Genomic DNA, 141,843 nt, shown 5'->3' with positions numbered 1-141,843 from the left:
GTGGGAAAGTGGTGGCAAAATATGTTGGAAAGGAAACCAACATATATAGGAATACTTCTATTTGGGTTCCTAAGATTCTTGTGGCTAACATGCAAGGCCCCAAGTCAAATTGGGGATCTAAGTCTAGCAACTAAACTTGTTTTGTAGGCATACTCCTCCGGTGGATCAAGTTGGGTGCTTGATAGTGGATGTACAAATCATATGACCGGAGAAAGGAGTATGTTCTCATCATATTCCCCGATGACACACTCAAATGAAAATATTGTCTTTGGAGACAATTCAAAGGGGGATGTGATTGGTCTTGGTAAAGTTGCTATAACCCTTAATCATTCAATTACAAATGTATTACATGTTGATTCGTTAAGTTACAACTTGTTGTCCATTTCTCAATTGTGTGAGATGGGCTACAATTGTTTCTTTACGAATAAGGGTGTGGAAGTCTTTAGAAGGGAGGATTCCTCTATTGTCTTTACGGGTCGATTAAAGAACAAGCTTTACTTAGTTGATTTCAACAAAAGTAAAGCTAAGCTTGAGACTTGTTTAGTGGCAAAATCTAGCATGGGTTGGCTTTGGCATCACCGACTAGCCCATGTTGGGATGAGAAACTTGGCCAAACTTCTAAAAGATGAACACATCCTTGGACTAACAAATGTTCACTTTGAGAAAGATAGGATTTGTAGCGCTTGTCATGCTGGAAAGCAAGTTGGAGCACCTCACCCACCAAAGAGCATCATGACCACCAAGCAACCATTGGAGCTAATACATATGGATCTCTTTGGACCGGCCACCTACCTAAGTATTGGGGGTAACAAATATGGTCTTGTTATTGTTGATGACTATTCCTGTTTCACTTGGGTATTTTTCTTGCATGACAAGTGCCAAGTTCAAGAGAAGGTGAAGATATTTGTTAGAAGAGCTCAAAACGAGTTCGGTCTTCCCATCAAGAAAGTGAGAAGCGACAATGGGACCAAATTCAAGAATACTCTAGTTAAGAAGTTTCTTGATGAAGAGGGCATCAAGCATGAGTTTTCAACTCTATATACCCCTCAATAAAATGGTGTAGTAGAGAAGAAGAACCGTACACTCATTGACATGACAAGGACAATGCTAGATGCGTACAAGACGCTGGACATCTTTTGGTGTGATGCCGTCAACACCGCTTGCCATGCCATCAACCGTCTCTACCTATACAAGAAGTTGAAGAAAACTTCATATGAGCTTCTAACCGGTAACAAGCCTAAGGTGTCATACTTTAGAGTGTTTGGGTGCAAGTGTTTCATACTTAACAAGAAACCCAAAACCTCTAAGTTTGCACCTAAAGTTGATGAAGGATTTCTTCTTGGTTATGGATCAAATGAGCATGCCTACCATGTCTTCATCAAAACCTCCGGGAGAGTTGAGATTGTGGTAGACGTGACATTTGATGAATCTAATGGCTCTCAAGCAGAGCAAGTTGATTCAAGTGTTGTAGGAAAGGAGGATCCACCATGTGAAGCAATCAAGCAATTAGTAATTGGTGATATTAGACCACAAGAAGAAGAAGTCACTGAAGTGGGGTTCCTCAAGTTGCTGCTGCACCTATTTCCATTGATGTACCTAATGCTACACTGCAGCAAGCACCTACTGCAACTCTAGAGCACGACAGTGCCACACTTGAGGGCGGCAGTGCCACACCTACACAGTCAGTAGTAGCTGATTCGACTCCAGCTCGTGGACAAAACCTACAACCCATATTTGAGTAAGATAATGATGAAGATCTAGAAGATGAACAAGAGGCCATTGAGCATCCAAGGCTAAGGCAAACAATACAATGGGATCATCCCATTGATAACATCCTTAGGAGTCTTTGAAAGGGGGTAACAACTCGTTCACATTTAGCAAACTTTTGTCAATATTACTTGTTTGTTTCCTCTTTGGAGCCTCTTAAGGTAGGACAAGCACTTGGAGACCCGGATTGGGTGATGGCCATGCAAGAAGAGCTCAATAACTTTGAAAGAAACCAAGTGTGGACTTTGGTGGAATGACCCAATACCAATATCATTGGCACCAAGTGGGTCTTCCACAACAAGTAAGATGAGAATGGAGTGGTGATAAGGAACAAGGCAAGGTTGGTTGCTCAAGGTTTCACTCAAGTAGAGGGCTTGGACTTTGAAGAAACATATGCACCGGTGGCAAGACTTGAAGCAATTCGAATGCTTCTAGCCTATGCCGCTCATCACAACTTCAAGCTATATCAAATGGATGTGAAGAGTGCATTTCTCAATGGCCCTATTCAAGAACTTGTCTATGTTGAGCAACCACCGGGCTTTGAAGATCAAAAGTTTCCCAACCATGTCTACAAACTCCAAAAGGCGCTCTATGGGCTTAAGCAAGCACCAAGAGTATGGTATGAATGCCTTAAGGAATTATTGCTTAAACAAGGCTTTGAAACAGGCAAAGCTGATCCTACCCTTTTCACTCACAAAGTTGGCAAAGATATATTTGTGTGCCAAATATATGTCGATGATATAATATTTGGTAGTACTAATCATTCTTTTTGTGAGGAATTTAGTAGGATCATGACCAAGAGATTTGAGATATCCATGATGGGTGAATTGAAGTTCTTCCTTGGATTTCAAATCAAGCAAGTGAAGGATGGAACTTTTGTTAGCCAAACAAAGTACACCCATGATATGCTCAAGAAGTTTGACATGGTGAATGCCAAGCCTATCAAAACTCCCATGTAAACCAATGGACATCTCGATCTCAATGATGAAGGAAAAGCCGTGGATACTAAGGTATATCGCTCCATGATCGGCTCTCTACTTTATTTGTGCGCATCTAGGCCCGATATTATGCTTAGTGTGTGCATGTGTGCTAGATTTCAAGCTAACCCGAAAGAGTGTCACTTAGTGGCCGTTAAGAGAATCTTGAGATATTTAGTACACACTCCTAACCTTGGCTTGTGGTATCCTAAGGGCTCTAGGTTTGATCTACTTGGGTATTTAGATTCCGATTATGCCGGTTGCAAAGTAGATTGAAAAAGCACTTCAGGGACATGTTGATTCCTTGGATGGTCCCTAGTATCTTGGAGTTCTAAAAAGCAAAATTGTGTAGCCCTTTCCACCACCGAGGCCGAGTATGTTGCAGCCGGTGCATGTTGCGCTCAACTACTTTTGATGAGGCAAACCCTTCAAGATTTCGGATGTCACTTCACTAAAATCCCACTCTTGTGTGACAACGAAAGTGCCATAAAGTTAGCCAACAATCCCATAAGCCACTCAAGAACTAAGCACATAGACATCCGACATCATTTCTTGAGAGACCACGAAGCCAAAGGAGATATTGAAATTCACCATGTGAGCACCAAAAAGCAACTAGCCGATATCTTCACAAAAGCCTCTTGATGAGTCAAGGTTTTGTGCTTTGCGTAGTGAGCTAAATATACTTGATTCTCGTAACGTGGTTTGAACTATAGCACACCTTGATTGATAAACTAGCATGGATAGGAGAAATGAATTGCAAAAGTATAAATATTGTGCTTAAAATATTTTATCATAAGAAACAAGTGCATTATGATCATTGATTGTATTGATTATTTGTTGCTGATCATAGCATGCTTAAGATATGTGTCCATATCCTATATATAGATAGGTATTTAGTTAGTAGCTAAATCTTGATGGTTCGGGGAGTGTGGCTGTGCCACGCTAGCCCTACGGCAGTGCTGCGTGTGGACTACGGCAGTGCCGTACTTTGAATTTCAACTAGAAATTTGGCCCATATTAGCCGTTACCGTGGGGGCCCATCTTTTCTACCAATTTTACCTGGCCCTAGCTCCTCTCCTATCTCCTAGCCGCTGCCTCTCTTCTCCTCCATGCATGCACAGGCGACGCTGCCGCTCTGTCCAGCCACGCTACCACCTCTGGCATTGCCGTGGCCTGCTGCTGTTCTTCTATGTCATCATTAGTAGCAGCCCTAGCTCGTGGATGGTGCCTATTCATCTCTTTCCTCCTCAATCCGTGGAGGTGATGATGACCGAAGGGGAAAGAGGAAGATGATAGAGCCTCGGGACAAGCAAATGCCTTGTCATGGTTGTGGTAGGACCACAAGGGGTAGCAGCAGTGTAGCAGGCAGAGATGTTGCCAAAGATAGGGGGAGGAGAGATCAAATGATCCAGGAGGAGGAGAATCTAGAGAGGGTTGGCCACACCATTCCTCTAGGTGCTTGCCTAGTTACTGCACCCCATCGTGAGGAGTTTGACAAGAGCTACATCAGAGAGTATTCTAAGGATGTAGCCATGAGGCGTCCTGTTGACACAAATGCTCATCCCGTGTTCAACTATGCGGGAAAGCTGAAGATGTTGGAGGAAGCACGTGAGAATAATCCCTATGAGCAGCCAAAGGATTTGGAGATAGACTACAGGTTTTGGAATAAGTTTAATTCCAACTTCTATGCATCTGTGAACTTCAACTCTAAGAAATCCAAAGTTGTCAAGATGCAGTATGTTGATTGGGAGGAGATGAAGGCAAAGAATAAGCCAGAATTCATTAAGGTGATCAAGCCTTGTGAGTTGTTTGGCCTCACTGATATTATGAGCTTCAGATATAATTGGAATGAGGAAGTACTAGCCCAGTTTCATGCCACTTTCTTCTATAGCATCTACACTGATATTGCCTATATGTGGATTGATAGGAGAAGTGTAGATGGAAAAGCAGTGGCCTAAAGAACTATTATTGCATTCTAAACAATTTGATCAGGCACACTATCAATCCCAAGGATGGAGCAGCTTCTGATCTTAATGGATATGTGAGGAATGTGCTTGCTATATTTGCTCCTGGAGATGACAGGTTTAATGTCCCTCGCTTCATGTGGCATGAGCTGAGGAACGCCATGGAGGATGGGAGAAAGGGGATACCCTATGTCCCCTATCTCATGTTTATGATTGAGAGGGTCTCTGGTTACAGATTTGAGAAAGATGGTCTTCACACCATCTACAAAATTGAGAAGACCCAAGGGGCAGGTGCTAGCAGAGCAGTGAGATGCTCTCCATCAGTTCAGGACGTGCCTGAATCATCCTGATCTAGGCCTTGCAAGGAAAAGAAGATGGAGAAATTTGGGAAGTGGATCAAGGCCATCTTCACCACATGCACCTATGCAACAAGGACCGCATATCAGGACCGGTTGGAGAATCATGAAACCAATCGGGAGGCTAGAGAGCATGTTGGGCTGCCACCTCTTTCTCTAGTTCAGTCACCACCAAGGTTTGATAACCTCCCTAGTCTTTCTGAGATAGATTCAGAGGATGAGGAGGAGGAGGAGGAGCAGGAGCAGCTAGAGCTTGATCCACACACCAGTTTGAGATCCACCTTGCAGTCCATGAGGAGGAGCACCAAGCGTGAGCGCCACATTTTGACCACTCATCGCCAAGGGAGGGCGGTGGTGTTTTCCTCTTCCTCCTCCGACGATGATGATGGTGGAGAGGACGTTGCAGGTGCTAGTGGAGCTGCTAGGGGGGATGATGTTGATTGGGACATGATCCAAGAGGATGAGGAGTGAGTGTTGGTCTTTCTTCTTTTTTTCTCTTTTTGGTGCTTTATGCCAAAAGGGGGAGAAAATTGGAGGGGTCAACAACTTTTTCGATGCCATGGAGAGGAGGTTGTTGTAGCTAGAGTCATGTTCATATCCGTTTAGAGTAGTCTTTGTATCCGTTTAGAGTAGTCCATTAGAAACTCTATTTATGTAATAATGCTACTTAAGTACTTTATATATGGGTGGGATATGGACATATATTAATCTATGCTGTCGCTTGTGATACAATTGTGCTAGAACGTATACCTTTATATGCATCACATGTTGTGTGGTGTCTGTTCTGATCTGTGTTGTTATAGCAAGTGCGGTAGTGCCACGCTCTGGTGCGGCAGTGCCACACCCAGCTACAACAGCAAACCATGTTGTGCATAAACTGTCATTTGTATCACGTTTTACATACCTGACACAGTATGCAGCACCCCACAGGAGCATGGATGTAGGGGGAGCCCCATCACTTTCACTAAAATGTGAATCTTGGGTTCTTATGCTAATTTGAGAACTCAATTCTCTATTCACATACTTAGGGGGAGGTTCTACACCCATGGCTCGAAAATTTCAGTATTTATTTCATATCTTTTGTAAGCTCTAATTGTGTTGTCATCAATCACCAAAAAGGGGGAGATTGAAAGTGCAATCAAGCCCTAATTATGGGTTTTCATGATAATAACCACGCAATTAGAGAACTAATGAGATTTATCGAGATGACAAGCATGAAATTTATATTCGAGGATGCTAAACAAAACGGAGGAGCCCCCAATTATAAATGTAGATGGCTTCAAACTCAAAGGAGGTTTAAATTCTTTTATATTTTGAATTTGAGTATAGGAAAAGTCATACTATAAAGGGGGACACAATGCTTAAGCTAATATGTGCTACCAAGTGCTCAAACAACCTCATGCATCCTCAGATTTATAGCCAAGACAGTCTACACTTCACTATTACCATTGATGTCTTGTGTGGTGTGGTACTGCCGCACTTGAAGAGAGGCACTGCCATACTTGAGTCATGGCACAAGGAAGTTAGCGCCCACACTGACTTCCCCGGATGGCTCGAGACATATTAAAAGGTCTCGCCCGACCCCAAGGTCGTGGGCTCCATCTCGCCCGACCTCGAGGCCGCGGGCTCCATCTCACCCGACCTCGAGGCCGTGGGCTCCGTGTCGCCTGACCCCTTGGGTGCGGGCTCCATCTCGCCTGACCCCTTGGAAGTGGGTTCTGGCTCGCCCAAAGTCATGGGCTCCGTCTCACCTGACCTTGATGTCTTGGGTTCTGTCTTGCCCGACCTCGAGGCCATGGGCTCCGTCTCACCAGACCCCTTGGGTGCGGCGACCGTTGGGGTCTAAGGGGTATATATACCTCTCCCCTTCCTCCTCAATGGCTCTCTACCTATTCTTCCTCACTTGAGCACGCCCAAAATAGAGCATGAGATGTCTCTCTCTCCCTCCATTATTGACATCAATCCCCCAAGCAAATCCATTGATTTCCCCATCAATCCTTAAGGGAAAAGGGTCCAAAACTCAATTAGAGAGCAGCTCCATTGATTCCCCAACTCTAAAGAGCACTTCGTTCATGTTTTGATCGGTGGTTGTGTTTATTACTTTAGGAGCTTGGCTCTTAGCCGGCAAGAGCATCGCCCATGGAGCTTGCCAACTTGTGTGTCAGCCCCGGGAGATTTGTAACCATCTCTTGAAGCTAGTAAACTCACCCCTCGTCTCAAGAGTTAATCTCTTGACTTGAGAACAAGGAAGTGTTGGAAAGCTCTAAGCCTTAGTGGCTAACCTCAACAACGTGGAGGTAGGCAAGCCTTGGTGGCGAGCCGGACCACAAGATAAATCATTGTGTGTGCTTGATTTATATTACTTGCATGACATATTGTGGTTGAGGTGATTTCTAGGGTTTCTAGTCAATCTACTTCTGTGTAGTGTTCCTACCACTTCTAGCTCTTAATCTGTGATTGTCATACCTGCAGTAAGCTAGGAAATTTCTCCGATCTAAGTTTTTGTTCATGGATTTTGAACTGTGATTTGAAGTTATCTGCAGGTGTGGTAGTGCCGCTGTTCTGGTCCGGCAGTGCCATAGTCTGGTAGTGCCGCCCTCCAGAGCGGCAGTGCCGCTGGGTGAATTTGATAAAAGTATGAGTGTTTGTTTTGACAGGCCTATTCATCCCCCCTCCGTCTAGGCTAACTAGAGATCCTACAAGATGCCCGTGCAACCCAAGCTCCGGCCGGTCCTCCTTTGGAGAGCAGCTCATCGTCCTCATCTAAGGACGTGTTGGAGTAACCTCCCAGGCGTCGACAGCCATCGCGTGGGAAACAACCAGCCCGAGCAGAGCTGGTGAAGAAGAAGAAAAAACCAAACACTCTGCCACCAAGCAAGAGTGGTGGAATCTCGATTAGAGAACCTTTGGCACGTCGATAAATCATCACAGACTGGTCGGATGATGATGAAGACGCAGGTGAGACGCTGTAGCAACGAGCTGCATGGATGATCACCCCAACATCGACCTCTAGAGCCTCCGACTAGCTAGCCCAAGGCGCAGCCAACCAGAGATCCACTCAGGGCAAAGTCCTCGAGCCTAGACGAGGGGCTTTGGCTAGGAGAGCCACCGTGGCGAGGTCAAAAGCGCCGGAGGTGAACCGGCCGCCTCTAGTGTTCTCAAGATTCGTTCCAGCAACTGAAGGACAAGGGAGCTCCAACAAGCCCTAGTCATTCAGAGATGCACGCAGGTGATCCAACGAGTAAGTGTCTCTGCCCCAGACTTAGTCCAAGCATAACCAAAGTGGAAGTATTGATGATATGATATCATGTTGTAGGGAAGCGTCGACCGAGGAACTTCACCCAATCGACAATGGCGATGCACAGTAGGACATCGATCCGAGTGCCACGACTACCGATGCTCAGGGTGCTAGGGTGGGACAGCTAGAAGAACCATGAGAAATACCCAAAAACCAGGCTGGTCCCCAAGCCAAAGTCCCTGAGCACCCAGAGCAAATGAATGAAGATGTTGCTACTGAGCCGACTAGTCACCCAGAGCCAAGGGCCAGTCCTTGAGCTCAGACGCCAGTGATGGATCTTGGCCCCTATGTCTAACCACAAGCCAATCGGGCACCAAGGCAGGCGAGGGAGTCCCCAGAGGTGATTGAAGAAATTGAGCGCGAAATGCCAAATACCTGGGATCCTCCTCCTCAGCTTTTACGGACCTTCATATGCCACAGAGATATGATGGAGGTGGTGGAGGATGAGGAGGCGAGCGAGTATGTGAAGGAGCTCAGGGCGGTGCTAGCATCAGTGTCCGGTCGGATTGAAGTATGTTAGTCTACACGACCAATTGAAGTTGGAGATTATGCCAGTTAACTGTTGTTTGCCATAGGAGCTAATGAAGATCTCTAAGAACCACGCACGCTAGCTAAAGTGGGCGGCTCCATCAATTGCTAAGAACCAGAGGCTGCATGAGTCTATGGAGACTCTAGAGAAGATGCTGGCTAAAGCGCACGCCGACCGAGAGAAGTTGCAAGCAGAAAAGATGCAACTAGAGGTGGAGAACTAGGAGCTAACGAATCAGCTAGGCAATAGCGTAGACCAGGAGAAAAGTAAGGCCTTAGGCCCCATGTTGTATTGCTTTCATATCCTCAATTTGGCCACGCTGGTAGTAATCTTTCATTGGTGTAGAGCTTGATGAAGCGAAGAAGCGAGCAGAGACCGAAGCACGCCTGGCACGTGATACCAAGGTGGAGGTAGAGACCCATGCTCTGCTAGCGCATGAAGTCAAAGCGCTAGCAGAGAAAGAAAGAGATGAAGCTCTGACGGCATAAAAACAACTTGCTGAAGAACTAAACCATAAGTTATTCCTTATGTCAATACCCCTCTTGCTATGAGAAACGTGTTTAAGACGATTGCCCTTCTTGTCTGTAGTGATCCGAACCAATAGTCAGGCATAGTTCCGCGACTTCGAGCTTCGGCTAGAGGCCAGTAAAGAAACATTGAAGACCATCTCCAATGGGATAAACCCCGTGCTGGATCTCATCGACCAAGAAGTGCCAGAGCCCAACAGTGCACCACGGCCGGACATCATCATGGAGAGGTCCAAGTCGACGCTGAAGAACTTCAAGCACTATACTCGTGGTGTCGCTTGTTCTGCCACGGGCCATGCACTAGCGGTTGTCTGGTCAGTCTACCCCTTGGAGAAGCTCAAACAAATCAACGGTGGCTTTGCCCGAAATCTGAGCGATGAGCAAATCACCACGCTAGAGGAGGAGGTGTTCGATTCGGCGATCAAACTGGCAGATGACATGGATCTGTTCGGTGATGCTAGCAATGAACCATGACAACTTAGAATGTAACAGGCTTGTCAACATTATGCCGAGCAGTTGTAAATGAGATTTTAGTGTTTAGTACGTATAAAGTGTTAATATTTAATATTAACGATGCATTGTTAGTCCTTTATCTTATTATCAGACCCGGCTATTCCACACCCCATGGCATAAAGAGCTTAGCTCCTATGCACACTTAGGAATATAGGCATTACCAAGGAGCCACTGCTGACTGCCCATGACGTAGAGCGCTACTACCCATGCACGTTTAGGTGCTAAATCGAGAACATGACTACTTCTAGATAGCGCGAATGAGAACGTGGTTGGTTGGCGAATCGAATGGCAATAGAATGCATCATCTTAAAGATGTTTAGCATGGATAAAAACAAAAGATAATTGGAGGAAAATTATGGAGAAAACAACAAATGGAGAAAACATCATGGAGAAAATCATTATTGAAATGCATAAATATATAAGGGGTACATATCTTAGTAGGATGTCTCAAGGATAGAAACGTCTGAGGTGTTCGATGTGCCAGGAGTTAGGGATGTCTACGCCATCTTGATCACAGAGTCTATAGGATCTTGGTCGGGTCACGGCCTTGACAATGTATGGACCCTCACAAGGTGAAGATAGCTTTGTGCATCCCGTCGGTCTTCTATTTCCTACGGAGTACCATGTCACTGACCGTGAAGGATCGCTCCTGGATATTGTGGTTGAAGTATTTATGCAGACTATCCAGGTACTTGGTCGTCTGAACACATGTGACCAAGCGTTCTTCCTCAAGTCGATCGACATCATCTTGTCGTGCCTAATCGTTGTTCTCTTCATCATAGTTCTCTATCCTTGGTGCTCGGAAAGCGACATCGGCGGGTAACACGGCCTCTGATCCAAACACCAAGAAATAGGGGGAGACTCTAGTGTTGCGACTGGGCTAGGTCCTTAGTCCCCAGACCATAGCTGGTCATTCTTTGAGCCATTTGCCTAGATGTTTCTAATCCTTCTCATATAACCTCTTCTTTAGGGTGTCTAAAATCATGTCGTTCGCTCACTCAACCTGGCCATTAGCCCTGGGGTACGCGACCGATACATACTTAATGGATATGCACCGATCCTCGCAGAAATCCCAGAAGTCGCTGTCGGTAAATGTAGAACCAAGGTCGATGATGATACTATTCGGTAGCCCAAACCTATAGATGATGTCGTTGAAGAGCTCCGCTGCTTTCTTTGCTGTAGACTGGACGAGCAGCTTGTACTCGATCCACTTGGAGAATTCATCAATAGCGACATAAACCCATCAGAATCCGTCAGGGGCATTCTTGAATGGCCCAATCATGTCTAGTCCCTAGCATGCAAATGGCCAAGAGGCGGGAATCGTCTGTAGAGACTGAGCTGGAACATGGATCTATTTGGTGAAAAATTGGCATCCCTCACACTGTCGGACAAGCATTTCGACGTCTACGACTGCTGATGGCCAACAGAAACCTACTTGGAAAGCTTTGCCGACTAGACTTCTAGAGGCTGCATGGTTGCCGTAGGATCTAGTGTGGATTTCTTGAAGCAATGCCACTCCTTCTTCCTGAGATATGCACTTCTGAAGCAATTCCTCCTTTGCATTCTTCTGCATTAGCTTGCCATTGACTAGCACGTAATGCTTGTTGCGGCGAATTAGGCGTTCCATCTCGGTTTTGTTAGCCGGTACATCTGTAGTGGTCAAGTACTTGATAAAAGGCTCTCGCCAATCACTGCTCGATACGGGAATTACCAGGACCAATTGCTCGGTAGGGGAAGATTTGTGAACTGCTTGCTCCTGCTTCATGGATGGGTTTAAAGATCCTAGATGAAGACACTGGCTAGGACCTCGGCTCTAGTCGACGCTAGCTTGGATAGCTGGTCGGCTGCTTGGTTCTAATCTCGTACGACGTGGTGCTATTCAATGCCATAGAATTTGCCCTCCAACTTTCTAATTTCCGAGCAGTAAGCATCCATCTTGTCACTGGTACAAGACCAATCTCTGTTGATCTGATTAATGACCAGTGCAGAGTCACCGTATACCAAGAGGCGTTTAACGTCAAGTTTGACAGCAATACGGAGACCATGGAGACAAGCTTCGTACTTGGCAGCGTTATTGGAGGCTAGAAAATGAACTTGGAGGACATATCTAAGGTGATCCCCTGATGGAGAAATAAAAAATATACCTGCCCTAGCACCGTCAAGGTTGAGGGAGCCATCGAAGTACATGACCCAGTGCTCGGGTCGGTCAGCTGAGACAGGAGCTTGCATGTCGGTCCATTTGGCGATGAAATCGGCGAGCACTTGAGACTTTATCATCTGGCGGCTCCTGAAATCAATGGAGTACGTGCCGAGCTCTACCGCCCATTTAATGATGTGTCCATTGGCTTCTTATTACAGAGGATGTCACCCAATGGATACTCAGTAACCACTGCTACTTGATATGTCTCAAAGTAATGGTGGAGCTTCCTGGACGTAATAAGGACAACATACAATAGCTTCTGGAACTAAGGATAACGAGCCTTAGACTCATTTAGGACTTCGCTAATGAAGTAGACAGGGCATTGAACTTTATAGGCGTGCCCGGCTTCTTCTCGTTCAACGACGATGGCAGTACTGACGACACGGTTGGTTGCAGCGATGTAGATCAATAAGGTTTCACCAGCTTGTGGTGCCATCATGACTAGAGGCGTTGTGAGGAATTGCTTGAGCTCGGCAAAGGCCTTGTCGGCTTCAGGCATCCAGGTAAACTTCTCCAAAGCTTTGAGCAGCTTGTAGAACGGCAAACCCTTTTCACCCAATCGGGATATGAAACGACTTAAAGCCGCCATGCATCATGTTAGCTTCTGGACATCCTTCATGCATGTCAATAGTTTCATCTTGGTAACTACTTCTATCTTCTCTGGATTTGCTTCGATGCCATGGTGACTAACAACGTTGCCTAGGAGTATACTAGATGGAACACTGAATATGCACTTAGTGGGATTCAGCTTCCATTGGAATTTCTTTAGGTTTTGGAAAGTTTCTTCGAGGTCGGTGATGAGGTTTTCAGCAGTCTTAGACTTAACTACCACATCGTCGATGTAGGCCTTGACATTCTTCCCGATTTAGTCCTAGAGGCATCGCTGGATAGCCCTCTGGTAGGTGGCACCAGCGTTTTTAGCCCAAAGGACATGGTGGTGTAGCAATAGGCATCGAAGGGTGTGATGAATGAAGTTTTGATCTGGTCTTCCTCCTTTAAGGAGATCTGGTGATAACCAGAATAGAAATGGAGAAAGCACAAGAGCTCACAACCGGCTGTTGAATCTACGGCCTCGTCAATGTGAGGTAAGCCGAAGGGGTCTTTAGGGCAGTGTTTGTTGAGATCGGTGTAATCAACGCACATTCTCCATTCATTATTCTTTTTTCGTACAAGGACTGGATTAAAGAGCCACTCCAGGTGATACACCTCTTTAATAAAGTCGGCTACTAATAGCCGAGTTATTTCTGCCCTAATAGCCTCCTTTTTGTCTTGCATGAATCGTCAGAGCTTTTGCTTGATCAGTTTGGCAGTCGGTGAGATGTTTAAGGAGTGCTCGATCAGCTCTTGAGGAATGCCAGGCATGTCAGCAGGTTTCATGCAAACACACTGACATTTCTATGGAGGAAGCTGACGATCGTGTCTTTCTATTTGGGGTCGAGATGGGCCCCAATCCGGATCGTCCTGCTTCTATCGCCAATCACGAGCTCAACCTCCTTTGTGTCTTTAGACTTAGTCATAGACTGAGGTGGCTCCTGAGTCAGGATCGCCTGCTCCTCCGCTGGGACCTACATGGAGTCAGTGTTGCAAGCCTCCATTCTGGCCGAGAGATCCATCGCATCAGCGATGGCGAGTCCTTTTCTTTCATAGTCGTAGGCGGTGGAGACATTGACACGCAGGGTGAGAACGCCCTGTTCTGTTAGGATCTTCAACACCAGGTAGACATAATGGAGCACGGCCATGAACTTGGTGAGAGCTGGTCGGCCAAGGATGGCATGGTAGGTGGTGTCAAAGTCTGTCATGAAGAAGTTCACGTACTCAGTACAGAAGTGGTCGGCGGTGCCAAACTGGACTGGCAAGGTGATCTGCCCCAAAGGTTGGGATGCTCTACTAGGTACAATCCCCTAGAATGGAGAATCAATAGGGACAAGATCGTCCTTTGTGAGGCCTAACCTGCCAAAGAGGAGATTGAGGGCACTCCCACCATCGATGAGGACCTTCTTGAACCGCACATTGCGGATGGTGGGATCTAACACGAATGGGAAACGCCCTGGGTATGGGATATCCACCCACTAGTCGGCCCTACTGAAGGTGATAGGGTACTCAGACCAGTCTAGATATTTAGGATCAGCGACCATGTCGTACTTGGTGATCGACATGACCTGCCAAGCGGTGAGTTTCTGCTGGCGTTTGCTCTTGGAGGCGGCGTACCCTCCAAAGATTGTGGTGATAGTCTTGTTGGCATCTTGGAAAGCGGGTCGTGCATCCTTAGGACGCTCCTCCCCCTTGCTGTCGTCTAACTCGTTGTCCTTGCGTCGCTACCATTTCTGCTCCTCATCATGGAAATCTTTGGCCATGCCATAGCATTGTCGCATGGTGTGTTTGCTATCCTTGTGAATTGGGCACGGACCATCAAGGAGCTTTTCATAGGCAGCATTGAAATTGTGCTTAGTGCATGGCTGCTCTACGTTGTTGATGAAGTTTTCCAACCGATGGCGACATGGTTGTGCAGCCCTTGATCCCTCTGCTTATCATTATGACGACGTTCATGATCATCATAGCGCCTGCCATGATCTTCATAACGTCATTCTTCACAGTGATCATCATCACGACATGGGTGGTGATCCGAGCGGGAAGCATGAGCAACGTCGTCCTTGAACTGCCGATCAGCTTCTTCAGAGTCTACATATGAGTTTGCAAGCTTGAGGAGTTCGCCGATGGCCTGGGGCCTCTTGCGGTAAAGTTTGGAGCGCAGCTCCTGATGGTGATGGAGTCCTCTGGTGAAAGCGGAGATGGCCTCACTGTCCCTGATGTTGGGGATGGTGTTCCTTGTTTTCGAGAAACATCGGATGTAGCTTCGCAAAGGTTCCCCAGACATCTGATGGAGTTTCTCTAGATCATACTTCATGCCAGGCTGCTGACACGTTGCCATGTAATTCTCAATAAAAACTCTCTTAAGATCATCCCAAGATTCGATGGAGTCCTTCCCCAAGCCCATAAGCCAATTATTGGCAGATTGGAAGAGCATAACAGGTAGATAGTTTGCCATTACATCGCTGTTTTCCCCGACGGCACGTACGACGATCTCGTAGAGCTGCATCCACTGCTCGGCATTAGCCTTGCCATCGTATGGATCGACCCCGAAGACCTTGAAGCCTGCAGGCCACTATACAGCTCGCAGCCTTGCTGTGAAGGGTGAGGTCCCGTCGGTTCGACTACGGGGAGTGGTCGGAGGCCGACGAGGTTGCCATGTTGGTCGTCGTACTCCTATCGGCGTTGGAGTTCTGCCTGATGCCGCTAGGCACGACTATTCTTGATGCGATTATGGGCATCGAGATTGGCGTTGATACGGTCGCAGACGTCACCGCACAGGGGTTAATTAACCTCCTAGTTGGCGTCACGAGCTGGTCGGCCATGCTGATTTCATGGTCCTTGTGATCCAGGGTTGATAGCAACATTGCCCCTGGACCCCACTTGGACGATCTGGCCACTATGATAATAGCTTCCCCCCTCGTGGCGAGAGCCATAGGGGTTTGGACTGTGAGCCGATGCGATCGAAAAAGACAAAACTAGGTTCCAGATGTCATTGAAATAGAGCTAAGCTGCTTTAAGAAGTGCTTGAATCTTGAGTACCTCCGGCGTTGGTGGGAGTCTAGCTAGCTCATGGGTGGCCATAGCCAGATTGGCGCTCGACGTCTGCTCCACTTGCTGGTTGTCCACCATGAGGAAATCTTGTTGGAGATTACGAGCGAGAGGCGGTAGGCCACCTCTAGCGGCTTGGGTGGCGTTTTCTGCTTCTTCATTACGACGTCGTTGGTGATCAGTGTCCCAGGCTTCGCGCTCATGGTGCTGGACACTGGTTTCTCCATCGACAGCAACACTGTCGTGGCTAACCATGAAAAGCTCTCTCCCAAATCCTGGAGAGAAAGGTGGGAGAGATGCTAGTAGAGCCCTCGGAATATGGCTCGGGGCTTTCCTCTAGGATTGTATGGAGCGTTTCATCCGGAAGCTGTCGGATTTGCACCATGTTTACCATTGGCGCAGGCTAGTCGGCCTCAGGGAGGTCGATCTGGTAGAGGTCGTTGGCGTAGCTGCGCTTGGTGTGGTCGGCGAAAAGATGGTGCAGGGCATCCCAACAGATCAGATCCACACCCACTAGCCCAAAAGAATAGGGCCTTGGCATGTTCTCCGTTGGGGCAAGGAGCGGTCGGTGTTGAACGATACGCCCGTCCAGAGTTGCCATGATCGCCAGATCTTCATCTTGCCACCTCGAACAACATGCACAAGCAAGGTGCTCGGCATTAGTGGCGTGGTGACCTTGGAGTGCAGGAGTCATGTCCCCGTTGGTAGATTGATTTAAAATTGATTCCACGAGAGACAAGCACTTGGCTAAGCCATTGGTGACCCGATCAACAGATGCAATCAGATCATCCTAATCAATGGATCTCCTAACTCGGCGAGGAACCGGGATTGGAACTTCTGGTGCCAGCGCTGGTGTGATCAACGCCGACACGTTCGGGGCAGGATTATCCTGCATTGCCTTCACGATCTCTCCGTTGCCATCGGCGTTGATAATCTAGGTTATGGATCCAATCATGAACGACTGGCCTGGCTCAGGGAAGATCATGGATATCAGGAATTTGACCATCTGGTTGGCCATGGAATCAGCATGCACACCCCCTACCTGGCACGTCACTGTTGATGAAATCTAGTCGGCAGTCTACCGAGGGGTATACCCACGGTAGTAGATGATTGGTGGAGGTGCGCGTAATAGGAACCAGATGGTGACACGGGCGCAGAGACAGCGATTTAGACAGGTTCAGGCCGTCTGATCGACGTAATACCCTACGTCCTATGTCTTTGGTGGATTGTATTGGATATGAGATGCATTTGAGGGGGTCCCTACCCACCTTATATAGTCTGGAGGGTAGGTTTCATGTCGGTTTAGGTCTACATCTATTCAGCTACATGGTAAGTATTTACAAAGAATACGATATCTATCATATCCGAACAAATATTCCTTCATCGTCAAGATGTCATCTGATTGCCTTGTGGTGCACTCTGACCAGAGCTGAGCACCATAGGCCTTGATCTTATGGGCTGGACCTCCCCTGATGGTGCGGCCTATGTCCATTGTCATGGGTAACTAGGGTTATACCCCCACAGTGTGGCACGTCTTTAGCCTCTTTCAACTTCTCTATAGGTGCACACGTGTATATCGTATTTAAGTTGAGTCAACAATCAGTCAAAATCTCATACGGGACTAAAGCTATATTGTACCACAACATTTAATATGGGCCTATAATTAATTGATTTATTAAATAAAATATAGGCCTAAACCCATATAATATTCAACAATAGCAACTCCTTCAGAGTCCCAAACATAAATTGAAGGTTCGGAGTGGACTATCCATGCGTGGCGCGACAATGACAACCACTTATAGCACACCGAGGATGGTGATTAGTCGAAGCTGGCAGCGGATCACCATGCTCATTTGGTGTAGATGTAGCCACAACATCTGCATAGCTTCGAGAGTTGTGAAGATGGTGATGCTAGGAAGGAGAGACGAAACATGGTGACGCCTAGGAAGACCAAAGGTGGCTGTGTCGCTCCCTATGGCCAGGACATAATAGGTGTGTTTGATTGGGTGGTCAACCTCTAACCTGACTCTGTAGAGTTAATTTTAACCTATTTAGTTGGCTGGAAATAAGTTAGGCTAGGGCTAGCCATCCGTATCCCTTTAGCCTGACCCAGCTTTGAACGACCGAATCGGTCGTTTTCCTGAGCCAGGCTCTGGCTAGCGCTCGGCTGAGTTCGCTCACCTCCAGAAATACGCAGAGTCGCGGAATGCCGGGACTGGCACCGGCGCCGACGGGAGCTCGGGATTCACGGCGGGCGCCTCGGCCTTGACGGCGGCCCCGTTGGAGTCCGCGGTGGGAGCCAGCTCCGTCTCGTCCCGCTGCTCGACGGGCGGCGCCTCTCCAGCGGCGGTGGCGCAGAAGGCCGGATGGAAGGAGGGCTCGGTCCGGCGAACTCAAGCGGGCGGGTGCGGCCCGTGAGGTCCTAGGCGGCTGCGGTCGTCTCCACCGACGAGGCTGTGCGGCCCGCGAGGTCCTGGGCGGCTGCGGCTCCATCCAGGGGATCCACATCCGCCCCGAACGCGAAGCACCTCGGTGCCGGAGGGGAGGTGGAGATGGCGCAACGGAGATGTCCGTCGTACGTGGTCCGATTTGGCGTCCTCAGCCTTGCTTTGCAGCGCCACGCGAGAGTCGGCCAGGACCATGACAACGACGAGCAGGAGGAGGAGGTGGGGAACGGAGACGGAGACAAGCCTCGCCGCCATCGTTGCTTGCTAGGAGGGTGCGTGTGCTGCTACTGCTAGTGCTAGGTTGGTGTGTGTGTTGCAGCTTTCCCTGCAAGCTTTGGTGGGTTTTTTAGCCATGTTGAGATGTTGAAATCTTGGGTAGAGGATTCTCTTTCATTTATTGATGATGATGGGCTAATCGGAGATTGCTGGGCGACAGCAGTGAATGCGTTGCGTGTCCTAGACTCCTGTTCGCCGGAGCCCGGAGGAGGAGGCTGGGTTCACCGTCGGGAATAGCGACTTCTCCTTCCTCTGCTGTGCCGCCGTGGTCTGCTGTTGGCCGCCTCTTGCTCTGCTGTGCCCCGTGCTCTTCTAGCACGCCTACCACTGCCATTTGTTCGACGAAATGCCTCAAAGGGGTACCCTTACCAATTCAAAGAAGACCAGGCAAACAAACACATCATGGGGCCTTGGCAGGGCAGACTAAGATTACCCAGGCTAGAAGTTGGCCAGGAAACCAAACACACCCAATGACATCAGATGCAGTGGAAGGAGTCCCGACAGGAGCTAACCTAGTGATCACGGGAGAGACAATGGTAGCATCAACCATGAGCCAATGATTTGATGGCAAGGCAGCGATCATTATGTGACTTGGATGACAGTGACAACGGTCGCTCGACGCAACCCAATGATGAGTTGTGTGAAGGGTGAATATCTGCACACGACGCCGAAGGCCTAGAGCCATATGAGGGGGATGACGTGAGTCCTCTCATGCTGGCGGCGAGCACCCAAAAGGCAAGCTTTCAGGAAGAGGAGGGGGAGGTGCTCAGTGGAGTTCAAAGCTCACATGGAACATGATAGCCAGTAGCGGCAACTGCGAGGAGAAAACAGCGAGATCTAGTTGATCCTTGGTCGTTCCTCTTCTGCTCCTCGTGGAGCACGGGAACTGGAGGGGTCGGATCCGGAAATAACTTCACGGAGCAGCGGGAGAGAGCGGGTGCAACTCAGTGGAGGGCTTGATAGCACTTGGTCGTGGCGGGAGCACGAGGTGGGGAGGTGTCGCGAAGGCTAGATGGTCAACAGAGATTCGGCGACGACCGCGATCTCTTCTCAGTCTTAGGCTGGATCTCGCCTGCCCGCCTCTTGGTCCTCCACCCACGAGCTCTATATCTCTTCCCATCTCAATAAATGGTTACTTAAAGTACTTATCGATATGCTTCTTTCATGCAAGAGAGACCATCCTTTTGGTGAGCAGAGCATTGTAGGTTATTACTTAGGTGTATTAAAGGTGTAAGTGCAGCTATAGCTACTGAGTAGAAGGCAGAACATGTCATCTAGGATAATCTAATGGGGAGCCTTTTGTTAGAGCTGAAAGAAATGCTCAGGTCAAATTTCATTAGCTTTAGTGTGAATTATTTCCCAAGAAATTGTAATAGAACTGTGCACACGTACGCTGCTGCTCAGGGACGGAGCCAGAACTTAGCCAAGAGGGGTGCTATGTACACTGCTGACCTCATATATGATGAATACAGATTTAATTCTATGTGTAAATATAATCGCATTGAGCTACCAATATAACAAATATCACTTAACACTTTGTGCTCTAGGCCGGCAGCACCGCCCCTGCTGCTGCTCAAGGTCGTAGGTGGGGAGTGGATAGCAATATGAAATAAAAACCACTGTACTTAGGTAGTAATTTTAGCATACGATGTGTAGCTGAAATGGAATGACTTGACATTGAAATGCAGCTTACCATCTGTGTTGATGACTGTAGAGCCCATGATCCGAAACCAATCACATTTGTGCGGCGGCAGCTGCCATTGGGCAAAGCAGAACAGAGATTGTAGACGCAAAAGGAAATAATTGCCATCTACTAGTGCTGTATATATAAAATAATAATAAATAAAAGAGAAATGTTTAGTCGTAGTAGTACCAAGCATTCGCCAGCTCGCGCGAAGGTTAGAATTTCATGGCTGCGTCCCGCTGGCAGCGCATCCCGCGCCCGGCCAATGCGCATGCCTGATCCTTTGAATGCGCCCGTCGTCGGCGTCGGTGCCCTGGAAGAAGATCGAGGGTACCTTGTCCCAATGCGGCAAGCCGGCGGCAACACGGTGATCCATATACATATGTATTCGGCAAGTGCAAGACATGCATAAGACAACATGGAGAAGAGAATAACTTGCACAACGCCATAGAGGAGGATCATGTACGGGGTGGTGTTGCACAGCATGTAGAAGGTGGCCGTCGTCGCCACGCGGAGACCTGATGTCTTCTGCATCTCGTTCGACTCCGACGACGGCGGTGCCTTGATGGTGTCCTGGAGATGAATAAAGTAGCCTTTGGTTCGTGCCTGCCAGGCGCCGCCTGGGTCTGGACGGCGCTGCCTGGCCGCGGCTCCCAGGACAGGGCGGGAAACAAAAACCAGAGTACCGAAGACCTTCGTGCGGGACATGATGGTAACTTACTTGAATCTCGATGAGGATCTTGGAGTAGGAGTAGGAGTAGGCGAAGGCGATCTTGTAGTAAGTGAAGGACATGACGGCGGCGACGATGGACAGCCACCAAATCTGATCAAAGTCCGCGGGTATCTGCGACTGCGAGAAGAGAATCAACATAACGCCGAAGAAGGCCATGAGCGGGGTGCTCGAGCTGTTGCAGCGATCAGCGAGCCCGTTGTTGTCGAAGCAGTTGGCCCTCCTGATGGCCACCATGCCCGGCGAGTCGATGACGACGGAGGTGAAGATGCCCGAGTCGATGACGACGGTGGTGAAGATGGAGTCGTTGCCCTTTCTGATTTCTCTACGCTGTGCCACAAGACGAGGACGGGTTTAAGCGGGATTTCGATGGGGTGTGAGGACGGGTTTAAGCGGGATTTCGATGGGGTGTGAGGACGGGATTTCGATGGGGTCTGATTCCCGTGATTGGAAACCTTGACTCTTCAATAGATTAATTCATCTTAACTTAAGGTAAGAAAAGTGGTACTTTCTGTTTGACTTCCCGTCTTTTCTCAGCGGATCAGCCACGTGCTCCGTAACGTTAGTGACGGGAACGTAGCTATTTTAACGTTAGTGACGGGAACGTAGCTATCTTTACGTAACGTTAGTGACGGGAACGTAGCTATCTTTTGGTCAGGTTTTCTTACTTCCAAAGAATATCCCACTTTGTTGGCTGGCCTGGAAAATCTTCCTAGCCTTGACTGTCGTTGCGTTTAACGAGCTTGACAAAACTACCTCCCCGCTTCTCAAAACAAGGCAGATTAAGAGAGAATGCCATCTTTTTCGTAGATAGTCTGAGTTCGAGCTACTGGACTGGCTTCGGCTTCTTCCTTCGAGTTAGAGTGCCCAATGCTAATATTCTCAAATGCCTTAACCGTAATTTTCGTTGATTCGTTTAGACTTCATCCTATATACGCGACGGGTTTAAGCGGGATTTCGATGGCTCGCCAAGGCCCTCCCCCGCTCGTGGGCACCGGCGCCCGGTGTGAACCATATGCCAAAGGGAGAGAGAGGGGGGGAGTGGACGCGGTCCACCACGGACCGTGCCTGCGGTCCTTGGACCCGCAACGCGCTGCCCACCGTGAGCCACGCCCGTGGGCGCGAGCCCGATAGCAGCCCCCAAGCGCCCTGTTCCCATGGCTGGAGTGAAGGTCCTTGGATGTTGCAAGGCACATTTACTTAGAGATATACTGCTGCTGGAGTGAAGGTGGTATTTTTCCTCCTTGGCGACCGGATGATATTCAGCTGCTGGAGTGAAGGATGTTGCCAGTCAGGGCGGTGGCCGTCGTTCCTGGCGCGGACTCTTCTCCGCGAGGCTACCAGCACCCAAAAACCCTAGCAACTAGGAAAACTAGGTCGGCGGCGACGTAGATCGTCGAACCTGGACGGAGCGGCTGTGGCGCGAAGGAGACACGCGAGGGAAAGAGTCGCGGGAAGGAGGAGATGCGCGCGACTACGATGCGTGTATTTTTACGCGTGAAGGAGACCGGTTTACCAATTGCTAAAAGATGAGGAAAGGATATGGGGTACTCCAGGAGATGAGTTTTTCTTTTCTTTCTTTTTTTCCAAAAAACCATGGGGGAAGGGATATGGGGCACTCTTGCGGATGCTTTGACGTCACAACAGCAACAACACGTATCGACCACGACAAGCTAGTCGTATTATCATTTTTTTTTAACAATAGTCCGTATTATCATTTATCATACACTTCTTACCAAATTAGCACTTTCTTACCTAACAGTAACCGCTAACAATAACACCATGATCCTGCAGCTGCTAGGGCTCCAGCATGTATGATGCATTGTGTTCCATGACCACATACATACGCGGCGACGCGATATGCTTGTAGGAGCATTTGGCCGGCGCAGATTCTCTGACTTGCCGTGGTAAAGTTATGGGTGACTTTACCTCACTTGGATGCCATCCAATTCTCATCCAACGGTCGATGAAGTCTTCACTTTTTTATTACTACTAGTGCCTAACCTGGATGCAAATAACAGTTCAATTAAAGCCCAGTTCATTGACAAATGAGTTATATAGCTGCCGGAATTTTTTTTCTCTTGCAGTTTATCTTTTTTATCATAACTTTTACGTATAAGCTTGGATAAAGATAAAAAAATTTTGAAGATGTGCTATATGTAACGGCGTAAATAAATTGCCTCCAATAATCAACTCGCTAGTGTTGCTATGTAACGGTGTTGCATTTCGCTAGTGTTGACACTAACAAAGAAAATCGGATATCCTATTTTAAGCATAGGATAATCTGAATAGAATTTGTGGATAATCCATATCTACCGATTTTTTTCTATTCCATATCATATCCCGCATCCACACATATTCGGATTCGAATTATCCGTATCCGCATGGATATTAAAGTTCTTCTCTATGTCCTCAAAATTTGGATTTGGATCGGGTCGAAGAATTATCCACATCACTTTGATTTTTTTATACTCAACCAGAATTTAGGGCCTATATTATGAGACTCATGCTCAGCTAAATCGCGAGCAGCCAAACTAGTTAGGCCAGTCTCTGTGGAGAGTTTTATTTCCCAGATTCCAAGACTCAATGTATTGATTTGGGAACAGTGTAGATTTATGCATTTATAAGTCGGTGCATGCCACTACGAGAATGACATTTTTTCAATAATAAAGATTTATTAAAACCTAATTAAATCTTTATAAAATTCGTACTAATTCATTACAGCTCAGAGAAATATGAAATTTTGTATAATTTTTTTTCTAAAGACAAGCTTTACCTTTACATAGTGAAGCTATGCTTGAATGTATTTGGATCTTTTGATTTTGTTGGAATTCATTTTTATGTGATATATATCTACTATTTTAAGGTTTTATTGTTGTCATAAGTCAAACCATTTTTAAGTTTATTCTATAAAAAACAATGTTAAGTTGACTAAAGTTTATGTTTTTATCCTCTTTTTTATATCACAATCATAAACACGTGCGTGCCACACATGCATGTTCACTAGAAGAGATAAAATTCATACAAAAATTGCAGATACTAAAGAGATGGGCCCACTTGTAGTTGACAATATTTTCGTTTAAAACCATGTTAATACTGAAATAATTGATATATATCAATTTTTAGACACCAAAATGAATTTAAATGAAAAAGACATGAACTACAAAATTCTAGAATTTTTTTAGCTGTACAACTTTATATACATTTTATTTATTTTTATCTGAGCTCACATGTTTTTTAAGAGTCGGTTGGCTCTTTTGTTCATCTCACTTCTGAACTGGGCGTTATTTGGGCCGAGCATCATAGCGGCCGGCACACAGAAAGTTGTTTCCTTCCTCAGCTGTTGGATGTTAAATGGAAGGCATTGGAGAGGTGGAAAGTCACCCATAACTTTACCACGACCGGTCAGAGAATCTGCGCCGGCATATTTGGCGGCGAACGGCGCGTAGAAGGCCAAATTGACGGCGCTATAGATGTGCAACGGGCCGGCCTGGCCCAGCACGGCACGGCAATGGGCCGGCACGACGTGCCCTGCGGGCCGTGCCACCATGGGCTTCGTGCCTGGCCGACGGCCCAAGCACGGCTTGCTGGACCGTTTTTTGTGCCGGGCCGGCCCGAGAAGCACGACTAATCCAGCGTGCCGGGACGGCCCAAGGCCCACTACACCGACAGAGAGAGAGGGGGGGGAGGCCAGGCTGCCGTCGTTGCTTCAGAAGGCCATGGACGATGCAACCTCTCCATCCCCGACATCTCCGCACCTCGACTTGGCTGGATCCACGGAGGATGAGCGATGAGGAGGTCGGATCCGCGGAGAACGAGGCTAGATCCGCGCAGAGGAGGCATGTGGAGGAGCAGCAGCGCGTGGCGGTGTGGAGGTGGGATTCGGCGAGTCGTGGGGAAGAAGGAGCTTGTGGCGTCGGCGGCCGGTGGGGCGGAGCTCGAGCATGCCGCGCTCGCACCCAAGGCGCGGCCTCATGGAGGGACGGGAGGAGATGAGCCCGAGGCAGGTCGCGGATGGCCGCCGTGGCGTTCTGCAGCTTGTGCGCGAGGAGGCGACGGGCGGCTATAGGGCGGAGAAGCAGGTGAACGGCGGGGCGCTCTCCCTCTAGGCCCTCGATGCCAGATCTGGCGAATAGAGCAGGCAGGCGTAGAGGATTCGACGGGTTGGAGTGGAGGTGGGATTCGGCGAGCCGCGAAGAAGCAGGAGCTCGTGGCGTCGGCGGTCGGCGGGGCAGAGCTCGAGCACGCCACGCTCGGTCCCGAGGCGCGTCCTCACGGAGGAGAGGAGCCCGCGGCTACGCAGAAGTGATGCGGCGCGGCCGTGTGGAAGAAAGGGAGCGAGGCGAAGGTGAGAGGAGCGAGGCTGCTGCTTGCGACGGCCGTGTCGAGAGGGGGAGTTAGGGTTAGGGGCGATGGGCCTTTAGCAGGCCATGGGGATTGAGGAGGAGGGAGGCGGGGATGGTGGGCCCGCTGCGCTGGGCCGCGGGGAGGGGAGGAGGAGTGAGGAGGCCAGGAGGGGGAGGGGAGGAGGAGTGAGGCCGGGCCGCTGCCGAACCAACTGACGCAGGCCGGGCCATGTCGTGCCAGCCCACGGCCCTGAGCAGCGGCCTAGGCACGGCCTGCTCCCTCGGGTCAGGCCAGCCCGAGCCCGCACATCACCGGACCAGGCCGGGCTCATGTCGGGCTAAAAAAGCGAGCTTCGTGTCGTACCGTCGTGCCTCGGTCTATATATATATATATATATATATATATATATATATATATATATATATATATATGGCGCCGATGCACGCCAGGGCCCAGCAGCCAGTAGAAAGAGGTCCAGCCTGCTACGGTTGAGGTCCTTGGCGAACCAGCTGGCACGGTCCGCCGCCGTGATCACCAGTCTGCTCAAGAAGCTCCCGGCGCCGATGACGCTGAGGTAGAGGCCCACGCTGCGCATGCCGTCGGGGACCTGCTCGTAGAAGTACTCCTGCGGGCACCAGCGCGAACCCGTCGCCTACGCCCATCAGCGCGAACTGCGGCACTAGCCACAGGCCACAGCACCGATGCCGGCGCCGCCGACCGCGCGGCCGACAGCCGCCTCCGCCACGCCCAGCGCCACGAGTCAGGATGCTGATCCCGGGCTCCCCTCTCCCGTGGCGCGCCGTAGGTACGGCACCAGCGCTTCTCGTGGACCGCCACCGCGGCGATCATGGTGAGCGCCGACAGCGCGAAGATGGACACCAGCGGGAGCTCGAAGTGCGGGCCCAGGCGCCGCCATCACGCTGCCCTGCTTGATGAAGAAGGTGGACACCTGCGCCACCGCCATGCCGAAGGGCAGCGTGCACGCCCAGATGGGCACCAGCGCCACCGCCAGCACCAGCGCGCTTCGTGTCCTCCACCTGCGTCACCGTCGTCGCCAGCCGCCACGGCCCGCAAGCTTCCTCGCTAGCGCCGTCGGGCTCCACTAAGGCAGAAGAACGAAACACTATGCTTGGCTCGGCTCCAGGAAGCTCAACGCTCCACACGGCAGCAAGAACAGCATTGAAGAATCAATAGATGGGGGAACGAGGGATGGCAGAAAACTCTGTACTGCGCGTAAACAGTGTAGCTGATTTGACGGAACGACTAAGAACAGGGATCGAACAGTGCCGCATGGAACTGCTATGCGTACCCGGTCTTCAACAGTCAGTACGGCTTAACCCGTACACTGTACAATTCATATTCCACGCCACCTAGGGCGTGTTTGCGACCCTGGCCCGGAGGTCCGGCTGCGTCCGTGGGCTGCAAGTTGTCATGTTTGTGGTTGATGGCCCGCAAGCGAGCCTGGCTTCCCAGAGCAAAAATCGATCTCTCAGCCGAGCTCGTCTACGACGCACGCGGGCGATTTTGGGCGGCGGCGGGGTGGCTCGCGCGGGCTCTGGCGGGAAGGGGAAACTTCTTCGCACGCGTCCCCGCTCTCCGCTCCCGCTCTGGCCGCCGCGCGTGAAGCAAAATGGCGGTGATTTCGCCGGCCTTTATATACGGGTTCCCACTCTCTACTCTCTCCTTCTTCCACTCGGCGCTTGCTCTTCCATCTCCCTCGTGAGAGATCGGCGGTGAGTTGTGGTGCGTGGCGGCGGCGGCGACCTCCGGCTGGTTGTGGGTTAGGTCACCAGCGCTGAGGTTCTTCGCCGCGTCCCCGCTCCGGCTGCTGCTGGGACTCCGTGGCAGCGGTGTTCCTCTTCTTCTCCGTCCGCATCTGCTTCGTCTTCTTCCCGATCTGCATCCTCTACTTTCAGATCTGCCTCCTCTCCGTTGTTTGGACCCCGAGCCAAGGTGAAATCGACCCCCAATCTTCTTTTTTGTGGTGCTTCTTGAAGTTCTTAGGGTTTCTTGTTCGTTGCTGTTCATGATCTGTTAGGGTTTCATACTTGTTATAACCGCTTCATGCTCCTATTAGGGTTACTTGTACCTTGCTGTTCTTGATCTGTTGGGATCGTGATCTATTAGGGTTGTTGATCTATTTCAGACTAGTATTGTACCTTGCTGTTCATAACTGTTTGATGCAGTTGTTAGTGTTATTGTACCTTGCTGTTCTTGATCTGTTAGGGATGTTGATCTGTTTCTGATTACTATTGCTCTAAGTTTTTTGTTCCATCATTGGTCGATGATGTTGTCCAAATTTAGCACTGGGAGGCATCACATACAAGATGCAGCCGTGCTTTTGTTGGCATGCATTCATTTTACATTCATGTTGATGCCTAGCAGGGTACATTAAGCTAAAATCATGTTACATTTTTAAATACTTGTAGATGGATCTGTCTTTGAGCCGTGACATGCTGTGTAGGAAGGCAGCTGCCTTGACTGTTGTTATGGTTACCTTTGTATCCACTAGGCTGAAAAGGAAAACCCCTGAACCTGAAACCCCACTGCCTTATCCTATAGCACTGGCCCTGATTAGGGATGAAAATGAACAGCACAGACAGAGAACACTGAGAATGATATACAATTCCACTGATTCAGAGTGTATTTCTATGATTAGGATGAAGAGAGCTGCTTTTTTTAAGTTAGTGAGAACTTTTAGAGAGGAGTCTTATCACTGATAGGGAGGGGGTGTCAGTAGAAGAGCAGGTTGCCATGTTTTTACATGTTGTAGGGCACAACCAAAGATTTAGGGTTGTCCACCAGTCCTTTAGGAGATCCATCCAAACTGTCCACAAGCACTTCCATCAGGTGTTGTATGCTGTGGGTGAGCTTAGGAATGAAATGATAAAGCTAGCTAGCACTACCACTCACCCAAAGATTCTTACAAGCCATACATGGAATCCATATTTTAAGGTAATTGTATACCCTGGGTTCATTAGTTACATTAGACCTGTTGCAATGACTGACCCATGCTTTTTAGGATGTCATTGGCTTTATAGATAGCACTCATTTCCTAGCAAGGGTTCCTAGATGCATGCAACAAGCTTTTAGGGGTAGGAAAAAGGATCCCACCCAAAATATGATGGTAGCTGTGAATTGTGATCTGAAATTCACGTATGTCCTGGTTGGCTGGGAGGGCTCTGCCCATGATGCAACTGTTTTGGCAGATGCTGTAGCCAGGGAAGATGGCTTGAGTTTGCCAGAAGGTAATTGCACGCCAACACTAATTACATATTCCATGGCCTATTAACACACACTCTCACAATAGATGTCTTGTGTAGGTAAAATGTTCTTGGTAGATGCTGGGTATGCATGTAAAAATGGTTTCCTACCTTCCTACAGGGGGGTTAGGTACCATTTTGTCTGAGTATGGCCCAAGGAACAGGCCCACCAATGCAAGAGAGCTCTACAACCTTAGGCACTCATCACTTAGAGTGACTGTGGAGAGGGCTATAGGTGCAATGAAGGGCAGGTTTAGGATCTTGGACAACAAACCCTTCCACAAGTATAGGACACAAGTGAAGCTTGCAGTTGCCTATGCCATTTTGCATAACTGGATCCTAGGTTTTAGCATTGATGAAGTAGTGCCTGATGAGGAAGGTTTCACTACTTCTGCTGATCCAACCAACCTGCCCCCAGCCCATCTGGACCAAGACTCTGTTGACATGGCTAAAATAAGGGATGCCATTTGCAATGCTATGTGGGAAGGGAGGGGAACAAACACTAGTTGATGTAATATGTTCTTGAATTTAGCTTCTGTACCCTGCTATGGAACTCATGTGTGTGTCATGCTGATGTAATAATTTGGTGGACAAAGCTGAGACCAATTTTATGCTTCATTCATTCTGTTGTTGTTAATCTTACTGTCAGTCTGTTCTTGAATCATTCTGTTTTTCATGATCTGTCAGTTTGTTTATTCATACAACTGTTAATATTGTTGTCAGTCTGTTCTTGACTAATTCTGTTGTTGATTTCATTACATGCCAGTCCTAGGATGGATTCAGGTGTATTTGAGGGTGGGTTTGTTGCTGGTACTTCAGTGATGGAGCAGCTCATCAATGGTGGTTCTGCCCCTGTTGTAGCTGGTGCTGGTGCTAGTGCCGCTGCCCCTGTTGCAGCTGGTGCTGGTGCTGGTGCTGCTCCAGGTGCAGCAAACCCTATTGATGTTGCTGCTCCTGTAGCTGGGAATGGGGCTGTGAGGGCAATGAGGTGGAGCAACACCACCTCTGGCTTTGTGCTAAGGAGGATGGCTGCCCTTGTTAGTGATGGTAGCAGGCCTAACAAGGTTTTCAAGGACAAAGATGTGAATTCTGTGGCCAAAGCCCTCAAGTTATTCTGTGGGGAGGTTGTTAGCCCAACTCAAGTGTACAACCACTTGAGGAAGTGGAGGCAGAAATGGGCTAGGGTGAGCAAGTTGAAGGACCTTAGTGGTGCTCTTTGGGATGACCAGGCTCATGCTATCATGCTTGAGCAAGAGCACTACCTTGGCCACTGCAAGGTAGCAGTTTGATCTCGTCTTTGCCTTGACTACCTACATTTGCTTTTCTTAAACTACATTTGCCTAACTCTACAGGACCATCCTAAAGATGCAGAGTTTCTTAACTGCCCTATTAGGTTCTACACTGAGATGGAGGCTATCTTTGCTAATGCCATGGCCACAGGCAAGTTTGCACTTAGGTCTGGTGAAGCCTTAGGGTAGAACCAGGCTGACAGTGTTGGTGCCAAGGCTGATGGTCCTCCTTTGACCCACACCACAGTTCCCAGTGAACAGAGAGGGGATAGTAAGGCCAATGAACTGCTTCCTACCTCCTTAGTTGCTGGCCCAAAGAGGAAGAGAGGGAACTTCTCTGAGGAGGAGATGCTCATGTTGACTAACATGTCAGATGCTGTGAACAATATGGCCAATGCTCTTAGGGAGACTAGACCTGCCCATATTGATGCCAATCTATACCTTGCTGTGACGGAGATGCCTAGCTTCAGTGAGGAGGCACTTATTGTTGCCTACACCTTCCTCCTGGACAACAAGGCCCAAGGTAGGGGCTTTGTGAACATGAGTGATGCCCACAGGGCCCTTTGGCTTAGGACCTTCCTGGCCAAAAACTACTATGTGTAGTTCCACTACACATGAAGGGCTAGAAGGCCAGAAGGGGGTTGGCTGTAGAGATGTATAGTTCCTCCATCCCCCCTCACCTACTCTCTCTTCTTTTGACAACAGGAGCTTTTGTGCAGTCTTGTTCTTTTGACACCTGACCTTGATGGTGTAGTTTGCCTAGAAGGGTGGCTAACAATAGGTAAGGATTTGGGAACATTTGAGCCCTTGGCTGTTGGGCGGAACTTGGTATTGTAAGAAACTTATTTGTAGCCTCTGTTGGCTACTTTTTATTTGATAACTAGTTGTCTATTTGTGTTGTTTATGCCTCTGGTGGTAACTGTAGGATTTAAAGGCCTATGATGCATAAAACAAACATGAGGTGGCTACCTTATTCTTGTTTTGATGGTTTTGTTGTTGTGCTTTCTTCTTTATTTGCCTATCCTTCCATTCTACACTTATGCTCAGTTGTACTCCACAGCAACAACATCCTCTTATGATGGCTGATGGCAGTGAGTGCAACTAATCAAAAGGTCTGTATTGCAGTGAGTGCAACTGTTGTTTATTTGCCTCTTTATTTGGTTCTTATAATTCTTGGTAGCCACCAATGACTAAACAAGGAAAAAAACCACCAAACTACTAAGCTGAGGCTAATTTTTTTATCAAGTAGCCGATGATGTTCACCATCATTCAAACTGAATGGTCGACTGAGGCATGTCATTCAGACCACTTACATGTTCTACATTTGGTTGGTTTCAGAGAATGCCTCATTTCTATGTGGTCTTTGAAGGGAAGAAACCTGGAATTTATTTTACATGGTATGAGTGTGCTAAGCAAGTGCTTAGGAAAGAATGGGCTATCTATCAGAAGTACAACAACTATGATGATGCTCTTAGAGATTTTAATGCAAGGGTACCTCAAGAACCCTTGCTGGTACCAATTGATGCCCCTCATGGGGATGCATCAGCATCCCATGAACTGGTGACAGCTCAAGGTTATGAAATCTATCCTCATTCACCTGGGCTGCAAGGCTGTTGCAAAAATGCTGTCATCTTGATCTTGTTTATGGTTGTAGTTGGTCTGTCACTCAAGCTGTTCATGTGCCACAGCTGTTGTTTTAATTAGGCCGATGATGACACAATAGGATGACTGCATTAGCTGGCTACATGCTTTCTGTTAACTTGTTGCCCTTCTCGGCTTGCCAAACTGTTAAATGTTGTATTTTGGCCAATGATGACACAATGGATCGATGCATTAGCTGGCTACATATCATTTTGCTGCCTCTTTATCTGTTTCTGTGAACTTTTTCGTTTGTTGGCTTCAAAACTTGACTAGCGGATGCTGCTGTTCTTCTTTACTGACTTTGATTATCCCATGTAGCTAGTAATGCCATGAATTGTTAAACTAGCATGTCTGAGGCCAACTATTGCATGCTGAAACTTTGATTTGTTGTTGTAACGGTTATGGAAGAGCAACCTCATTCTCTTTTCATTCATGTCCATTTCTGTTTGTTGTTATGGGCCTGGCCGACCACAGCCAAATGACAAACACTATCTCGGTGTGGCAGTTGGTGGCGGTTAGCCTCTCAGCCCGGCTACCTCTTCGATGACAAACACAGCATCGCCTGAGTCGGGCTCACTGGGTACACATGCGCAAACAAGAGCTGTTGTACCACTTGGGGCAGGCCTGCCTAGGCCTGGGCCAGTTGGGATGGCCAGGCCGACCAGGTACAGGGTCGCAAACACGCCGTAATGACTGGTTTAGGCCTGGTTTAGTTCCTAAAAATTTTCACCCCAAACTATCACATCGAATCTTGCGGCACATGCATGGAGTATTAAATATAGATGAAAAAAAACTAATTGCACAGTTTGGTTGGAAATCGTGAGACGAATGTTTTAAGACTAATTAGTCCATGATTAGCCATAAGTGCTACAGTAACTAACATGCACTAATAATGGATTAATTAGGCTTAATAAATTCGTCTCGCAGTTTCCAGACGAGCTATGTAATTAGTTTTTTTTATTAGTATCCGAAAACCTCTTCCGACATCCTCGAAACATTCGATGTGACATCAAAAATTTTTATTTCGCGAACTAAACTCAGCCTTAGTCGATGGTTAATTAAAGTACGTCCCGAATCTTGAAGCGTGTAAGGACGACAACCAGCAGGGTGGGCGTGTAGGTGGCGGTGCGGGCGTGTAGCACGAGCGAGGACAGCGAACCGAGACGAGCGCTGCGAGCAAGAGCACGCCCATGTCCTGTTGGACGAAATGCTCTAGTAAGTCGCCTGCAGAGCCCAATCAGCATGCCAAATCAGCGCAAACAGCCGACGTGGAGGGACATGGGGCCCTGTTCGCTTTACTGAAAAGACAAGCTGAAAAGTACTGTTGACTAATTCGTTGTGAGAGAAAACACAGTTCTTTCGCTGAAAAGGTACGGCTAAAAAGACAAGCCGGTGCGCAACTTAAATAGTTTGGAGATCCAAAAATACACTTTCGAAGTTGATGGACCTATATGACACGTCAAAGTAAGTAAATGGACCACCAATACACTTAACTCTAATTATTAATTGAAAGACATGGTTTCCAAATGAATGTTCGTGCACGGAGCGAAATGAGTTCATTCACTACTACATAAATGGTTTTGCCAACGGTATTTTCATCATCAGTATTATTAAAACCGACGGTGACACTATATCACCACTGATTCAGATCAAAACTAGCAGCGAAAATGATTTTCACAGCCATATCAGAGATAGAGGCAACGGTGAAAACCACGCAGCACAATGCGGATACAATCATGCAAGCACGGCTGGGGATCAGATCACGGCATCCAAAACAGGAACGAAGAGAAGACACCACCTTTTGCATACTGAAAGCTCTTAAGGTAAGTGTTCTCTAACATCATCAGAATCTCTACAAGAATGGCCGCTTGTGGCTGAATAATATTAATACTCTGGATATAGAAACAGCAATAGCTCCTATGGACCAGAAATGTCTATTAGAGTTATACAGTAGAATACAATAATAATAAGATGTGTACAAGCATGCATTCACTAAATGTAGTCCAACCAAAGACATGCATCTGTCAACAAAACATTATCGAATCCAATTCACACAACTACATTAGTTTTCAGTTAACAGTTATATCACTTAAAATATCCAACGTCGTGGCATCGATGCAACATGCACTGTCACATGAAAAGTCCTTGAATGCTCATGAGCAAAAGCAAGTTCACACTGACAACAGATCTCTCCTGGTAGAGAAGAAACAACATACCACCTACACTCTATGATACTACGAAACAGTAGTGCTTTTGGAGCATGACGTGCTCACTTAACTTGTCTCGGTCTTCTCCAGGGCTGAAAACAAAGATTGATACATCTATAAATGGTGCAGCCTAAATGAAAACCGCAACTTGAATAGAAGCTCAAAATTCAACTTACTGTTGTAGTTGAGCAACTTCTCGATGAGGTCAACATGGGTCATGAGCATTCGCCTGCAGCAGTAGCGGAACAATTCCAAAGCATCCAGAGCATCCCTGGCAACAGAAAGCATAGAAAGTAATATCATGAATGCTATTGGTTTATGTCATAGCATTCCAAAGAATGGGATTTGTGGATACAGCCGAGAGACAATTTTTAACGATACTTGACAGAAAATACAAATCGATCAGTAACAAGGACATGGAGCCCATATATGCTCAGGGAACTGAGTAGGTCAAAATCTTTACCAACTGCGATGCATAGCACAAAATCATAATACACTATAGTATATATTTAGATTATTGTTGACAAATGAGTTTTCCTTTGATGATTGGTGGGCTATAGTGCAAACGAGAGAGTAGATGGACAAGTCAGGAAGGGGCTCAACTCCATCACCATCTTAGGAGCATGGTCCATTTGGAACCAGCCGGTGTGTGTTTTAGGGTCTCTCTCCTAACCTAGCAGGAGTGGTATCGCTGGTTAGCGAGGAGATGCAGTTTTGGAGTATGACCAGGGCTCAAAAGGATTATACCATCTTATCTGCCCTCACGTCAGAATAAGGTTAGTTCTTAACATAATGATACGTAGCACCCCAGCATGTGGGAGGAAAAAATCACAAAAAGCATACATGCAGAATTGCAGACATGGAGGTACATTCCCACATGGTAAGGTGTTCTTATGAATCTTCATCTGAATGGCCCTAACCCAAGAAGCCCAACATTAGACAGCCGACCACAAGGGTAGGGATAGGAGAAGGGTACTGGGATAATAGATTTATTTCTTCTTGCTTGATTTGATTGGTACATCACATCTCCTTATATAGCTATTTCTTCTTGCTTGATTTCATTGATACGTCACCTCTCCATATATAGCTAGAGGCTTACTTGACTCCTAAGCATGGTTTTTAAGGCGGCAAGGTGAGCCACTCATTCGAGTCGACTAGGCGACGCCTAGGCGACCATAAGGCGAGGCGACGCCTTACCATTCTAAGAAATAGGAAAATAGCAGTAGGGAATAGGCAAAAAAAAAGGGAAAAAAGGAAAAATAAAAACCAGAAAAGGGCAAATGTAAAGAGAAGTGCTTGGCCCAGCCCAATAGGCAGCCCACAAGTGCGTCCTTATCCCTTCTCAGGTCATCTCTCACGCAGGCGCCGGTGCCGCCGCTGCACGCATCCCTCCTTCACGCAGGCACAGCACTGCCGCATCTCCCTGCTCCACGCACGCAGATGCAGCGCCGCCGCATCTCCCTCCTTCACTCAAGCACAGCGCCGCTGCATCTCCTCCCTCATGGCTCACGCAGGTACAGCGCCGCCCTCCCTCCCTCACGCTGCTCTTGCTGCGTGCGCTCAGCCTGCCCTCCGCACTTTCCCTACCTCTTGCTGCTGCTCCCTCAGATCCCCATCTTGATCAACCGCAGCCTCCTCCGCAGATGACCTAGGCAGCACCGAATTTGGTGGGGATGATCGATGAGGTAGCTGCATGGCCTCTCCCTATCGTTTTCCTCTGCTTTTGGTTAGGCGTCGGGGACGCTTTACTCCCTGCGAGCGCCTTGTCGCTCGCCTAGGCGACGCCTTAAAAACCATGCTCCTAAGCAAGATGGCTAATCTTATCTCTAACCGTAACCCTAATGAACCTCTCATACTAACTGAAACAGCCCATATGGCCTAGCCAACTGCGCCCGTGACAGGTGTCCACTGTTTAACAGATTTAGTTTCTTGGGCTCACAATCAATTGTGGTTTCCATGTACTATTAAACATGTTGTTCCTTTATGTAGGGTCATATCTTCTGAACTTGGGGTTTGTTTTCGTGTTTTGATGTGGTGGTTGCCGCCTCATCTGAACCCTGGGCATTCAGTAAGGATGGCAGTAGTTGGTTTCAGGGTAAGAACAATTTAAGTTTCACAAACTTCTGTAATTTCGTTGCCATGAGTAATGAAATTCAGTTTGTCAGTGGTGGAAAAAATGTACTATTAAACATAAATAGCATTAATAATGACTAATTTCAACCACCAACATTCAGGATGTATAAATATAATAAAAGGTTAAGCATGAGATCCTAGTAGGGCACAAAAACAGAAACCCTGAAGTTACGGACATATACATCTTAGCTAATCTGAACTAACATAACATGTAGGTGTACGGACGCCACACAATGATAATTTGCTAGCATACAAATAAGGCTTAGGGGCAACAGATCTTTTAATGGAGTACAAAGAAATCCACCTATAGATCAGTGACCTCTTCTGGTATGTAAACTGTTAATCACTATCAGGCATATAGTCTAGGACACACTGCTACTTCTGCTGAATCAGTATACCCAAGCTCTTATTTATTAATTATGGACCAATCCACTCTATTGATTATCTTTGTCAGTAACAAGATATACATCATATTTCAGTCATTCAGTGGCATTCTTAACAGCCTAGAGTTCAAATTTTAAAAAAGATTACTAAAGTTTTGCAGTTAATGAGGTACAACAGTGAGGAGAATGTGCAATTGATCTCATATGCCAGGTTTCATAACAATTCTAGGACAGAGCTGCTTCGACAGAACTAAATGAATAAATTTAAAGGGAGAAGAAGCATGGAAAATTTATCCTTTTGGTTTAACTCAGGCTTGTGCAGTTGTGTTCATTTGTCCAGGAGCAGCGCATATCTTTACCTCACCACCAAAAGAATCTCTTGTTTTAAATGTATCCCCCCTTAAAACACCATAGCACGATGCAACAGAAACACCGCTCGAGATGCAGCAATAAAACCGCAATATAATAGCCCTGTGATCAAAAGACAGGAGATTTTACCCTTCCGAGTAGTCGGCCTGGAGGAGGTCGAGGTAGAGGTCCCACTTGTTCCCAATCACCTGAAATAGCGAGAAACAAACACAGCTTACATGCTGTTTGGTTGTTCAACAGCAACGCAAATGTAAATGAAATTAGTTCAAATGGTATCTCTTGCCATAACGTCCGCAGCTTTAATTCATTTACGTTTGCATTACCAACGGTACAACCAAACAGCTTACGTGCTGTTTGGTTCGTTCAACAGTGACGCAAATGTAAATGAAATTGGTTCAAATAGTATCTCTTGCCGTAACGTCCGCAGCTTTAACTCATTTACGTTTGCGTTACCAACGGTATAACCAAACAGCTTTTGTGCAGTTTGGTTCATTCAACAGTAACGCAAATGTAAATGAAATTAGTTCAAATGGTATCTCTTGCCGTAACGCCCGCAGCTTTAATTCATTCACGTTTGCGTTACGAACAGTACAACCAAACAGCTTAATTAGTTCAACTCAACATCACAGCAATGTCTCCTCCCCCCCATGCTCGAGACGCGGCTGGCAGCCTAGCAAGTGGTGTGCGCCAATCACGACGCGCGGTGAGTGCTGCAGGCCCGGAGGGGTACCGAGCTGTCGCTGTGCGACGAGAACCAAACTCTAGAGGAACCAACCTAACCCAAACCGGCCGCGCGAACTGTAGGGCGAATCGGGAGGGGCGTGTTACCTTGCCGCAGGTGAAGCAGCGCACCGGGATGATCATCTTCGCCTCTGCCGCCGCCGCCGCCGCTGGAGCCCGGAGCTGGGGAGGGGGAAGGAGGGTTTGGTCGTTGGGTCGTGGAGGAGGTTGTGAACGAAACTGAGTAGCGAGTGAGGCGGTCATATGAGCACATGGGATGGGCCTTTGGGCTGGACGATTGGGCCTGGGCTATTCCCCCTCGGGGAATAAAATTGTATATGGGCCCGCGTCCAACCAATTCACGCGGCTACCCTCGGGCCTCGGCAGACTTTTCTTCGTGTCGGCGGATCTGGCCGCGTAGAGCGCCGCTGGGAGGAGAGGGGACAGCGGAGGCGGCGTCCCGAGTCCCGACCGCCGCCGGCAGCTTGGGGCGTACCACGTGTTCCATGGGTTCACGAGTTTCGGGGCGCCACCACATGGATCCTCCTCCCCCTACTCCTCCTCCTCCTCCGCCGCCGCACCCTCCTCACTCTCAGGGCGAGCGTCACGGCGGCGGAGAGACGATGCCGTACCAGGACGCGGACCACAGGCTCCGGGCGCTGGCCGGCCGCGCGGAGGGCTTCGGCCGCCACGCCATCGGGGGCCTCCACGGTGCCATCTACCGCGTCACGTCCCTCCAAGGTACGTACGATCCCTCCCAGCTAGCGCTTCCAATCGTGGAACCAAACAATTGATTGATTCCTGAACGACGAGTCGGCGTCGGCGCGGGCGCAGACGACGGCCGCGGGAGCCTGAGGGAGGCGTGCCGCGCGGAGGAGCCGCTGTGGATCGTCTTCGAGGTGTCCGGCACCATCCACCTCCGCTCCTACCTCCGCGTGTCCTCGTACAAGACCATCGACGGCCGCGGGCAGCGCGTGGTGCTCGCAGGCAAGGGGCTCCAGCTCAAGTCCTGCCACCACGTCATCGTCTGCAACCTGGTGTTCGAAGGAGGCCGGGGACACGACGTGGATGGCATCCAGATCAAGCCCGACTCCACCAACATCTGGATCGACCGCTGCACCCTCGCCGACTACGACGACGGCCTCATCGACATCACGCGGCAGAGCACAGACATCACGATCTCAAGGTCTTTTTCTTTTCCTTCCCGCCTCCTCTTGTAAATGTTCTTATATATACTGCAAAAACTGCTATGCAATGCAGTAATTTGTAACAATCCATCTAGTATACCTTCAACAATGAACCAGCCAATCAACCAATGCTGCATGCAGATGCCACTTCATGCGGCACGACAAGACGATGCTGATCGGCGCCGACCCAACGCACGTCGGTGACCGCTGCATCAGGGTTACCATCCACCACTGCTTCCTTGACGGCACGCGGCAGAGGCACCCGCGCCTCCGCTTCGGCAAGGTCCACCTCTACAACAACTACATGCGCAGCTGGGGCATCTACGCAGTCTGCGCGGGCGTCGAGGCCCAGATCGTGTCGCAGTGCAACATCTACGAGGCAGGAGGAGGGCCCCCGAAGAAGTCGACTGTGTTCAAGTACATGCCGGAGAAGGCCGGCGACAGAGAGGATGTGGTGGCAGGGCTGATCAGCTCGGAAGGGGACGCCTTCCTCAACGGCGCGCTGCCCTGCCTGATCGGTGGCCCTGGACCTGTCTTCAGGCCAGAGGAGTACTACCAGCAGTGGACCATGGAGCCAGCGTCGCCGGCGCTCAAGGACATAATACAGCTCTGTGCGGGATGGCAGCCGGTGCCCAGGCCCTCTGACGATTTCTAACTTCTTCGTAATTCTGATATGCCACGTCTTGCTTCTGCTAAGAGAGTATTCGTTTCACAGTAGCACTGCATTTGTATGCATCCCATCCCTAGGTAATTTAACATTTGTTTCATGGTAGCAATTTATTTGTATGCTGCGCCTCTTCATCTGCCGCCCTCTACTTGTATTTTTATTATTTATGGTACAATTATCAATGTACAGAGATTTCTCTCATCCATAGCATTTGAATAGCTTTCAGTTGTGAATGATACTCTTATGTACTTGCTTTGTAGACATTCACAGAGAATTATTGGTGAGATTAAGATCTCCATTCAGAATTGGTGTCAGGAATGTAGGGATTAACTAAGATCCACAGAGCTTGATGATTTAGCTGCGCGAGGTGATTATGACAGAAGGATCCTTCAAGATACAAAAAAAAAAAAGGTATGTCAAGATTGTCCTTTAGATTTCATTTGTTTTTGGAGGGATGGGAGTATGGTTGATTATGCACCTCATTTTCATAACCACAATCTGTATATTTGTAGTCCATATCATTATATCTTGTAAGTTTACATCCTCTTTTAGAGCAAATGTAATCTTAGCATTCATGTTGACCAGATTAACTAAAGCACACACATAAAAAACAATATATTCTCTTGTTTTCTTCTGTTGATCGTTGTCCTTTGCCCACCGTCATAAATGGACTTTACCTCAGATGCTTATGATCAAACTCTTCAAAAAAGACATGTTGGCCTAGGATAGGTTTTCTAGTTGCCTACTGAACTATAAACAATGGGCGCTGGGGCTAGAGAACATTGAAATAGCGTGTGAAGGAGCAACTCTCGAACTTTTTCCCACAAAAACAGATTCCTTTTTGGAACTTTAGATGTCATACAGTACAGGGAATGCTATTGTGGAATTCATAGCAGACTGGACTGGTTTAAATAGCAGTATTCGAAAATTAGTTTGAAGCAGGATGGTAAAAGAGGCCGGAAGGGGAAGAAGTATGCAGGGCCAGGGTTCTTGCCCCGATGTATTGCCGTTGTTGAAGATCACAAATCTCAAGGGCCGACTTTTTGTCCTTTGGGCAGAAATGTGTGATCTTGCAAACAAAACTAACAAACATGTAGCCACCTCAGGTAACCAAAATGAGGTAAAGAACAGGAATGCAGAAAAGACGTTAAGCTCTCAGCATCACTAGGCTTGCAATTGGGTTTTGTGTTGATGCATTCCGAATTGTGTGTTCATAACATAACAGCAAATAAATATTCCTCTTCTCTGTAGCATCGCTGGATCGAACCTTTCATCTGTTAATAGTTCCTCAAAACTCTATTTTACCATGAAATGCACTCAGAAAAGGATTATTCATGAGAATCAAAATAAAAGCTTGGTCCTGAAACTGGAGGTAAAAGTGCAGGAATACAAGCGAACACTTGAAGCCCTAGTTGCGTGAAGTGAGTATATGACACAAGGATATTCGAGAAACAGAAGGAAAAAGTCGTGGATTTTTTTCTTTTTGAAATTTTAGCTGGAGCACTGCTGTATCATCATTTATTCAAGAGCAGCTGCAGCGCGCACAACACAAAAACGAAAGGGTCTGCTCCATCAAGGAATTAGGTTAAATCTTTTTGGAGGTTCTGGTTTTGAGCTGAGGGGGGTTTATTTTGAAGATTAAGAAGATGTTGCTCTATTGTCTGAAGTTGATAGGCTTAGATTTGCACCAAGTCTTAAGATCTGCGATGAGATATGCTACTTTTTGCTGAAAATGGCGACACTAGGAGTTGTCCCAACTCTGTTGGCCACCTGATGAAAATCATTTTCAAAGAGCCGCCAGTTTTCAAATCTAAAGAGTTTTTTAGGTTTTTGATACGAAGAGTTAAGAACTGCAAGAATCGGAGGGCATGATCACTATGCATCATTGGAAGGTGGAAAACTTTTGTTGAAGGAAATTCCGCACACCATTCTGCACTGCCAAGAAATCTATCCAGTCGATCAAAAGTTGGATTAGCATTATAGCGTTTGTTAGACCAAGTGTATGCAGGCCCATTATAACCAAGATAAAAAAAAAGGCCACAATTTTTAACCAAACAGCAGAACTCAGATATAATTCTAGCATTAGTAGGTCGGGGACCTAACTTTTCATTTGCATTCATAACATTGTTTAGATCACCCATACATATAACAGGTAGGTTCGGGTATTGTACAACAAAAGATCGAACCTGGTTCCAGATGCTAGTGGTTTGGTGATGATCACCATACATACAAATTAAAACAAACTTCTTCAGGTTTTGCTTATGAACACACAAAGCAAAGAAGTGGTGGCTAGCTGAAACTACTTCTCGGTCTACATCATTTCTGTTAAGAAGCCATAGTCCACCCGATTGGCCTTGAGCTGGAACAACATGAGCTTTATCGACATCGAATCGATTCATCATAGATTTAGTAGTGAATTTGGCATTTCTAGTTTGAGAAACAAAGATTACCTGCGCATTCATTGAGGAACTGAGGCGGACGAGGTGACGCATCTTAGGGCTGCCGAGGCTCCCGCCTCTTCCCCGGCAGTTCCAAGACAGAAGGGTCATGGCGTCTGTGGCGCCTTGGGAGCTGGCGCCAGAGCCCGTTGTAGATTCGGGTGATGGAGGTGACTACTAGAGCTATCACTCGCATGTTGGCGTATATTTTGCGCCAAATGCTTACTCGCTGAGGCTGCGGAACGACTTCGGCGGGGATCATCTCTGCAGCGCGTGGGGCGACGGGCAGGGGGCGCAGCAGGGCTTTGGGAGTGGAAATCCTTGGCCATGAATGAAAGCGCCGCGGGGGAGGATTATAGATGGGCAACGGGCCGGCCCGGCACGGGCCCGGCCCAGGCATGGGCCGGTCGGGCTGGGCTAGGAAAGGCATGGCGTGCCAACGGGCCGTGCCTAGTTGGCCTTCGTGCCTAGTCGACGGCCCAGGCATGGCCTGTCGGGCCAATTTTCGTGCTGGGTCAGCTCGAGAAGCATGGCTAAGCTAGCAGGCGGGGCCGCCCTGTGGCCCACTGCCGACAGAGAGAGAGAGAGCAGAGAGGGAAAGGGAGGCCAGGAGGGCGCTGCTCGACACCGCAAGGCCGGTGCCTGCGGTGCGCCAGCGTGGAGGGCGTGGAGGAGGAGGCGGCCGCTGGCCGGTGGTGCGGGGCCGCGGAGACCGGGTCCGTGGAGGGAGGACGGCGGCGCCTAGGAGCCGGGCGGCAAAACCAAGCAGACTCAGGAGAGCGGCAGCAGCTTGCCCTCGAGGAGGAGGTGGAGGAGGAGGAGGCTGGGGGGTGAGGAGGAGGTGGCACCGTCGGCGGCTCAGCGCTGGGGGCCACGGAGGCGAGTGGCGCGCCTGGCGTCGTGACTCGCGACTGCGGGAGTCACGGGCCTTGTGAGATGTGCGTGCGGCGCAGGTGGGGGAAATGGAGTGGGATAGGGTTTGGGTGGAAAGTAGTGGGATGTGCCTTTATTCCTTTAGCAGGCCAATGCAAGCACCGGACCTTCCACTAGTTTGCGGGCCGTGCCGTGCCAGCCCATGTGCCTCGGGTGCGGCTCAGGCACGGCCCTGTACATCGGCCCGTGCCGGCCTAGGCCGGCACAGTGACGGGTCGTGCCGTGCTTGCGCCGGGCCAAAAACATGGGCCTCGTGCCAGACTGACGGGCTCGGGCTGCATGCCCGTATATAGGGATGATGGACTTTCGGAGGGCTGGCCATTGTAGGAGTGGTAGGAGTAGAGCGGTGATGCGTAGTAGTGTTGGGACGAGGCGGGAGCGAGCTAGAGGGTTTGGGCGCTGTTTTATGGAGCGAGGTGGTGGCTTGCTGCAATGTCGTCGGTGGTGTGTTGGGCGCGAATTGGGGCCCCAACGGGCTGGACATTGGAGGGACCCGGCATCTGGAGCAACTGATCAGTATTAATTGGAGCATGGGAACCTTTTCCTTTTTTGTTGGATTTTGAAATCAGGTGTGAAGGGGGTTGGGCTTTGGTCAAGATTCATGGGCTGTCGAATCGGAGCAGAAATGTGAGCAAGCAGGCCTTGCACATATGCATCAGTAGCAGCAGGTAGACCATCAGTAGCGGGCTCAGCGGTAGCGTGCTGAGCTGCCGCTCGATCAGTGGCCTGGTAGACCGCGCCGGTATTGTGGACCGTGTCGTCACCAGTGTGAAGCTCAGCCTCATTACGCTCCTGCAGGCTGAGTCGAGGAGCAGCAATCACAAGCTTGAAGGCCTAGTTGCGTGAAGTGAGTATATGACAGAAGGATACTCGAGAAAGAGAAGGAAAAAGTTGTGGATTTTTTTTTCTTTTTTGATATTTTCAGCATGTTCGCTCGTTGGTTTTAGCTAGGCTTATTCAATTAGCCAACAGTGTTTTTCTCTCACAAAAAACCAGCGTCAGCCAGCCCAAACCATCACCAGCACCAACCAGCGAACAAGCCGTTTAGCTAGAGCACTGATGTATCATCATTTATTTAAGAGCAGCGCACACAACACAAAAACGAAACGGTAATGCTGCTTATGGACCCAGTATAAGTCGCCCGCTCGCTTTGCGCGGCATTTGCACCTCGCCCGCACCACCCCCGTCGACGACGCCTACTCGCTCAGCACGCTGCGCGCCTCTGTTCCGGGACGGAGCCCGTCCTCGGTCGCGTCGCCCCCGCTCGCGCCGCACCGCCTAGCTTGCGTCCGCGCCGCTCGCCCGCACCGCGTGCCCCCGCCCGGACTCGCGTCTCCTATCGCAGCCGTGCTCCATCCACCTGCCCTTGCCCCTGGCGAGGTCCGTGCCACCGGCAACCTGCGCGCCACTCCGCGGTATCGAGCTCCACGTCGACGAGTCTCCATTCGTCCGAGCAGCAAGCAGATGCTACGCTGAAAGCGCTTGTTGCAATAGTATATTTCATGTGTTTCAGAGGTATGTTGCAAGTATTGTATATCGATATTGCAAAAGTAGATCGGGATGTTGCACATGTTGCAATGGCTATACACGTATATGTTTCAAGTGTGTTCCAAATGTTTCATCTGTTCCAGACAAATGTTTTTTTTACCGAAAAATATTCCGTATAAATGTTGCAAGTGTTTTATCTAAATAAATATGGGAGAGATGAACATGACCCAAAAAGAGTGATGAAACAAACTAAGGGAGTGTTCGGCTGGCTGGTTAATAAGCCAAAATATTGTTCCGGCTGAATTGTTGTGAGAGAAAAATATTGTTCTAGCTGGAAGACATTGTTCATGTGAACAGTGCCCGCGTGAGTGGGCTGGCCAGCCAGTCAGCCGAACACGCTCTAAGACAGCCCCATCTCGTCTCCCTGACCTTGACCCAACGCTCTCAGACTTCGAGCTCCAGCAAGACACCAGAGGTGTTGCTCTTCTCTGAACATCTGAAGGAGATTGTTGATGCATGGTCGTGCCCCGTCAAAACACATGAATTACGGTGTTTCCAAATTACCCAAGCACCCAAAATAATAATTGAGTTCACCTTTTCTTGTATCTTTCTGAACCTTTTTCACAACTTTTCTCCACCTATCTGCAAAAGACAATTTATGATAACCTGGAACCAATCTTGTAAGCCCAAAGGTGTAAGAACCCGGGAACCAAAAATCCCAAGAGAACACACATGTGGTGAGCAGATGTTCAATGTCTTCTTCCTCCTGGTCACATAGTGGACACTTGGGCGGATGCGGAAGGCCTCGCCTCGCAAGTCTGTCCATTGTCCCACACCGGTTCCGGATGTCGAGCCAAAGAAAAACTTTGCATTTTGATGGAGCCCAGGATTTCCATAGCCGGCGTCAATGCTCAAAAGAGATTGCTCCATTGAAGAAGGCACGATAAACAGATTTGGAGGGGAAATTACCCAAGCCATCTAGTCTCCATATATGCACATCTTCATCCTAGGAAAGATGTATATCCAGTAACATATCGCACAATTGAAAATACTCGAAAAGCCCTATTAGTGATAGTTCTCCTTGGATATCCGCAGGCCAGGATTGGTCGTGCAGGGTCTGTGCTACTGTGTGTTGTTTACGGGTTTTTCAAGGCACGTTAGCAACCACCAAAGGCGCTAGATCTGCTACAGAGGAGCCCATGAGCCATCTGTCTAAGCGCGTGTTCAGTTCCACCCTAAAATCACCAAAAGTGCTACAGTACCTATCACATCGAATGTTTGCGGCCTATGTATAGAGCATTAAATGTAGACGAAAAAAAACTAATTGCACAGTTTGGTGGGAAATTGCGAGACGAACGTTTTGAGCCTAATTAGTCCATGTTTGAACACTAATTGTCAAATAAAAACGAAATGCTACAGTAACCCAAAATTCCAATTTTCTGGAGCTAAACACGCGCTAACTAAAAAAGCGTGTTATTACCATCACCGACATGTGATTCAAGAGCAACAACGCACATGCATTTCGGTGGACATGCATGTTAAGCCCTTTCCAAGATCGATTTGGATCCGTTCTCGCAAACCATAGTCATCGGACTTGCAGGGCCCTCCCAAATCAAGTGGACGTTGGACTTTATCCCATGCGACCAAGCAGGACCCACCATTCAATTTTGGTTAACCGGTTTTTCCGTTAAATTAAATCGGTTTAGTTTGGTTAAAAGAGTAGACCAGTGATATGCACCCGGCACCGCTTTGCAGGAGATGGCCTTACGAACATTACAGAGAAATGGAATGGAGTGGTCTAGGTGAAACACCGAGGCCTGATTTAGATTACAAGTTTTTTCACTCTTTCTCTATCACATCAAATCTTTAAACACATGTATAGAGTATTAAATATAGATAAAAAAAATAACTAATTACATAGTTTGATTGTAAATTACGAGACAAATCTTTTGAGCCTAGTTAGGCCATGATTAGACAATAATTATCAAATACAAACGAAAGTACTACAATACGAAATACTGATTCCTAACCCCAACCTAGACCAGGCAAGGAACACAAAGTAAAAAGGTTTTCATCGTCCTAACACGATACCGTGCAGCACGACTGCACGAGTTAGAGGGACACGTCTGCGGCCCACGTAAGAGCTGACGTGGCACGGCAGCACGGGAGTGGCGACACGGGAGTTGTTGGTGTTGGTCTCGTCACTTCCCTTTTGTTTACTTCCCACCAAACGAACCCGCACGGCCGCCTCTGCCAGCCTCGCGTCCTCCGGACCTCGCGGCGACCGCGCCTCCACGTCACGTGCGCCGCCGCCCGCCGGGGAGGACCGCCGACGCCCGATGGCGGCTGCCCCTGCCGCGCACGCCTACCGCGCTTCGGCTTCGGTAACTACTCGCCCTCTCCATTCTGCCTCTGCGCTGCGCTGCGCAGCTCCGTTCCCCCTCCCTTCTTCTTCCTCCTCCTCTTCTCAAAGCACACTCTTGTTTGCCTCAATCGAAATTCTAAGGCGTGTGAATAATTCGTGTCTGAGGGTGCTCGTCAGTAAAAAAAAAAAAATATATATATATATATACCCAAGATTTGGGCATGGTTGTTCAGTGCATCGTGGAGTCTAGCAATTTTGGTAGTCTCAGCTGAGGCCTAACAAGACTTGGGGGATAGGAATGGGGAAGACGACTGTCGTGCTGTTTGGGTGGATGAAGTCCTTTATCAAAACTAAGCTGCAATTTCTTAGCTTGATTATAGCGCCAAGGTTTTTAACCTGGCATTGCCATGGGTTAGTGCGTGATCCCCAAATGGAGAGTGTTTAACAGTCCCGAATGGCCTTTCTATGAGATGCAGCTTTAAACCATTTGGTTCAATGAGTTGCCAGTTGGCGCTACAAATTCCAAGAACAGATACAGCTGAGATCATATTAGACACTGGAACAAGAATCCAAAGTCAAAGTATGCAAGAGTGTAAGAGTAAGCCTGTGTGGAACTTCACTCTGACATGCTCAGCTGTGACAATAAGACCGTACTGTAGTGTGGAACAAAGATTAGCCTAAAATAACCCCGACTTTTTTTTTGCATACTGTGGTAATTGAATTCTCTCAGAACACTTTGTGGGTTATGAGTATAAATTTCTTTAACTGAATAGGTTGAGGCTTTTATGCAACCGACTTACACATGTAATGGAACTCAGATAATTGCAGGCCTAACCGGTGCTCTGCGGGCGGCGTCTAGAAGTAAGTTGCTTGAGAGGAATCTTTTTATAGGGTTAAGTGATTCTTTCTTTTGTAATAACACTTGAAATTGGTTTTGTTTAGGGTCATATGCTCATTTCTGCAACTTCCAAGCATCAGGAAACAATGTGCTTCTTTACAGAAGGGAAAATCCCCTCTCCTTGAATTACTCTTTCCGCTCCTTGAAAGCAAGAAATAACCATTCATCAGCCGTTGCACCTAAGGACTACTGTGAAACTTACATACAGTTTTTGAGAGATAAACGGGTAGTTCCTGATTCAGATCCTCCAAGCTCTAAAGATGTGGACCTATTATATAAATTTATTGATAAGAGGTGAGACCCTCTATATTTTAACGAACTTGTCATTTTTCTAAGTGAAATGGACTTCATTGCCTTTTTTCTTTCAGTAAAAGGCTCATGGTACTAACTGGAGCAGGAATGAGCACTGAATCTGGGGTTCCTGATTACAGGAGGTATGTGCATCGCTGTATCTGTCATGAAACTGTATTGTCAGCGTTACAATCTGTCAATATTCTAAAATGCAGAATTCTTATTTTATGGCAGTCCTAATGGTGCATACAGTACGGGTTTTAAACCACTTACTCATCAGGTGTGTCCAGCATCGCTTGTCCAATGATATCTCTTGGTGATACCTTTTAGACACCCCCCTCTTTTATACAAATTTCACAGATTTGTTTCATTTATTATGGAGCTATTCTTAAAAGGGGGGCACTGACATCTTTTAAGAAGTTCTCTGAATTATTGGACCTGTTTTTGTGAAATTTGCATCCTAAATATAACAAGATTATGTATTCTGTGTTTATGTACATCCATTATCTTTATCTGTGAGAAGGACTCCTAAAAACAGGCTACTTGCATTGGTTATTTCTTGCGTAACGATCAGTTATATTGCATAACAAGTAACTCTGCTCTCTTCACCTTTGTTCAGCTGTATAACTATCTGTAGCAAAGACTCGTAGCTAAAAAATTTATATTTTGAATTCCTGAGCAAGCATACCTATATAAAACCATTTAATAGCTTGCCCATGATGTGTGATCTATGTAGGCTTCATCATTGTTCTGCCTTGCTCTTATACTTAAGCTGTTCTATGACTTGTGGCACTCTTTAACAATTTTGCCCTATAATTTTTGCAACTTCATTTTTTGTTATTACTGTTTAGTTGGACCAACTTTCATATGAATTCATTCTTGCAAAGTTGCAATCACCAATTCACTCTTCATTTGTCCAAATCAATACCATGATTATTTTGTTCTTGGTTACTTACCACTTGAACAACATAGGAGTTTGTTCGCTCTATTCGAGCCCGGAGGCGGTACTGGGCTAGGAGCTATGCTGGATGGAGAAGGTTTAGGAGAGCACAACCAAATGCAGCCCATTATGCTCTTGCATCTCTAGAAAGGATTGGTCGTGTTCACTCAATGGTTACCCAAAATGTGGATAGGTAGGGAGCTGGGCCTGTGTTTGTTAATATGTAACAGAAGTGTATTTTTCACCGTCACTTGTTGCGCATGTAACTTAGGTTGCATCATCGTGCTGGGAGTAATCCACTTGAGCTGCATGGGACTGTATATGAGGTAATTTGTTTAGAATGTGGTACATCCATCAGCCGAGAATCATTCCAGGAGGAAGTGAAGAACCTAAACCCAAAGGTTTGTTGTCTATTTGATATGTATTTTTTTTTCTCATTAAATTGTCGATAGTATGTATTAGACATGAACCCTTTGAAAATTATATTTGTCACGCACAGAAGTTAAAGAGATTTTTTCACTTCCCTTTGAAGTTGTTGACTTATCATATAATTTGATATATGTTGCCTTTGCTTTTTGAATCATTCAGACATGGTTCATCTGTAATGATCATTTAGTCAGCTTCTCCAATAGATGCTAATATTTATCAGTATAGCAATACATTTACTGTAGATCATTGATGCCACGTGCTACTCAAATCTTAAAGTGAATTAATGCTTGCTCTTTTTCAGATTTGACCCCAGAGGACTGATGATTACTGTTGTTTCTGCAGTGGGCTGAAGCTATCGAGAGTTTGGAAGTAGGGCAACCAGGTTCAGACAAAAGTTTTGGAATGCAGCAGCGGCCTGATGGTGATATTGAGGTTGATGAGAAGTTCTGGGAGCAAGATTTTGATATTCCTAGCTGCCATCAATGTGGTGGAGTGCTAAAGCCTGATGTGAGGTTCTCTTCACCTTGGTACTTGTAGGATTAATTTCTAAGCCACATAGCTATCTAGGTTTAGTGGGTTTTTTTTTGAGCTAATCCACACCCAAGGGGGGTGGGGTTGTAATTCCTGGCTTAGGCTTCTATCGTTTTGAATTGGCAACAATACATCCTATATGATCTCTTTAATGATTAGTAATCTGTAGAAGTGGAATGTGAAGTGTCAATATGCTATTCCGTTTCCTGGCATTCTTTCACAAGGTTTTGTGATTTTACTGAAGCCTTACGAATATCATAACCGAAAGCTATTTTAACTTGTTATTTCCGATGTTTGAAGGTTGTGATGTTTGGTGATAATGTTCCTCAAGAGAGAGCTGAAAGCGCTAAGGACGCTGCAAGAACCTGCGATGCACTTCTAGTGGTTGGTTCCGCACTAATGACAATGTCTGCTTTTCGGCTGGCAAGGTATCATTAGAGAATACTACATAATAATATTTGACACCCTCTTGTACTACATGATCATGAGGTAGTCATCAAATTTGTTAAGATTTTTTTTTCTTTCTTGACAAAATCTCTCAAATTGGATTAAATTATATCTGTATGATCATAAATCTGAATTCAGGCTGGCACACAAAGCAAATGCTCCGATAGCCGCAGTTAGCATTGGGGAGACCAGGGCTGACAGCATTTTATCACTGAAAATCAATGCGAGATGTGGGGAGGTTGGTATCTCTTACTTTGAGGTTGCTGCACGTGTATCACAGCATGTGACTAACCTTTAGTTCTGTTTGCTTTGTTGCAACATTTTCTTCAGATATTACCCAGAATACTTCAGATGGGAAGCCTAGTGGTACCAAACGTAAGCTGAGCATTGCTTTCAAAGTGTCAAGTCTCGTCTTGTGTGCTGCCTACCATCTCCCATAATTAATCTTTGGAGAACTCAGTTAGTGGTGAAGAATACAAGAAGAAACATGTACAATTAGATGTAGATAAATTCAACATGTCATTGGATGGCAAAGGTCAATGGCCATCTGTGGTTGTTATATCCAAATTGTTCATAGGGGATAACTAATAGTGATTCCTGCAATCGATGATAATTTTCTGTAACATATTGCAAAGCTGTTAGATCAAATGTGAGGATGATGTTTAATGTTCAATCGGGGAGCCATAACTCGCCCTGTCTTGTGTCGATTGTTTAGTTATGAGTACTGGTTTTACTCAGTGCCGGCGTGACAGGCTCCAGCGCTGAAGCTTTTGCTGAAGAAGAAACGAGCGCGGGAAAATTCGGTATGAGGGTAAAGAACAAGTGGGCCGTGGGCCGTGTGCGGTGTATGAGGGTAAAAATTATCTAAAAGTCTCACAAAAAAATACCTCGTTCATCCTGATTCGATCATGCATTTGTAGATGGGGACCAGCGTTACCGATTCATGGCTAGTTTCTGGGGCTTGTCCTAGTTTATGATATGATAACCGTATCCAGTAAATATATAACCTTTTACTGATTTTACTAGTATGAGTCTGCTACCGGAGCTTCAGGAAACATGGTTTTCGGTAATTTTGTAGCCATTTTAAGATAACACAAAAGTAAGTGTTACTATTAAGATTCAATTTGGATCCAGGCCGGGGTGCGTGACCTGGAGTGCTTGGCGACGCAGGCGTAGAGCCGCGGTTGATCGTCTTGGTTGTCCGATTCAAAATGTAGCCAATTCGCGTCCAGTACCGGCTTAGCGCCGGAGTTTTCCTGTATTTGCAAAATTCTATCTACTTAATACAATGATACACAATTCTCTTGCGTAGTCGAGAGAAAAAAAACTGAGTATGTTGCCAAAGCGAAAGGAATGCCATGATAGCACCTATTTTTAAGACAACAAATATTCATTATTCCTTTGTGCAAGATGCAATTGGGTTTATAATTAAGATCCTTTAAGAAAAATTAGGTTCTAATATTTACCAAGTACGATGGACATTGCGTAATTGTTTTGTATGAAATTTGATAAGCTGTATGCATGGCAATAGAGTGTTTCAGCGCCCTTTTGACACCCAAATTTTCACTTCATCGTCTCTTAGGCTCTGCAACTTGTACCACATTCTTTGGCTCATTCACCTATAGCAGAAGTGTATCGCACAAGTATCTTCCTCATGTGGCTAATAACAACATACAAGTACGTTCCATATGCGATCATGTTAACTTAATTGATATGTGCCTAAATTATAATTATTGAAATGTTTTTTTTAATTTCAAGGATCTAAATGGGACCTTAGTGATTTTGTTAAGCCCTAGTTGTGCTCTGCGAGGGATCTTAGAGCGAGTTCTGGTAAAAGTCATGAGGTGGTCTGCAGCGACTTTGGATATGCTTTGATCGAGTTGGCTCAATGTTGCATCATTAGTATTAACTAAGGTTGTCTCCCACGCGACATCGTGGCTAGTGCTAGTGGTTTCAGACTCCACATCTGCTCTTGCAGAGTGTTAGGTTAGCTTGCAGAGGTGTCGGCTACTTCAATCTGACAAAAAAGTTGGGGCACTCAACACATACGTGCGTGGAGGCTTATGGCGAGAAAAAAAGGCACTAGTACACCAAATAATTCGCGTGCTATGACAATAATGTCTGTTGTGTAGAGACAAAACCGAGATGACATGCAAAAGTAGTTTGCGTTGTGAAAAAGTTGCCTCTTTTTTTTACCTACGTGGTCTTTGAAAGCTCTAGTTTGGTTTTGGTGAATTAATAAAACTCTAAGTGCTAACCTAGTTCATCAAAGTAATCATGAGATATGTAGCACTATTCCAAGTGATGGAGCAATGGTGAAGATCATGATGATCAAGTGCTTGGACTTGGAAAAGAAGAAAGAGAAAAACAAAAAGCTCAAGGCAAAGGTGAAACTTAATAGGAGCTTTTTGGTTTGATGATCGAGACACTTAGCGAGTGTGATCACATTTAGGATAGATGGTCGTACTATTAAGAGGGGAGCTCTTATCGGACAACTCGATCATCTAGTGCCACTAGGTGTTAGAATACTTATATTGCATTTTAGGCCTATTGCACATTCGGTGAGAAGTGATTAACCTTTGAAAAATGTTTGTGAAAATGCTAACACACTTGCACGTGATGGTGAAACACTTGGAGTGTTAGCACATTTGCAAAGGTGGTGAAAAAGGTGAAGAAAAGGAGGCGCAGCCGGGCTTGTGTTGCTATTCCGAGGGCACCGCCGCCCTTGTGACGGTGCACCGCCACCCCTGTGGCGGTGACCGGCAGTGGTGGCCGAGAGGGAGGTGTTCTGGAGGGGGCACCGCCACCCTATCTGGTGGCACTGCCACCCCTAGGGCGGTGCCCACCTGGACGTGGCCGAAGTGAGCTAGAGCTGAGGCTGGCAGCGAAAGGGGCGGTGTGCACCACCACTGGCAGGATGGTGCACCGCCTGGTCACCGCCACTGGTAGGGCGGTGCCATCGCCATATTTTTCTAGAGAAGAGGGTTTTCGGGCAGCTGGTAGGGTGGTCACCGCCACCCTAGGGGCGGTGCCACCGCCACCCTGTCCGGTGACCACGTCTAGTCAAACTAGCCATTGGAATCGACCGTTGAGGGGCATCGCCGTGTCTGGTGCCCTCGCAGAAAGCTGCTCCAAAAGGGTAACGGCTCTATTTGCTTGTGGGCCTATAAATAGAGCTAGTGGCCGACCTTGACCACTCTCTTGGTAGTTCTAATAGCTGCATACACCCTTTGAGAGCTGAGCACACCACTCCACTCACTTGCACACTTGATTTCATCATCTTGAGTGAGATTGGAGAGCCACTAGTGCATTGCTTAGTATTCTAGCATCTTGTGGCACTAGTTGGGCGATTTGGGCTAGTGGAGTCCTTGTTACTCTTGGTGTTTACCGACATCTAGATGGCTTGGTGATTGGTGGATCATCGAGCGAAGGAAGGTGATTGTCTCTAGCTCCGATCATTGTGATTGTGAGGGGTTCTTGTGCCTTCCCTAGTGGAGCGCCAAAGGCAACTCTAGTGGATTGCGCATGGCTTATGGATCCTTGTCTTGTGTTGGTTGTGTGGCACCCGGTTGTGGGTTAGGCATGTGATGCCTATTAGCGCGTGAACCTTCAAGTGAGTGAATCGCCACAACGGGGACTAACTTGCCGGCAAGCAAGTGAACCTCAGAGAAAAAATCATTGTGTCTTGATTGTCTTCTTGGTATTCATTGGTATTCATTGATTGATCACTTGCCACGGCGGTATACCTCTCTATCAATCTCTTGTATTACATTGTGTCTTTACTTGTGTAGAGCTTGTGGTAGTTGTAACTAGTTAGTGTAGCTCTTAGTTGTAGTTCTCTTGCTAGCTTGCTCACCTAGGCGTAAATTAGTGACTTAGCCTTGATGTGATATACTAGAGATCATAGACATTAGAATTGGGTAGGTGGCTTGCAACACAAGTGTAGTGCTAGCACAAAATTCGTTTCACCATCTTATTTACTAATCACTTGTCTAAGTAGTGTTGTAGAATTTTTTAATAGGCTATTCACCCCCCCCCTCTAGCAATTAGGATCTTTTAGTCTTTTACTTTTGTTTGAGGCTAACATCCTTATTAATCTGCATAGGTGAAGTCTAAGTAGTCATATAGTCATTAGTTTGATCGGTCATTTTACCGAAGTTGTTGGATGGTATACCGAACATTTAGTTGTTTGGTTCTTAGGCCACCCCTGTAAGACCTCTGGTGTTACGAGCTCGTTTAGCATTGAGATTACGGTCGAAGAGATAGATCTACCAATATAGCGAGTTAGTTACGTAAATGCCTGTATGTGTTGATGAAAAATCCTAACGCGAAGAGTAGAATAAGTAGCTCTAAACATTGGCACGGAAGCAATTTTTATAAACAAAAATACGATACGATTGGTATATAGTACTTAAGTAAAATTCAGAGCATGATTTTTGTTGCATTTAAAATATCGAGTAACAAACTTTAGTGCTTTAGCCATGTTTGAAAATATATATAGTCGGCTTGGAAAATGAATATTTGAGAGCTAAAATGATATATAATGCGGGTAGAAAAAATATGCCATCAGCAAGGTAAGAACGTCGTGAGTGTGTTAGTATGTTTGTTTCGAGTATTGCTGTGATGTTTGTTAGTTTCAAAATTAGTTTGAAAACGGACGAAAATGGAAAACCCGTTCGTAGTTTGTGTCGATAAATAATAGTCAATTTGAAAAGTGATTTTTATAAAGCGACAATAATATAGAACGTGTGTTTGGGGTTTTAATAAAAAAATTGAAGTACAAGTCGAGTAGATGAAAGCGCAACTTGGGTTTTGGAAAACAAATGCTGTTGCGCGTTCGTAGCCGTTCGTTTTACCTATCCTGCCGCAGCCAGCAGAGCCACGCGACGCCCATGTGTTCAGCTGTCTGTTGTGGTTTAGTTATTGACTAGCGAGCGGACTGATCCACAGCGAGGACGGGACATCTCCCTGCCCTGCTCTGTCGCTAGCCGACACCGCTCGGACCCAGTTGCTCCTCTTCCTAGTGCGTAGCAGAACCCCGTGGTGCCTTGTCCTTCTATCGTGTCGTGCACGGCATGGACCCCACCTCCCACTCCTTTCCTTCTTCATCTCACTGGAGCAGCTCAGAGCCCCATACCGCTAGAGCAAAGCACGACGCCGAGCTACTCCGCCTCGCCTTGCTCCTCCTTGCACCCGCGGCTCCTCCCGAGCCTCGTTGCGCTCCACCGTGCTATTCCTCTGCGTGTGGCCACCGTGCCCACCCCGGTCCACGCTGGACCGCTGCCCCTCGACGTTGCCCCTCCTAGCACGACAGCCACCGCGCCCAGGAGCGCCATCGCTGATTCCCCCCCCTCTCGTGAGCGCGCTCGACTCGCAGTGCCTCTCGCCCACAGCGCCCAGTCATGGTTGCGCCACCGTCGCGCCCCACCGTGGTCGTTTCCACCGCCGCCGCCACACGTGTGAACGCGCCATGCCGCCTGGTGCCGAGGAGCCGCCCTGCCAGCGCCACAGCACCGTTGCCGCCATCCATCTGGCCGGTGCCACCACAGCCGGCTTGCCGCCACCATGGCTCGCGCGGGTAGGCTAACGAGGGTGGGCTCAGGTCTCACCGTGGCCAGCCCGAGGCCGCACGGGTTCCCGTGCAACTCGCCGGCGGGCTTTCCGCCGTCGTCGTGCCCTCCTCATCTAGGATTGACCGCCGGCCAGTGCCTCTGCTCCGTGCTCTGCTTTTGGGGAAAGAGAGCAGGTGAGAAAGTGTGAATAAGAACTATTATAGGGTTCTAGGTGTAAAACACGAGACTCATATGAATAGTATCGCATAATGTTGTTTACCTTGAGTTAAATAAGGACAAGCGCGGGGTCCTTTTTGCATATTCACCAGGTCAGTTTGGGCAGGCCGCGCTGGGCCGGTCTGCTGCCGTCGCGCATGGGCCGCCTTGTTGGGCCACACTCGTTGTCCGCATGGGCCGCCGGCCTCCTCTGTGGCCGCGCGCGCGCCCCGCCCCCGCCTGGGCCGCCGTGCCCTTTACTGCACCGCTGGGCCGTGCCTGGCCAGCAGGCCGCGCGCGCGTTTGCGGGCCAAGTCAAGCCGCATAGGCCCTTTTTCTTTTTGGTGTTGATTTTCGTTTTGTTAATTCAGTGTTCTTCAAAATTTGAAAATAAAGCGTAGAAAAATCACAAAAATGCCAAACCAAATTTATTAAGTTTCTAAAATCATGATCTACCTGATAATGTATTTTGTTTGTATAAGTTTTGTATATTTTTAGGGTTGCTCTAATTATTTTAAATGTTTAGTATTGTTAAAATGTGAACTTGTGGGAATTTTTGTGAGAAAATGATGATAGTGTTGACTCTGAAAATTTTACAGTAGACTGCTAATAATATTAGTTACCCACTGTAATTTTTGTAGCTCTAGAATAATTAGTTGCTAGATAGATAATGATGCCCTATTTTGAATAAAGATTAAATTGATAGAATTGAATAAAGAAACAACTTGGGTTTGTATAACTAAAACATTTGTTGGGAAAATAACGCCTTATTCGACAACATGGATATGTAGCCTAAGTACGGTCGTCGTTAGAACTAGCTCGTTAACTTGAAAGGCGTAAATCGTATTTTACAAGTCACGGTTGCAGTCGATTAATTACGTCTTTGCATTGCATCATATTGCATATCATAATAGGGACGTCGATGGATCACGGAGTCATCGGGAGTTGCTAGAGAAATGGTGCTTTTGGAGATCGTGTCGCCATGATAGAAAGCTAACTTCTGATTAAATCTTACCTAGGCAAGCCCCGATGCATAACCCCTACTTTTCTGCACTTTAAATTATATTTGTGCATTAAGTTTTAAGGAGTTAAATGAAACCCGCTTGCATATATATCTTTATCCTATGAGTCTTACTAGTATGATAGGATCATGTAGATTGCTATGCTATAGGATTCCGGTAGAAGTCGAGTGATTGCCTATCACTAGCGAGAGATAGGAAATATATTATTGTCGTTACTATATTATTATCACTCATGATAAGAATGGTGAAAGGAAAAATGGAGACCGGACAGGGATATGGTTTGGGTATTGGTGAGTGTAAGAGGTTGTGCCCTGCGGCCAATGGGGCATAGCTTGGTTACACTGTTTTTCCTGTCTGTGTCGGTTAAGGACCGGCTATTGTATTGGGTTCTAGGCAGGTCACAGACTTATTATCCTAAACACATATATGTGTATGGACGTAGGGAAGACTTGCCACTCTCTTATCATGGGTTCCGGCTTTTTCTAGACCAACTATCAGGGTGGTTTTTGGGTGGAGGTCCTTGCACCATACTGAGTCCGGGACTCAGGGGCGGGGGCTTGGAGTCCCAGTTTGGACGAGGACCTGGGCCCCGTGATAGGAGGATAGTGGGTTCGTCCTACTTGTGCCTAGGGTACAAGCGGGGCATGTGTTTTGGGGTACCCAGCTAGGCACATTGATTCACGAATCGCCGGGCGATCCGGTACGACTTGTCTACAATCTAGCACCGTAGTAAGAACTGAAAGATGAAAGATGATAAAATAATTCTGATTGCTTACCACCTGCTTGAAAGTAGCACAAGTGCTTACATAGAATAGTTAGTTAATGAACTAATGATGACTGCTAATAAAATTGAATACAAGGACGTACATTTAGTAATGCTTCCTACTGATGCAATAAACCCACAAGCCAGATAGCCTTGCATATCCTTGGAGTCTTTTCTTTCCTCCTGTTGGGTAAGTCATGCTGAGTACAATTGAGTACTCAGGGTTTTATTCTCCCCTGTTGCAGGTGACAGGTGGATGCTAGAGCTGACCCATTGTGTGTGGATTCCTTCTGGTGGGCTCAGAGAGGATTCCTTTACGCTGCGATCATAGTTTTATTTATAACTTTCACTAAATGTTTTTATAAATAAAAGTTTTATAATCTGTTATCATAATTTATATATCAATGCTTCATCTTATCATGAATAAGTGTTTATTTCCGTTGTAACTCTATTCACATGTTTATATTCTGCTATTAAATTAAATTATTCATAACTCTGATAACCTGATCATATTCCGCTATTATAAACAATAAATATTCTACTATGATGTTGTATTAAAAGTGATGTAAGAAATGGTAATAATGATGTAAGCTTTATTCTCTCATTTATGATTCTGATGGAAAAATGTGGATTTTCGGGTTCTCCCTCGGGGTGTGCTCGATGGAACTTCGTAATTTGGTGTTCTCCCTTGGGTACTTAGTGTCTAATGGAAGACACGTACCCCTAGGAGGCATTAGATTGGGAGGTTCTGCCACATTAGCTTGAACAAAAGTTAGGAATACACGTAGACATGGAAGGTCCTGGACTCCTAAGCCCTCAATGCAAACTATGAAAGGTCCTAATATGGCTAGAGGTGGGTGAATAGCCTATTTTAAAACTCTACAAGGCACTAGAGAAATTGATTAGTACAATAAATGACATAATGCAATTTTTCTCTAGCTCTACAAGGGTTGCAAGCCACCTATTCTAATAATTCTAGTTACTATGATCACTAGGCACATACAAGAGCTAAGTCACTACTTACGAAGAGCTCTCAACAAGGCTACACTAAAGAGCTCCACTAGATGAAACTAAGCTACAAAGCAAGCTCTCAAAACTAGCTACACTAAAGAGCTTGCTACAACTAGTTTGCAAGAAAGTAATGGAGTGAGTAGGGTGATTATACCACCGTGTCGAGGAATGAACCAATCACAAGATGAAGCCAATCAATCACCGGAAGAAATCCAATCACATAAGAGACATAAGATTTTTCTCGCGAGGTTCACGTGTTTGCTGGCACACTAGTCTCCGTTGTGTCGACCAACACTTGGTGGTTCGGCGTCTAAGAGGTGTTGCACAAACCTCGTCCAACAAATGGATGCCGCAAGAACCTACCCACAAGTGAGGTAACTCAATGACACGAGCAATTTACTAGAGCTACCTTGTGGCTGTTCGTCGAGGAAGGTGCAAGACCCCTCACAATCACTGGAGCCAGCCACGAATAATCACCAACATGTGCTGAAGGTCCACCGCTGCTCCAAGCCATCTAGGTGGCGGCAACCACCACGAGAAATAAGAAATATGCTGCCACAACGATCCCCAAGTGCCACTAGATGCAATCACTCAAGCAAATGCACTTGGAATCACTTCCAATCTCACTATGATGATGAATCAATGATGGAGATGAGAGTAAGGTGTTTGCTCAAGCTCACAAGGATGTCAAAATGCCAAGCAAGTGAGCCCTAAGCCAGTACCTTCCTATTTATAGAGCCCCAAAGCTTAGAGAGTTGTTGGGAGCTCTCGAGCTGACCGGACGCACTAACCAGATGCACCCCAGCGTCCGGTCAGCTAGCGTCCGATCGCCCTTGGCCAACCATGTGTCCTTCCATTCAACGAGCGCCACAGATCTCCAACAGTCACTTAACGTTCACTCACTCAATCAAAGTCAGACTAGATGCATAGCTCAAAGTCACCGGACTCACCAACACATGGCGTCTGATCGAGTCCAGTAAGGGTCCAGAGCACAATTTTCTTAACCCAACGTGTCAGGTCCTAGGTGACCGGACGCACCGGTGAGTCCGATCAGCTCTACGCTTCTCTCTATGTGCTCTTGATGCTGACGCCAGCATACGTTAGCCATGACCTGATGTGTCCCCTGCGCGTCCAATCACGTGCTCGCTCCAGTGTCTGATCGCTAGACTGCGCAGCGTTCGGTCTCTGCTGTGCCACAGCCCAAAGGCTAAGGTTAGGCACCGGATGCGTAGGTCCACCCTGAAGCATGCGTCTGGTTCTACCATAACTCCTCCTTTTCTTTTTCTATATCCACAACCACTTTGCCCTTGCTTCTAAGTTGCTAACCACAGTGTGTACAACTCATGTGCTTGTGTGTTAGCATTTTTAAAGCATTTTACAAGGGTCAAAGTTAGCACACTAGGTTCCTAAATGCATATGCAAGAATCATGTCACCTAGTGGCATTCGATAAACCTGTAAGGAAAATGGACCCTAGGCCTAATTACTTTGGATTTTGGTGTTTGATGATCAACACAACCAAATTGGACTAATGTGTTTGCTAGTGACTATTTTATAGTTCAATAGGATGCAACGCAGACTTGGACCAACTTTGGAACATGAAGAAATTGATCAACACTCAAGAGAAGACATTGGAGGAGGTGTTGATAGCCTAGAAGTAAAGCAAGGAGTCCAAGACACAAAGATGTCGAAGCCCGAACAAAGCCACGCGAAGAAATGGAAGCAAACGGTGGCTGAGTGGGCACCACCCTAAGGGTGTCGGTGCCACTACCCTAGGGGTGGTGGTGCCACTAGAGATAGGCTGCTATAGCTAGAGAAGAGGGGGGCACCAGACAGCACAGTGTGCACCGCCATGGTCACCGCCATGGGGTGGCGGTGCACCGGACAGGGGGTGGTGGTGCCATCGCCCTAAAATTCCAGAGAGCAGCGAAGGGGGACTCGGGCACCGCCCTAGTCACCGCCCTCAGGGTGGTGGTGCACTGCCCTAGTGAACAATACCCCAACAATCGGTTGTTAGTGACTAACAGCTAGCTGACATGGCTAGCACCGCCATGTCCGGTGCCCACGCAGAAACGTGGAGCTCGGCCCCAATGGCTATATCTCCACTTGTGGCCTAAATATATGACTCCAACTGGCCATTTGAAGAGTGTGAGAGCTGAGGGAAGATAGGAGGGTGTTGCTACACCTCATTTGTGCTCTCCACATGCATAGAGCTTAAAGATCACTTGGTGATTATCGTAGATGCTTTGCGAAGTGCTTAGGTTAGTTAGACCACGCTCATATGCGCTTGCTCTAGGCTTAGGTCTAGTTTCTAGTGAGGTTTGCATACCTCTAAACCCAAGGTGCTTGCGCACACCGTATTTGTACTTGGCGGGGCTTGTAGTCTTGCGAGACCACACCAACTGTGTTTGTGGTGTGGCCGCCACCGTGTACCAAAGGGAATAAGGCCCGCGGCATTTCGACCGGAAGCTTGATAGTGAAGACGGCAGGGAGCGGTCCGGGAGAGGCTTGTCAGAAGGCACACCGAAGACCTACTTGCATGTGGGGAAGGCCCAAGGCTATCCATGGAGTTACCTGACCAGGAGCTTGGCCCTTGCTAGGGATTCCTTGCGAGGGCTCCAACGAGGACTAGGGGGAAGCTTGAGCACTTCTCGATACCTCAGTAAAAATACAGAAGTCTTCGATGGGAGTTTGCATCTCTACCTCATCTTTACCTTTATTATTTATATTGCTACCTTGGTTATGTGCTTTACTTTCCTAGCTTAGTTGATAGGCTAGTCGGGTAGGATTGGAACCTAGGTTGCATAACTCTTTTGCGGTAGAGATAGCAACACACCTAGCAAAATTGTAGTTGCACATTTAGATCAATTACTTTCTTGCATAGGTTTTGACTAGGTAGAATTAGAGGTCTTAGTTAGAAGTAGAATTTTAAGTTGCCTAATTCACCCCCCCTCTTAGGCGTCATATTCCCTTACAAGTGGTATCGGAGCCGGTTGGCTAAATTTGGACCTTTGGCCTCACCGTCATTGAGCCGACGCTATTTAGAGTGGTTGGGATGGATACCTCTAGGCCTCCGCACTTTGACAGCACTAACTTCCCCTACTATAAAGCTAGAATGACTTGTCACCTTGATGCGATAGATTTGGGTGTTTGGAGAGTCACTCGTGATGAGATGAAACCCATTAAGAATCCTGATAAACCCACAAAGAGTGAAGAAAAGGAAATTCATTTCAATGCTAGAGCTAAAAATTGCCTGTTTAAATCTTTTAGCATGGATGTGTTTAACCAAGTGTTCACTTTAAATACAACACATGAAATTTGGTTAAAATTGCAAGAGCTCCATGACGGCACAAGCAATGTTCATGAGCAAAAACATTGCCTAGCTCAACAAAGTTATGATTCTTTTGAAATGAATGATGATGAGCTCATTCATGATATGTATTCTCGCTTGAATTTAATTATCAATGAGCTCAATTCTATAGGATTAACAAAGCTAGGTGATGCGGACATCATGAGGAAAATTATCTCTATGCTACCACAAAAGAAATATGCAAGCATCATCACCATCCTTCACAACATGGAGGACTTGAGTACCATGACCCAGACCATAGTCATTGGCATGATAGTGGCATTTGAGATGTCACATAAGATGGGTCAAGAAGAAGCCTCTTCATCAAGCAAAGGCAAAGCCCTTGCTTGTAGTGAGCACCAAAAGATGAAGGGCAAGCAAGTTGAGACAAGCTCAAGCTCAATCTCCTCAAGTGAAGAAGAAGAAGATAATGATGATGATGATGATGAAGAATCAAGTGATGATGATCAATCTTCCTCCTCCACCTCCGACCTTGATGAAGAATCAATCAAACTTATCAACAAGGTGGAGAAGATGATCCAAAGGCTCAATGTTAAGAGTGTGCCCATCCAAATTCAAGATTTCATCTTCACCAATCAAAGAAATGAGCAAAGAAAGAAGGGATGCTATGGATGCGGTGAGTTGGGACACTTTATGGAAGTTTGTCCAAACAAGCCCACACCCAGAACAAAGAAGAAGGCGTGCAAGGACAAAGCCCTCACATCAATAAGGTCATGGGATGATTCTTTAAGTGAAGAAGAAGACCATCACAAGAGGCTAGGGCACAAGCACTCATCATCAAGCACTTCACGAGTGTGCCTTATGGCATGAGGTAACAAAAAGTCTATGCCTAGTGATAGCGATGATGAGCTACCTACTTATGAGCAACTTGTGCAAGAAAATCTTAAATATGCTAAAAGTTGTACTAGCCAACAAAAGAAGCTAAAATGTTGCAAGAAAAGCTAGATAGTTCACAAGAAGCATATAAAACATTGCTTGAATAATATGAGACATTTTCTAATCTCAATATTGAACTATCTACTAAAATTGAGCAACTTGAGGCTAGTGCAACAACAAATGCATGCACAATCAATGATGAGCAACTTATAAAGAAAAATGAAAAATTAAAAGAAAAGTTAGCTAGCTCACAAGATGCCTATAAAAGTTTGCTTGCTAAAATAGAAACCGTGTGCAAACATTGTGATGAGCTAACTAATAAAGTTGCTAATCTTGAAGCCATCGGTACTACCCCCGCCGATGCACCTAAAAAGAAAAGTTCAATCTTTGACATGTCTAAAAAGGATGCCTCTACTTCTTGCAATGATTTATGTTTAGACTCACCCATGTGCAACCAAGTTTGTGTTGAGAAAGTTGTTGTAGAAACATGCACACAAGAGGTCGCAATGGAGAATGAGCAACTCAAGCAAGAAGTGGCTCATCTTACCAAGGACTTTCAAGTAAAAGGCAAGACAGAGCAAACCCAACTTCATAAAGATAACACTATCAAGGGAGTGAAGAAGCTTGATGAAGGACAAACCGTGGTTTGCCATGTATGCCACAAGGAAGACCACAAGTCCTATGAGTGCAAGGTGAAGAATGGGGGAGGAGCAAAGAAGAAAGAGAAAAACAAAAAGCAAACAAGCAAGCTCTCCAACACCTACACCAACAAGGTGGACAAGAAGGCCTCCACACCTTATCTCTTGAAGAAGAAGAAAAATGACAAGGTGGTGGCCATTAAGGTGAACAAGCAAGCCAACAATGGGGCCAAACGTATTTCGGTGCCAAAGGAGATCATTTTCAATATTAAGAGCACCAAGAAGGTTCGGATCCCGAAGGGGAAGTGAGAAGTCCAATGGACTTCGGAGAATTTGGAGACTTGGCAAAGTTTGGGTGCATTTCATGGGGTGCATCACATCGGATCATGTAATTGCCAAGTGGGTTAGTGAATACTATGGATCCAAATTCCCCTTCCCATGTTAGGTAACTAGATTTAATTTCTTGCAATCTCAATTAGCATCTAGTTCCTTTTTATGCCTAGGTTTGCATTTGCATGTTTAATCTTTTGTCATGCATACACTAGGTAAAACATATGGTAGGGTTGCTCGGTTTCACTCTTGACCCTTAGAGCAAACCTACATAGTTTAAATTGTTTAGAAGCATGACACATAGCTTGTTCTACAATTGTTTATCTAATATGTGCCAATGTCCAAATTATAGATAATTTTTCCCGAATACCATTTTTGAAAATGATTCTCACATTCATGAGGTGGCATCTTTCAAAGTGGTATTTTTTATTTTGAAATCAATATGCATGTCTCCTACAAGTATTCAATACTTGTGTGCACAATTTTAGGGGGGAGGTTACTCTGCAAGTTGGATGCTTTAAGACTAACACCACTTCAAGCTTATCATGTGTGTAGTAGTTTCATTGCAAGGAAAATGGAGTTCCCGAAGATAAGCATCATGCTTCAAAAATCGACCACCCATTGCAAGTGGTGTCAATCAAATTGATTTTGATATATGCTTTCTCCATTCATTATATAGATTAAACTCCCTTGAGCATTAATTTGCCAATTATGCATATACTACATCCTCTATCATATGTATGCATATATTTAGGGGGAGCTTAGTCTATGTAATGTGAGAGTCAAATTTTGTGACCTATTCCACTCCACATACAAAGGATCATAAAGTTTGACCCTCCCTTGTGCTACTAATGTCTTCCTTTTCGGTGTTTGGTTCCAAAGGGGGAGAATTTGTAGGACCAAAAATAGGCACGATCATAATAATTTATAAGTGGTAATGGTCCGAGAAAGAGAGAATAGTGGATTATGGAGTTAGGGGGGAGGCTTAAGTCCATAATACCATATGGGGACATTTGCAAGGGCAAGATAAGTTTCCAAAGATTTTCACAAGTGGTATTCATTAGCACCATATAAACTTGCCTTTGCATTGCATCCTAGCAAGTAGATAGTTTTTTAAATTTCCGCATTTGTTATTATTTGCTTGCTTTGGTCGTGTTGTCATCAATCACCAAAAAGGGGGAGAATGTAAGAAAAATGGACCCTAGACCCATTTACTTTGGATTTTGGTGTTTGATGATCAACATAACCAAATTGGACTAATGTGTTTGCTAGTTTCTATTTTATAGTTCAATAGGATACAACACAGACTTGGACCAACTTTGGAACGTGAAGAAATTGATCAACACTCAAGAGAAGACATTGGAGGAGGTGTTGAGAGCCTAGAAGTGAAGCAAGGAGTCCAAGATGCGAAGATGTCGAAGCCCGAACAAAGCCACGCGAAGAAACAGAAGCAAACAGTGCCTGAGTGGGCACCGCCCTAGGGGTGGCGGTGTCACTAGAGATGGCTACTATAGCTGGAGAAGAGGGGGCACTAGATAGCACAGTGTGCACCGCCCTGGTCACTGCCATGGGGTGGCGGTGCCACCACCCTAAAATTCTAGAGAGCAGCAAAGGGGGACTCTGGCACCGCCCTGGTCACCACCCTCAGGGTGGCGGTGCACCACCCCTAGTGAAAAGTACCCCAACAGTCGGTTGTTAGTGACCAATGGCTAGCTGACATGGCTGGTGAAAGCATTTAGGTCCCTAGTTGGGTTTCGGTGATTAATGACGACACGAGATTACTATGACTAACGTGTGTTTTGCAGAGGCAATTTGAGTTAGGTCATGGTAATAGAAATTGATTGGGCAATCATGGTTGGCATGCCCCCAATGATGGAAATCGCTTTGGTTTTCAAAGGATGGATGACAAGGTTAAGGACGGACTAGTTCTAAGTGTCGTTTGGTGTTAGAGAGACACTTAGAGTAGTTTAGGACTTTGTTTTTCCTTTGGCCGTAGTATTAAGGGGGGTATGGACTAGTAGCTTGACCTAGGTGAGTCTAGTGGGTTAGGTGTGGTGCACACTTATCAAACCTAGCACTAGGTAGCTCAGGAATAGCCCTAAGATCAATTGGAGTCAACTTCATTCACATAGGATTTTAAGTTGGAAGTGAATGGAGGGTCAAATGACTGACCGAACACTGGTCTAGTTGTGACTGGATGCTAGAGGGTGAGTCCAATTAGTTCATTTAATCAACTGCAGTTGTCTAGTACTGATTGGACACTGAGTGGAGGAGCACCGGACGCTAGGGTGCCTATGTCCGGTCAACTCTAGAGAGGTTCCAGAGAGGCTTTTGCTTGACCAAACACATTCGGTGGGTACTGATCGGATGCTGGGGTGCCTGCGTCCGGTCAACTCTAGTAAGGTTTCAGAAAGGGTTTTTCTTGTCTAGGCGCATCCGGTTGGTGATGACCGGACGATGGTCAGAGTCCGGTCAGAACTTAATGACTCTTTCTGACATAGTGGCAGGCATAACTGACTAGAGCGTTCGGTCACCCTGACCGGTGTGTCCGGTCATCCCGCAAAGTGATGACTCAACCTCCAAATATTATGTTTTGAATGAGGGGGTATAAATACTTACTCCACTCATCCATAGGAGGTCACTTTCCCATTTGTTCAGCTAAGAAACACCTTTGGAGTGCAATGGAGAGCAAGAGCCTAGTGAGGTGATTGAGATTTGAGAATCCAAGATTAAGGACTTCATTAGTGAATAGAGAGTAGCAAGTGTGCATCCACCTTTCTCATTAGGCTTGTCTTGGTCAAGTGAGAGTTTGTGCTTGTTACTCTTGGTGATCGCCATCACCTAGATGGCTTGGTAGTGATTGGGAGCTTGGTGATCATCCGGCGGAGCTTGTGGATGACCCAAGTCATGTTGTGAGAAGTTGTGTGTGATTCACTACGACGAAGTGTCAAAGAATCAGCCCATAGAGAGCACTTGATCCTTGCACGGATCAAGGGAGAGCTACACCCTTGCGCGGGTGCTCCAATGAGGACTAGTGGAGAGTGGTGACTCTCCGATACCTAGGGAAAACATAACCGTGTTCCTTTCCCTCTCTTTATTTTGAGCATTTACATTTAAGCAATTCATTTCATGTCTTTACATTCCTAGAATTGCTATGCTAGAGTAGGATTGGAACCTAGGGTGCAAAACTTTTATGCGGTAGAACAATAGAAACACATTCTAGGCACAAGGGGTGAAGTAGACTAAGTGTAGGATTTAATTATCGCATAAAATTTAGAATTAGCCCAATTCACCCCCTCCCCCTCTTGGGCATCTTAATCCTTTCAATTGGTATCAGAGCCTCATGCTCCCTAAATTAGGCTTAACCGCCTTGAGCAAGATGTCCCATAGGGATGGACCCCCTCCTATCTTTGAGGGAGATGATTTTCCTTATTGGAAAATTCACATGAAGGCTTACCTAGAGGCTCTAAATGTTGGAGTTCTTAGAGCCACCTCACAAGGCTTCCCAAAACCTAAGGATCCCGCCAACCCTCAAGGTGATGAGGTTAACTACGAGAAGTAGAATGCAAAGGCTAGAAACACCCTCTTTAGTGGCCTTTGCAAGGATGTCTTTAACCGTGTGCGGAACCACAAAGACGCCCATGCACTATAGTCGGACATTTGTGCACTCCATGAGGGAACCAAAAGTGAGCGTGAGGAATGCTATCATCTTGTGATGAAAAAGCTTAATTCATTTGAGATGCTTCCTAGAGAAAGTGTCAATGAGATATATTCACGCTTAAATGTTCTTGTAGAGGAAGTCAATGAGCTTAGACTCACCCAAATGCAACCATCCGATGTTGTGAGAAAGATCTTGAGTGTCCTCCCCATTGACAAGTATGGGCATATTGTGATGGTGCTTCGTCAAAGTGATCTTTCCACTGCTACACCAACTCAAATATTGGGGAAGATCAATGCACATGAGATGTATACGCACTTCACTCCACAAGATGGCTCTTCTTCCACCAAGAAGAAAGATTTGGCATTCAAGGATAGCCAAGAGAAAAGGGGCAAAGCAAGAGTTGATCATGATAGCTCAAGTGATGATGAGATTGATGATGCAAGTCTTGCTCTCATGGTGAGAAGAACCGCCAAGATGCTCAAGAAGCTAAACAAGAATGGTGTCAAGTTTGATGGCAAGAATAAGAAATTCTTCACTAGTAGTAGAAGGAAGCCCATCTCCGAAATGGATTGCTATAATTATGGAGAACTTGGTCATCTAGCTCATCAATGCCCCAAACCCAAGAAAGACAAGTACAAGAAGAAGTACAAGGGCAAGAAAGATGACTCAAATGATGAAGATGATGATGAGAAGAAGAACTAGCCATACAAGAAGAAGGATGGCAAGAAAAAGGAATTTTACAAGAAGAAGAAGAATGGCAAGGCATACATTGTTGGTGATTGGCTCATGGACATTGAATCATCAAGCGGCTTATCCGATGATGAAAGTGATCCGCTCTTGTGATTGGTTCTTCACTATCTTCATCGACACTGCCGCCATCATCCTCTACACACCTATGCCTTATGGCCAAGGGTGAACAAAAGGTACAAAAGGATGATGATAGTAGTGGTGATGATAATGCTAGCAATGATGAAAGTGGTAGTGATAGTGATGAAGAATTTGAATCACCTTCTTATGATGATCTTGTCAAGTTGCTAAACCAATACACTAAAGTCATTAAAAAGACAAGAACTAAAAATGAAAAGCTAGAACTTGAGAAGGACTCACTCTTAGCAAAATATGACATAGCCGAAAAAGCTAGTGTTGAGCTTAGAGAAGAAAATAAAATTGTGTCATCCAAACTCAAGGAGCTCAAAACCTCTAAAAAGAAGCTTAGAGAAAAACATGATAAACTTGAGGGGATACATAATGAGCTTATCACTAGTTACAATTTGCTAAAAGAAGAGTATACCAATCTCAAGATTAATCATGACAATCTTGTTCTTTCTCATGAGTTATTATCCAATGAGCCACATGATGCTACTAACAATGTTGCTAAGATTGATATAGCTACATCATGTGATGACTTGATTATTGAGAGCATTGAGAAAGGTTCTAGTAGCAAAGGCAAGAAAGTGATTGAGTCTGACAACTATGATGATTATGTCAAGCTCAAGAATGAGAATGAAAAGCTCAAGAAAGATCTTGAAAAGCTATCAACCACCAACACAATTGTGATAGAGAATCTTGACAAAGATCATGATGAACTTAGAGAAGAAAACAAGAAGCTCAAGTTGGAGAAACAACATCTCAAGACTGGTTTGAGCAAATTCACAAGAGGCCAATATCTCCAAAGTGACCTACTCATGAACACCGTGATGAAGATGGATAGAAGTGGTATTGGGTACTTGGTAAATCAAGAGATGAAAGCCCAAGCTCAATATCAACAACAATACAAGTCAAAGCCTAAGCCAAAGAGATGTTTTGAGTGTGGACAAGAAGGTCACTTTGCTCATGAGTGTCAAACTCTACCACCACAACCCTTGCCCAAGCATGCTATACCCTTTGCCTTCAATGCTCACTATATTCTTAGAAAGAATTCTAGTGGAAAGATGAAAATCATGTTCTTAGGTCCACCCAACAAGAATAGGCCTAAGCAAATTTGGGTTGCAAAGTCACTAGTTGAGAAAGTCAAGGGCCCTCATCAAGTTTGGGTCCCTAAACAACAAGCTTGATCTCTTGTGTGTAGGTGAACTACAAGACCAGTGGAAGTCATTGGGTTATTGATAGTGGTTGTACTCAACATATGACCGGTGATCCTCATATATTCACCCCACTAGATGAAGAAGTAAATAGTCAAGAAAGGATTACATTTGGTGATAATTCAAAGGGCAAAGTTCAAGGATTGGACAAAGTTACAATATCAAATGTGCTATATATTGTTTCATTGAGTTTCAACTTGCTATCCATTAGTCAACTGTGTGATCTTGGCTTTCAATGTTTGTTTACCGAGAAGGAAGTGGGTGTGTCAAAGAAAGATGATGATCAAGTTATATTCAAGGGGTTTAGATATAACAACCTATATCTAGTGGATTTCACCTACGAAGATGCAAACTTTAAGACATGCTTATTCACCAAAACATCACTTGGGTGGCTATGGCATAGAAGACTTGCACATGTTGGGATGAGCTCATTCAAGAATTTAATGAAGAATGAATTAGTGAGAGGTTTGAAGGATGTGAAATTTGAGAAGGACAAGCTTTGTAGTGCATGTCAAGCCAGCAAGCAAGTTACAAACACTCATCCAACCAAAGCTTGCATATCAACAACAAGAGTACTAGAGCTTCTCCACATGGATCTATTTGGACCTACAACTTACAAGAGTTTGGGAGGCAATCTCTATTATCTTGCGATAGTTGATGACTACTCTAGATATACTTGGGTGTTCTTCCTTCATGATAAGACTGAAGTAGCCGTATGTTTCAAGAAGTTTGCCAAGAGAGCACAAAATGAATTTGAAGTGAAGCTCAAGAAGATAAGAAGTGATAATAGAAAAGAATTTGACAACACAAATATTGAAGCATATTATGATGAAGTTGGGATCAAGCATGAGGTCTCCGCAACATACACTCCTCAACAAAATGGTGTAGTAGAGAGAAAGAATCAGACACTTATCACCCTTACAAGAACAATGCTTGATAAGTACAATACACCCGAAGCTCTATGGGCGAAAGCTATCAACACCGCATATTATGCATCCAACTGCCTATTTCTTCAAAAGTTTCTTGGAAAGACCCCTTATGAGTTGCTCAATGGGAAGAAGCCGGACATCTCATTCTTCTAGGTGTTTGGTTGTAAATGCTACATCTACAAGAAGCGACAACACCTAGGGAAGTTCCAAAGACGTTGTGATATTGATTTTCTTGTTGGTTACTCATCAAAATCCAAAGCATATCGAGTATTTAATCATGCCACCAGCTTGGTTGAAGAAACATATGATGTGGAATTTGATGAATCTAATGGCTCCCAATGAGCATATGAGAATCTTGATGATGTAGGTGATAAACCATTGAGGGAGGCCATGAAGAATATTCCGGTTGGAGACATCAAGCCCAAAGATGTTGAAGATGATGTACAAGTGATTGATCCACCCTTGAAAGCTCTAGTTTGGTTTTGGTGAATTGATGGAACCCTAAGTGCTAACCTAGTTCATCAAGTGATCATGAGATAGGTAGCACACTTCAAGTAGAGAAGCAAATGAAGATCATAACATGACAATGGTGATAGCATGGAGATGATCAAGGGCTTAAACTTGAAGAGAAGAAAGAGAAAAACAAAAAGCTCAAGGCAAAGGTATAACTTGTAGGAGCTATTTTGTTTTGATGATCAAGACACTTAGAGAGTGTGATCACATTTAGGTTTGATAGCCGTACTATTAAGAGGGGTGAAACTCGTATTAGAATGCGGTTATCAAAGTGCCACTAGATGCTCTAACTTATTGCATATGCATTTATGATCTAGTGGAGTGCTAACACCCTTGAAAATATTTGTGAAAATATGCTAACACATGTGCACAAGGTGTTTGCAGGGTTGAGATGGGTTTGGGTCCCTCTCTCCCTCCCGCTGAGCAAGCTCGGCGGGATTCGGCGCTTTTGGAAAAATGAAATGTCTATTTTCTATTGCACCGGATGCAAAATTCTTGGTGATTGGCACATTTGAGCAAGGGTGAAAAAGTTAGAGTTGAAATGGAGTTGGTTGAAATGATGCTGGCGTCGGTCTACTGACCGGACGCTGGGTCACTTAGCGACCGGACGCTGAAAGGCTGCGTCTGGTCGAGCTATTAGATGGCACAGTAGGCTAGGGTTGAGCACCGGACGCTGGCTGCGTCCGGTCAAGGTGGACCGGACGCGTCCGGTCGAAAAAACATGCCTCGGGGAGCTTACTAGAAACGACCAGACGCTGGGGCTTCAGCGTCCGGTCAGTTTTGTCCGGAGCGTCTGGTCAGCCTCGTAGCCATTGGAATCTGACGAATAGCGTTTGAAGCTGGTGACGCATGGCATCCATCGGGCGACCGGACGCTGAGGGCCAGTGTCCGGTCAGTATGACCAGAGCGTCCGGTCAGAGCGCGTTTTGCCCAGTGAAGGGGTATAACGGCTCTATTTGATTGGGGCTCTATTTATAGCCCCATGGCCGGCTGTGGCTCACATCTTTGGCCATTTTCATTGACATAGAAACCTTGTGAGCTAAGCCAAAGCCCTCCCACTCATCTACATCATTGATTCATCATCATAGTGAGATTGGGAGTGATCCAAGTGCATTGCTTGAGTGATTGCATCTAGAGGCACTTAGTGATCGTGTTTCACTGCGGATTTCGCTTGTTACTCTTGGTGGTTTCCGCCACCTAGACGGATTGGAGCAGCGAGGATCATCGAGCGGAGGTGGTGATTGTCTCCGGCTCCGATCATGGTGATTGTGAGGGGTTCTTGACCTTGTCCCCGGCGGAGAGCCAAAAGGTACTTTAGTGAATTGCTCATGGCTTGTGTGATCCTCATCTTGTGTTGGTTGTGCGGCACCCTATTGAGGGTTTGGCGTGTGAAGCCAATTAGCGCGTGAACCTGCAAGTGAGTGAATCGCCATAACGAGGACTAGCTTGCCGGCAAGTAAGTGAACCTCGGTAAAAATCATTGTGTTCATCCTTTGATTCCGAGGTGATTGGTCTCCATTGTTATTCATCTTTGTGATTGATTGGTACTTCATCTACACGGTGGTATAACTATCCTAATCACTCTCTTTACTTTATTGCAAACTAGTTGACAAGCTCTTTAGTGTAGCTAGTTGTGAGAGCTTGCTTGCTTGGTTGGTGTGACTCTTTAGTTAGTCTTTGAGAGCACACTAACATAGAATAGTGTCTTTGCTATTGTGTGAATTGACACTATCTAAACTAGAATTGTGGTAGGTGGCTTGCATTTTAAGTAGGCTAGCGCAACACTCACTTCGCCTTATAATTGTCTAACCACTTTGTTAAGTGTTGTTGTAGAAATTTTATTAGGCTATTCACCCCCCCCTCTAGCCATTAGGACCTTTCAAGTGGTATCGGAGCCGAGGTCACTGTTATTTGAGGCTTAACAACCTTCGGTGTTAAAATGGCTCAAATCAACAACACCAAGAAGCCACCCCAATTTGATGGCTCAAATTATTCTTATTGGAAGTCAAAGATGGCCACACATATCAAGTCAATCAATAGAAAGGTGTGGAAGGTGGTAGAAACCAAAATTGAGATTGGTAATCCAGAAAATCCCACCGCCGCCGAAGAAGTACTTCTCCAAAACAATGATATTGCTCTAAGTGCCATTCATGATGCAATTGATGCAAGAACATTTGAGCAAATCAAAAATATTGAGATGGCACATGAGGCTTGGAAGAAGTTGGAAGAATCATTTGAAGGTACTCAAGCCGTGAAGGGTGCAAAGGCATACATCCTCAAAGAAAAGTTTGCAAGCTTCAAGATGAAGGAGGATGAGAGTGTGCTGGACATGTTCCACCGAATGGAGGTGATTGTAAATGATCTCAAAGCACTTGGTGAGAACATAGAGGACAAGGACTTCTCAAATAAGTTCTTGAGATGTTTGCCCGGGAGATTTAAAATGTTGGTCACCTTGCTAGTGAGGAGTGGTTTGAACACAATGACACCAAATCAAATCTTGGGAGATATCATGACCGATGATGCTTATAGAGATGATGATGAGAAGGAAGAAAAGAGGGAGAAGAAAGATGAGAAGAAGGATGACAAGAAGAAGAGCGTGGCATTCAAGGCCACATCATCCAAGGGCAAAGCAAAGCAAGAAACATCAAGTGAGGATGATGATTCATGGGATGATAGTGATGATGAGAAGATGGCTCTCTTTGTCAAGAGGTTTGGCAAGTTCATGGTAAAGAAAGGCTACCGTGCAAGAAGAAAGAAGTTTTCATCCAAGAATAAAGATGAGTCAAGAAGATGCTTCAAGTGTGGAAGCAAAGATCATCTTGTTGCTCAATGCCCATATAATAGCGACAATGATGATGACAAGAAGAACAAGAAGAAGGACAAGAAAGAAAAGAAGGAGAAGAAGGACAAGACATTCTTCAAGAAGAAGAAGGGTGGATCATATGTGGTCACTTGGGATAGTGATGCTTCCTCAAGTGATGATGATGATGATAGTGATGATCACAAGACCACCAAGAAGAAGGTGCTTGCAAGTATAGCAATCAATGAGAAGCCTTCTCTCTTCGACTCTCCATCATGCTTCATGGCTAAGGCCACTAAGGTACAAACTTGTGATGATGGAAGTGATAGTGATAGTGATAATGATGATGATGAACCTACAAAAGATGAATTAATTGACATGCTAGAAGATGCTAGAGAACACTTTGACATCTCAAGAAAGGAATGCAAAAGCTTGCGAAAGGAACTAAAAGCCCTTAAGCAAGCATTTGATGAGCTCAATGCATCTCATGAGAGGCAAGAGGATGCCCATGAGAAGCTTGGCAAGGCTCACAAAAAGCTTGAAAAAGCTCATTCCACTTTGCTTAATGAACAAGATAAAAAGAAGCATGTTGAAACTTGTGATGTAGGTTTAACTTGTGATTTAATTGATACATCACTATCTATGCCTATCATTGTTCCTCCAACTAACCCTTCTTGTAGCACTTCCACTTCTACCTTATCTAGTAGTGATGGTCATACTTGTGATACCTCACTAGTGGTTGAGAATGAGAACCTCAAGAAGGAGGTAACTAAGCTCACTCACACCTTGGCTAAGGCTTATGGTGGTGAGGACCGCTTGCTTATGGCCTTGGGTAGCCAAAGAGCTTCTCTCTACAAAGAGGGATTGGGCTATACCCCCAAGAAAGGCAAGGCGGCCTTTGCTCCTCATAAGACAAGTTTTGTGAAGAACAATGGTCGGTTTTGCACTAGTTGCAAGCAAGTTGGTCATAGAGAGCATGAATGCACCAACAAAAGCAAAAAAGCTAATGTATCCTCTATTAAGCTTAATTCTTCCTATATGCTTGTTAAGGGCACAAATAGTGTGAAGGCTAAGTTCATTGGCAAACCATGGATGGGCTCAAAGAAGAAAGCCATTTGGGTGCCAAAGAGCTTGGTTACTAACCTTCAAGGACCCAAGCAAGTTTGGGTACCTAAAAAGAATTGATCTTCTTTTGTAGGTCAATTACAAAGCCGGAGGAAAGCATTGGGTTCTTGATAGTGAGTGCACTCAACACATGACCGGTGATGCAAGAATGTTCAACTCAATCAACGCCAATGGCAATGATGGCTATGATAGTATCACATTTGGTGACAATGGCAAAGGCAAGGTCAAAGGGCTTGGTAAGATTGCAATATCCAATGACTTGAGCATATCCAATGTATTGCTAGTAGAGAGCTTGAACTTCAATTTGCTATCCGTGGCTCAATTGTGTGATCTTGAATTCAAATGCATATTTGGGGTAGATGATGTAGAAATCATAAGTGTAGTTGGCTCTAACTTGATCTTCAAAGGCTTTAGATATGAGAATCTATACTTGGTTGATTTCAATGCTAGTGAAGCTAGATTATCTACATGCTTGTTCACTAAGTCTAGCATGGGTTGGTTATGGCATAGAAGGCTTGGTCATGTTGGAATGAAACAATTGAATAGATTGATTAAGCGTGACTTAGTTAAAGGCTTGAAAGATGTTGTGTTTGAAAAGGATAAGCTTTGTAGTTCTTGTCAAGCCGGCAAACAAGTTGGAAATACCCATCCTAAGAAAAGCATGATGAGCACTAGTAAAGCATTTGAGTTATTGCACATGGATTTGTTTGGGCCAACACAATACACTAGTATCGGTGGAAATAAATATGGATTTGTGATAGTGGATGACTACACTAGATACACATGGGTATTCTTTCTAGTAGACAAAAGTGATGTGTTTGCAATATTCAAATCTTTTGTCAAGGGCATTCACAATGAGTTTGAAACAACCATCAAGAGAGTTAGAAGTGACAATGGTAGTGAGTTCAAAAACACTAGAATTGATGAGTTGTGTGATGAATTTGGAATTAGACATCAATTCTCGGCCAAGTACACACCTCAATCAAATGGCCTTGTTGAGAGAAAGAATAGAACACTCATTGATATGGCAAGATCTATGCTTAGTGAGTACAATGTGAGTCAATCCTTTTGGGCCGAAGCTATCAACACGGCATGCTATTGTAGCAACCGCCTCTATTGTCACCGATTGAAAGAGAAGACACCATATGAGCTCTTGAATGGTAGAAAGCCCAACATTGCATATTTTTGGGTCTTTGGTTGCAAATGCTATATCTTGAAGAAAGGCACAAGATTGGGCAAGTTTGATAAGAAATGTGATGAAGGATTCCTACTTGGTTATTCCACCACAAGCAAAGCATATAGAGTTTGGAATTTGGATAGTGGTACTCTTGAGGAAGTTCATGATGTTGAATTTGATGAAACCAAGGGTTCACAAGAAGAGAATGAGAACTTAGAAGATGTTAAAGGCATTCAACTTTTAAATGCCATGAAGAACATGGATATTGGTGAATTGAGGCCTAGGCAAGTGATTGATGATGAAGATGATCAAGTGCAAGTGCTCTCCAACTCTAATGTGCAAGATGATACAAATCAAGCTAGTGCAAGTAACTCTCATGATATTGATCAAGATCAAGTGGCTAGTACATCATCTCAACCCAATGATCTAGCAAGTGCAAGCAATCAAGTTCCATTGCTTCAACCAACAAGTATTGCAAGAGATCATCCTTTGGATACAATCATTGGTGATATCTCAAGAGGTGTACAAACAAGATCAAGATTAGCATCATTTTGTGAACACTTCTCTTTTGTGTCATCCATTGAACCAAAGAAGATAGATGAAGCTTTGAAGGATGTTGATTGGGTGAATGCTATGCATGAAGAATTGAATAACTTCACAAGAAATCAAGTATAGGAATTGGTAGAAAGACCAAAGGGATACAATGTGATTGGAACCAAATGGGTCTTTAGAAACAAGCAAGATCAAGATGGGATAGTTGTAAGGAATAAAGCAAGATTGGTAGCACAAGGCTATACACAAGTTGAAGGTCTTGACTTTGGAGAAACATATGCCCCGGTTGCTAGATTGGAAGAAATTAGAATCTTGCTAGCCTATGCTTGTGCCCACAACATCAAGCTCTATCAAATGGATGTTAAGAGTGCATTTCTCAATGGTTATATCAATGAAGAAGTATATGTTGAGCAACCTCCCAGTTTTGAAGATGATAAGAAGCCCAACCATGTGTACAAGTTGAAGAAAGCATTGTATGGCTTGAAGCAAGCACCTAGAGCATGGTATGAGAGATTGAGGGACTTCCTACTCTCTAAAGGGTTCACCATGGGCATGGTTGACACTACTCTTTTCATCAAGAAGATTGGAAAAGATCTATTTGTGTTGCAAATATATGTTGATGATATCATATTTGGATCAACCAATCAAGAATTTTGTGATGAGTTTGGTAAGATGATGGCTAATGAATTTGAGATGTCCATGATTGGAGAGTTGAGTTACTTCCTTGGTCTTCAAATTAAGCAATTGAAGAATGGTACATTTGTGAGTCAAGGCAAGTACATCAAGGACATGATCAAGAAGTTTGGAATGATTGATAGCAAAGTCATTAGCACACCAATGGGAACCAATGGCAACTTGGATAGTGATGCTAGTGGAAACATGGTGGATCAAAAGTTGTATCGGTCTATGATTGGAAGCCTACTCTATGTGACCGCATCAAGGCCGGATGTCATGTTTAGTGTATGCATGTGTGTAAGATTTTAAGCCTCACCAAGAGAAAGTCATTTGAAGGCTACAAAGAGGATATTGAGGTACTTGAAGCATACACCAAATGTTGGTTTGTGGTATCCCAAAGGAGCAAAGTTTGAGCTAGTTGGTTACTCCGACTCGGATTATGCGGGATGCAAGGTTGAAAGGAAGAGCACATCGGGCACATGTCAATTGTTGGGAAGATCACTTGTTTCATGGTCATCAAAGAAGCAAAATAGTGTTGCATTATCTACCGCTGAAGCCGAATACATATCCGCCGGTAGTTGTTGTGCACAAATACTTTGGATGAAGGCCACTTTGAGTGATTTTGGAATCAAGTTCAAGAAAGTGCCATTGCTATGTGACAATGAGAGTGCAATCAAGTTGACAAACAATCCGGTGCAACATGCAAGAACAAAGCACATTGATGTCCGCCATCATTTCATAAGAGAACACCAACAAAAAGGGGACATTTGCATTGAGAGTGTAGGCACCGAAGATCAACTTGCCGATATATTCACCAAGCCATTGGATGAGAAAAGGTTTTGCAAGCTAAGGAATGAGTTGAACATATTGGATTTCTCAAATGTGTTGATGCACCCCCCACTCATATGACATGCCTCTCCTTCGAGCAATCTAAGGTAAAAGTTGATTGGCATGACATACATCCTTGCTAAGGACATGTTTAGTGCATTTAGTCATATTTTCAATCTCATTAGGATCTTGCAAATGGTTCTATCTTATTAGGCTCATTCATGAAAATCAAATAATTTTGATGTCTATATGGTATCACTATTGCTTCTATGCTTGATTTGATCTAGTGATGGCATATGACATGTTTATGGGCTTGTAAACCTAGTGTTTAATCTAAAAAATGAACTATAAGTGTTTAACTCAACATGGTACAAGATAACCCTTATTTGGAGGTGTGAAGAAGCTTGTCCTTGGATCAAACCGAGTTAAATATCTTTGGGAAATAATCTAGAATTGAACCAAATTTGGGAAAATGACCCTCACCCCATTGATTGACATTGATAATCTCGACCCTACAAGTAAGTCTATTTAGAACCTTTGTGGTCATTGATGACAAAGGGGGAGAGAAACAAAGATAAAGGGGATAAGAGAAACAAAGGAAAGGGATCAACTAAAATTTTGAGCACACAAGTAGGGGGAGCAAGCTCATGAACTTGTATGGTGCATTTGAATGTGCATTTCATATGTTTGCTTGCATGGCATAAGTTCCATATTTATAATATCCATGCTTGTGTGATGTATGCTAGTTGTAGATTTGAATGATGAAATGCAAACTAGCATGTATAGGATATCTAGTGATTTCACTTCCAAATATTTCTTAGTAGTATTGAGCTAATCATGATGCTAAGGATGGTATATTGGTGCACTCCGATTGGTATCATGCTTCAAAGGTCCATCTTTTATACCTTAGCATCATATGGTAGACATTGACTCCTACATTTCCTATCTAAGCATATGTGCAAGCTTCAATCCAAACTCTTAGCACATATGTAGGGGGAGCAATAGCTACCACTTAGGGTTCATGAAACTTGTCCATATCCTTTTACACATGGTAAATATGTTTGGGCAAGCAACATGGATTCAATTGAATTTCAATTCCTATCTTTGTATAAGGGTTGTCATCAATTACCAAAAAGGGGGAGATTGAAAGCTCTAGTTTGGTTTTGGTGAATTGATGAAACCCTAAGTGCTAACCTAGTTCATCAAGTGATCATGAGATAGGTAGCACACTTCAAGTAGAGAAGCAAATGAAGATCATAACATGACAATGGTGATAGCATGGAGATGATCAAGGGCTTAAACTTGAAGAGAAGAAAGAGAAAAACAAAAAGCTCAAGGCAAAGGTATAACTTATAGGAGCTATTTTGTTTTGGTGATCAAGACACTTAGAGAGTGTGATCATATTTAGGTTTGATAGCCGTACTATTAAGAGGGGTGAAACTCGTATTGGAATGCGGTTATCAAAGTGCCACTAGATGCTCTAACTTATTGCATATGCATTTATGATCTAGTGGAGTGCTAACACCCTTGAAAATATTTGTGACAATATGCTAACACATGTGCACAAGGTGTTTGCAGGGTTGAGATGGGTTTGGGTCCCTCTCTCCCTCCCGCTGAGCAAGCTCGGCGGGATTCGGTGCTTTTGGAAAAATGAAATGTCTATTTTCTATTGCGCCGGATGCAAAATTCTTGGTGATTGGCACATTTGAGCAAGGGTGAAGAAGTTAGAGTTGAAATGGAGTTGGTTGAAATGATGCTGGCGTCGATCTACTGACCGGACGCTGGGTCACTCAGCGACCGGACGCTGAAAGGCTGCGTCTGGTCGAGCTGTTAGATGGCACAGTAGGCTAGGGTTGAGCATCGGATGCTGGCTGCGTCCGGTCAAGGTGGACCGGACGCGTCTGGTCAAAAAAACATGCCTCGGGGAGCTTACTAGAAACGACCAGACGCTGGGGCTTCAGCATCCGGTCAGTTTTGACCGGAGCGTCTGGTCAGCCTCGTAGCCATTGGAATCTGATGAATAGCGTTTGAAGCTGGTGACGCGTGGCATCCATCGGGCGACCGGATGCTGAGGGCCAGCGTCCGGTCAGTATGACCGGAGCGTCCGGTCAGAGCGCGTTTTGCCCAGTGAAGGGGTATAACGGCTCTATTTGATTGGGGCTCTATTTATAGCCCCATGGCCGGCTGTGGCTCACATCTTTGGCTATTTTCATTGACATAGAAACCTTGTGAGCTAAGCCAAAGCCCTCCCACTCATCTACATCATTGATTCATCATCATAGTGAGATTGGGAGTGATCCAAGTGCATTGCTTGAGTGATTGCATCTAGAGGCACTTAGTGATCATGTTTCGCTGCGGATTTCGCTTGTTACTCTTGGTGGTTGCCGCCACCTAGATGGCTTGGAGCAGTGAGGATCATCGAGCGGAGGTGGTGATTGTCTCCGGCTCTGATCATGGTGATTGTGAGGGGTTCTTGACCTTGTCCCCGGCGGAGAGCCAAAAGGTACTTTAGTGAATTGCTCATGGCTTGTGTGATCCTCATCTTGTGTTGGTTGTGCGGCACCCTATTAAGGGTTTGGCGTGTGAAGCCAATTAGCGCGTGAACCTCCAAGTGAGTGAATCGCCACAACGAGGACTAGCTTGCCGGCAAGTAAGTGAACCTCGGTAAAAATCATTGTGTTCATCCTTTGATTCCGAGGTGATTGGTCTCCATTGTTATTCATCTTTGTGATTGATTGGTACTTCATCTACACGGCGGTATAACTATCCTAATCACTCTCTTTACTTTATCGCAAACTAGTTGACAAGCTCTTTAGTGTAGCTAGTTGTGAGAGCTTGCTTGCTTGGTTGGTGTGGCTCTTTAGTTAGTCTTTGAGAGCACACTAACATAGAATAGTGTCTTTACTATTGTGTGAATTGACACTATCTAAACTAGAATTGTGGTAGGTGGCTTGCATTTTAAGTAGGCTAGCGCAACACTCACTTCGCCTTATAATTGTCTAACCACTTTGTTAAGTGTTGTTGTAGAAATTTTATTAGGCTATTCACCCCCCCCCCCCTCTAGCCATTAGGACCTTTCAACCCTCTTCATCAAATGTGCCATAAGACGATGATAAAGATGAGAGAGTAAAAAATAAATATACTCATGTCTCCTATGATCAAATGGTGGCACAAGTTTAAGATGTTGATGCTCCACAACTTCCCCCTCAAGTGGTTTATAGAAGAAATTCACCCCTACTACAAGCACATCCACAAGATCTTATCATAAGGAGTCCTTCAAAGGGTGTAATGACTCGCTCTAAAAAAATTACTTTATTTATTGAACATAACTCGTTTGTTTCTTGCATTGAGCCTAAAAATGTAGAAGAAGCTCTTCAAGATTCGGATTGGATAAATGCCATGCATGAAGAGTTGAACAACTTCACCTGCAATGAAGTTTGGACACTTGAAGAGTGACCATAAGGTGCAAGAGTCATTGGAACAAAGTGGGTATTCCACAACAAGCAAGATAATCAAGGCATTGTTGTGAGGAACAAGGCAAGACTAGTTGCAATGGGGTTCTTTCAAGTTAAAGGGTTGGATTTTAGAGAGACCTTTGCACCGGTTGCAAGACTTGAAGCCATTCGTATCCTCCTTACATATGCATCGCATCATGAAATGAAATTATATCAAATGGATGTTAAAAGTGTATTTTTAAATGGCTTCATAAATGAACTAGTCTATGTTGATTAACCTCCCGAGTTTGAAGACCCTAGATATCGTAATCATGTTTATAGGTTGTTCAAGGCGATATATGGGCTCAAGCAAGCCCCAAGAGCTTGGTATGAGCGCCTTCGGGATTTCCTCATTGAGAAGGGCTTCATCATTGGGAAGGTTGACACTACACTATTCACCAAGAAGCTTGATGGAGAGATCTTCATTTGTTAAGTATATGTTGATGATATCATATTTGGCTCATCAAATGAAGAATATTGCAAAGAGTTTGGTGAATTGATGTCGAAGGAGTTTGAGATGTCGATGATTGGAGAGCTTACATTCTTTCTTGGTTTTCAAGTCAAGCAAATGAGAGAAGGGATTTTCATCTCTCAAGAAAAGTATACCAAGGACCTTCTCAAGAGGTTCAAAATGGATGAATATAAGCTAATCAAGACACCTATGCCATCCAATCGACATCTCGACCTAGATGAGGGAGGTAAAATGGTTGATCAAACTCTCTACCACTCTATGATTGGTAGCTTGTTATATTTAACCGCATCTAGGCCCGACATCATGTTTAGTGTGTGTATGTGTTCTAAATTTCAAGCTAATCCTAAGGAAGCTCATTTGGTTGCCGTTAAAAGAATCCTTAGGTACCTTAAGCACATACCAAGCATTGGTCTTTGGTATCCTAAAGGAGCTAGATTCCAACTAGTTGGCTATTCTGATTCGGATTATGCCGGTTGTAAAATTAATAGAAAAAGCACATCCGGAGGGTGCCATTTGCTTGATAGATCACTAGTGTCTTGGACCTCCAAGAAGCAAAATAGTATGGCATTATCCACCGCCGAGGCGGAGTACATTGCCGCGGGTGCTTGTTGTGCACAAATTCTTTATATGAAGCAAACTTTACTAGACTATGGTGTAGTTCTAGAAAAGGTACCTCTCTTGTGTGACAATGAGAGCGCGGTAAAGCTTGCTAATAATCCAGTTCAACACTCTCGCACCAAGCACATAGATATCCGTCACCACTTTCTTAGAGATCATGTTACTAAAAATGATATATCACTAGAAGGTGTAAGGACCGAGGATCAATTGACAGATATCTTTACTAAACCGCTAGATGAGGCTACTTTTTGTCGATTGAGGAATGAGCTCAATGTGCTTGATTTTAGTAACTTCACTAAAAAATGAGCTTGTGTTGTCCCTTGCATTGCATTATAATATAAAACATGTTTAATTTTTAGTAATGCACCTAGGGCTTGTCTAACATGGTTAAGATAACCGCCTAAAAGCGTGTGAAGAAGCTTAACCTTGGATCAAACTTGACAAGCAAGTAGACTTACCTTCAAGTATTGCATTGCATGTGCATGTGTGTTGCTTTGTCATTTCTTTTCATTTATCTTTTGAGCACCCGTTGTGTTTACCCACAAATAGGAAGAGCATTTGATGCTTCTATTGATTCTAAACCCTATTGTGTGGCCACATATTGCTCCTCACCCCTTTTATTGCATATTTTCTTAAAAAGAATTATAGCCTAAGGCAAAATACTTTGAAAATTTTGAGGGTTTGAGAGAGGTCTCTCACATCAGTCCCAATTGGTGTTTATTTGTGTCTTATTGAAGTTGGGACTTGATTGGGAAAAGGCAGCGCGAAGGAACTTTGAAGATTTGCTGAGAAATAGTGACCAGACGCTGCACCGGATTTTGCTTCCAGTCAGTTCACAGGAGGTGAACAGATGCAGCACAGGAGTGACCGGACGCTGCACAGTGTTCCTCCAGCGTCCGGTGTGAAGATGGCCCTATGTCTGGTCAAACAAAGGAGAAGTCAGGATGGATTAGACTCTATTCTGCGTCTAGTCAGGGGTAATTAGACATGTCTGGTTGCAACTTGAGGGGTTTTGGGCCTCTCTGTTGTCGACCGAACTTTGGGTGGCAGCGTCCGATCGTTGCCCCGATGCAGCCGATCAGTTGAATCCGAGTGGATCTCAAATTCCTTTTCTTCTCAGTCATGTGGGGGCTACCATAAATAGTTTCCCTTTCCGTACCCTGTTCATCGCACCGTTGTGCCCTAACTTGCCTCTGCCGCCGCGCTGCTCTACTCCACTTGCCCATGCCGCCAAGCCACCGCCCGCGCCCATGCCTGCCCATGCCCGTGCCCCCTCCTGCCCACGCCTGTGTCTCAGCCACCGCGCCCGTGCCCGCACATCCACCGCCGCTTGCGCCTGTGCCTCCACCACCGCACCGCGCCTGCGCCATAGTGTCTGCACCACCATGTCTCCTTGGCTGTCGCATCACCCAACCCTAACCCTAGGCATAACATTGCCCACCTGAGTGGTGCCCCGTAATCCTTTCCTCTGCTTGTCGGTCACCGGATCGTCGGATTTCATCAGGTAGCAAGCTATTGATTTTAATTTCTTATCTACTGCTTGTTTCTTAGGATTTCTTACCTCTAGATGAATATAGTGATTATTTATATTTCCTATCTATTCCATCATGTAGCGAGTCGATGCTCTTGTGGTTGATTTAATTGTGGCAGTTTTACTTGGGGCCAAGCCCACGAGTATGGATTGAGGCCAAGCCTCTTGAGTGTCAGCTTGTTACTGGTCCTTATCAAATTCTCAGAGATGGCTTGTTGCAAGAATGTCGAAGGTGGTCCCGGTGATGAGGATCCAAGGCCTCCGCCTTGCCTAACTGCTCAGCAAAAGGGAAAGGCGAAAAAGACTACAAAGAAGAAGTAGAAGTTAGATGGTGTTGAGGCAGAGAGGGCAGCAACAGTGGCAGCCATCGTAGAGCGTGTAGATAGAGGTGGAGCTGGTAGTGGTGTTCGCATAGGCGACCGGTTGTCACCGGCTTAGAGGGTCGTCGTCGAGAGGATTGAGGCTAGTCTTGGCAGTCCACCCAGGACCATCATGCTTGGAGGACGGCGTGTTTCTTTAGATGAGAGTCAAACTTAGGGGGAGACTAAGCAGTAGACACAGTCGACAGAGTAGGTAGAGGATGTTCAGCAGGGAGAGCATGTTGAGGAGGTAGAGTAGGCAGCACAGCCACAGCTTCGACGCTCCAGCCGTACATGTACTTAGGTGTCACCAAGGCCTCAGACACAAAGGCGGGGCTCTCATCCACCTCCCAGACCATAAGGTCTGCCTCCGGTGGTTCACCTTGACCTGAGGGTAGCTATAGCCAGACAGGTGCAGTAGCTACGGTTTATTTAGTTTGAGGATTGGTTTCTACCGAGGCGGGATGAGCGTGCATCAGAGCACTTCTACACCGTACTACAGGAGGATTTCTATAATGCATATCTCAACAGTGGTGTTGCCTTTAGATCTCAGCGGGTCTACTCCATAGAGTCTTTAGTTGCGGCTATAGGTGAGCAAATCCATCCTCACCTTTCTTATCTACCAGGATTGACAGATCTTAGACGGACTATTTGATTGAACCAAGATACATCTTCATCTTTCTCTTCCAATAATCATAGCATGTGCCATCAAAGAACGGTGGTTTACCCCCCACATGGTTGAACACAACTTGAGCCATCTTTTGACACCGAGGTTGTTAAGCCTTCAATCAAACGGTGACCACGGCTCTGATACCACTTGAAAGGTCCTAATATGGCTAGAGGAAGGGGGTGAATAGCCTATTTAAAAATTCTACAAGGCACTAGAGCAATTGATTAGTATAGCAAATGGCATAATGCAATTTTACTCTAGCTCTACAAGGGTTGCAAGCCACCTATTCCAATAATTCTAGTTACTATGATCACTAGGCACACACAAGAGCTAAGTCACTACTCACTAAGAGCTCTCAACAAGGCTACACTAAAGAGCTCCACTAGATGAAACTAAGCTATAAAGCAAGCTCTCAAAACTAGCTACACTAAAGAGCTTGCTACAACTAGTTTGCAAAAAAGTAATGGAGTGAGTAGGGTGATTATGCCACTGTGTTGAGGAATGAACCAATCACAAGATGAAGCCTATCAATCACCGGGAGAAGTCCAATCATACAAGAGACACAAGATTTTTCTCCTGAGGTTCATGTGCTTGCCGACATGCTAGTCCCCATTGTGTCGACCAACACTTGGTGATTCGGTGGCTAAGAGGTGTTGCACAAACCTCATCCAACAAATGGACACTGCAAGAACCTACCCATAAAGTGAGTTAACTCAATGACACAAGCAATTTACTAGAGCTACCTTGCGGCTCTTCGTCGAGGAAGGTGCAAGACCCCTCACAATCATTGGAGCTGGCCACGAACAATCACCAACACATGCCAAAGCTCCACCACTGCTCCAAGCCATCTAGGTGACGGCAACCACCAAGAGAAACAAGAAATCCACAGCCACAACGACCCCCAAGTGCCACTAGATGTAATCACTCAGGCAAATACACTTGGAATCACTCTCAATCTCACTATGATGATGAATCAATGATGGAGATGAGAGGGAGGTGTTTGCTTAGGCTCACAAGGATGTCAAGTATGTCAAAATGCCAAGCGAGTGAGCCCCAAGCCGGTACCTTCCTATTTATAGAGCCCCAAAGCTCAGAGAGCCGTTGGGAGCTCTCGGGTTGACCGGATGCACCCCAGCGTTCGGTCGCCCAGGTGTCCCTCCATTCAACGAGCGTCGTAGATCTCCAATGGTCACTTAGCGTTCACTCGCTTAGTCAAAGTTAGACTAGACGCACAGCTCAAAGTGACCCAACTCACCAACACATGGCATCTGGTCAAGTCCAGTAAGGGTCTAGAGCGCAATTTTCTTGACCGGACGCGTCAGGTCCTAGGTGACCGGAACGCACTAGAGAGTCCGAACAGCTCTATGCTTCTCTCTGTGTGCTCTCGGTGCTGACGCCAGCATACGTCAGCCGTGACCTGACGCGGCCCCTACGCGTTTGGTCGCATGCTCGCTCTAGCGTCCGATCACCAGACCGCGCTGCACCTCCTCTAGAACCATTGACCGGACGCACGCCCTACGGTTGGTGCAGCCGAAAGGTCCTAATGGCTAGAGGAGGGGTGAATAGCCTAATAAAAATTTCTACAACAACACTTAACAAAACGGTTAGACAATTATGAGGCGAAGCAAGTGTTGCGCTAGCCTACTCAAAATGCAAGCCACCTACCACAATTCTAGTTTAGATAGTATCTATTCACACAATAGCTATGACACTACCCTATGTTAGTGTGCTCTCAAAGGCTAACTAAAGAGCCACACTAACCAAGCAAGCAAGCTCTCACAACTAGCTATACTAAAGAGCTTGACAACTAGTTTGCGGTAATATAAAGAGAGTGATCAAGAAGGTTATACCATCGTGTAGATGAAGGAACCAATCAATCACAAGGATGAATAACAATGAAGACCAATCACCTCGGAATCAATGATGAACACAATGATTTTTTACTGAGGTTCACTTGCTTGTCGGCAAGCTAGTCCTCATTGTGGCAATTCACTCACTTGAAGGTTCACGCGCTAATTGGCTTCACACGCTAAACCCTCAATAGGGTGCCACACAACCAACACAAGATGAGGATCACACAAGCCACGGGCAATCCACTAGAGTACCTTTTGGCTCTCCACCGGGGAAAGGTCAAGAACCTCTCACAATCACCACGATCGGAGCCGGAGACAATCACCACTCTCTGCTCGACGATCCTCACTGCTCCAAGCCGTCTAGGTGGCGGTAACCACCAAGAGTAACAAGCGAAATCCACAGCGAAACACGAATACCAAGTGCCTCTAGATGCAATCACTCAAGCAATGCACTTGGATTCACTCCCAATCTCACTATGATGATGAATCAATGATGGAGATAAGGGGGAGGACTTTGGCTAAGCTCACAAGGTTGCCATGTCAATGAAAATGGCCAAAGATGTGAGCCATAGCCGGCCATGGGGCTTAAATAGAAGCCTCCACAAAATAGAGCCGTTATACCCCTTCATTGGGCATAACACGGGCTGACCGGACGCTGCAGTCCAACTGACCGGACACAGCACCGGACGCACCGGACGTGAATACCGGACACATCCGGTAGCTATACCGGACGTGTCCGGTAGCTGCTAGACCACCACGTGTCCCACTGTTGCCTCCAACGGCTCTCTAACACGACGACCGGACACTCAGCATAAAACGACCGGACGCACAGCCGCTGAGTCCGGTCGAGTCCAGTGAGCCTCCAGGGGCAACCGGACGCGTCTGTTAGAAACTAACCGGACGCTGAGCCTCAGCGTCCGGTCGAGTACAGTAAGTACCCTTGCCCGACCAGACGCGTCCAGTGATACCGGACCGGACGCTGCCAGCGTTCGATCGGCTGCTCTACCGTATACTGCCTTTTCTGATTCACACCAGACGCGTTCGGTGTGGCGACCGGACGCATCCGGTCGCTGAGTCTGTCGTCAAAATACCGGACGTGTCCGGTAACCATACCGGACGCATCCGGTCACTCTGTAACCAGCGCGACTAACTCCTCTTCGACTCTATCTTCTTCACTCTTGCTCAAATGTGCCAACCACCAAGTGTATCATCTTGTGCACATGTGTTAGCATATTTTCATAAATATTTTCAAGGGTATTAGCACTCCACTAGATCCTAAATACATATGCAATGAGTTAGAGCATCTCGTGGCACTTTAATAACCGCATTCCGATACGAGTTTCACCCCTCTTAATAGTACGGCTATCAAACCTAAATGTGATCACACTCTCTAAGTGTCTTGATCACCAAAATAAAATAGCTCATATGGTTTATACCTTTGCCTTGAGATTTTTGTTTTTCTCTTTCTTCTTTCAAAGTCCAAGCACTTGATCATCATCATGGTATCATCATCATCATGCTATGATCTTCATTTGCTTCATCACTTGGAGTGTGCTACCTATCTCATGATCACTTGATAAACTAGATTAGCACTTAGGGTTCCATCAATTCACCAAAACCAAACTAGAGCTTTCAGCAGCGTCTGGTCTCTGCTACGCCATAGCCCAAAGGCTAGGGTTAGGCACCGGACGAGCAGGTCCACCCCGAAGCCTGCGTCCGGTCCTACCCTAACTCCTCTTTTTCTTTTTCTAAGTCCACAACCACTTTGCCCTTGCTTCCAAGTTGCTAACCATAGTGTGTACAACTCATGTGCTCGTGTGTTAGTATTTTTAAAGCATTTTACAAGGGTCTAAGTTAGCACACTAGATTTCTAAATGCATATGCAAGAATCATGTCACCTAGTGGCATTCGATAAACCATTTAGCCAAAGATTTCCCATGTTTATAGTACGGGTATTGATCCTAAATGTGATCACACTCTCTATAGTGTCTTGATCAACAAAACTAAAACCAAAACTAATACTTTTGTCTTGATCTCCATAGAATTTTGTTTTTCTCTTTCTTCTTTTTTAAGTTGAGTACTTGATCATCTTTTGGTCATCATCATCGACCATGATCATCCTCTTGCTCCACCACTTGAAATGGATTATCCTCTCTTATCTACATACTTAGCACTTAGGATTAGTTCATAGGTTTCATCAATTATCAAAAACCAAACTAGGGATTTCAAACTACCACAAGTCTAATACAGCTGCTACAATACTTGAGTCTGGTGACGTCTCTCTTCTTCCTTTGACACTTTGCAAAGCAAGCCACCGTCCCGTAGCATCACAACGCGCTCCTGCCCGCTGTCTCCTATTTTTGTTAGATGAAGCCGCTGTATCTCCTGCAAAACGCTCTAACACGCTGCGGAGCTACCATTTACCATGGCATGGAGGACCACAGCGGACGTGGCCTTAGGTTCATTTGCACTTAAAAAAATAGGCCATCATTTGTTTTTACTTTTATTGTTTCTAATAAAATTCGTGACAAAACTGTTGCGGTTTTTTCAGAAAATAAAACAGTTAAGCCCATAAAGCATAAAGTGAGTCTGGTGGAACAAGGAAGGTCTCTGTTGTCTGCTCAAAAGAAGACAATGATGGAAAATGCAAAATGAAATGTAGTGAAGCGCTGAGAATCTCGTTCGTCAAGCAGTCCAGCTGAAAGAGAAAACGCGCGGCCGCACGGGCAGTGCTTGAGGCTGTGTTCAGTTTGTGCAATGAATTTTTTTTTACGTTACATCGGATGTTTGGATGTTAGAAGGGGTTTTCGGATACTTATAAAAATAACTAATTACATAGCTCGTCTGAAAACTGAAGACAAATTTATTAAGACTAATAAATCCATCTTTAGCGTAGGTTAGTACTGTAGCACTTATGGCTAATCATGGACTAATTAGTCTTAAAACATTCGTCTCACGATTTTTAACCAAACTGTGTAATTAGTTTTTTTTATATTTAATACTTTATATGTCGTAATATTCGATGTGATAGTTTGGGGTAAAAATTTTTAAGAACTAAACCAGACCTGACTTAAACCAGCCCCACTTCTCCACCCACGCCACTGTCTTGGGGTGAAAAATTTTGAAAACTAAACCAGGTCTAACTTAAACCAGCCCCACTTCACCATTAAGGTAGAATACAAGCATTCCCGCAATCTCACCATTATTGACACTCCAGGCCTCATCCTTCCAGCTCCTGGCCATAAAAACAGAGTTTTGCAGGTACTTTGTTTGTTTTCCTCTATCAGTTTACAGCAGCCATTTTTACCTTTTTAGGTGCATTTGATTCCGAACTGAAACTGCTCCACCCTTGGCAATCTTGTGACATGCAGAGCCAGGCTTCTGCTGTTGATAGGCTTGTTCGTGCTAAAATCCAGCATAAAGAGACCATTATACTGTGCCTTGAAGATTGTAGTGATTGGAGTAATGCAACTACACGGAGAGTAGTGATGCAGGTTGGTTTTGAAGGAATCTTTTTTTATATGCCTAATTCCTCTAAGACTAACATTTGCATGATTTTTCACCAGTTATAGTCATAACTTATTGGGTTGCCGTACATAATCAAAAGGCAAAGTCACTTTCTGGACTTCGTTCTAAGCCTTCAACCTTGACCTAGCACAACCCTTCTGCAACTGATAAAATGTTTCCACTAAATAGAGTTTTTCTTTTTTCCTTTTGGTACTGCAGGTTGATCCTGATCTCACCAGGACTGTTCTAGTCTCCACAAAACTGGACACTAAAATACCACAATTTGCCCGGCCTTCTGATGTTGAAGTGTTTCTTCACCCACCAACTTGTGTGCTAGATGTTTCCTTATTGGGAGATTCTCCCTTTTTCACATCAGTACCTTCTGGTAGAGTTGGTTCTTGCCATGAAGCTGTGTTCAGATCAAATGAAGAGTTTAAGAAGGTATCACAAGCCAGAACCGCCTAAATTCTTTAGAGCTTTGTGCTTCCTCCTGTGAAGTGTCGAATTGTATACTGTATAAACATGCTTGAACTCTAGCATTAAGCAGACTCAGAGTTTTATCCTTCTGTGCCAACAAAGCAATTGGCCATCTAGTTTCATTATGTACCTGACAGAGCAATCTGGTTAAACTCAAGAGCGAATGTGTAACTCAGTATGATGTAAAATCCCTTACAAGAGGATTACAACTAACTGAAAACCTGTAGTTTTTAATAGCTTTTAGGGACTCAAGTTACAAATGGAAGCAGTTTCAAAAAAAAGTTACACATGGAAGCCACAGGCTCCCTCATTTTCATTTTGTAAGGTTTGCACACAAACTTGTTAATCTTTGATTAGCACTTAATCTAAGAATTTGTAGATTATACCATGGAAATTTGATACCATTGGATTTGTATTTGAAAACATTTCCATAATGTCAAATTCATATTCATGAACATACAACATATGAGATATTAATGGTTAAAATGTACTATTGTTTTCTTCTTGATAAAATGATACACAGCTTTACTGCATTGGAGAAAAAAAAATAATGGTCAAAATGTAACATTGGTGACCGCATGGGGTCATACCATGCCTTAACAGAAATAAAAGGAGGGAGTACTTTCTGTGCTTTTCTAATTACATATTGATTTTTTAACTCAAATATAAAAGACATGCTTGCTTTGACTTTTGAAGCTTCTCAGACTCCACTTCGAGGTGCCACTCCAATAGTATGTGCGGATGTGCCTATATTTCTATCCGTTTCTGTAGGGTAAAGACTACTCTAGGAATAACCTGTGACTAACAGATAGGTTTGTACTTCCTGTGGGGGTTAAGAATGTAATTGATAACGCTTCTATTATGTTTGTGAAATGTGTGCTGCTATTGGATCAAATGACATGTTGTAGCCCTTTCATGTATGTTACCTTTTTTAACAACACAATCTACAATAAGGAATGTTGATGATCAGCTTTCATAGTAATATGTGAGTGAAAAGTTTAAAAGATATTATATTGTGAAAGTACTGTCTCATAACAACGAATGTTATTGTTTCCAGGGGCTACATAACCGCCTTTATTTTATAACAATACTGTGCTGAACTTCCCCACAGTTTTTCATAAAAAAATCAACAGAGTTTGACTACTGAAATCCTGAACACAATATATTACGAAGGAATGGAATAACATAGAAAGAAAAAAAGTGCTTTTAGGGAATGTTCTAACTGAACTGCTTTATAGTACACGATGCCTGTGCTTTATTGCAGCTTTTTTTTTTGCCAGCATTGCTCATTAGATATCCAAATTTGAGCCTTTTTCTCTTATGTGTGTGTAATGTAAGCAGGAAACTTTTCCACAAGGCCTCTAATGTTTTTTTATTGTGTCGTCATGAAGGCCATCTTATCAAGAGAGTTGGAAGATGTTGCATCTATTGAAGACAAGTTAGGAAGGTCGCTTACAACCAAGGAGAAAGATAGAATTGGAGTGGGTAACTTAAGATTATATTTGGAAGAGTTGCTGCAGAAGAGGTACTGGTGTATTAACTGTACAACATAATGTCTTTTGTCATTCTCGTATCTTTCTTCTGAATGATACAAATGTTGTTTCTGTTACTCAAAGGTATATTGAGAGTGTTCCATTAATCATTCCACTTCTTGAGAAGCAACATCGAAATACAACAAGTAAACTGCGTGAAATCAGTCATGAACTCAGGTGATGTTTTAGACTTTTAGTTGATTATCCTGTTCAATAAAGTGGATCCTTCCTTGTAGTGGTTTATGTGGTGTTTCTGAAGCTCAAAGCTTTGACAGAAGGCTGGGTTGCGTTCTTCCCCATACGTCTAACTTTATATGCTCATGATAATATATTTGTTATTCAAGATGTATTAATTATGTTGACATCCTATATCTGAACAGTGGTCTGGATGAAGCCAAACTGAAGGAGAAAGCTCAGATATTCCATGACTCATTTTTTACCAAGGTGCTTGTTCCACATATTATAATGAAAATACTACATTATTACTTAGATGGTGCAATCTTCTTGCACTACAGCATTTGATTCCATGAGTTGTCTTAGAATGTTGTATTCAGAAATAAAAGCTGTTTGAGATACACTTAAAATTAATGTCGGACTATTTCATTTCAGTTATCTTTGCTATTGAAAGGCATGGTGGTGGCACCTCCCGATAAATTTGGTGAGTGTTTAATCTCCTGTGATTTATTTTATGGAGGTCTTGAGGTTCTTGCTACATTCTGCTTTGTTGTGACTTATTTAAACTGTTGGCCACAGGAGAAACTTTAGTTAACGAGAGGATTAATGGAGGAACATTTACAGAAGTGAGAATTTCCAGCTCCCGAACAAGATGATGCCAGTAAGTTCTGTTTTTTTATTATTTTTTGTACTAAAGATGCACACTAGCACTCTCTGATTGTGTTTAATATGCTTTCCTAACAAGTGACAAGCCTTTAATCAATTAGTACTTAGGAGTGACACGCTGACTTCAGCTACTTGAGTAGTTGACCCCATGAAGCCATGATCTTTTACCACGTTTTGAACATTAACCATTTGTTTTCTACAGAAGCTAAAGGGTAAACATATTTAATCTCCACTGATCAGCTAGTTGTATTAGTTTATTTGTTTCTCACACACCATATAACGACTACCTTGGCTATGGATGTAATATAGATTACAATTATGTTAAGTGCACTTTTAATTCATTTATCAAATGTTTGAAATGTCCTTTTTGCAGAATGGTGGCATGCATCTTTATGGTGGTGCACAATACCATCGGGCAATGGCTGAATTTCGTCTGGTAGTTAGTAGTATCAGGTGCCCTCCAATAACTAGGGAGGAAATTGTCAATGCTTGTGGTGTTGAGGATAATTCATGATGGGACAAACTACTCCAGGTACTCTATTTCTTAGCGTTATCACCATGATAGGATCCTACATTCCTATGATCGCATTGAGTTAAAATGGCATCAGTGGAACAGATTTAAATCTGCAAACATTGAATAGGATATTCTAGGCTCATGCTAAGGGTAGGATTATTATATTGACAAGAAATTGCATCAAAACAGAAAATGCAATGCGAGGTGTTAATTGAAGTTGTATGTGTCTACTATTCTTTCTTTCTTGAGTTTTTTGTGGTTTCTTTATTTTAAAGATGGCATCCTTATATTGGACATTTTAAATGCCGAGCTTTAAGAACCGTACAGAATTTAATTTATAATTAATTTAACTTGACTGAAATTGACCTGAGTAAAACTGTACGTCTGTACTTAGTTTTCTTGAATTGAATATAAATAAGCACATTTTCATTCAGAAATAATATAGTTGCACTGTGTACATTTTCTTCATTCTGAACATTGACTGGTTTTGTTAGGACTGCTTGTGTAATTGCTGTGGCAAAAGCACGTGACACCTTTGAGCCATTCCTTCATCAGGTTGGTCAGCTTGCCTCAAGTGTGGGCTCATTATTGATCTGCCATTTGGATTTCATCATGTTCCATTTCCAGATATATTTGTCATACTTTGTGTGATTATGGTTTCAGAAACCTGCAACAGTCTTTTTCATGATAGATGTATCTTTTACATTTGGGCTTCTTGTGCAAGACATTCCCTTTCTAAAGCATGTGATCTCATTAGATAGTGGTACCAATAGCATGATCAACAAAATAATTAAATAGTTCATCTATTTTGTAGTGGTTTGATAGGCTTTCATCTTGATTTGATTACTATGTTTCTGAATGGATAACTGTTACTTAATCTTAACGCAGTTGGGTTTTAGGCTTTTGTACATACTGAAGAGGCTGATCCCAATCTCTGTTTATCTCTTGGAGGTACTAATTTGTCCTTAGGTTATTCAAATGATATGATTTTTCTTTGTCTTTTTTTGGAAATTACTCTGATGGGACTTTGCAGAAAGATGGTGAGTACTTTAGTAGCCATGAAGTGCTTGTAAGGCGTGTCCAGGAAGCATTCAAGAGGTTTGCTGAATCCACTGAGCAATCATGCCGTCAAAGGTAATAGCCTTCCTGATTCTGATACATATGAATGGCTTTCTTGTTTATTTGCTTGTGTGCAATATAGTCAAAATACAATTTATTTGCAAAGGCAATGCTCATACATCTTGCATCTAGCATCTTTGAGTTGAAACTGCAGATACCTCTTCTAACATTTGTTGTTGTCAACAGTTATTGTGCTATATATGGATTACCTTTTGAAAAATATAGGTTGGCTATTTGGCTTTATCTATGAAGTGTTAAAAACGTTTTTCACTCATTTACTTAGTTATGCTTGTCAGCTGTCACTTTGCAGTTTCCATTCAAATTGAAAAAAGATAAAACAGGTACACTTTAAGATTGAATGGAATATCATATTTGATGAAAAGGTGTATGGATCCTTCTCGACATATGCTCTCGGTGGTGGGCAGGGAGTTGACTAGTTAGAATGCTAGTCATTTTGTTTCACAACATTTATGGAATGATGGAGTTATTTGGTCTAGTGATTATCTCTAGTGAAGGCTGTTTTGAGTTTGTCACAATGGAAGTTGGCAATGGCAAGAACACAATTTTTTGGACCGACAGGTGGCTGCATGGACAGAGCCTGGATCAATTAGTGCCTACTCTTTTTGGATCAGTCAACAACAAAACAAGGAAAAGGACAGTGTATGAAGCCCTTACCGAGATGAAATGGGTGCAGGACATACGGGGTGCCATTACAGTACGTCAGTACCTGTGTTGACAGAATTTTTGAAGTTGTGGGACCTTCTCTCGGATTTGACTTTGCAACCTGAAGTAGATGATGCTCATATATGGCAATTCTCTAGTTCAGGAGTGTACTCTGCTAAATCTGCGTATGAGGGATTTTTTATTGGGGCTGTACAGTTTGGGCCTTGGGAAAGAATCTGGAAAAGCTGGGCACCAGGCAAATGCAAGTTCTTCATGTGGTTAGTGGCACACAATAGGTGCTGGACTGCAGATCGTCTTGCTAAAAGAGGTCTGCCCCATCCTGAACGCTGCCCGCTCTGTGATCAAGCTGAGGAAACGATTGAGCACCTATTGATCTCATGTGTCTTCTCCCGGCAAGTATGGTACAACATTCTCCATAAGGTCGGCCTGCAGGACCTCTCCCCCCAGCCTGATGACAACTCCTTTGATGCATGGTGGGCAAGAACTAATTCTGGGGTTGATGACCAGACTAAAAAAGGTCTCAATTCCATCATCATTCTCGACATATGCAATCCACTGAATTAGTGTTCTGGTTTCTGGCAAGAAATCCACTGTCCATTTGGAATCATCGCAATCGCTGTGTGTTTGATGGGATTCAACCGAGCCTAAATAGTGTTCTGGTTTCGGTAAAAGATGAGTTTCTCCTGTGGAGTTTGGCCAGAGCTCGGGGAATATCCAATCTCCTTGCTCTAGAGCCAGCCAATGTGTGAGTTCCTCTCTAGTGGTCTTGGGTCAAGTTTGAAATTTGAGAGAGAGGTACAATATTAGATGTAAAAGGGTGTGTGTAGGTGTGTGGCTGTATGGGGTTTCTAAACCCACTCCTTTATTCTTCTTAATATAATGATACGCAACTCTCCTGCGTGTTCGAGAAAAAAAAGAATCAAAGAACTGCATTCATCAATGAAGTGTAAATGGTGGAATGTGGACATCCCAATTCTTAGTTTCGTACCATCATACCTTTTACCTCTGTTTGATCTGTTGATGCCAAATCCTGTGTCCCTGAGCATTTTGTAATAAGTGATTTGAGGGGTTTGTGTTTTTCAGTTAAGCGGATTACTAAAATAGAATTACGCCTTTTTTGTTTTAGCTTGCAATTTGTTACAATCTGCCTCCCCCTTTGCTTGCAGATTGTAACAACCTGAAATCCACTGTCCACAATCTGCAAGCTAAAACAAACAAGACCTTATAGATGCAGCTGTTAGGAGATATTTACTGCTAATGTGTTTGTTAGCTTTTGTTCATGCTCGCTCCTTACTCCTTAGTGATAACTGCTAAACACATCCTTTGTGTTTCCACTGATGTGTTTCTATTGGCTGTGTTAATTGTTACATGAGTAATATAGATTTTTATTTCTAATGCAGGTGTATGGAAGATTTGGAGAGTACCACTCGTTATGTCACTTGGTCCCTTCACAACAAGGTGCAATTTTTACACCTTAGGAATTTTAAATACTTGCTATCAGCATGTGTGATGTTTTGCTCTATTGGATGCAGAACCATGCTGGATTGAGACACTTCCTCGATTCATTTGTTGCACCGGAGCAACTATCAGTAAATACACTGAACGAGCAGTTTTCTGGGTTGAATGACAACAAACAGGATAGGGCAAAGGGTGACTCGAAGTCAAACCATTCTTCAGACACAAATTCGTCCAGTGCTGTGCCAGAGACAAGACTAGTTGATCTATTGGATAGCACACTCTGGAACAGACGGCTGGTGCCCTCATCTGAAAGACTTGTTTATGCACTGGTTCACCAGATTTTTCATGGAATCAAAGAGCATTTTCTTGTCACAACTGAACTGAAGGTCTCCCTCATCCGAAAACTTGTTATGCACTAGCTCACCAGATATTTCTTACTAAGCTGTTCCTTTTCCTTTGTTCATGGAATAATGCTTTGGTTCATCATGAAATTGCAGTTCAATTGCTTTCTCCTCATGCCGATTGTTGACAAATTACCAGCACTTCTAAGACAAGACCTTGAATCAGCTTTCGAAGAGGAACTTGGTAGCATCTTTGATGTCACTCAGCTGTGCCAGTCACTTGGGCAGAAGAAGCGAGAGCTGGAGATTGAACTGAAGCGGGTATGTCTTTCTATATAAAAAGAACTACAGTTTTAAGTGCTTAGCATGTTAAGATCATTCTGAATAATTAGTATTGTTTCGCTGGATTCAGATCAAGCGCTTAAAGGAAAAGTTTGGGGAGATAAACAAGAAGCTCAATTCTCTTCAGGTTAGGCAGTAGGTCAGCCCAAAATTTAGCAGTAGCTTGGTAGGCTAGGACTCCAGGTAGAGTGTTTCTAACTTTGTATTCTGTAATGAAATCATTGGTCATCTAGAGTGACTTATTGTATCTTTTTAGTTGTAAATATGAAGTCTTCCTATGTCTTAACGTATGTCATTGCTACATGATTTTCTGCATGGCCAATAGAATGTGTCCCTCGCACAGTTCTTAAATCCGAGTGGTTTTACAACCACAGTGCTGCCAGAGAATGATTCGTTATTGAAGTGTTGAACTGATACTAATATTGCATGAGCTATAGAGGATCACATGCACACTGCGACTCCTTCAAACCCAGTTCAACACGGTAAGCACAAAAACAGCAAGCTCCAATCCCAGTTGGAGATATGCGTTTCTGCTGGAGGGTATGCTGAAGGGATATTGCTGGACACTGATTTAGACCGTTTTGGGTTGTCTAACAAGGACATGAGTTGTTTTTATTTTTTTTTCCCCAAAAAATAAGGACGAGTTGATACCTTCAGAGCAGCATATTAATCGTATACATGTTATCTCAATGAAAACTCAAGTTTGGGAGTGCCATAGGATTTGAACATGTAATCTAGCATAAATGACAAACAGGTCACACGGAAGAACAAAATTTGGTTCAATTCGGTGGGAACATGATCATTTGGTAAGCTGAATGCAGTACCATACAGCAACCAAGGTAAACGTCGGTTAGTGTAACAAATATTTATCCTGAAATGACCGATCCTGCTTTATTCATAGTGTAGCATACTACTCAAATAGAGCATGCTGAGCACAAAAAACTTCCTTTAATCAGTGAATCCAATTTGGGGAACTGTCATTGAACTCGAACAACTTTTCCTTGTAAAACCTTGGAAAATGGTCGTGCAAAGGAACATGACCCTGTCCTGTTCAGTCACCTCCATCCACAGCTACTCAAGTGAGATACCCTGCAAACATTTCAATGAAAAGCATGTTACATGACCTAAGAACAGAATTATTTTCTACCTCTCAAGAATGGAAAGTGTCCTGATTCCTTTTACCTTTGGCGGGTCAAACTTTGCCCCAAGATTGCTTAATTTGGCATGAGCTTCAGCGTAGTCCTCGAAAAATGCATCCTGATCCTTGGCGTACTTTTCAGCATAGATCTTCAAGTAAGAAAAGCCATCATGAGACTTGGTCCAGAGAAAAGCTAGATATATTGTGCAGTTTTTTGCAACATGAGAACCTTCACTAACCTTGAATGAGGAATCCTCAAACAGCACAGCATCAGTAGGCAGAACTAGGAGGTCCTCGTCTCGCCTTTCTTTGATAGCCTGAATTGTTATGCCCATGTTTTTGTTAAAGCTACATGATCGAAGCCTCTGAAGGTAATCCTATAGCAACTTAAGGAAAATACCTTGAAATAGCTGTTGTCAAACTTGAGCCATTGAGATGTCCAAGATTGCCCCCCAGGTGCACCAGGCCCGTCTTTCTGGCATATCAAACAAAAGAACAATTTACAAACGAGTGAGATAACACCACTCCATCACCATCCAGCAAACAAGACTGTATGAATGTGAAGGTGCTATAACTGTACTAATCACACAAAGAGCATCTTTACAAGAATAACGGTTGGGAAAATAGAGATAAGATCCATAGAGGGAAAACCTAGCAGACACACCACAATATAGTGAAAAGCAATTTCCAGGGCAGAGTAGACAGGAATGTCTTATCAGAGATCAGCATGGACAAGTAATCAAATATGGTGTCCATGCAGCAAGCGTATAAGCAAGGACCAATCAGTAGGACAAAGCCAAACAAGAAATTAACTAGCAGTCTAGCACGAACAGAAAATACAATAAGTAAATTATGAAGGACAGGCATGCAAATGCAATAACTGAAAAAAAGGACAACGCATGATTAAAGCTGTAGGTTACCTACAGTGTACTTTGTTTCTGGTTTACCCCAGCCACTACGCTCTGGTCTTGCCCGTCCAAGTGTATGTGCTCCTGACAGTGCAACAATTTCCTACAGAGTGCAAAATAGTTGTGACTAGCAAATATAGAATTATGCCGAGTCTAATTTAAACACAGCATTCAGTTCACACCTTGTCGTTCAGGCCCATTCTGTAGAATACTTCACGCAAATGTTCCGCGGGTGAAGGTGGGCCAGCAGCTGAATGGGTGAGAAAATAGAAATATGAGTAACCTTGGAATAAAATCTTCTGTATACAAATAAAGCACTGGCACATCAAAGAAGCAAGCAGTATAGAGACTGTCAAACTTAAATAATTATATGGCACAGGAAGAGATCAATCAGGAACCACTGGATAGGGGTGTTTGGAAACATTGCAATGCTTAGGAAGATAATGTGCAGTGACGTTTTTAATTCTATGACCATAATACAACTGTATGAACATGATTCTATTCTAGGTAGCGCAGCTTCTCAATATTTTGTTACATTGTAGGATGTTGGAACTTGAAACAATTTACCTTGTGCACTCTGCATGTTCAGCCATTTGATTTGACCAGACTGTAGATCCCACAAAGGTAATTCTTTAAAAAGACTTGTGCTTTAAAGATCACATAACACTGTTCTATGACTTTAGATTGTTTCTACCCTTCAAATCTTACTAATTAAATTCCAAAAGAGTATAGATTAATCTGTCCTAAGCATCTCAAAAGCTGAATTTGGAGGCACTACAGATAACCCAACAAACACTGGTGGAATGAAAAGGGATACCATTAAAGGTTAGCCAGGACTGTATTTACATCCTCTACTTGCAATATTGCATCAGTATTTTGCTTGTATTTTAATTTTTGGTGTGCCAAATTTGCACCTTGCAGGCAAGCAAACATTAGGTACCATAAATCTGATATGGTCTTAGCTTAAAGTGGATGATGTCCAGGACTAGGACAAAGTATATTTTATGTGACATGGATCATAAACTTTGGTAATACTAATCTGTTGAAAGCTGCCAGTGTACTGACATGCCAAACTTTCATGAAAAAATGAGCAAGCAAATACAAGTCATCTGTGGGTTTAAATATGATAATGCTTTGATAAGAGATAGTTTATCAAAGTTTTAATCAGGGAGTTAGCTGAAAGTTTGCTATGCGGTGGAACTCTGAGCACAACCATACAAGGTTAATGAATCAGGTAGTGATTCGGTGTTTCGATCACTAAGTAATGATTGCAACAGTATGCTTGGATTAACATCAAATGAAACTATTGGAACAACCCTATGTTCTAGTTTCTGGATTCCGAGTCAAACTCAACCTAAATTGGCACATGAGTTAAGATCAGTCACGAAGTCATTATTACTGACCAGGAAGCCTCCCCTCTGGTGGGCATTGTTCAGGGGCAATAACATCAACCCTTCCATAGATCATGGGAATTTTGGGGCCACCTGCTTCCTGAAATGAAAGAAACCAGAACAACCAGTCAGGCAGTCATCATTAACAAGAAGCATTTATGAATGACCATCACTTAATCAGTAAGCTGCAGCGATTTGAAGGACCTCAATGGCTGTGGCGCTGGCAAGCTGAAACAGATCTGCGTAGGTAACACCTGAAAACTTGTCCTTGATCGGTTGGATCAGCTTCAGAGCATTCACAAGACCTGACATGAAACTAAATGTAAGAGTAGTCCCTCATCATGAAGTTACAGATGATCGATTGAGAAGAAGCATTACCAGCATTGGCCCCATGCTTTAACTCGACTTCAAATCTCAAGCTACCATTAGCTCCACCGCACTTGGGCCACTCAGTAATGTTCTTGTCATAGGTACCAGCATCGTGCCAACCTAATCGAACCTGAACGAAAAATGTAACTCGTTACATAAGTCGTATCTAAGCAACACAAAAGGCTGAATCAGCTAATGCTGGATCGTGAAGAGGAAAACAGTAACGCGCACACAAAGCAAAAAGACCAAACTTTATCTAGCATAAACAGAGAGAACAGTGCATCTGGGGCACTAATACATCTCCCAAACCTAAGTCTATTGCATAAACTGATGTGTCGTCAGCTGAGTAAACATATGAGCAACTAAATTACACAAGCTCCTTCCTTACCCAAAACAAAAGGTTGCAGAGTATTATTAGTTCATCAATTGCACGAGACATGAGAGAAACTTTGTAGAGATGCAGAATCTCTGGGTGGCTAGATGAATAAACAAGATCCCACAGTACAATCACTTGTCTGCTCCATCCGCAGGGAGCCTCGGCACGAGGAGAAAGAACTACCGTACCAGGATGGGATGGCAGGAGGTGGCCTTGAGCAGCTGCCTGACGTCCTCCCGCGCGCCCCTCAGCTCGGCCGCTGCGTCCCCCGCCGCCGCGGAGCTCAACTGGTGCCGCCCAAGCTCCTGCGCCGCCGGGAAAGAAGCACGCACGAAATCAAGGACCGGTGTGACGGCGAGGGCAGTGGGTGAGGGCGAGGGGAGGAGCCGCCGGTACCTGGGAGGCGTGGAAGAGGCCGCGGAGAGGGTGGATCTGTGAGCCGCTGGAGACCCCGCGCCGGAGGAGGTGGTGGACGGCCATGTTGGCGCGCCGGCGGCGGGCGAGAGGAGGGGTTTAGAGGAGGCGCGGTTGGGGGAATGGAACGGTGGACCAATAGCAAATTTTGCTGCATTTGTTAGCGGGAAAAAAAAAAGAGGGAAAATGGAGCCCTCGAGGTCTCGATTCTCCACACGTATCGTTTCCACTCCTTGGGCCCAATCGCAGACTCCCTTCCCTGTCTCAACTCTCAAGCAGCTTGATGTTTTCTCAGTAGAGGTTGGCTCGAGACTTTTATCATGTCGAAGTGTTGTAGAGATTCAGATTACAAACTCATCTCTGCTTGCATCCATAGTTGCAGTTGCAGCCTACTAAATTCAAATCAGCAACTCATCTCAACCTATTGAAAAAATACGACACTTTTTTTTTCCTCGACATGCTTCTCCTCGCCCATAGAACATGGGCTTGTTTGGATCATGATCTAATCGACAACTTGCCAGCCATGCAGCGCTAGTCACTCATCCAAACAAGCTCTATATATGCTCCTGAATTAAAATCCATGCAAGCATCCAAACAACAGTGGACCTTTCCTACGGTAACACACGACGCATCAGAATATTGCATCTATTAAAACTGACATAACGGATATTTACACGGTGTTTAATATTAGAAACTTTTAAGTACTACCTTTCATGAAAATATTCTGACAAATCATTCATTCGTTCCTTTGTATGATCGCAAAGGGACATAGTGAGGGAGTACTCTGAATGATATCATCAAATTAATTACGGTTTTGTGGATTTTACTCAACTTGATCACTAGTTCCGTGATGATCGCCGCATGCATGTTTAGGCTCTAGATCTCTATAACCACCAAGTGTACGTGCCAGTCAGCCACTGAGGTCATGCCCAACGCTCCACCGTGGAGTACTGCCTCAACTTCCACCTATGCATCCATTGTCCAAATCATCAAGAACATTAGCCTCGCAGCTTGTCATGTTCTCTTGCAGAGGAAGCGTTAGCTTGCATTGGCAAAAAGTTTGAAGCAGCCATATGTTCCTGCGGCGTGGTATAAAAAGGCATGTAAAAGCTGAAGAGCTTTGACAAAAGCTGAGCACAGTACAGAGGACAAGCTGTTGCTTGCGTTGAGAGGCTATTGGCCAGGGGCGGAGCTACAGGGTATGTCAGGTATGCACTGGCATACCCTGCAGATCTAGCAATAGCTTTCATGTATATACATCTGTATTTGTAAAAAAACAAAAAAGATTGTATATGCACCATGAAAAACGAACGCAGCAACTGCTCCTTGCCGAGAGATGATGGACTTTCCTAGTTTCCAGGCCCACGTGGCCATACGGACGGGAAGCCCATGTCCTGCCCACGCGGCCATAAGGACGCCAGGTGGAAATTCGGAAAGTCAAGGTCCAGTCCTTAGAACGCGCAGTTCCTGACCGTCGACGCCTGGACTTCCTATTGATCTACTGTATCGCAGATTAGAGTCTTGCCCACTGGCCGCCGTCTCGAGGCTTGAATCTTCGCGGCGCCGACTGCCGAGTGCGTGACATGGAGGACCGGCCTGATACGCGTGCACGATTAATGTGCATATATAGTCCGACTGCCTGGTCACCGCGGTGAGAATCAATCTCTTTTTTTACTATTCGTCTTTCTATAGAAAGATCATGTTTATATCCATGGCTAATATTATCCAGTCATCAATAATATGCAGTGAGGTCGGAGATTTGCTCAACATCAGAGACAACCGAAATTGATCAACAATTTAGTATCATGTGAGTGTTTGTGTCATCACATATGAGGATTGAGGATTCAATCCGTGCACTTGCAATTTGTTTAATTGTTTGGTATTGTATTTTTAATAATTGTGTAGTTATCAAGAGAGATGGAGATATTGCATCCTTTTTTAATAATTGGCTGGAAGAAGGTGATATCATCAACGCATTCATGTCCCATAGAAAACGTCGGCTAAAAAAGTCAGATAAGTAGTATTATAAGTCTCTTACTCTCTTTTATGCATATATTTGGAGCTATTATTATGATGCATGAACTATTCATATTGTAATGTTGTGGATGTTTTTCAACTTAATCTTCAAATTTAAAATTTATCTTGTTATTTAGTGTATATATGCCGAATTACATTGCAAATTTTATAATTGCTACCGAATTGTCAAATGATTTTACCGATTTATATATGAATTTTTTTTGACGGCATACCCTGATCTAAAATCCTAGATTCGCCACTGGCCTTATAACTCATTTTGATCTAGGTGGAGTAACTTTATACCGAGACTAACACCAGGTGCTGCCTGCACCTGATAACGAGTGCATCTGCTCTTAAAAGAAAGCACAGTGAATCACCTCCACGCACGCAAAGTTGACAGGAGGGGTGTCCATGAAAAAGTGCACGCACGAAAAAGTTGGTCAACCTGCTTCCCCTGCACGTGTCAAGTGTCAACTATGAATTTCTGCCATTTCTCATCAGATTTCTCGTGCTAAACAAGCTATCATAGTTTCTCGTTCTCTCTTCAGGAATGATCTTAAAATATAAGATGTGGCTGACGTAATAAAACTGTATTTCTGCCGTACGTTTCCAGTCAGGTTAAAATTTTGGGTTAATTGGCTAATGGTTACTGCATAGAAACTAAATACAATACATATATTCTATGACTAATCTAATGATACTAATTTTACATCATGAATATTAGTATGTTTTTTTATATAATTTTAGTTAAAATTCAAACTGATTAATTTCTCGAAAAAACGAGAATTTCATTCTTTCGTGGACGCAGAGGGTTGGACCGACGCCCCCGAACTCCGCCTACGCAGCCGTTCCCTGACACCTTTCCGACTTCTGAAGGACGATTCAAATGGATATGAGCCTGTTCGTTTTGGCTTATACGGTCATAAATTATAAACTGAAATAATATTTTTCTCTCACACCAAACCAGCCAGCAATATTTCTGACTTATAATCCACGATCGTTTCCACCGAAACCAACAGGCCGATGGACTCCACTCCGCTGGACGCGACGACACACAGACGTTCACGGCTCGTTGATCGCTGCCGTCGCACAAAGCAATAGCAACAGTGGCGCAGCTTCGGAGGCCGCGTCCGGCGTCTCGGCGTCCGTCTCCGCCACTTCGTTGCCGTGGAGGGTCGGCCGCGACTATCCACTCCCGCACTGCGCCACACAGCATATATGTAGCAGCTTCATGCCTCTATCCGTCCATTGTGACTTGTGAGAGATTTGATTGAGAAGCTAGTAAGCCACCAAAGTTGACGGGTACGTGGTAAATAAATAGATGCTTCTTATTATATATTTATTATCTCTCATTTTTTTACAGAAATGCTATAGGTTGTCCGGCTGTTTCGATGCCATTCAGTAACCGTTTTTTCGTCTGTTTGATCTGTGCCGTGTGATGTTGTGAAGCGTCTGATCTGTTTTGTGGCGTGCGGGTGTGTATGTTTCTGTTTCTGTGACATGTCGGCCTTCCTCGGCGTGGGGTCGGCTCTTCTTCATCCGGACCAGCGGCGGCGCGAACTGGTGCGGCGGCGGCGAATCTCCCCGATTCGGTGCAGCGGCTCCATCGATCCAGCTCGGGTTGGCTGCCGGAGACGCGACGACTTCTCCGGTCGGCGGGTTCCCTTCTACCCAAGTTTGTCGTCTGCTTTTGAGGGTGCACGGCGGCGGTGTATATTGGCGGCGTTTGGTGGCGGTAGACCTATTTCTCTTCGTCGATTTCGTCAGGTACGTGTGCTTGCAGCTATTCCGTCGATCTCAGCCGATAAATGGATTAGGTTGGTCGAGATTGGGTCGATTCCACACTGGGACTCCGATTTCCGGTAATTCCTTCTCCCCATTGATTGGATTTGCGGTGTGAGCATCACGACACCTTCGAAGCCTTCAGCTCAGCACATTGGTCCACTATCCAATCCAAGGATACAGACTAGGTTTTTTCCTGCTCGTGACGTTTCTATTGCTGTGGTGATGCATGAGGCAGTAGCCTGCAAAATGTTCGATGATATGCCTCTTTGGGACGACGACACAGCATGGATTAATCAAGAGTTGTCTGTAGCACATACATTGTCAACGTTGATACGGTGTGAAGAGATCAATTTGGTTGCTGTGCAGGTCAGTAACACCAGTCTCACTGATGTTGATTACTCATCAGCACATCCAGAGCTTGGAGTAATGGTTACAGATCAAAGGAAATACCTCTCAAGGAAGTGGAAGCATCACACTCAGAACATCTGCTAATGTCATCGGGGATGCCTCGTATTGCTTCCTCTAAAGAACTTGCTGCAACGCATCCAACAGAAGTCATATGGGATGATGACATGGCATCTCATATCAACACATATGGGGTTACTGTAGTAATTAGCTCATTCTCGAGAGCACATGAGTGGTGACAAGAACACAATAACACACCAAGTGCCGAGCTTGTCATCAGCCAGGTGGTGTGGGATGAGGAATTGTTTCATGACGATTCACATGATGGATTACTGCAACAACTAGCTCTAGGTGGAGAGTTTTGGAATGGTGAGAAGATGATCCGCATACCTCTCTCTTGGATATCATCTACAGGGTTTGGAAGGAAGGTATATCTTTGATTCAGATCTAGATTCATGCCCCTGATTCATGTTCCTGATTTTAGTTATTATATGTTTTTTTGTGTGTTAGCTCACGTTCTATCATTGTTTGCATGTGTTGAGATATGAAACTGCAGATGACATGCAATTTTTTTATTTTTATTGTTTTGTTTCCTGAAGACTGTTATGTTTCAGTAAGCGTGTGTGTGCGCATTTTTGTTCATTTTTATTTTGTTCGGTTGTCTTTCGGTCATTCTTTTATGATTAGTTTTCAGACATTTTTGTTTAGTTTCAGTTTTTTTAGTTTATTTTTATTTAGTTTTAGTTTGTTCAGTTGTCAGTTTCATTTTCAGTCATTCTTTTATGTTTAGTTTTTAGTTTTTTGTATTTGCATTTTTCAGTTTTAGTCTTGTTCAGGTTATAGGTTTTAAATTAGCCAAAAAATGGTGGCTTTGGAGATGTTATTATGTAAGTGTTCCTGTTGTCAGATTGATCCCCCAGGCCAGCTTTTTGAAAGGTCTTTTTCTGAACCCATTGTGGTTCAAGCATTCAAGTAGTAAGTTGCAGTATATTTGTTCAGCAGCAATTTCAGTATTAAGCAGATATGTTGAGTTTGACATTGTTAATTTTTATATTCACTTAATGTTTAATTGACTCCTTAAACTGACACAGTTAAGAAACAGTTTGAGTCACCAAGTTTTTGGGGTTTCAGTTTTGTATGTTGCTTGCATTAAATAATTTTTAGAGCTCTTGAAAATTCAGATCTCTTTTTGTAACTAGGATGGCGCTATGGCTGATATCTTCGGGTGAATCATTTTGCTTAGATTTCATTAGCTGAGGCCGCACTAAATCCCAGAGCCTTGCACTAAATTAGCTGTCTTGTGCATTCACGTGGCCGCACTAAATTAGCTATTTTTTCGTGTGTCTGTGTGTGTATCTGGCTGTCATCAATCTCACACCTTAGCCCAGCCTGTTTGAGAGGGATCAGACCAGATGCTTGTAATAAGAGGCGCATCATCCGCACCTAACTTGTCTTGTGTGATTTGATGGTTGCGCTCATGGAATTGTTTTGTTTTCTATATATGTATCCATCTACATATGTATTGCGTGTAGCTGATGAAACCTAGTGACTGCATCTACATATGTATTTTCAGTCTTTTTTGTTCAGATTTAGTTTGTTGAGTTGTTATTTTCATTTTAGTTTTCAGTCATTTTGTTCGGTTTCAGTTTGTTCAGTTGTCAGTTTCATTTTCAGCATTTCTTTTATGTTTAGTTTTTAGTTTTATGGATTTGCAGTTTTCATTTTTATTCTTGTTCAGGTTATACATTGTAAATTAGCCAAAAAAAATGGTGGCTTTGGAGATGTTATTATGTAAGTGTCCCTGTTGTTAGATTGACCCCCCAGGCCAGGCCTCGCTTTTGTTTTGCCTCTCTTTTTGGATAACCTAGCGAGCTCTAGGCCTGTAGCTCTAGCTCTAGGGTGGTCCATGTCCATGGCGAGGACTAGGAGTAGCCGACTAGGAGGTTTCTTCTCTGTTTGGCTCGATGGGCCATATTTTTCTGCTATGATTAGGTTTATTAGGTCAGGTCCATGTAGCAGCGGTGGTTGGCTTACAGTTTCCTTTTTTTTTTTTCTTTTTGCTGTTCAGTTATTCAGTTGGCAATTGTATCAGTTTTAGTCATGTTGAGGTTATACGTTCAGGTTCAGCCATATTTAATTTCATTTTTTTAGATGGCAACAGGTATCTTTGAGAACAGGGTTGTTTCTGATTATGTCATGGAGGTCCTTGGGTTGACTGTTGGTGAGCAGTCTCGTCTGATGGCAGTTTGGTTGAGTAGTCCCACCGCTGATCCTGTGTCCATCGTTGCTTGTGCAATGAAATATATTGAGCGCAAGCCGATAACAATGCGAACGATGGTGAATGACAACAGATTATGCGTTGATGATCATGATGGTATTTTTTTTTTGTTCTAGCTCATTTGGATCGTCTTCCCTTTCAACTTCGCAAGCGGAGGATATCGGTTGGTGATATTGTTGTTAGTGTATATCCAGTTAAAAGTATTGTGCAAAGGACTGGCTCTTCCAGAGCTTTTATGGATATTCCAGTAAGGATCAAGGTACCTTTTTTCTCTTAATTTTCAAAGAGTTTTTTATTTTTGTATATGTTTGATTGTTTTTTGTTTAATCATTTTTTGTTTATGCTTTTTTTTTAATTTTTCCTAGGTTGTTTCTCAAAACAATTCAGTTGCTCCTGAAGCTGTAGTACCATTTACTTTAGAAGTTGAAGTAGTGTCTTTGTTTGTTTTGGACAATCTTTATTTAGTTGTTGGAGATCAATCTCAGCTTATTGTTGCTAAAGGGTTGACCAGTGATAATATGTTGAAATTAGTTGCTCGTGTGTTGAAGCAGAATCGTGGTGGTCATTACCTTTCTATGTGTAAGTTTGCCTACTATTCGAATAATGGCACTGTGTATATCAAGGTGACCGGAGAAGAGGATGCAAATCTGATGGCTGGGAGATCATTTAAGGTTGTGGGCGAAAGGATGTCGTTCTATCGCGTTTTAAGTATCAGTGTTCGTCCAGTAGAAGAAGACTCTTACCAGAGTGCTAGATGCCATCGGATTTTCCCTTTTAACTTTTCTTGAGTAGTATGGCGTCTTCTTTTTGAAGAAATGTTTTGAAGTCTGTGGGTTTATTTGTGGAATTCTCTAGTTATGTTTGTATTAATTGAACAAGTTTTATATCTGGAACTATGTTTGTAATAAATATTAGTTCTATATGTTTTTAATGGTTTTTGCCCATGCCGTCAATGATTGATATGGAGTCAGTTGAATTATTTACCTTTTTTTGTTAGTGTATTTAAAATTTTTCTTTTTTGCTGTATTTTTTACACTAAACTGTGCTTTTTAATTTCATTGGCAGGTTTCTTTTCAGTTTGTTAGTTTTGGTGTACATTATATTAAGTTTCGAATAGTTGTAAGTATTCTTCCTTGTTCAACCTTTTTTTGTTTTCTTACATTTATATTTTCTGCTTGTTCACTTTTTGGATGTTTTTTTTTGCCGTTGAAACACCCGTTTGGCAGCAAGCCTGAAATCTGGTTGTTATTTGGCTTTGGAATAACCGGTTACTAAAAGACAACAAAACAACCTTTTTATTGTCTTTTTTTGGTTGTTTCTTCCCTTTGAAACAACCGGTTATTGAATGACAACAAAACAACCGTTTGTTAAGTAGACGGACTCTTTTTTTTATTATGAGAGATAGAATCCTAAATTTTCTTATTGGATTATTAGGCCTTGCCATAGGAATGATATATTGTCTATATCAACGCTTTTTGGACATAGTAATGTTACGCATTTTATTAAATTTCTTTATCACTTCTTTTATAGTCGCACCCCCTCAATTCCGCTCTAGTTTTGCCACTGCGTTCAAGCATTGGTGAACTGCAAAATCTTGTTCATCAGCTTAGCGATTTAAAGTAAATTATTGGAGCTAGATAGTAGCTCATAAAAGCTACTCGCTTTATTCCAAATTATAAGTCGTTTGGACTTTTCTAGGTACATATCTTTATTTTATATAGAGAGATAGCATATGTTTAGACATATAGAAAAACAATGTATACTATCTACAAAAACTAAAACAACTTATAATTTAGAATAAATCTAAATATCACAATCTTTTCGGTTCTATAACCCCTTGCTTAATTTGGAGCCGAAATCGTCCTTCGAAGTATCCTACTTTTTTAAAAAAAGTAAAATAACTCGAGTTTGGCCAAATCGTGACATGGTAAACATGAAGAAGTACAAAACGCTACTTCTAATGGTACCAAAAGTCTATTTAATTTTCTCCTAATAAATTACTCTTTTGTAACTATGATCATCAGTGGCTAAACAAAAAATCATACACCATTTCCTGTCTGAAATTGCAAGTCGTTCTATCTTTTCTAAATATATAACTTTTATTATGTATCTAGATACACACTATATCTAAATACATAGCTTTTACTATATATCTAAAAAAACAAAACAACTTACAATTTGAAAGAGAGTACTATTTACATGATATGCACTCTTTATATTTTTTATAAGAATCAGATAGAAGAGTCAAGCAACAAACCCTAAAAGGATCTAAGCAACAACGGTAACAACAACAAATAAAGCAATTAAAATAGTTGTCTTCAATAAAAAAACAATATATGCGATTTCGATTCAAATAATATATCCTACAGATAGTTTAGCTGGTTAGGTTTCTTATGGTGGAATATGTCCACTCAGGTTTAAGTTCTTGACTTAGCATGAATGCTTGAATTTTCATGAATTTATTCTAAAAACTAACTGTGTTATTCTTTAAGTAGTAGATAATGCGACTATCGATAGTGAGGCGCTTATATTGACGCCATCAACTTCGAGGTGTGTTGGCTCAATCTTTCCGAGGCCCTTCTAAGGATAGCCAGGTTAGATTGTGTGCTCATGTTCGTGGGAGTCCATGAATTAACGGTGCTATTTTTAAATGGTAGATAACATATTCGTCAATAGCAAGACACCTATATTGATTTCGTCAACTTCTAAACGTGCTTTAGTCTTTCAGATATGTTCATAGGGTAGGATTGACATATGTGCTTTCATAGGGTAGTACATGTCTATTTGTGTTGCGTGTAATTAGGGGAAAAAGAATGCTGAATCATAGAATGCATCCATGTGTTAGTGATTTATATTTAGGACCGCAGCGAGCTCGTTTAAAAAAAATGCAGCGAGCAACAAATTCCATATTCTTGCCAAACTGCAATGCAAATAAAGAGGCCATATCTGACCATATTTTTGTGAACATCACGATTTGGCAAGATCAAAGTACATATGCAAATGCTACCCCTCTGGCGTTTGCACGCATGGCGAGGTGGCGCCATAAAACCGGGGACTGACGCTCGTGGTCGCCCCCATTTCTCCTCACTTGCCGCTACCTCGCATCCCCTCCCCTCCATCCAAGCTCGATCGCCAATAAAAGAAGCTTCAGATCGGCGCCTGCATGGCCGGTTGCGTGTCGCTGGGAAATAGAAAGAGGGTAGATTTGAGGTTGCTGCACTGCATGCTCACCACCTTCCCCACTTCTCCGACCACTTCGAGGAGGAATTGAAGAACCTCGGATCCGTCCCACCATCGCTCTGTTGGGGCAGCGGCATAGCATATGTTTGGTGCTGCAAATTAGATCGAGAGGCCATCTTCTTCATCTCAGCGTTTCGCCGTCATTTCCCGGAGCCGCTGCTTCTCGACCTGGTGATGTTTCTTGATCCTTGCTTGCTGGCCCAATTTTATTTCAGGTTTCATTGACGTTGCAGTGCTCAGATTTCGCGTTTTAATTTCGAATTTTGAATCACTCTGCAAACTGCATGTGTGTGTTTATCACTTGTTCAGATTATTACACATTGTGCACTGCACGCAGCTAGATATCGGAGATCTGACTCAGAGATTTCTTTCTTTCCTATTTTTGTTCGTTCTGGACATCACAATTTCTGAATTTCTGACATTTCGCCATCCTTGTTGCATGAATTCCTCTGCAGAGAGTGTGAGCCCGCGCTGCATGAGCTAGCAGAAAGGGAAATCCAGAGATGCCGTTGTTCAAACGGGATCGCTACCAGAGGCTTGACGGCGGGGGCGCCGCCGCCGGCGCCGCCCGGAGGCCGCCGCCGCCGTCGTCGTTCTGCTCGTCGGCGACCATCGTCGTCTTCGTGGCGCTGTGCCTCGTCGCCGCATGGATGATGGCGTCGTCCAACAACATCGCGGTCACCGTGTCGCCCGAGAACAGCTCGGGCGCTAAGGACCAGGACGGGTCCGTCGACGTCGCGCAGACGAGAGACGAGGTGGCGGACACTGGCAGGAAAGATGACGTCGCCGGTGGCGAAGGGGTCGGCGCTGGCGGCGGCGGCGGCACGCAGGCGACCGAGGAGAGTGGGGACACCGGCAAGAAAGATGATGGCAGCGTTGGCGAAGGAGGCGGCGGCACGCAGTCGACGGAGGAGAATGGGGACATCAGCAAGAAAGATGATGGCAGCGGTGGGGACGCGTCGCAGACGAAGGAGGACGCCGGAGACACCGGCAACAAAGATGATGGCAGCGGTGGCGACGCTTCGCAGACGAAGGATGACACTGATGAGGGCACCGGCAACAACAAGGACGACGGCGCTGGCGCCGCGCAGACGACAGAACCTGTCACTACTGTCGGCAACGACGTCAACCAGAGCGACGTCGCGGGGAGAACGGACGCGACAGCCAACAGCACCGCCAGAGGCACGGACATGGAGGACTCCGGCGAGCCTGCCGGCGGCATCGTTGCCGACGGCGACACACCGTCCAAGAACCAGACTTTCTCCGACGAGAACGGCAAGACGGAGGGCGGCGAGGTGGCGAAGCCGGAGGACCCCGACAAAAAAGTCGAGCAGAGCGCCGAGCAGACGGCCATCGATGGCAGCAACAACACCACCACCACCACAAGCGGACGGGATCAAGACGAGAAGAACACCGACAAGAGCACGAACGAAACCGGCGGCCAGGTTGACAAGAGCGAAGAGGAGGCGTCCACTGACGACAAGAGCACCGGCGCTCAGGCTGACAACACTGTCCAGGAGGAGGCATCCACCACTGAAGATAACAACGCCGGCGGCCAGGCTAACAACAGCACCAAGGAGACACCGACAGAGTCGAACGAGACCGTTGGTGGCGACGACGGCACGGCCAAGAACCAGAGGAGCTTCGACGACATGAATGGCAGTATGGACGGCGCACTGCCCGTGAAAGAAGATGGGAATGTCGCTGAGAAGAGCTCTGATGAAACTGCCAGCGGCGACAAGGTGGAAAGCACGGACGACGACGCGAGCACCGGCGCGGCATCAAATAACGCAACTTCCGGAGGCCAGAACGTCGCGGCCGAGACCATGGCATTTGCAGCAGCGGATGATGGCGTCAACGATAGCAAGATCACTGAAGACAGCTACGGAATGAACAGCAGCGCCACAACCGAAGAGAAGAAACCGGCGGCTGGAGAAGGAGACCTGCTGCCGAGCGGGCAGGCGGAGTTGCTGAACGAGACGGCGTCGGCGGTGGCAGAGAACGGCGCGTTCCCGACCCAGGCGGCGGAATCGAGCGAGGAGAAGAAAGCGCGCGCAGGCAAGAACAAGAACAAGAATAAGAAGGAGAGCAAGGACCAGGGCGCCGCCTCCGGCGAGACGGCGGCGGTGGAGGACACGTACAGCCACACCTGGAAGCTCTGCAACGCGAGCACCGGCGCGGACTACATCCCGTGCCTGGACAACGAGGCGGCCATCAAGAAGCTCAAGAGCAACAAGCACTACGAGCACCGGGAGCGGCACTGCCCCGCCGACGCGCCGTCCTGCCTGGTGCCGCTCCCAGAGGGCTACCGGCACCCGATCCCGTGGCCGTACAGCCGCGACAAGATCTGGTACCACAACGTGCCGCACACGATGCTGGCGTCCTACAAGGGGCACCAGAACTGGGTGAAGGTCTCCGGCGAGCACCTGACGTTCCCCGGCGGAGGCACGCAGTTCAAGAACGGCGCGCTGCACTACATCGAGGTGATCGAGGAGGCGCTCCCGGAGGTGGCGTGGGGCCGGCGCAGCCGCGTGGTGCTCGACGTCGGCTGCGGCGTCGCCAGCTTCGGCGGCTTCCTGTTCGACAAGGACGCGCTGACCATGTCGTTCGCGCCCAAGGACGAGCACGAGGCGCAGGTGCAGTTCGCGCTGGAGCGCGGCATCCCGGCCGTCTCCGCCGTCATGGGCACCAAGCGGCTCCCCTTCCCCGGTAACGCCTTCGACGTCATCCACTGCGCCCGGTGCCGGGTGCCGTGGCACATTGAGGGCGGCACGCTGCTGCTCGAGGTGAACCGCCTCCTCCGGCCCGGCGGCCTCTTCGTGTGGTCTGCGACGCCCGTGTACCGGAAGGTCCCGGAGGACGTCGAGATCTGGCACGGTGGGTTACATGGTTACCTGCTTGCTGCTTCCAATCCATACCTTCTTGAGTTGTTTCCATGATCCCGTTCCTGTTTGCAACAGCGATGGCGGCGCTCACCAAGTCCATGTGCTGGGAGATGGTGAAGAAGACGAGCGACACGGTGGACCAGACCGCCATGGTGGTGTTCAAGAAGCCGACGAGCAACGAGTGCTACGACGCGAGGGCGCGCGCGGATCCGCCGCTGTGCGGGGCCTCCGACGACCTGGACGCTGCGTGGAACGTCACCCTGCGGCCGTGCATGCACCGGGTGCCCACCGACGCGTCCGCGCGCGGCTCGCGGTGGCCGGCGCAGTGGCCCGAGCGGCAGGCGACGGCGCCCTACTGGCTGAGCGCCGACCAGGTGGGAGTCTACGGCAAGCCCGCGCCCGCTGACTTCGCCGCGGACCAGGAGCACTGGCGGAAGGTGGTCGACAACTCGTACCTCCACGGCATGGGCATCGACTGGAAGAACGTCCGGAACGTCATGGACATGAGAGCCGTCTACGGAGGGTGCGTAGCGTAGGAGACATCGTCTTTGAGTACTCGTGCGTGCAGCATGCTCCATGGATCATTCTCACCGTCATCGTCTCCGGCCGTCTTGTCTTCGGCAGGTTCGCGGCGGCGCTGCGGGACATGAAGGTGTGGGTGATGAACGTGGTGACCGTGGACTCGCCGGACACGCTGCCAATCATCTACGAGCGCGGGCTGTTCGGGATGTACCATGACTGGTGCGAGTCCTTCAGCACCTACCCGAGGACGTACGACCTCGTCCACGCCGACCACCTCTTCTCCAAGCTGAAGAGCAGGTGAGTGACTGAGAGCTCCATCAGATCATACAGCCGAGCCATGGCCCCATATGGATTCCGATCCTCTCGTCTCGTCCCTGCTGCAGGTGCAAGCTGCTGCCGGTGATCGCCGAGGTGGACCGGATCCTGAGGCCGGAGGGGAAGCTCATCGTCCGCGACGAAAAGGCGACGGTCGAGGAGGTGCAGAGCATTGCGAGATCGTTGCACTGGGAGGTCAGGATGACCGTGTCCAAGCAGGGGCAGGGGCTGCTCTGCGTCAGGAAGACGATGTGGCGTCCCACGCAAATCGAGGCGTTGAGCTAGTGATGGCTGCTGCTGTTCTTGTTCTTCCAAATAGTACCTAGCAAAACACAGAATGTGGCACTCCTCCTGCCACGTTGCAATAACCAAGATAGCCATTGGTGTATACTTTGTTACCGAGTTTCGTAGCTGTAACCTGTTATTTAGTAGCTAAAGTACTAGCTCTATTTACATCAGTGTTTCAAACCTCAGTATGGTTACCAATTACATTGGCGCTGTTGGGGAAATCTGAAGAAGATGGTGATTTGAAACTGCAAAATCATCAGCCCTCCATACGCTGATAACTCAAACCACCACAACATTTCACAATCGCGGAACGTCAAAGGTACATATGTACGTGGTGAACTCGTGATATTAGGCTATCTCCAACAAAGCAACCCAAACCCAAAATGCAGCGTGCACAGTGTATTTAGGTAACCAAAAACCTCTCCAACAGAAGACCCAAAGAGGCTACGCATTTTGCGCCCCTGCTGCACCGAAACGCAAAAAAGCGTCATCGTTGAACGACGACGCAAACCTCTGGCGTGCCCGTAGCGGTGGGCCCCGCAGCGTGGAGCGGCCGGCGGCGAGGCGAGCGGCCGACCCCTCCTCCTCCCTGGTCGACGCGCGGTGGCCTCCCCCTCCACCTCCCTGGTCGACAGCGCGGCCCTCGACGGCGCGGTCAGCTCGGCGAGGCGAGCCCGCTATGGCGAGCCGCCGGTGCTTCCAGGCGAGTCCGCAGCCGGTGGGCGAGACGGGGAGCGGGTCGAGGCGAGGAGCGGGGTGGGGCATGGGTGCGGCCGGCGTGGAGAGGAGCAGCAGGCCCGCGTCGGAGGAGCCGCCGGAGCCCGTGCTCGCCGGAGGAGCCGCGCGGAGCCTGTGCTCGCCGGAGATGCCGCCGGCGCACTGTGTGGATCTGGTCCTGCCTAGCCCTGCAGGCCGCAGGCGTGCGGGCACCGCCGCTGCTCCTAGTGCCCTGGTCGCAGGCGTGCGGCCGCTGCCGCCGCTCCGAAGCCCACACCGCCGACGGAGAAGAGGAAGAATGGGTCGCCTGTGGTTGTTGGAGAAGGGAGAAAATGGGTGAAGCCCTTTTTTACTGTTGGCGCCCCAAACTACTAAATGGGTGTTGGGTTTGAGTGATCACCGTTGGAGACAGTCTTAACATGGGAAATTTTGCACAAACGTGCAATTTGCTGTTGGACTCCGCCAACTCGAAAATTAGCCCAGTACCATTATGAAATTAAGATTCTTTGCCGTAACACACTATGGCCATTATTTTATTCATTTCTTGTATTCGCGGACAGAGGTGGTGAGAGAAATGACATTTTTGCTCTTCTTCAACCTATACTGTTCACTGTGATTGTGGTCGTCTTCCACCTTCAGATGGGCGGCCATGGATGGCCACCTGCACAGGGGGCGGGGCACGCTCTGGGCATGGATGGGGGATAGGGGCGGCTGGGCTCGCCGACCGGCGGTAGGAGCCCACGGCGACGATGCTAGGCCGCAGGGAGGCGCCACTCGTCTCCGATCCATGAAGGGGGCGGCTCCGGCGGCCACTTCGCGCGCATCGAGTGGTTCGAGACACCCGACGTGGTGCGTGCGGGCGGCCTGCCGATGCAGTACCTGTGGGAGAGCGGCGGGCCAGAGTACCTCGCCGGCGTGCGCCGCATCCTCGCCGAGCCGCGGTTCGCCGCCGTAGCGGGGCGGGGGCCGTCGCTGCTCGTGTTCGAGGACGCTTGGCCCATGGACGAGTCAGCGTGGGCCGTGCTAGCGTCGTCCCCGACCCCGCTCGGCGACGGGAGGAAGCTCCTGCTCATGTGCCACGACGCCGACCTCGCCCGGCTCTGCATGGCAGACCCCGCGGGGGCGGTTCCGAGTCGCGGCTGGCAACAGAATCGCGGCGGCTGTGGCGGCTAGGGCGCGCAGCTTGAGCGGAGCAGGTACTGGCGGCGGCATGGAGGGCCAGAGGCCGGGGCCAAGGTGGTCGCCGGTGGCGGCGTTGTAGGGAGCGCCCGGGGGCACTGCTCCCATGCGGCGCTAGGCAAGGGGCAGCGGGGCTGCGCGGCGACGGTGCGAGGGAGAGGGCCGAGGTGGCGTGGCTGCTCTTCTCAGGAGCGGAAACAGCGCGCCTGCCAGGTGTAACACCTCTGGTGTTTTGACCTAGCACTAAAATTTGACATGTCATCATATGCATTGCAAAGCATTCATATAGTATAAAGTTTTGAATGCATTCACTAAATAAGGTTTATTTCACAATGTTGTTATTTCATGTGATGTGATTCAAAATCCTAAATAAAGATCATGACTACAAGAGTCAAAATTCATGTGATCATGTGAGGTCATGTGTCATTTGACTCAAATAACCCTAATGGGCCATGTTACTGGTCAAAAATCAAAATTTAAGTAAAAGGAAGACAAATCAAATTTGAATTCAAATTCAAATTATAAAAGTCCTTTTTGCCCCCTTTTGACTAATTCAAAATCCATGTGGAATTTGGGGTTGAGGCAAAAAGCCAAGTTGAAGATTATTTTATGTAGATCAACTTTGGTATTCAAAGTTTTTCAAGTTTACATATAAAATTTGGAGTAATTTTGAAATGATTCAAATGCTCAAATGCACCCCAAATTCAAATTTCAAAATGGAGGCAAAATTTAAAAATATTCCTAGAAGCAAAGTTGTAGAGTTTGAAAAATTGAACAACTTTCATTTTTGGAGATTTTCAACTTCTTTTGAAAATTTGAGAGTAATTTGAAAAATAGACTCAGTGGTAGTTCTGTAAATAGTTCAAAAATCAAAATCCACCTCTCTGCTTGCCGCCGGCGCCACGCAGATGTCGCCGCCGATCAAATTTTGCTGCTTCCTCGCCGTGGCGGGTCCGTCCGTGCGCTGTCGTCACCGGGCAGTCCCTTCCTGGCTATAAATAGCAACAGTCGCCGCCGTCATCTCCGTTTTTCTCCTCTGCTCTGCTCCGCCGCCAGCTAGCTCCGTCGCTCGCCGTAGCCATCGTCGAGCAGTCTCCGTCGTGCCCAGCTATGCCAACGCGGTCGCCTCAGTCTTGCGCTTCTCTACGACTTGCTCACACTGCTTGAGTTGGCCAGAGTCGCCCGGCGCAACAGCTTCTTCCCCGAGCCCGGCCAGAGCTCCGCCACCATCGCCTCGACGTGACCAGGCCATTCCAGACCGTCTCCGCCTTCACCAAGCCCACCGACGTGACTGTGGTGAGCTACTGAACATGATGTTCACTTCGCTTTTGACTCTACCGCATTCTTGCCGGAGTTACGCCGTGAGCCGACGTGCTCGAGCCGCCATGGCCAGCGTGGAGTCTTCTCCGGTGTACCTTCTGCCATTCCAAGGACGGGGATGGGTTCGTAGGAGTGTGTAGATCATTTGGGTGAGGTCTGCCTCACCGGAGCGTCACCATCGACGCATTTTGGGGCCGGCCAGTGAGGGCAGCGCCGCCGTGAGCTGTATGAGTCGCTGATGGGTGGGGTCAGCCTGTCAGTGAGAAGGAAGGAGAAGAACACTGAAATTTTGTATTTTCTGATTTTGAATAGTGCTAAATCTTTGGAAATTTGTAGAAAAATAATCATAGCTCCAAAAATTCTGAAATTTTGTGTGTAGCCTCTGTACATGCTCTAGTTTGGTTTAAAAATTTGAAACTTAAAATTTGAATATATTTTTAATGTTCAAATATTCAGTCCATTAATTAATAAATGCAATTTCCATGATTTTTGTAGGCCACTGTATAATTCCAAAAATTATGAAATTAGTTTTGGTACACTAATTTGATATAAGGAAGCTTACATAAAATTTTGAGGTCATTTGGAATAAGTTCATTTTTGGGCTTATTTCCAAATTAATTCAAAAATAAATAAAAGCAAACCCTAAGTGTTTGATTAGTGTTGAATCTTGTTTTGGTCATGTTTTGTGACTAGTAAGGTTTCAAGATTCATTTGGTCAAGTCACATGTGTGGTTCGTGACGGTAGGATTGCAAGTTGGTTTTATTGGCTTGCAACTGTACCGTGAAGGAAAATCGTATTCGGGGTGTTGTTACATTTCATGTACCGTGAAAGCATCATGTTTACATTATCATCATGTTAAAGCATATGTTCTCATTTCATGTAGAACCTGAGAGTGAAACGATTCTAGTTGAGCAAGTTCTAGAAGAATCCCCGGTTGTCACGGGATTCGGTAATCGTGATACTGATCCGGAACCTAAGATCGTCAACGAAGGCAAGCCCCGGTTTATGCATTAAACCCTTACCTTGTTTACTTTGAAAAGTTTATCACCTATGTTACTTATTGCATTAAGTTGATTAATTCAAATGTTACCTACTTGATGCATTGACTTCTTTGTTAATTGTTTACCATCCTTGAAGATGTTTTCATTTACAAAGGCGTAGAATGCTTAGTATGCTTTATGGTAGGCTTTCAAAGTAAAAGTTTCAATACAATCAAAGATGGCATACTGGCCAAAGAAAGAAAGAAGGTAGAATGAACTAGAGACTAGTCGGGTGACTTATCTTGAATTTTGGGTAATGTTGCCGACTATGTCGCTTAAAGGCCACTCATTGTGGATCTTCTAAACGAGACACTTTGTAGTACTGGTCACATACTCTGGTAAGCCTACTTCGGCTAATTCGGTACTAAGATGAATGCCCACGCACTGGGAGTGGAGAGATGGCGGGAGTAGCGTGTACCCTCGTGGCTAGAATGTGGCCGGATTTGAGGTGTGCTGTGTCTCGGGTGGCGTGGAGATGGCTTAGTATAGGAGGATCCGGTTGCGAGGTTGATATATGCAAGATTAAGTTCTACATATGTCATGTGATAAGGAATCCCCAGCTGGGACTTAAATCAATTCGAATTATCAGTGCTTCCGCGGATATGGAGACTCAATTCATTATAGAAGCAATGCATGACTGGTGAATTACTAAAATATGAGAAAAGAATGGAATGAGAAGGAATGGAATATGGGAAATGTAAATTTAGTTAAGTTAATGAACTAAAAGAACTTAGGGGTAAAACTTGAAATTAGAATGAAGAATAGTAAGCTTTTGGCAAAGAACTTTTGAATCATGCTACATCCTTACCTTGCCCCAAACCCCTGCATCTCTAAAGTCTTACACCCCGTTACGTCAGGTTAGTCTTGTTGAGTACCTTTGTACTCAGGGTTTGTTAACCCTTGTTGCAGGTGAGTCGCATGCGCAGGCTTGTTTTGGTCCCTGCTGCATGTCTGTGTTTGAAGTCAATGACGATGAGGAATGATGAATGGCCTTTGGACAAGGCACTAGTTTGTTTGATAAATAAAGTTAATGTAATATTATCCCGCTACTATGGTTGTATGACACTTATGGTATTGTAAGTTTGAAAACAACTGGTTTGTAAACTATGTTATCTTAAGGCTTCCGCTATCTTTACTCTGATGTATATATTTGAATAAACTGTTGTAATCTGCAATGTCTGTAATTGGGATCCTATTTGAAAAGAGAATCGTGGATGATTCGGGTTTCCCGAGGACACCCGACAAACCTGTTGAGTTGTTGGGAACTCGTGAACGCTATCCGAGGTCTGTTAAGACAACGATAGGTGCACGTGGGCCCGATTCCTTAGGAGGTTCTGCCACACCAGGATGGGAAAACGATGAACGAAATTGCTGGTCATGGAAGACCTCGCCGGAGAAGAAAAGGTGCGAACGGGAACAGCCGGAGGTTGAAGACGATGGCAAAAATGTTATTTCTCCCACCTTCTCTCTCCACAATTACGAGAAATAAATTAAATAATAGGCGCAATGTGTTACATCAAAGAAATCCAATTTCATAATGGTACTAGGCCAATTTTCGAGTTGACGGTGTCCAACAGCAAATTACATGTTTGTGCAGTATCTCTGAACAAAATTTTCCTATTAACATAGACAAGTGAAAGAAAAACCATGTTGATGTTTGGATGAGGCAACAGGTTGAAAGGTCCTAATATGGCTAGAGAGGGGGTGAATAGCCTATTTAAAAATCTACAAATTAACTAGAGCAATTTGATTAGTATGACAAATAGCGTAATGCAAACTTGCTCTAGCTCTACAAGGGTTGCAAGCCACCTATCCAATAATTCTAGTTGCAATGATTACTTAGGCACACAAACTTGCTACTCCAAAGAGCTCAACTAGATGAATGTAAATAATAAAGCAAGCTCTCAATTCTAATTACACTAAAGAGCTTATATCAACTAGTTTGCAAGAATGTAAACAAGTAAGTAGGGTGATTATACCGCCGTGTAGGGGATGAACCAATCACAAGATGAAGATCAAGCCAATCACCGGGAGAATGCAAATGACAAGAGACAACCGATTTTTCTCCCGAGGTTCACGTGCTTGCCAACACGCTAGTCCCCGTTGTGTCGACCAACACTTGGTGGTTCGGCGGCTAAGAGGTGTTTTACAAACCTCGTCCACACAATAGGACACCGCAAGAACCGACCCACAAGTGAGGTAACTCAATGACACGAGCAATTTACTAGAGTTACCTTTCGGCACTCCGTCGGGGAAGGTACAACTCCCCTCACAATCACCGAAGGCGGCCATGAACAATCACCAACTCATGCTGATCCTTCACCGCTGCTCCAACCGTCTAGGTGGTGGCAACCACCAAGAGAAACAAGCGAAATCCGCAGCGCAACACGAATACCAAGTGCCTCTAGATGCAATCACTCAAGCAATGCACTTGGATTCTCTCCCAATCTCACAATGATGATGGATCAATGATGGAGATGAGTGGGAGGACTTTGGCTAAGCTCACAAGGTTGTTATGTCAATAAAAATGTGCAAGAGATATCCCTTGAGCCGGTCATGGGGCTATAAATAGAGCCCCCATCAAATAGAGCCGTTGTACCCCTTCACTGGGCAAAACATGCTCTGACCGGACGCTCCGGTCATACCGACCGGACGCTGGCCCTCAGCGTCCGGTCGCCCGATGGACGCCACGCGTCACCGGCTTCAAACGTTGTTTGTCAGATTTCAACGGCTACGAAGCTGACCGGACGCTCCGGTAAAACTGACCGGACGCTGAAGCCCCAACGTCCGGTCGTTTCCAGTAAGCTCCCCGAGGCATGTTTTTTCGACCGAACGCGTCCGGTCCACCTTGACCGGACGCAGACCAGCGTCCGGTGCTCAACCCTAGCGACTGTGTAGACCCGTCAGTTTGACCGGACGCAGAAACCAGCGTCCGGTGCATCTCAGGTCCAGCGTCCGGTGCAACACCGAAACTGGCGACCTCTCTGCCAGCTCGACCGGACGCAGCCTTTCAGCGTCCGGTCGCTGAGTGACCCAGCGTCCGGTCAGTAGACCGACGCCAGGATCATTTCGACCAACTCCATTTCAACTCTAACTTCTTCACCCTTACTCAAATATGCCAACCACCAAGAATTTTGCATCCGGCGCAAATAGAAAATAGACATTTCATTTTTCCAAAAGCGCCGAATCCCGCCGAGCAAGCTCGGCGGGAGGGAGAGAGGGACCCAAACCCATCTCAACCTTGCAAACACCTTGTGCACATGTGTTAGCATATTTTCACAAATATTTTCAAGGGTGTTAGCACTCCACTAGATCCTTAATGCATATGCAATGAGTTAGAACATCTAGTGGCACTTTGATAACCGCATTTCGATACGAGTTTCACTCATCTTAATAGTACGGCTATCTATCCTAAATGTGATCACACTCACTAAGTGTCTTGATCACTAAAACAAAATGGCTCCTACATTTTATACATTTGCCTTGAGGCTTTTGTTTTTCTCTTTCTTCTTTTCCAAGTTCAAACATTTGATCATCACCATGCTATCACCTTTGTCATGATCTTCGTCATTGCTTCATCACTTGGAGTAGTGCTACCTATCTCATAATCACTTTGATAAACTAGGTTAGCACTTAGGGTTTCATCAATTAACCAAAACCAAACTAGAGCTTTCACAGGTCTCAAACTTCAAAAGGAAAAGAATGCATAGGAAAGCTGCAGGGTAACAAGGCATCATTGATACTGAGTTGTGAAAACCAACCTAAAGAGCCTAACCACGAAAGTGTCAGTGTCATCGTCTCCAACCAAGGAACAGTTGACGGTCTCCTCTGTATCTTTAATTTTTGTATAGTGACATCCGCAACCATGATCCACCACAAGGATTCTTGTTGGTGGTATGATACCACAAGGATTCTTTTGTTAGCGTGAGGCTTGGACAGGGAATTCGGGGAAGACAGCATAGCGAGGGATAGGAGGCGGATGAGGTGAAAGATTCTTTTGTTAGCGTGAGGCTCCGCGTCCGTACACACGCAAATATCCTAAATTTTTTGAAAAAATGCAAGAAAAAGGTGCAATACCGGGATTTGAAAGCATCCACTGACGGCTGTGAAAGAGGCTAGCAGTACCTCAGCAGCACCTATTACTCTATAGCTGTCGTTATACTTTAAACTACACAATTTCGAATTTTATGATATGTATTTGACACTCTAAATGATTTTAAACAAAAAAAAGTTATTGACCGCAAAGTTATAGATCTCGTCACCTAAAAAATGCTTATTGTCATCGTCGGACGCTAAACTAATCGCTTTGCCCCCAGCTTAATCACGAGTCCGCAGTCCGCACGTACGTGAGCCCAAGCTCCCCTCGGGCCTCGGCCCCTTCGCCCCGCTCGCCTCCGCGTTTCCCAGCAAATTCCGGCGCTCCATTCAACTCGCGTGGGCGTGGCTAAACAAACCCAGAGCCCGATCAGATCGATGGCGCCGGCGCACTGCGCTTCCAGCTTTCCTCGGTGCTCCTCGTCCACGCTGTTGGTGGAGCGCGCGGCCGCCGCGCCATCGGCGTATTCCAGGTGCGCCGCAAGTTCCCGCGCCGTGGAGACGGGAATGTGGAGGAGCACCTCGCGACTCTGTGGAGGCATGACCGCGGGCAGCTCCTTGGTGCTGCAGACATGCTCCACGGCGGCGTCGGGATCCCCACCGCGTGCGACCGAGTACGTGATCGTCATCTATCATCCTCGCCGGCGCGTGTTTGCGTTTCTGGCTGTCTGCCTGTGGGTCTGCGCAGCGCGGCCAGTACTACACGCTCTCCAGTGCACGCCGCCACGCCAAGGGCTACTACGTGCAGTTGGACAACGGCAGCAGCGGTATCCGCTGGGTCACAGATCGATTTCGTGCAGTACCACCAGATATCCGGCAACGGACAGACCACCCCGTCCAATTCCAGCAAACATGTTTGGGTGTGAGACTTTGGAGCAAGTGCAGCCGGAGACCACTAATCCGTTACCTCCTCAACAGAAATCGCCAACAGCTAGAGATTTGAGGAGCTCACATGTAGGTCCTACACATGATTTGTTTTGTGTTTTCTATCTCCACGGAACCATCCACAAACACATAATTCCCTCTGTCACCTCGTCGAACAAGAGCTGAGTCAACTAGCGATTTTTGCCTGTTGCTGGATACACCCTAATAAGAGGACGATGGTTCGCGTGGAAGAAAACACCACATCGAGACAAAAATCTTGATGAATTTAGAAAGATTTTAAGCTTCCCACTGCAAAAATATTTATTAGATTTTTATTATTTTCTGAATATATATATAATAATAACTCAAATAGCGTACTAATTAAAAATAGTAAAACCAATTTGGTTTGTATAAACTAGATATACACGATATATGTGATAAGATCATGAAATGTGGTTCACGTAATTAGATTTATAGATTTCTTAATATATTCGTCTAAACCAAAAACCACGTCATAGACGTCGATAAAAATTTATTACCTCCGTGCAACGCACGGGCATATATATCTAGTAAACAAAAAAGTCATTGACTGCAAAGTTGTAGATCTCGTCAAATACTACACCTTTGATGTTGACTTTGTCTCCATTCAACATTGTTAATCATCTCATATCTGATCCGAGAACTTATATTAAATATTTGGACTTGTAAACCATCTCAAATTTAAAAGTTGTCAACCGGCAGAGTTTTAGATCTCTTTAAAATTTATAGATTCGATATAAAATTTATCTTGATTCCATCTCATATGAAAGGGTGATTTTTTTTGTGTAGTTCAAGTTGGTGTTACTTTCTAAGGGCGTGTTTGGTTCCGCGTATCAGCGCGTTACGATCGAGACAAGCTGAGAATCCCGCCAAACGGACTGCGACCAACGCGCGATGGCCGGTTGAAAACAAACGCGGGCGGGCGTTTCCCGAAACGCGGCCTCGGAGGCGCTTCGCTTAAACGCGGTCGCGCGTTCGTGAGCGGCGGAACCAAACACGGCCTAAAACCATTTAGAAAATCCGTTCAAGTTGGTGTACTTTCTAAAACCATGTAGAAAATCACTCAAATCTTAGAAAATAGCAAATCACTTTGAAAATCATTGACAACATTGCTTAGCTTGTCTAGTTCATGTCAAGATCGTGTTGGGGCGCATATGAATCATGTAAACCATAGTTATTGTGATTTGCATTTTAGAATTAAATGTATCTAGGCTTGAAATGATGTATGACTAACATGTGTGGTAAAATAGATCTTTAAATTATAAAACAAATGATATATGACTAGCACATGTGACAATCAAACATACGTGACGCTTAAACATGTTTAGTTCACCTAAAATATTTGTTAGGAGTGGGCTGGTGTTTGTTATGTTTTAGTTAACATATTTATATATTATGAATGGGCTAGCTTTCTATTTGCTCAATAGAGTTTCAAAATGAAGTGACATTATTAAGTGTAATATATTTGTGTATATATCTGTAAGTGTTATATGTGCCCAAGTGATACTATTAGTAAGTTTATTAGATGTCATGTGTCTTAATGAACATAGAAATAATTTTTAATCTTATGGACGAGACATAGGCGCTTAATACACACGTCATATTTGTTTAAGTGTATGCCAAAGTACTTACAAGCATTCTGTTGGCAGCCAACCTCCAAGAAAATTCAATAAACCCCCATGGAAATGATAACTTACCTTGACAGTATAGAACAACACCCAAGAAAATAGTTATTTTCTTTAGCGGTTAAGAGTAACACTCAAGAAAATAGTAATTTTTCTTAACACTCAAGGAAATGAGTAATTTCGTTGCAGGTACTTAGAACCCGCCAAGGTACTTCAACCCTCAAGCAATATATATTTCCTTGGAGGTTGATGAGCATCGCCAAGGAAACTACACTTTCCTTGGTGGTTCTATTTTGTCCTTGAAGGAAATTTTTAGCACTCAAGACAATTCAGTATTGTGATAGTATACGGCAAAAATTACAGAGCAACATGCATACATCAAACAACATTTATATCCTATGATCACTGATTTAATTTAGAAAATATTTTTACTGATAATTCAAACTATTCGCTAGACATTGGCAAATTTTAGAAAATCGAGAAAACAATAAGATTATCTTATTATTTCTTGTGCTTTTCCACTCAACTCAACTTGTAAGGTGGGACTAAATCTAACACTAATCAAGTAATCTGCAGATGGATTTTTATTTGTAATCTCTAGCTAGCAACTTTAATTTATTCCTTGCTTCATCACCTCTAGAAGTATATGCTACTTTATTTGAAAATACATGTACATGAAGCAGATTGGCTTTTACTTTTTGAAAACTTTTTTTTTCTCGAATACGCACGAGTGTGCATATCATTGTATTAGAAGAAAGAGTTTATAGTACAAGAGTTGCATTCCCGGCCGTTAGTTAGTTTCCTGCGGACGCTACATTATGGAAAAAAAACAACCACCGTAATCCATGTCTATCCTGACAAGGACCTAGCCCTGCGCTAGCGCACGTAGCCCGCTTGCTCCGGCCTGAATCCATCGGTCGGCTTCGTTCTTGATGATGTGCAGTAGGTCGCCGACGGACGATGTCGATTCCCGGAAACATCTTGCGTTCCGTTCCTTCCATAGTTGCCAGGAGACGAGGGCGAAGAGGGAGTCCATACCGTTTCGCCGATCGCCGGTGCACACTGACCGCAATCGGCGCCACCAGGAGAGCGTCGTTTGGGAGACTGGTGGAACTTGCTGCCCAAGCGCTTGCAGGACATAGTACCATACCTCACGGGTGAACGGGCATACTGCAATGATGTGGTCTATTGTTTCCTGTCCTTGGTCACAGAGGTAGCATAACTCATGTGCCTCGAGACCGTGTCTCGCCCTTCTGTCGCCGGTCCAGTGCCTTCTTTTCATGGCAAGCCAAATAAAGATCTTGATGCGAAGCGGAGCCCACGTTTTCCAGATCAATGTATGGCCTGACATTCTGATGGATCCACTGTGCATCATGTCGTATGCCGATTTGGCTGTGTAGCATCCGTCTGTCGTCCAGCGCCAAATGGTCCTGTCAGGCTCATTGCCAAGATGGATGTCCCCAACGCTTGCCCAGAGATGTAGGTAATCCGTGAGCTCGAGCACTGAGAGGCCTCCACTTATGCAGCGCACCCATGTGCTGTCCTGGAGGCCTTGTCTGACCATTAGCGTGCGTCGCACCCGCCGTGAAATTCTCTGGTGCAGGTATGGGGCGATAGTGGCGACGTCCTCCCCGTCAATCCACCGGTCTTCCCAGAACAAAGCGTTTCGCCCGTAGCCTAGCCTGGTGAAGGTTGACGCTCTGAAGAAGGCTTGGACCTCCTTGGAGGTATGGATCGGCAGCTGGTTCCACGCCCGATCTTGATCGGTTCTCTGCAGCCACAGCCAGCGCGTTTGTAGGGCGAAACCGGCTAGCTTCAGATCGCTGATCCCAAGTCCACCGAGCTCCTTCGGCCTGCAGCAGGCTTTCCAGGCAACCATGCACTTTCCTCTGACTAACTGGTCCTTCCCGGCCCAAAAGAATCGCCTGCAGATGCCGTCGATCTCTTTCCTTGCCCAAGTGGGAAGATTTTCTGCCATCATGGCGTAGATGGGAACCGCCCGTAGGACCGACTTTACCCAGACCAACCTTCCACTTCTCGCCATTAGCGAACCGTGGCTCGGTGGTAGCTTCCTGTCGACAGCTTGTACTAGTGACTGGTAGTGTGTTTTGGGGATTGATTTGGTACTGAGCGGCAGCCCCAGATACTTGATTGGAAATGTCTGCACTTGACAGCCGAGGATGGACACAATTTCCGGCAGAACGTCGTCGGCTCCGTAGATGGCAGTGACTGAGCACTTGGCTAGGTTTGTGTGCAGCCCTGTTGTCTGTCCGAAAATGCTTAGAATCTCTTTGATTGCCCTTGCCTCCTGGATAGATGGCCGTACAAAGAGAATGGCGTCGTCGGCATAGATGCTGCATTGGAATTTGATTTCCGAAGGGGCTATCTTCTTCAACACACCGTCATTTGCCGCCTTACTGAACAGTCTTTGGAGGACGTCCATTGCTATTATAAATAGCATCGGGGATAAGGAGTCCCCCTGCCGAACCCCTCAGAGGTGCCTGATGGGGTGTCCTCGCTGGCCATTCAGTAGTATCCTCGACGAGGCGGTGCTCAATAGCGTCTCGATCCAGCCGCACCATCTATCGCTGAACCTGTGCGCTTGCAGTACCTCCAGCAGGAAAGGCCAAGAGAGGGTGTCGAATGCCTTGGATATGTCAAGCTTCAACAATAGCATGGGGATTTTCTTCCGCCTGATCAGCACTGCTGCTCGCTGCACGTACTTGTAGTTGTCATGGATAGAACGGCTTCTGATGAATGCATTCTGGTTGCTGTTCACCATTTCATCCAGTCGAGGTGCTAGGCGAAGTGAGAGCAACTTGGAGATCAGCTTTGCAAAGCTGTGGATCATCGTGATTGGCCTGAAGTCCGATGGACAGTTTGCACCAACCTTCTTTGGTAGTAGCACGATCAGTGCATTGTTCAGGCGGTTCATGTTCCTGGTGTTCCCCAGCTCGAACGCGTGCACTGCCTCCATGAGCTCATCTCTGATGACCGGCCATGATGCTTTGTAGAAGGCTCCGGTGAAGCCGTCCGGCCCCGGCGCCCTATCGCTCGGCAGTGCCTTGATTGCCGTCCAAACTTCTTCGGCGCTGAAATGCAGGTCCTGATCGTCCAGGTTGAGATGGTGGAACCCGAGTGTCTCAAAGTTCAGGGTTCGTCCTCCGCTTGCCGCCGAACCAAACACCCCGGCAAAGTGTTTGTGTAGCGCCAGCTCCATGTCGCTATGGTCCTCGGTGATATGTCCGTCGGCCAGCAGTGCCGGGACACCAAACAAAGTTCTTTTTCTATGCCATCTCGTCATGTATAACAGTCACCTATTTATTGTGAGCAGTAGAGTATTTCCCTCAGGTTTGAAGACTACGATTATGCATTACCTATGTATATATATATTTGGCAACCTGCAAAGCGCAAGTAGCAACAACAAGGATCAATCTGTCAGATGTTCATATATGTTGCTAATAATAACAACTGAACTATTGAACGCTATGGAGGATGTATAAGGTGTCATGACGTACCAAAACATTTTTTTTCATTGGCGACGATATGTGTTCATATGATAACTTGGTTGGTGAAATCTTTTTACTGTAAGAGTCTGGAATTTTGTAATTTCGTTATCTAAAAGTTCTACACGCACATTGCACAATATAGCAAATTCATTGAAAGCAACGATTTCAGGGGTTAATTCAGCTAGCGCCGAATAAAGGCGCATGCTATTATATGAAACGCGCTGTCCAAAAGAAAAGTGTAAAGTTCGTTAAAAAAGGCTGTCCAAGATATAGGGATTTTACTTTGCCAGCAAAATGTCTGATTCGCTTAAGCAAGCATCATCTATAGCTAGGATTGGAAGCCATTCCATATCCATATAAGGATCGGATCGAAGGTGGTTTCCTCGAATCCGATCCTTATATTATATATATTAGCAACATCCACTCGATCAACTCATGCTATATGTGCATGCATGGGCAGCATGGCTTAAGAAATACTAGTATCATTTTTCGCTCAAGAAAAGAAAGAAAGCAACCATGGATTCCTACTTCGGCAGTAACGTTACATACTGCAGGGCAGGAGTGATGAGCGCCTACATCTACAACATCACCTCCCCATACACCGACAACACCAACCGGGCCAGCATCGTCGGCACCACCGTCGCCATGTTCACGCTCACGGTGCTCTTCTTCAACCTCACCATGTTCCGGCACCTCAGCGCTGCCGTCCGCGTCGTCCGGTGCACCGCGCTATCGCTCTTCCTCCCCATCATGTCGTACCTCTTCTCGGAGGCCAAGAACTCCGGCGGCGCGGACACGAACACGGTCGCCGCGGAGATCAGCCCGCCGGAGCTCCCCATGCGCGCGCGGCTGATCCTCACGTGGATGCTCCTCCGCAAGAAAGTCGAGTCCATGTGGGTGCCCGAAGCTGGCACGATGACCGGCTACTCGACCATGGCCGTGCACGCGGCGCATATCGTGTGGCTGGGCAGCCTCGTGTTCTCCTGCATCCAGGACGCCGGCAGGAGGGCGGTGTTCGGCATCTTCTGGGCCGTCGCTGCTGCCAAGATGGTGCAGAGGTTCGTCATCACCGAGGTCATCCGCCGCTCCTTCGCTGCTGGCCGGAACCCAGACATCATTGGCGCCTACACGCAGCTGATTCTGGAGCGGCGACGACGGGGACGGGACGACCATCGCCGCCTCCAGAGGACGACCTGCGAGTTCGCGGTGGAGGGCGAGGAGAAGATCAGGAGGAAGACCGGGCCTCTCGGCTACGTCATTGTCACGGCTGACACCAACGTCAGCGGCGTCACCACCGTGGCCACCGTCTGCAGAGAGCCAGGAAGAGGAGAGTTGGACACGTCACTCGGACGACTCAGGTCTGCCAAGAGACTCTGCCTCTCCTTCGCGCTCTTCAAGCTTCTTCGCCGCAGATTCGAGGACCCACGGCCGCGAGCCGCGTACGACGAAATGGAGATCGCCGCGTGCAAGGACCTCATCCTCGGAGAACTAGAAGACGGCGGCGGCCCCGAGGAGGTGTATCGCCTCATCGCCGACGAGGTCACCTTCCTCAGCGAATACTACTACAGCTCTGCCCCCATCGTCCTCGCGAGTCCCTTCTTCTTCCTCGTCAACTACATCTTGTTCCCCATCATGGTGGCCTGCCTATGCTTCATGACCGTCGTCGCCTCGGGCTACGGCGACGTGCTGTGGACATGGCGCAGCGTCAGGGAAGAAAACTCCGTTCTGACGCTCAGGACGGTCGTGTGCCTCCTGCAGAAGGTCCTGTTCTCGCCGCCGGCGCTGCTGGCCACCATCGACCTCTCCATCACCCTGTTCCTCTTCGCTGCCTTCGTCTACGAGGAGGTGTGCGAGGTGGGGGTCTTCCTCCTCTCCAACTGGTTCGTCGTGTCGCTTGTGTGCACCTTGGCGCGGCAGAACCCGCGCCGCCAGTACTGCCGCAACGCCGTTGCCTCGGTGATCCGGTGCCTGCAGTACGTGGGCAAGAAGCTAAGGGTTCGCCGGCGCCCTCTGCCGCTGATGCAGCACGACGTGACAAGGATGGCTTGCCACCGAGTCACACTCACACCGCAGGCGGTGGTGGCACCGAGAGAGGTCAAGGTCTCCGTCGTCGAGCATCTTTCACAGCTTGTCCGCAGCGGCGGAGAGGTCACCCTTGGCCTTGGGGGGGACGTCGGGTTGGCGTTCGCGGGGCAGTACGCGCCTAACGCGGCGTGCGTGCGCCGCCATGGCATCGTCCGGGTGATCCTCACGTGGCACGTCGCCACCGCCATCTTCGACGCAAAGCATCCGCACAAGACCAAGGTAGAGGATGCTGCCGGCGGCGGCGGGCACTGGCGCACGGCGACGGTGCTGTCCAGGTACTGCGCCTACCTCGTGGCGTTCCGCCCGGAGCTGCTGCCGGACGACCGCAACGAGACGCAGCACCAGTACAAGACCGCGGTGAAGGATCTCAAGGAGACGCTGGGAGGGTGCTGGGGCTACTACGCTATGGAAGAGCGTGGCCGGCTGGACAGGCTGCTCCAGATAGCCGACGGCGGCCCCTGCGGCACGGGGACGGACGAGGAGGGGAGCGTCGTCAAGCACGGAGCCATTCTGGGGAAGAAACTCATCGGCGAGCTCGTGGAGGGGAGGAGCAGCAAGGAGGAGCTCTGGAAGGTGTTGGCCCAGCTCTGGGCGCAGGTCGTTGTCTACCTGGCGCCGGCGACGGCGACCGAGGCGGCTCTCCTCCGTGGGCATTACGCGGCGCTTGTTGGGGGCGGCGAATTCCTCACTATTCTCTGGGCGCTGGCCACGCATACTGGCTTAACAAGGCCCACCAACGTCCTCACGGACACCGGCAGTGCTCATTATTGAAACGGTCCAACCAATTTAAATTTTAATCTCAAGTGCTCGCCGCAACTCGGATTTTTTTTATTTTTAATCCTTCTTTATTCATTATTTTAATAATAATCACTCTAATTTTTTTTACGGCTCTAACCTTTTGGCCTTGCCAGCGTCGCTGGCGCGACCAAATAACGTTGTCGTGCCACATGCAATGGTGCGGCAATATCCACCACGTTAGACGGCGTTTCCGACGTGGAAAACGCTGTCATGTCGCTCCCGTTGGCGTGACAGTATTATTCTGTTGCGCCACCGGGAGTGGCGTGATCAGACTAAATCTTTGAAAAATCATAACTCTTTGATACGACGTCGGATGCTGATGAAATTTATATGAAAATTGTAGCTCTCGATGAGATCTACAACTTTATAGTTTTGAGTTTTTTCATTTGAAGAGGTTAAGATGCTCAAAAAAATAATATAAAATTTCATAAACATAATAAGCGGGTACTGGTACTTATCGTATTAGAAAAATATTATGGTTTCTGTATTTTGTCAAATAAAGATACTTTTTCTATGAAAGTTGTAGCTCTCAATGAGATCTACAACTTTGTAGTTTTGAGTTTTAACATTTGGAGTTGTTAAGATGCTAAAAAAAATAATATAAAATTTCAGTAGCATAATAATCGCGTACTTGCCCTTGTCGCATTAGAAAAATAATATCATTTTTGTATCATGTCAAATGAAGGTACTTTTTATATCAAAATTGGAGGTCCCAATAAGATCCATAATTTTTATTTAAAAAGTAGTTTTATGTGACATCAAATAAGAAATATACGATTTTTCTAAAAAAACAAGTTTTGATACACGATTAATATGCTGCTAAAACTTTATATTAGTTATTAGAGTATGTTAACGACCTCAAATATGAAAACTCAAAACTATAAACTTGTAGATCTCATTAAGGGCTTCAACTTTGATATAAAATGTATCTTCGTATGACATTATACAAAAAAGATATTATGGTGCTAAAGATTTATATTATTTTTTAAGCATCTTAACATCCTCAAACGAAAAAACTCAAAATTAGAAAGTTGTAGATCTCGTTGAGATCTACAATTTTTATATAAAAATCATCTTCATTCAATGTCGTATTGAAGAATTATGATTTTTCGAAAATTTAGTCTTGTCACGCCACTCCCGCACTACTACAAAAACTTTACTGGAGGCGGGCGTTTTAGATTTTCCGCGGCGGGCAAAGCCGTCCGCCGCGGCCTAGAGGCCACGGTAAATCATGGCTTAAACGCGGCGGGCGGCCTTGCCCGCTGCGGTTAATCGATTTCCCGCGGCGGGCACGTTAGGATACCCGTCGCGGTTAAACGTTTCAAAAAAAACAAAAAAAAACACAGGAACCCGCCGGCAAGCCCATTCTTGAGCCCACCGATGAGCCCATTCACAACCCAATACTGGCGCCACCGCACCTCGCTGGATCCGCCGCCGGGGTCTCCACCTTGCCGGATCTGCCGCCGGGCTACATCTGGGCCCACGTTGGACCTGGATCCCACCGCCGTCGTCGATCCGCCGCGCCGCCGCAGTGTCCCGGATCCGCCGCCGTAGAGGACACCATGGACCGGATCCGCCGCCGTAGAGCCCTCCACCGACGAATCAACAAGTGCTGGGGCCGGATCCGCCGTGCTGGAGGCGGCCTCCGGCGGATCCGCAAGCACCGGAGCCACAGCCCGCCTCGAATCCGCCGCTGCAGTCCACCGCCGCCAGATCCCCATGCCACCGTGGCCCCTTCTCGCCGTGCCGCTCTGCACCTCCTCGCTGCGCCGCCGTGGCCCAACCTTGCGCAGCCCTGGCCCCTCCTTGCGCTGTCCTGGCCCAGCGTTGCCGTAGCCGGGCCCCAGCCCCACCATAGCCGCTCCTCGCCGCGGCACCTGGAGGAGGGAGAAGGAGGAGAGAGCGAGACGGTGTGAGGAGGCCCGTTGCTGCTGCCGTCGCCTCCTCCATGCCCGCCGTAGCTTGACGCGCGTGGGGGCCGGCCCGCCCTGGATCCGCGCCACCGAGCCGAGCGAGGAAGGGAGACGAGTCCGGCCGCCGGCCATGGGAGGGAGAGGGAGGGTTGCCGCCGGCCTTCTGGACCATGGAAGGGGATGGGAGGGAGGTGGAGTGATGGAGGCGGCTGGGAAGTGGAGTGAGGCTAGGTCAAGAAGTGAAGTGCCACTTATATACGAGCCCAGTAGAAAATCGGATATGGGCTGCGTCTGGGCTCCAAGCTGGGCCTGCATTTACCGTGGCGGGCCTTATAAGATGCCCGCCACGGTAAATCGATTTACCGTGGCGGGCATCTTAATACGCCCGCCACGGAAAATACTTTTTTTTCGTGGCGGGTGTCTTAAGATGTCCGCCACGGTAAATAGATTTACGGTGGCGGGCAAAAGTGTCCGCCACGGTAAATAAAAAATGCCCGCCGCGGTAAATCGAGGGATTTATCGCAGCGGACACAAATAGGTGACCGACACGGAGTGTAAAAGTGTAACGCTGCGCATAATCGTTTGTGTAGTAGTGCCGGTGGCGCGACAAGACAATACTGTCACGTCACCGGAAGTGGCGCGACAAGCTTTTCCACGTCGGAAAAGCCATCCAACATAGCAGATGTTGCCGCGCCACAAGCGTTGGCGCGACAGTGTTGTTTGGTCGCGCCAAAAGGGATCTGAAAATATTTTTTGGAGCGGTTGTTATTAAAATATTGATTAAAAAAAGATTAAAAAATAAAAATTCTCCTTGCAACTCACCAACAATTTCAATTGCAATCAATTTGAAACAATAGAGTCTGTTTGATTGCCTGCATATCCAAGAAACCACAGTACAGTTTGGTCCCTGTTTGGTTACCTGCACATGCTTCCACCTAGACTAGCACTGTTCTCAAAACAAGCTCAGTCTGCATTCCACTATTCGGCCAAATCCTACGTATCCAGCTATACACCCTTTCTCCTACACCCGTTCTATGGCCTAAGACACAGTATGGCCATTTACACAGAAAACTATATGAAATGTTATTGAAACTAATTTTATCATGCTAAACGTGATCTTGTTTTTTTTTCAAAACCAAACCGCCGTAGACACTCACAAAAGCACACACACTAACCGCCTTTAAATATGAAGCTAAAACCAGTTGCGGTGCTAGTTTCATCTGCTTACTAACCAGAGATTCTAGATGAAGTCTCCACGTTAATTCTCACGAGATGTGTTAAGAAAAAAATTCTAGAAATTTTTATAGTAATCAGAAACATATAGCCTTTAATTTAGTAGAATCTAACAATCATCACAAATATTAGCCATTGTATATATTCTAATTTCTAAAAAAAATTTACCCACCTTTGCTATTATACATACATAAAGTAACCCCTAAAGTCGTTACCTGCCTTTATTTGCAAATCATAGTACATATGTAGGCACTCATATATGTAAGCGTTACCATTCTCTAGGTGAAACTCAGGGAATAACTGATCCACCTAGGGCAAACCCGGCTAAGCCGACTTGTAAAGTCGGCTAGGCCAACTTTTCGCCCTTGTCAGACCTAGATCGGCCAGGCTGACCTTGTGCACCTCTACTGCGTTCTTCGGTCCGTTGAAGCTCGTAAGATCTGCACTACCTGTGGTGGGTGACCGTCTTTTGCGTCAACAACCTCCTATTCGATGTTGTGGTGCAGACAAACGACTTGTGTAAGAACGAGCTAAATAATGTGTGCTGTAAACACTACTATAGCCATCCTTTCTAGAGACGGCTAGATTCTCTGTAGAGGCCAAGGCGCCGAGCACTTCTATTCTTACGTTCTTAGAAATCATAGATTTCTAGAGGCGCCTGGTAGCCACCTCTAGAAATCAATTTGTAGAGGCGGCCGCAAATCACAGCCGCATATATAAACCATTTTCCAGAAATCATTAAAAAAACCCATAAATCAAGCAAAAAAATTGCAAACAATTTTTTAATCCGGGGAAAACCCACCATGCAATCACAAGTCACACAATTTTTTGTGCACTGTGTAGCCGGTGGAAACTCGAACATGAAACCTATGGCATCTATAAAGCATATTCATTCCCTCATATTCACTTTAATCGGTAAATGAATACTTTCACTAAGCAAATTCAGATGAAAAAGTTTTTAACTACAAAGTTGTAGATATCGTCGAGTACTGCAACTTTGGTTTTGGTCTTTTCTCCAACCGAGGTAATTTGAAAATTTTGAATTTCAAATGTACTAAATTTAAACATAATTTTCCTTTGATAAATGATTTAAAATGAAAGGTTGCTAACTACAAAGTTGTATAAATCTTCCAGATCTACAACTTTGGTTTTGAATTTCAATATGTGAGGACATCAAACTAAACTTTGGGATTAGAGATTATTTCAAATGAAAAAGTTATCAACTGCGATATTTTATATCTTTTCGGGATCTATAACTTTGGTATTGGTTAGTTCTCCATCCAAGGTCATTCGGAAAACTAAAAAAAATTGAATTTTTCAAACAGAATTCGGTGGATCCAAATTATTTCAAATGAAAAGGTTATCAACTACAAAGTTGTAGAATTTTTTGAGATATACAACTTTGATATGAAGTTTGTGTTCATCCAACTTTATTTCAAAAGTTATGAATTTTATTATGCTACACCTATTTTTAAAGATAGCTCTAGTTTCAGCCACCTCCATAAATCCAATTTTAGAGGCGGCCCTAGACCCAATCGTCTCTTATACAAATCTATTTATAGCGGTTGCATCTAGAGCCCGCTCTAAAGATAGGGGCATTTGTAGAGACGACAAAAAATTGTAGCCAACGGTCCCTAGAAATCTATTCTTGGAGGTGGCTCGTTTCGAGAACTACTTTTGGAGACATATATAGATTAAGTCATCTCTATTTTTTTTTAAAAAAAGTGTCTCTACACATTATATCTATATCCGTAGTAGTGAAACTTGGTCATGTGCTAGTTTCTAATTCATAGATGGTTAGCTTATAGTGGAATCCACGAAGCAGGGGACCCGGCCGAATCCGCGCTCGTTCCAATGCATGCATGCACGTGGAATCAAACAAAAAGCATCGTTCTTTTGATCTTTTCTTTTATGAGGTCGACGGGAATCTCTTCTCTTCTCGAGAGAGAGAGAAAGCATATATTGAACCCTAAATTTTTAAATTGCTTAAACTTGTTTGAAAGTATTATCCTAACCTCTAAACATGTTCGGATGTATCATACTGAACCATAAATTCATAAATTGTTTGTCTAGATTTTCAAACTTGTTTGATGTGTTATCCTAACTTGTAAACATACAAATCGCTAGTCTAGATTCTCGAACTTGTTTGAGTGTCACCCCGGTTGCTAAACAGGTCGTCTAGGTGCATACCCCTATGTTGATGTAGCATGTTGACATATACGATGACCCACATGTCAATTCTATCTCCCTCGTCCCTCCTCTCTCCTCTCCTGTCCTCGCTGGCCATTTGGTAGAAGTGATGTCTCCGTTGCCATCCTTAGCCACCTTAGCAACCGCCCAGGGAGGCGATGGCGTCAGGAGTTCCTCTGTTTCCTTCTTGTGCCTGTGGCATTGTGGCAGGATGGGATGAAGATCGAGGGCGCAGTGGCCAGGTACGTGCACAACGGATAGGACAATGAGCTCGATGATAGCGCAAGCATAGCAGCGCACTCGGAGACGATCCTGCCCGGCACCTCCCCGCACCTAGCTAGGTTGTGGTTTCTGCTCCTTCTGCGCCTCCACGTGCAAGGACTGTTTAGAGATCAGGACGACACAACGAAATAAGTTTAAGGATCTAGACAAGCTATTTGTGAGTTTAGAGATGTGATGACACCTGAACAAGTTTAAAGACCTAGACTAGCATTTTAAGAGTTTAGAGAGACTAGAATGGCACAACTGAACAAATTCGAGAATTGTTGATGGATTTTTACTCATTATAAATCTAATGAAAGTCCAGAATACTTCTCAGAATGAAATATTTTTATTAGTCTATAAACTTAAAGACTTCAGGTTTTGCTATTGGTCTATAAAACCATATATAGAGCGTCCAATACGTCTTTCAAACTTAAGTCCATACACATACTCTCATGCATGCTATTCAGCTATAAGGGCATGTTTGGATCCATTAGCAATATTTTTTACCTAGCTAATTTTTAGTAAGAGACCGTCTGGATCCACATGCTAATAGGTAGTTAAATAGTGAGTTGAAGGTTTGTATAAACTATTAGCACCTATTAGTAACTCCAAATTAGCTCATAAGATTAATCTATATCTCTATCTCTATCTCTACCCCTATAATACACCACTTCAAATTATTCTATAGCCACCAAACAAATACCACCTCTACAGTCATAATCTAAACCACATCCACTCCACAAAATGCACACAGAGATAGACCACACTAAAAACATGCGCACCAAATTAACTCTCATCTATTTTCTCTCCATACTCAACCACATGATCCTCCTTCTTTGGATCTGCAGTGTCCCCACCCCGTCACGCACTCCGCGACCCCCTCACGCACGCCGCACGCTCGCGACCCCCTCCATGAAAGAAAACGATTTAGTTTTTTCATTCTGTCCCATCCGCGCATCCTCTTCCCATCCCGAGTCGAGAGGAAACCCGAGAGGCGCGCCGCTAGGGTTACTCTGCCCGTCCGCCGGCGCAGATTTCCAGCCGGCCGCCCCTACTTCCCTGTCCTCAGTGGCGGAGCTAGGTTAGAATTCAAGAGGGGGGGGGGGGGGGATTCTAGTCTTGTGACTAATCACTAGTCACAGGCATAATCTTCTTTCTATATAACATAGCTATACAATTCTAGTGGAGGAGTTTGTAAGCTAAATTAAATATATTAATAGACAAATTAATGCATATGCAGTCTACTATATATTACTTGATGAGTGTAAGCTGCCGCAGGATGAACTCCTGCTAATTGTCATTTGTCCTTCTTAAGTAGAACAAGAGAGCTAAATAAACGTACTAAAGTAACATACTAATTTAAATGAAATATTATAATGCAGTTGCATGCAAACGGGGAAAACAACAGCAGTACTCATTTGAAATGGCCAGATGAGCTAAACACAAATGCTAATTAAGTTTTGTAATAATGCGTTGAAATATACTCCTAGCATCATCAGGATGGAAGCAGCTAGAATAAAAAAGAAGCTAATGCAAGTTTAGTTGTGGCGTAGATGAATGCATGTAGCTAGACCATACAGTGATACAGATGTGTGTGCGTAGTTGCAACTTTTAAGTGTGCATGCATGCTACTCAAGACATAGGCTCTCCTTTGCAAATCTATCGCGAGCAAGGGGCCGGCGCCCAGGATGGCCCTAATGTGGCTCCGCCAGTGCCTGTCCTCTAGCCGGCCAGGTACCGCGTGCTGTGTGTGGAGGAGGTCGACTGCCTGGCGAGGCGCGAAACCGGGCGGGGCCGTCATCGCCAGCGCCAGCCGCCTTCTGCGGTGAAGCTTCTGCGCTCCTCGGCGTTGGGTTCGGGTCGTCGTCGACCAGGTAAATCTGCCCGCAGGAATGGTGGTCGTGGCGACGGCAATCCAAGCCCAGATCCCCTGGTCGTCATGGCCAGGGGCGGATCTAAGGGGGGGCCTGGGGGGCTCCAGCGCCCCCTATGGCTGTTGCATCAATGAAAATATTGGGAGGGTGAGGGAGAATAAGAGGTGGAGGAAATAAGAAAAATAAAGAGAGGAGGAAGAAGCAGAGACCAGCCCCATTTAATCATGTATGTTCTGTATCCGCCACTGCCCATGACGGCCTGAGCGCACGGTGGACCTTGGCGACGGCGACACAACCAGGCACAAGCGGGTCGCGCGGCCACAGTGATGACGACGCACGAGAGCTGGCTCGGCCTCGGCGACGAGCGGAACACGGCGGGGCTGGTACTATCCGTCCGTCCAATGGGACCTCGAATTGTTTCGCCGGTCCTGGTAAGGAAGCGCTAGATATTTCCTTCCCCAGATTAACTGCTTGCTTTTTCGAGTTGAGAACAGCATTTGCCCTTTCCACGTTAAGCCTGTTCGTTTGACTGTGGCTTGTCGTAAATGATTGTAAATTTTCAGCCGGAATAATATTTTTCTCTCACACAAACCAGCCAGCAGTACTTCTTTACGAACCAGCAACGATACGAACCAGCCAACCGAACAGGCTGATTGTCTGTCCTCAAATCCAAATCTTCCATTGCTGCCTTGCTGGGGCAGATGCGTGCACGCTCCTGCAATCCAATCCCCTTCCAGGTTCTTAGATTTGCTTGCTTGTTTGATGTGTGGTGGACGAGTACCGGTATGACACTACCCCAAATCTGAACATCACAGCCGGTTCAAAAACTCCCTTCATTGTCGGATTTTGAACCGACAGTGGCATATCGGCAGTGATGTGGGGTTGACATCACTGTCGGTTCTTAAAAATCGACACTGATCTACAGGAAACAGTGTCGGTTTCTGGCTCCACCCGACAGTGTCGAGT

General features: G+C 45.7%; 8 protein-coding genes across 15 annotated transcripts; 6 read left to right on the top strand and 2 right to left on the bottom strand.

Annotated features, from left to right (window-relative positions):
- Positions 1–10,925: 10,925 nt before the first annotated feature.
- On the bottom strand, positions 10,926–11,558 carry LOC136507329 (uncharacterized). Its single transcript, XM_066502091.1, has 2 exons — positions 11,367–11,558; positions 10,926–11,141 (listed from the first exon to the last, which is right to left on the bottom strand). The coding sequence occupies exons 1-2, from the start codon at positions 11,556–11,558 to the stop codon at positions 10,926–10,928; spliced, it is 408 nt and encodes a 135-aa protein (XP_066358188.1).
- Positions 11,559–28,378: 16,820 nt separating this feature from the next.
- On the top strand, positions 28,379–30,409 carry LOC136507328 (uncharacterized). Its single transcript, XM_066502090.1, has 6 exons — positions 28,379–28,502; positions 28,861–28,996; positions 29,167–29,199; positions 29,284–29,794; positions 29,870–29,957; positions 30,054–30,409. Exons 1-6 carry the CDS (start codon positions 28,379–28,381, stop codon positions 30,407–30,409), a joined length of 1,248 nt encoding a protein of 415 aa, XP_066358187.1.
- Positions 30,410–37,639: 7,230 nt separating this feature from the next.
- On the top strand, positions 37,640–39,729 carry LOC136507976 (probable pectate lyase 4). Its single transcript, XM_066502563.1, has 3 exons — positions 37,640–38,000; positions 38,094–38,445; positions 38,588–39,729. Exons 1-3 carry the CDS (start codon positions 37,766–37,768, stop codon positions 39,099–39,101), a joined length of 1,101 nt encoding a protein of 366 aa, XP_066358660.1. The 5' UTR covers positions 37,640–37,765; the 3' UTR covers positions 39,102–39,729.
- Positions 39,730–46,206: 6,477 nt separating this feature from the next.
- On the top strand, positions 46,207–50,578 carry LOC136508334 (NAD-dependent protein deacylase SRT2-like). 3 transcript variants are annotated; one of them, XR_010771928.1, is made up of 11 exons: positions 46,207–46,356; positions 47,111–47,198; positions 47,280–47,529; positions 47,604–47,669; positions 47,761–47,806; positions 48,499–48,659; positions 48,738–48,867; positions 49,238–49,402; positions 49,727–49,915; positions 50,012–50,111; positions 50,204–50,220. XR_010771928.1 is itself a non-coding variant. In XM_066502991.1 (11 exons), exons 1-11 carry the CDS (start codon positions 46,312–46,314, stop codon positions 50,255–50,257), a joined length of 1,188 nt encoding a protein of 395 aa, XP_066359088.1. In that variant the 5' UTR covers positions 46,207–46,311; the 3' UTR covers positions 50,258–50,578. The 3 variants fall into 3 exon arrangements, 2 of the variants coding, with proteins under 2 accessions (XP_066359088.1, XP_066359087.1); XM_066502991.1 differs by having other exon boundaries at positions 47,156–47,198; positions 49,727–49,854; positions 50,204–50,578; XM_066502990.1 differs by having other exon boundaries at positions 49,727–49,854; positions 50,204–50,578.
- Positions 50,579–55,438: 4,860 nt separating this feature from the next.
- LOC136507327 (dynamin-like protein ARC5) lies at positions 55,439–98,087 on the top strand. Its single transcript, XM_066502089.1, is given in 20 exon segments — positions 55,439–55,619; positions 89,539–89,570; positions 90,141–90,248; positions 90,359–90,481; positions 90,714–90,935; positions 92,363–92,496; positions 92,588–92,680; positions 92,884–92,947; positions 93,113–93,161; positions 93,257–93,298; positions 93,301–93,338; positions 93,717–93,848; positions 93,850–93,875; positions 94,352–94,412; positions 94,746–94,808; positions 94,891–94,991; positions 97,061–97,118; positions 97,193–97,504; positions 97,616–97,780; positions 97,872–98,087. Coding segments are annotated over 20 exon segments (2,073 nt in total). The 3' UTR covers positions 97,941–98,087.
- A 487-nt stretch (positions 98,088–98,574) lies between these two features.
- LOC136507960 (probable L-ascorbate peroxidase 6, chloroplastic/mitochondrial) lies at positions 98,575–102,552 on the bottom strand. Its single transcript, XM_066502549.1, has 11 exons — positions 102,380–102,552; positions 102,172–102,288; positions 101,617–101,737; positions 101,443–101,543; positions 101,251–101,338; positions 100,030–100,097; positions 99,864–99,950; positions 99,340–99,414; positions 99,179–99,256; positions 98,984–99,088; positions 98,575–98,890 (listed from the first exon to the last, which is right to left on the bottom strand). The coding sequence occupies exons 1-11, from the start codon at positions 102,461–102,463 to the stop codon at positions 98,873–98,875; spliced, it is 942 nt and encodes a 313-aa protein (XP_066358646.1). The 5' UTR covers positions 102,464–102,552; the 3' UTR covers positions 98,575–98,872.
- A 3,132-nt stretch (positions 102,553–105,684) lies between these two features.
- Positions 105,685–109,822, top strand: LOC136507961 (uncharacterized). Of its 5 annotated transcripts, none has more exons than XM_066502550.1 (5): positions 105,685–105,715; positions 105,962–107,031; positions 108,755–108,824; positions 108,998–109,140; positions 109,247–109,822. In XM_066502550.1, exons 2-5 carry the CDS (start codon positions 106,981–106,983, stop codon positions 109,667–109,669), a joined length of 687 nt encoding a protein of 228 aa, XP_066358647.1. In that variant the 5' UTR covers positions 105,685–105,715; positions 105,962–106,980; the 3' UTR covers positions 109,670–109,822. The 5 variants fall into 5 exon arrangements, 4 of the variants coding, with proteins under 4 accessions (XP_066358647.1, XP_066358648.1, XP_066358650.1 ...); XM_066502551.1 differs by lacking the exon at positions 105,685–105,715 and having other exon boundaries at positions 105,759–106,180; positions 106,565–107,031; XM_066502553.1 differs by lacking the exon at positions 105,685–105,715 and having other exon boundaries at positions 105,773–107,031; positions 109,433–109,822.
- A 162-nt stretch (positions 109,823–109,984) lies between these two features.
- LOC136507959 (probable methyltransferase PMT24) lies at positions 109,985–116,367 on the top strand. 2 transcript variants are annotated; one of them, XM_066502548.1, is made up of 5 exons: positions 109,985–110,000; positions 112,577–114,998; positions 115,082–115,529; positions 115,631–115,825; positions 115,912–116,367. In XM_066502548.1, exons 2-5 carry the CDS (start codon positions 112,625–112,627, stop codon positions 116,126–116,128), a joined length of 3,234 nt encoding a protein of 1,077 aa, XP_066358645.1. In that variant the 5' UTR covers positions 109,985–110,000; positions 112,577–112,624; the 3' UTR covers positions 116,129–116,367. The 2 variants fall into 2 exon arrangements, with proteins under 2 accessions (XP_066358645.1, XP_066358644.1); XM_066502547.1 differs by lacking the exon at positions 109,985–110,000 and adding an exon at positions 111,980–112,292.
- Positions 116,368–141,843: the final 25,476 nt, after the last annotated feature.

Source organism: Miscanthus floridulus, chromosome 15, assembly GCF_019320115.1.
Source record: "Miscanthus floridulus cultivar M001 chromosome 15, ASM1932011v1, whole genome shotgun sequence".
Classification (NCBI taxonomy): Eukaryota; Viridiplantae; Streptophyta; class Magnoliopsida; order Poales; family Poaceae; genus Miscanthus; species Miscanthus floridulus.
This window is presented reverse-complemented; position numbering and strand designations above follow the sequence as displayed.

Excerpts from the sequence above, each read along its gene's own strand:
- LOC136507976 (XM_066502563.1), top strand. The coding sequence starts at position 37,766 with ATGGGTTCACGAGTTTCGGGGCGCCACCACATGGATCCTCCTCCCCCT. Across the intron at positions 38,001-38,093 it reads CCGCGTCACGTCCCTCCAAG|ACGACGGCCGCGGGAGCCTG; the intron begins GTACGTACGATC and ends GCGCGGGCGCAG. Across the intron at positions 38,446-38,587 it reads ACAGACATCACGATCTCAAG|ATGCCACTTCATGCGGCACG; the intron begins GTCTTTTTCTTT and ends TGCTGCATGCAG.
- LOC136507960 (XM_066502549.1), bottom strand. The coding sequence starts at position 102,463 with ATGGCCGTCCACCACCTCCTCCGGCGCGGGGTCTCCAGCGGCTCACAG. Across the intron at positions 101,544-101,616 it reads AAAGCATGGGGCCAATGCTG|GTCTTGTGAATGCTCTGAAG; the intron begins GTAATGCTTCTT and ends GTTTCATGTCAG. Across the intron at positions 99,257-99,339 it reads TTGACAACAGCTATTTCAAG|GCTATCAAAGAAAGGCGAGA; the intron begins GTATTTTCCTTA and ends ATAACAATTCAG.
- LOC136507328 (XM_066502090.1), top strand. The coding sequence starts at position 28,379 with ATGGTAGCTGTGAATTGTGATCTGAAATTCACGTATGTCCTGGTTGGC. Across the intron at positions 28,997-29,166 it reads GATGCCATTTGCAATGCTAT|TCTGTTCTTGAATCATTCTG; the intron begins GTGGGAAGGGAG and ends TCTTACTGTCAG. Across the intron at positions 29,795-29,869 it reads ACTACCTTGGCCACTGCAAG|GACCATCCTAAAGATGCAGA; the intron begins GTAGCAGTTTGA and ends CTAACTCTACAG.
- LOC136507329 (XM_066502091.1), bottom strand. The coding sequence starts at position 11,558 with ATGGAACGCCTAATTCGCCGCAACAAGCATTACGTGCTAGTCAATGGC. Across the intron at positions 11,142-11,366 it reads TAGTCGGCAAAGCTTTCCAA|TGGATCGAGTACAAGCTGCT; the intron begins GTAGGTTTCTGT and ends GAATTCTCCAAG.
- LOC136507959 (XM_066502548.1), top strand. The coding sequence starts at position 112,625 with ATGCCGTTGTTCAAACGGGATCGCTACCAGAGGCTTGACGGCGGGGGC. Across the intron at positions 115,530-115,630 it reads ATGAGAGCCGTCTACGGAGG|GTTCGCGGCGGCGCTGCGGG; the intron begins GTGCGTAGCGTA and ends TGTCTTCGGCAG. Across the intron at positions 115,826-115,911 it reads TTCTCCAAGCTGAAGAGCAG|GTGCAAGCTGCTGCCGGTGA; the intron begins GTGAGTGACTGA and ends TCCCTGCTGCAG.
- LOC136507961 (XM_066502550.1), top strand. The coding sequence starts at position 106,981 with ATGATCCGCATACCTCTCTCTTGGATATCATCTACAGGGTTTGGAAGG. Across the intron at positions 107,032-108,754 it reads CTACAGGGTTTGGAAGGAAG|ATGGCAACAGGTATCTTTGA; the intron begins GTATATCTTTGA and ends TCATTTTTTTAG. Across the intron at positions 108,825-108,997 it reads GGTCCTTGGGTTGACTGTTG|CTCATTTGGATCGTCTTCCC; the intron begins GTGAGCAGTCTC and ends TTTTTGTTCTAG.
- LOC136508334 (XM_066502990.1), top strand. The coding sequence starts at position 46,312 with ATGGCGGCTGCCCCTGCCGCGCACGCCTACCGCGCTTCGGCTTCG. Across the intron at positions 47,199-47,279 it reads TCTGCGGGCGGCGTCTAGAA|GGTCATATGCTCATTTCTGC; the intron begins GTAAGTTGCTTG and ends GGTTTTGTTTAG. Across the intron at positions 49,403-49,726 it reads GTGGAGTGCTAAAGCCTGAT|GTTGTGATGTTTGGTGATAA; the intron begins GTGAGGTTCTCT and ends CGATGTTTGAAG.